Below are 144,179 nucleotides of genomic sequence, written 5' to 3'. Positions count from 1 at the left end.
AAATTCTATTTCTCATCGTCAATGGGAATGTCCAAGGAATAGATAAAAGCTGCAGTAGTGCATCGGAATATAATACTGATCTCCCAGAAACCGCTCAAAGCAAACCAGAAACATTGAGAAGATTTATTCTTCTTGTACTTTAGTCGGCATTGTGCCTTTTGAATTAAATCCCGATGCAAAATCTGTGTTTCATGGGCAATGCGAAGGTCCAAGGGACAGAGTAAAGCTGCAGTAGTGCATCGGAATCAAATACTGATTTCCCAGGAAACGCTCAAAGTAAACCACAAACAATGAGAAGATTTACTCTTCTTGTACTTAGGTTGTCATTTTGCCCTTTGTATTAATTCCCGACGCAATTTCTGTGTTTCATCGTCAATGTGAAGGTCCAAGGAATAGAGTAAAAGCTGCAGTAGTGCATCAGAATCTAGTACTGATCTCCCAGGAAACGCTCAAAGCAAACCACAAACAATGAGAAGATTTACTCATCTTGTACTTAAGTCGGCATTGTGATCTTTGTATTAAATCCCGACGCAAAATCTGTGTTTCATCGGCAATGTGACGGTCCAAGGGATAGAGTTAAAGCTGCAGTAGTGCATCGGAATCTAATACTGATCTCCCAGGAAACGTTACAAGCAAACCAGAAATCAGGAGTAGATGTACTCTTCTTGTATATAAGTCGGCATTGTGCTTTTTGTATTAATTCACGACGCTATATCTGTGTTTCATCGTCATTTGGAAGGTCAAAGGGATTGAGTAAAGCTGCAGTAGTGCATCGGAATCTAATACTGATCTCCCAGGAGACGCTCCAAGCAAACCACAAACAATGTGAAGAATTACTCTTCTTGTACGTAAGTCGGCATTGTGCCGTTAGTATTACATCCCGACGCAATTTCTGTGTTTCATCGTCAATTTGAAGGTCCAAGTGATAGAGTAAAGCTGCAGTAGTGCATCGGAATCTAACACTGATTTCCCAGGAAACGCTCAAAGCAAACCACAAACAATTAGAAGATTTACTCTTCTTGTACTTAGGTTGTCATTATGCCTTTTGTATTAATTCCCGACCCAATTTCGGTGTTTCCTCGTCAATGTGAAGGTCCAAGGAATAGAGTAAAAGCTGCAGTAGCGCATCGGAATCTAATACTGATCTCCCAGGAGACGCTCCAAGCAAAACACAAACAAAGTGAAGATTTACTCTTCTTGTACCTAAGTCGGCATTGTGCCGTTTGTATTAAATCCCGACGCAATTTCTGTGTTTCATCGTCAACGAGAAGGTCCAAGGAATAGAGTAATGCTGCAGTAATGCATCGGAATATAATACTTATCTCACAGGAACAGCTCAAAGCAAACCAGAAACATTGAGAAGATTTACTCTTCTTGTACATAAGTTGGCATTGTGCCTTTTGGATTAAATCCCGACACAAAATCTGTGTTTCATCGGCAATGTGAAGGTCCAAGGGATAGTGTAAAGCTGCAGTAGTGCATCGGAATCTAATTCTGATTTCCCAGGAAGCGCTCAAAGCAAACCACAAAGAATGAGAAGAACTACTCTTCTTGTACTTAGGTCGCCATTGTGCCATTTGTTTTAATTCCCGACGCAATTTCTGTGTATCATCGTCGATGTGAAGGGCCAAGGGATAGAGTGGAGCTTCAGTAGTGCATCAGATTCAAATACTGATCTCCCAGGAGACGCTCAGAGCAAACCACAAGCAATGAGGAGATATACTCTTCTTGTACTTAAGTCGGCATTGTGCATTTTGTATTAAATCCCGACGCAATTTCTATTTCTCATCGTCAATGGGATATGTCCAAGGGATAGATAAAAGCTGCAGTTGTGCATCGGAATATAATACTGATCTCCCAGGAAACGCTCAATGCTAACCACAATCAATGAAAAGATGTACTCTTCCTGTACTTAGGTCGGCATTGTGCCATTTGTATTAAATTCCGACGTAATTTCTGTGTTTCATCGTCAATGAGAAAGTCCAAGGGATACAGTAGAGCTGCAGTAGTGCATCGGAATCTAGTACTGATCTCCCAGGAAACGCTCAAAGCAAACCACAAACAATGCGAAGATTTACTCTTCTTGTACTTAAGCCGGCATTGTGCCGTTCGTATCAAATCCCGACGCAATTTCTGTGTTTCATCGTCAATGAGTAGGTCCAAGGGATAGAGAAAAGCTGCAGTAATGCATCGGAATATAATACTTATCTCCCAGGAACCGCTCAAAGCAATCCAGAAACATTGAGAAGATTTACTCTTCTTGTACTTTAGTCGGCATTGTGCCTTTTGGATTAAATCCCGACGCAAAATCTGTGTTTCATCGTCAACGTGAAGGTCCTACGGATAGAGTAAAGCTGCAGAAGTGCATCGGAATCTAATACTGATCTCCCAGGAAACGCTCAAAAGAAACCACAAACAATGAGAAGATTTACTCATCTTGTACTTAAGTCGGCATTGTGCCTCTTGTATTAAATCCCGACGCCATTTCTGTCTTTCATCGTCATTGTGAAGGTCCGAGGGTTAGAGTAAGGTTACAGTAGTGCATCGGAATCTAATACTGATCTCCAAGGAAACGCTCAAAGCAAACCAAAAACAATGACAAGATTTACTCTTCTTGTACTTAGATCGGCATTGTGCCTTTTGTATTAAATCCCGACGCAATTTCTGTGTTTCATCGTCAATGTGAATGTCGAAGGGTCAGAGTGAAGCTGCAGTAGTGCATCGGAATCTAATACTGATCTCCCAGGAAACGCTCAAAGCAAACCACAAACAATGAGAAGATTTACTCTTCTTGTACTTCAGTGTTCATTGTGCCTTTTGTATTAAACCCCGAAGGAACTTCTGTGTTTCATCGTCAATGTGAAGGTCGAAGGGATAGAGTACAGCTGCAGTAGTGCATCAGATTCAAATACTGTTCTCCCACGAGACGCCCAAAGCAAACCAGAAACAATGAGAAGATCTACTCATCTTGTACTTAAGTCGGCATTGTGCATTTTGTATTAAATCCCGACGCTATTTCTGTGTTTCATCGTCAATGGGAAGGTCCAAGGGATAGAGTAAAGCTGCAGTAGTGCATCGGAAAATAATACTGATCTCCCAGGAAACGCTAAAGCGAACCACAAACTATGAGAAGATTTACTCTTCTTGTACTTAAGTCGGCATTGTGCCTCTTGTATTAAATCCGGACGCAATTTCTGTCTTTCATCGTCATTGTGAAGGTCCGAGGGTTAGAGTAAGGTTACAGTAGTGCATCGGAATCTTATACTGATCTCCAAGGAAACCCTCAAAGCAAACCAAAAACAATGACAAGATTTACTCTTCTTGTACTTAGATCGGCGTTGTGCCTATTGTATTAAATCCCGACGCAATTTCTGTGTTTCATCGTCAATGTGAATGTCGAAGGGACAGAGTGAAGCTGCAGTAGTGCATCGAAATCTAATACTGATCTCCCAGGAAACGCTCAAAGCAAACCACAAACAATGAGAAGATTTACTCTTCTTGTACTTAAGTCAGCATTTTGCCTTTTGCATTAAACCCGACACAATATCTGTGTTTCATCGTCAATGTGAAGGTCCAAGGGATAGAGTAAAGCTGCAGTAGTGCATCAGATTCAAATACTGATCTCCCAGGAGAAGCTCAAAGCAATCCAGAAACAATGAGAAGATATACTCATCTTGTACTTAAGTCGGCATTGTGCATTTTGTATCAAATCCCGACGCAATTTCTGTGCTTCATCGTCAATGGGATGTCCAAGGGATAGAGTAAAGCTGCAGTAGTGCATCGGAATATAATACTGATCTCCTATAAAACGCTCAAAGCGAACCACAAACTATGAGAATATTTACTCTTCTTCTACTTATGTCGGCATTGTGCCTTTTGTATTAAATCCCGACGTAATATCTGTGTTTCATCGTCAATGAGAAGGTCCAAGGGATACAGTAAAGCTGCAGTAGTGCATCGGAATCTAGTACTGATCTCCCAGGAAACGCTCAAAGCAAACCACAAAAAATGAGAAGATTTACTCTTCTTTTACTTAAGTCAGCATTTAGCCTTTTGTATTAAATCCCGACGCAACCTCAGTGTTTCATCGTCAATGGGAAGGTCCAAGGGATAGAGTAAAGCTGCAGTAGTGCATCGTAATCTAATACTGATTTCCCAGGAGACTCTCAAAGCAAACCACAAACAATGTAAAGATTTACTCTTCCTGTACTTAGGTCGGCATTGTGCCTTATGTATTAAATCCCGACGCAATTTCTGTATTTCATCGTCAAAGTGAATCTCCGAGGGATAGAGTAAAGCTGCAGTAGTGCATCGGAATCTAATACAGATCTCCCAGGAAACGCTCAAAGCAAACCACAAACAATGAGAAGATCTACTCTTCTAGTACTTAAGTCGGCATTGTGCCTTTTTATTAAATAACGATGCAATATCTGTGTTTTATCGTCAATGTGAATGTCCAAGGGATAGAGTAAGGCTACAGTAGTGAACCGGAATCTAATACTGATCTCCCAGTAAAAAGCTCCAAGCAAACCACAAGCAATGAGAAGATTTAACCTTCTTGTACTTAAGTCGGCATTGTGCCTTTTGTATTAAATCCGGACGCAATTTCTGTGTTGCATCGTCAATATGAAGGTCCAAGGGATACAGTGAAGCCGCAGTAATGCATGAGAATATAATTCTGATCTTCCAGGAAACGCTCAAAGCAACCCAGAAATAATGAGAAGATTTACTCTTCTTGTACTTAAGTCGGCATTATGCCTTATGTATTAAATCCTGTCGCAAATTCTGAGTTTCATCGTCAATGTGAAGGTTCAAGGGATAGTGTAAAGCTGCAGTAGTGCATCGGAATCTAATTCTGATTTCCCAGGAAGCGCTCAAAGCAAACCACAAACAATGAGAAGAATTACTCTTCTTGTACTTAGGTCGCCATTGTGCCTTTTGTTTTAATTCCCGACGCAATTTCTGTGTTTCATCGTCGATGTGAAGGTCCAAGGAATAGAGTGAAGCTGCAGTAGTGCATCAGATCAAATACTGATCTCTCAGGAGACGCTCGGAGCAAACCACAAGCAATGAGGAGCTATACTCTTCTTGTACTTAAGTCGGCATTGTGCATTTTGCATTAAATGCCGACGCAAATTCTATTTCTCATCGTCAATGGGAAAGTCCAAGGAATAGATAAAAGCTGCAGTTGCGCATCGGAATATAATACTGGTCTCCCAGAAACCGCTCAAAGCAAACCAGAAACATTGAGAAGATTTATTCTTCTTGTACTTTAGTCGGCATTGTGCCTTTTGAATTAAATCCCGACGCAAAATCTGTGTTTCATGGGCAATGCGAAGGTCCAAGGGACAGAGTAAAGCTGCAGTAGTGCATCGGAATCAAATACTGATTTCCCAGGAAACGCTCAAAGTAAACCACAAACAATGAGAAGATTTACTCTTCTTGTACTTAGGTTGTCATTTTGCCCTTTGTATTAATTCCCGACGCAATTTCTGTGTTTCATCGTCAATGTGAAGGTCCAAGGAATAGAGTAAAAGCTGCAGTAGTGCATCGGAATCTAGTACTGATCTCCCAGGAAACGCTCAAAGCAAACCACAAACAATGAGAAGATTTACTCATCTTGTACTTAAGTCGGCATTGTGATCTTTGTATTAAATCCCGACGCAAAATCTGTGTTTCATCGGCAATGTGACGGTCCAAGGGATAGAGTTAAAGCTGCAGTAGTGCATCGGAATCTAATACTGATCTCCCAGGAAACGTTACAAGCAAACCAGAAATCAGGAGTAGATGTACTCTTCTTGTATTTAAGTCGGCATTGTGCTTTTTGTATTAATTCACGACGCTATATCTGTGTTTCATCGTCATTTGGAAGGTCAAAGGGATTGAGTAAAGCTGCAGTAGTGCATCGGAATCTAATACTGATCTCCCAGGAGACGCTCCAAGCAAACCACAAACAATGTGAAGAATTACTCTTCTTGTACGTAAGTCGGCATTGTGCCGTTAGTATTACATCCCGACGCAATTTCTGTGTTTCATCGTCAATTTGAAGGTCCAAGTGATAGAGTAAAGCTGCAGTAGTGCATCGGAATCTAACACTGATTTCCCAGGAAACGCTCAAAGCAAACCACAAACAATTAGAAGATGTACTCTTCTTGTACGTAGGTTGTCATTATGCCTTTTGTATTAATTCCCGACGCAATTTCTGTGTTTCCTCGTCAATGTGAAGGTCCAAGGGATAGTGTAAAGCTGCAGTAGTGCATCGGAATCTAATTCTGATTTCCCAGGAAGCGCTCAAAGCAAACCACAAAGAATGAGAAGAATTACTCTTCTTGTACTTAGGTCGCCATTGTGCCTTTTGTTTTAATTCCCGACGCAATTTCTGTGTATCATCGTCGATGTGAAGGTCCAAGGGATAGAGTGGAGCTGCAGTAGTGCATCACATTCAAATACTGATCTCCCAGGAGACGCTCAGAGCAAACCACAAGCAATGAGGAGATATACTCTTCCTGTACTTAAGTCGGCATTGTGCATTTTGTATTAAATCCCGACGCAATTTCTATTTCTCATCGTCAATGGGATATGTCCAAGGGATAGATAAAAGCTGCAGTTGTGCATCGGAATATAATACTGATCTCCCAGGAAACGCTCAATGCTAACCACAATCAATGAAAAGATGTACTCTTCCTGTACTTAGGTCGGCATTGTGCCATTTGTATTAAATTCCGACGTAATTTCTGTGTTTCATCGTCAATGAGAAAGTCCAAGGGATACAGTAAAGCTGCAGTAGTGCATCGGAATCTAGTACTGATCTCCCAGGAAACGCTCAAAGCAAACCACAAACAATGCGAAGATTTACTTTTCTTGTACTTAAGCCGGCATTGTGCCGTTCGTATTAAATCCCGACGACATTTCTGTGTTTCATCGTCAATGAGTAGGTCCAAGGGATAGAGAAAAGCTGCAGTAATGCATCGGAATATAATACTTATCTCCCAGGAACCGCTCAAAGCAATCTAGAAACATTGAGAAGATTTACTCTTCTTGTACTTTGGTCGGCATTGTGCCTTTTGGATTAAATCCCGACGCAAAATCTGTGTTTCATCGTCAACGTGAAGGTCCTACGGATAGAGTAAAGCTGCAGTAGTGCATCGGAATCTAATACTGATCTCCCAGGAAACGCTCAAAGGAAACCACAAACAATGAGAAGACTTACTCATCTTGTACTTAAGTCGGCATTGTGCCTCTTGTATTAAATCCCGACGCCATTTCTGTCTTTCATCGTCATTGTGAAGGTCCGAGGGTTAGAGTAAGGTTACAGTAGTGCATCGGAATCTAATACTGATCTCCAAGGAAACGCTCAAAGCAAACCAAAAACAATGACAAGATTTACTCTTCTTGTACTTAGATCGGCATTGTGCCTTTTGTATTAAATCCCGACGCAATTTCTGTGTTTCATCGTCAATGTGAATGTCGAAGGGACAGAGTGAAGCTGCAGTAGTGCATCGGAATCTAATACTGAGCTCCCAGGAAACGCTCAAAGCAAACCACAAACAATGAGAAGATTTACTCTTCTTGTACTTATGTCTTCATTGTGCCTTTTGTATTAAACCCCGAAGCAACTTCTGTGTTTCATCGTCAATGTGAAGGTCCAAGGGATAGAGTAAAGCTGCAGTAGTGCATGAGATTCAAATACTGATCTCCCAGGAGAAGCTCAAAGCAATCCAGAAACAATGAGAAGATATACTCTTCTTGTACTTAAGTCGGCATTGTGCATTTTGTATCAAATCCCGACGCAATTTCGGTGGTTCATCGTCAATGGGATGTCCAAGGGATAGAGTAAAGCTGCAGTAGTGCATCGGAATATAATACTGATCTCCCAGGAAACGCTCAAAGCGAACCACAAACTATGAGAATATTTACTCTTCTTCTACTTAAGTCGGCATTGTCCCTTTTGTATTAAATCCCGACGCAATATCTGTGTTTCATCGTCAATGTGAAGGTCCAAGGGATAGAGTACAGCTGCAGTAGTGCATCAGATTCAAATACTGTTCTCCCACGAGACGCTCAAAGCAAACCAGAAACAATGAGCAGATCTACTCTTCTTGTACTTAAGTCGGCATTGTGCATTTTGTATTAAATCCCGACGCTATTTCTGTGTTTCAACGTCAATGGGAAGGTCCAAGGGATAGAGTAAAACTGCAGTAGTGCATCGGAAAATAATACTGATCTCCCAGGAAACGCTCAAAGCGAACCACAAACAATGAGAAGATTTACTCTTCTTGGACTTAAGTCGGCATTGTGCCTTTTGTATTAAATCCCGACGTAATATCTGTGTTCATCGTCCATGAGAAGGTCCAAGGGATAGAGTAAAGCTGCAGTAGTGCATCGGAATCTAATACTGATTTCCCAGGAAACGCTCAAAGCAAACCACAAACAATGAGAAGATTAACTCTTCTTGTACTTAGGTCGCCATTATGCCTTTTGTATTAATTCCCGACGCAATTTCTGTGTTTCATCGTCAATGTGAAGGTCCAAAGAATAGAGTAAAAGCTGCAGTAGTGCATCGGAATCTTGTACTGATCTCCCAGAAAACGCTCAAAGGAAACCGCAAACAATGAGACGATTTACTCTTCTAGTACTTAAGTCGGCATTGTGCCTTTTTATTAAATAACGATGCAATATCTGTGTTTTATCGTCAATGTGAATGTCCAAGGGATAGAGTAAGGCTTCAGTAGTGCACCAGAATCTAATACTGATCTCCCAGGAAAAGCTCCAAGCAAACCACAAACAATGAGAGGATTTACCCATCTTGTACTTAAGTCGGCATTGTGCCTTTTGTATTAAATCCGGACGCAATTTCTGTGTTGCATCGTCAATGTGAAGGTCCAAGGGATACAGTGAAGCCGCAGTAATGCATGAGAATATAATTCTGATCTTCGAGGAAACGCTCAAAGCAACCCAGAAATAATGAGAAGATTTACTCTTCTTGTACTCAAGTCGGCATTATGCCTTATGTATTAAATCCTGTCGCAAATTCTGAGTTTCATCGTCAATGTGAAGGTCCAAGGGATAGTGTAAAGCTGCAGTAGTGCATCGGAATCTAATTCTAATTTCCCAGGAAGCGCTCAAAGCAAACCACAAACAATGAGAAGAATTACTCTTCTTGTACTTAGGTCGCCATTGTGCCTTTTGTTTTAATTCCCGACGCAATTTCTGTGTTTCATCGTCGATGTGAAGGTCCAAGGAATAGAGTGAAGCTGCAGTTGTGCATCAGATTCAAATACTGATCTCCCAGGAGACGCTCGGAGCAAACCACAAGCAATGAGGAGATATACTCTTCTTGTACTTAAGTCGGCATTGTGCATTTTGTATTAAATGCCGACGCAAATTCTATTTCTCATCGTCAATGGGAATGTCCAAGGAATAGATAAAAGCTGCAGTAGTGCATCGGAATATAATACTGATCTCCCAGAAACCGCTCAAAGCAAACCAGAAACATTGAGAAGATTTATTCTTCTTGTACTTTAGTCGGCATTGTGCCTTTTGAATTAAATCCCGACGCAAAATCTGTGTTTCATGGGCAATGCGAAGGTCCAAGGGACAGAGTAAAGCTGCAGTAGTGCATCGGAATCAAATACTGATTTCCCAGGAAACGCTCAAAGTAAACCACAAACAATGAGAAGATTTACTCTTCTTGTACTTAGGTTGTCATTTTGCCCTTTGTATTAATTCCCGACGCAATTTCTGTGTTTCATCGTCAATGTGAAGGTCCAAGGAATAGAGTAAAAGCTGCAGTAGTGCATCGGAATCTAGTACTGATCTCCCAGGAAACGCTCAAAGCAAACCACAAACAATGAGAAGATTTACTCATCTTGTACTTAAGTCGGCATTGTGATCTTTGTATTAAATCCCGACGCAAAATCTGTGTTTCATCGGCAATGTGACGGTCCAAGGGATAGAGTTAAAGCTGCAGTAGTGCATCGGAATCTAATACTGATCTCCCAGGAAACGTTACAAGCAAACCAGAAATCAGGAGTAGATGTACTCTTCTTGTATATAAGTCGGCATTGTGCTTTTTGTATTAATTCACGACGCTATATCTGTGTTTCATCGTCATTTGGAAGGTCAAAGGGATTGAGTAAAGCTGCAGTAGTGCATCGGAATCTAATACTGATCTCCCAGGAGACGCTCCAAGCAAACCACAAACAATGTGAAGAATTACTCTTCTTGTACGTAAGTCGGCATTGTGCCGTTAGTATTACATCCCGACGCAATTTCTGTGTTTCATCGTCAATTTGAAGGTCCAAGTGATAGAGTAAAGCTGCAGTAGTGCATCGGAATCTAACACTGATTTCCCAGGAAACGCTCAAAGCAAACCACAAACAATTAGAAGATTTACTCTTCTTGTACTTAGGTTGTCATTATGCCTTTTGTATTAATTCCCGACCCAATTTCTGTGTTTCCTCGTCAATGTGAAGGTCCAAGGAAAAGAGTAAAAGCTGCAGTAGCGCATCGGAATCTAATACTGATCTCCCAGGAGACGCTCCAAGCAAAACACAAACAAAGTGAAGATTTACTCTTCTTGTACCTAAGTCGGCATTGTGCCGTTTGTATTAAATCCCGACGCAATTTCTGTGTTTCATCGTCAACGAGAAGGTCCAAGGAATAGAGTAATGCTGCAGTAATGCATCGGAATATAATACTTATCTCACAGGAACAGCTCAAAGCAAACCATAAACATTGAGAAGATTTACTCTTCTTGTACATAAGTTGGCATTGTGCCTTTTGGATTAAATCCCGACACAAAATCTGTGTTTCATCGGCAATGTGAAGGTCCAAGGGATAGTGTAAAACTGCAGTAGTGCATCGGAATCTAATTCTGATTTCCCAGGAAGCGCTCAAAGCAAACCACAAAGAATGAGAAGAACTACTCTTCTTGTACTTAGGTCGCCATTGTGCCATTTGTTTTAATTCCCGACGCAATTTCTGTGTATCATCGTCGATGTGAAGGTCCAAGGGATAGAGTGGAGCTTCAGTAGTGCATCAGATTCAAATACTGATCTCCCAGGAGACGCTCAGAGCAAACCACAAGCAATGAGGAGATATACTCTTCTTGTACTTAAGTCGGCATTGTGCATTTTGTATTAAATCCCGACGCAATTTCTATTTCTCATCGTCAATGGGATATGTCCAAGGGATAGATAAAAGCTGCAGTTGTGCATCGGAATATAATACTGATCTCCCAGGAAACGCTCAATGCTAACCACAATCAATGAAAAGATGTACTCTTCCTGTACTTAGGTCGGCATTGTGCCATTTGTATTAAATTCCGACGTAATTTCTGTGTTTCATCGTCAATGAGAAAGTCCAAGGGATACAGTAGAGCTGCAGTAGTGCATCGGAATCTAGTACTGATCTCCCAGGAAACGCTCAAAGCAAACCACAAACAATGCGAAGATTTACTCTTCTTGTACTTTAGTCGGCATTGTGCCTTTTGGATTAAATCCCGACGCAAAATCTGTGTTTCATCGTCAACGTGAAGGTCCTACGGATAGAGTAAAGCTGCAGAAGTGCATCGGAATCTAATACTGATCTCCCAGGAAACGCTCAAAAGAAACCACAAACAATGAGAAGATTTACTCATCTTGTACTTAAGTCGGCATTGTGCCTCTTGTATTAAATCCCGACGCCATTTCTGTCTTTCATCGTCATTGTGAAGGTCCGAGGGTTAGAGTAAGGTTACAGTAGTGCATCGGAATCTAATACTGATCTCCAAGGAAACGCTCAAAGCAAACCAAAAACAATGACAAGATTTACTCTTCTTGTACTTAGATCGGCATTGTGCCTTTTGTATTAAATCCCGACGCAATTTCTGTGTTTCATCGTCAATGTGAATGTCGAAGGGACAGAGTGAAGCTGCAGTAGTGCATCGGAATCTAATACTGATCTCCCAGGAAACGCTCAAAGCAGACCACAAACAATGAGAAGATTTACTCTTCTTGTACTTCAGTCTTCATTGTGCCTTTTGTATTAAACCCCGAAGCAACTTCTGTGTTTCATCGTCAATGTGAAGGTCCAAGGGATAGAGTAAAGCTGCAGTAGTGCATCAGATTCAAATACTGATCTCCCAGGAGAAGCTCAAAGCAATCCAGAAACAATGAGAAGATATACTCTTCTTGTACTTAAGTCGGCATTGTGCATTTCGTATCAAATCCCGACGCAATTTCGGTGGTTCATCGTCAATGGGATGTCCAAGGGATAGAGTAAAGCTGCAGTAGTGCATCGGAATATAATACTGATCTCCCAGGAAACGCTCAAAGCGAACCACAAACTATGAGAATATTTACTCTTCTTCTACTTAAGTCGGCAATGTCCCTTTTGTATTAAATCCCGACGCAATATCTGTGTTTCATCGTCAATGTGAAGGTCCAAGGGATAGAGTACAGCTGCAGTAGCGCATCAGATTCAAATACTGTTCTCCCACGAGACGCTCAAAGCAAACCAGAAACAATGAGCAGATCTACTCTTCTTGTACTTAAGTCGGCATTGTGCATTTTGTATTAAATCCCGACGCTATTTCTGTGTTTCATCGTCAATGGGAAGGTCCAAGGGATAGAATAAAGCTGCAGTAGTGCATCGGAAAATAATACTGATCTCCCAGGAAACGCTCAAAGCGAGCCACAAACTATGAGAAGATTTACTCATCTTGGACTTAAGTCGGCATTGTGCCTTTTGTATTAAATCCCGACGTAAAATCTGTGTTCATCGTCAATGAGAAGGTCCAAGGGATAGAGTAAAGCTGCAGTAGTGCATCGGAATCTAATACTGATTTCCCAGGAAACGCTCAAAGCAAACCACAAACAAGGAGAAGATTAACTCTTCTTGTACTTAGGTCGCCATTATGCCTTTTGTATTAATTCCCGACGCAATTTCTGTGTTTCATCGTCAATGTGAAGGTCCAAAGAATAGAGTAAAAGCTGCAGTAGTGCATCGGAATCTTGTACTGATCTCCCAGAAAACGCTCAAAGGAAACCGCAAACAATGAGAAGATTTACTCATCTTGTACTTAAGTCGGCATTGTGCCTCTTGTATTAAATCCGGACGCAATTTCTGTCTTTCATCGTCATTGTGAAGGTCCGAGGGTTAGAGTAAGGTTACAGTAGTGCATCGGAATCTTATACTGATCTCCAAGGAAACCCTCAAAGCAAACCAAAAACAATGACAAGATTTACTCTTCTTGTACTTAGATCGGCATTGTGCCTTTTGTATTAAATCCCGACGCAATTTCTGTGTTTCATCGTCAATGTGAATGTCGAAGGGACAGAGTGAAGCTGCAGTAGTGCATCGAAATCTAATACTGATCTCCCAGGAAACGCTCAAAGCAAACCACAAACAATGAGAATATTTACTCTTCTTGTACTTAAGTCAGCATTTTGCCTTTTGCATTAAACCCGACACAATATCTGTGTTTCATCGTCAATGTGAAGGTCCAAGGGATAGAGTAAAGCTGCAGTAGTGCATCAGATTCAAATACTGATCTCCCAGGAGAAGCTCAAAGCAATCCAGAAACAATGAGAAGATATACTCTTCTTGTACTTAAGTCGGCATTGTGCATCTTGTATCAAATCCCGACGCAATTTCGGTGGTTCATCGTCAATGGGATGTCCAAGGGATAGAGTAAAGCTGCAGTAGTGCATCGGAATATAATACTGATCTCCCAGGAAACGCTCAAAGCGAACCACAAACTATGAGAATATTTACTCTTCTTCTACTTAAGTCGGCATTGTGCCTTTTGTATTAAATCCCGACGTAATATCTGTGTTTCATCGTCAATGAGAAGGTCCAAGGGATACAGTAAAGCTGCAGTAGTGCATCGGAATCTAGTACTGATCTCCCAGGAAACGCTCAAAGCAAACCACAAAAAATGAGAAGATTTACTCTTCTTTTACTTAAGTCGGCATTTAGCCTTTTGTATTACATCCCGACGCAACCTCAGTGTTTCATCGTCAATGGGAAGGTCCAAGGGATAGAGTAAAGCTGCAGTAGTGCATCGTAATCTAATACTGATTTCCCAGGAGACTCTCAAAGCAAAACACAAACAATGTAAAGATTTACTCTTCCTGTACTTAGGTCGGCATTGTGCCTTATGTATTAAATCCCGACGCAATTTCTGTATTTCATCGTCAAAGTGAATCTCCGAGGGATTGAGTAAAGCTGCGGTAGTGCATCGGAATCTAATACTGATTTCCCAGGAAACGCTCAAAGCAAACCACAAACAATGTAAAGATTTACTCTTCTAGTACTTAAGTCGGCATTGTGCCTTTTTATTAAATAACGATGCAATATCTGTGTTTTATCGTCAATGTGAAGGTCCAAGGGATAGAGTAAGGCTACAGTAATGCACCAGAATCTAATACTGATCTCCCAGGAAAAGCTCCAAGCAAACCACAAACAATGAGAAGATTTACCCATCTTGTACATAAGTCGGCATTGTGCCTTTTGTATTAAATCCGGACGCAATTTCTGTGTTGCATCGTCAATGTGAAGGTCCAAGGGATACAGTGAAGCCGCTGTAATGCATGAGAATATAATTCTGATCTTCCAGGAAACGCTCAAAGCAACCCAGAAATAATGAGAAGATTTACTCTTCTTGTACTTAAGTCGGCATTATGCCTTATGTATTAAATCCTGTCGCAAATTCTGAGTTACATCGCCAATGTGAAGGTCCAAGGGATAGAGTAATTCTGCAGTAGTGAATCGGAATCTAATACTGATCTCCCAGGAAACGCTCCAAGCAAAACACAAACAATGTGAAGATTTACTCTTCTTGTACCTAAGTCGGCATTGTGCCGTTTGTATTAAATCCCGACGCAATTTCTGTGTTTCATCGTCAACGAGAAGGTCCAAGGAATAGAGTAATGCTGCAGTAGTGCATCGGAATATAATACTTATCTCACAGGAACTGCTCAAAGCAAACCAGAAATATTTAGAAGACTTACTCTTCTTGTACATAAGTCGGCATTGTGAATTTTGGATTAAATCCCGACACAAAATCTGTGTTTCATCGGCAATGTGAAGGTCCAAGGGATTGTGTAAAGCTGCAGTAGTGCATCGGAATCTAATTCTGATTTCCCAGGAAGCGCTCAAAGCAAACCACAAACAATGAGAAGAATTACTCTTCTTGTACTTAGGTCGCCATTGTGCCTTTTGTTTTAATTCCCGACGCAATTTCTGAGTTTCATCGTCGATGTGAAGGTCCAAGGAATAGAGTGAAGCTGCAGTAGTGCATCAGATTCAAATACTGATCTCCCAGGAGACGCTCGGAGCAAACCACAAGCAATGAGGAGATATACTCTTCTTGTACTTAAGTCGGCATTGTGCATTTTGTATTAAATGCCGACGCAAATTCTAGTTCTCATCGTCAATGGGAATGTCGAAGGAATAGATAAAAGCTGCAGTAGTGCATCGGAATATAATACTGATCTCCCAGAAACCGCTCAAAGCAAACCAGAAACATTGAGAAGATTTATTCTTCTTGTACTTTAGTCGGCATTGTGCCTTTTGAATTAAATCCCGACGCAAAATCTGTGTTTCATGGGCAATGCGAAGGTCCAAGGGACAGAGTAAAGCTGCAGTAGTGCATCGGAATCAAATACTGATTTCCCAGGAAACGCTCAAAGTAAACCACAAACAATGAGAAGATTTACTCTTCTTGTACTTAGGTTGTCATTTTGCCCTTTGTATTAATTCCCGACGCAATTTCTGTGTTTCATCGTCAATGTGAAGGTCCAAGGAATAGAGTAAAAGCTGCAGTAGTGCATCGGAATCTAGTACTGATCTCCCAGGAAACGCTCAAAGCAAACCACAAACAATGAGAAGATTTACTCATCTTGTACTTAAGTCGGCATTGTGATCTTTGTATTAAATCCCGACGCAAAATCTGTGTTTCATCGGCAATGTGACGGTCCAAGGGATAGAGTTAAAGCTGCAGTAGTGCATCGGAATCTAATACTGATCTGCCAGGAAACGTTTCAAGCAAACCAGAAATAAGGAGTAGATGTACTCTTCTTGTATTTAAGTCGGCATTGTGCTTTTTGTATTAATTCACGACGCTATATCTGCGTTTCATCGTCATTTGGAAGGTCAAAGGGATTGAGTAAAGCTGCAGTAGTGCATCGGAATCTAATACTGATCTCCCAGGAGACGCTCCAAGCAAACCACAAACAATGTGAAGAATTACTCTTCTTGTACGTAAGTCGGCATTGTGCCGTTAGTATTACATCCCGACGCAATTTCTGTGTTTCATCGTCAATTTGAAGGTCCAAGTGATAGAGTAAAGCTGCAGTAGTGCATCGGAATCTAACACTGATTTCCCAGGAAACGCTCAAAGCAAACCACAAACAATTAGAAGATTTACTCTTCTTGTACTTAGGTTGTCATTATGCCTTTTGTATTAATTCCCGACGCAATTTCTGTGTTTCCTCGTCAATGTGAAGGTCCAAGGAATAGAGTAAAAGCTGCAGTAGCGCATCGGAATCTAATACTGATCTCCCAGGAGACGCTCCAAGCAAAACACAAACAATGTGAAGATTTACTCTTCTTGTACCTAAGTCGGCATTGTGCCGTTTGTATTAAATCCCGACGCAATTTCTGTGTTTCATCGTCAACGAGAAGGTCCAAGGAATAGAGTAATGCTGCAGTAATGCATCGGAATATAATACTTATCTCACAGGAACAGCTCAAAGCAAACCTGAAACATTGAGAAGATTTACTCTTCTTGTACATAAGTTGGCATTGTGCCTTTTGGATTAAATCCCGACACAAAATCTGTGTTTCATCGGCAATGTGAAGGTCCAAGGGATAGTGTAAAGCTGCAGTAGTGCATCGGAATCTAATTCTGATTTCCCAGGAAGCGCTCAAAGCAAACCACAAAGAATGAGAAGAATTACTCTTCTTGTACTTAGGTCGCCATTGTGCCTTTTGTTTCAATTCCCGACGCAATTTCTGTGTATCATCGTCGATGTGAAGGTCCAAGGGATAGAGTGGAGCTGCAGTAGTGCATCAGATTCAAATACTGATCTCCCAGGAGACGCTCAGAGCAAACCACAAGCAATGAGGAGATATACTCTTCTTGTACTTAAGTCGGCATTGTGCATTTTGTATTAAATCCCGACGCAATTTCTATTTCTCATCGTCAATGGGATATGTCCAAGGGATAGATAAAAGCTGCAGTTGTGCATCGGAATATAATACTGATCTCCCAGGAAACGCTCAATGCTAACCACAATCAATGAAAAGATGTACTCTTCCTGTACTTAGGTCGGCATTGTGCCATTTGTATTAAATTCCGACGTAATTTCTGTGTTTCATCGTCAATGAGAAAGTCCAAGGGATACAGTAAAGCTGCAGTAGTGCATCGGAATCTAGTACTGATCTCCCAGGAAACGCTCAAAGCAAACCACAAACAATGCGAAGATTTACTCTTCTTGTACTTAAGCCGGCATTGTGCCGTTCGTATTAAATCCCGACGCAATTTCTGTGTTTCATCGTCAATGAGTAGGTCCAAGGGATAGAGCAAAGCTGCAGTAATGCATCGGAATATAATACTTATCTCCCAGGAACCGCTCAAAGCAAACCAGAAAGATTGAGAAGATTTACTCTTCTTGTACTTTAGTCGGCATTGTGCCTTTTGGATTAAATCCCGACGCAAAATCTGTGTTTCATCGTCAACGTGAAGGTCCTACGGATAGAGTAAAGCTGCAGTAGTGCATCAGAATCTAATACTGATCTCCCAGGAAAAGCTCAAAGCAAACCACAAACAATGAGAAGATTTACTCATCTTGTACTTAAGTTGGCATTGTGCCTTTTGTATTAAATCCCGACGCAACTTCTGTGTTTCATCGTCATTGTGAAGGTACAAGGGATAGAGTAAATATACAGTAGTGCATTGGAATCTAATACTGACCTCCAAGGCATCGCTCAAAGCAAACCAAAAACAATGAGAAGATTTACTCTTCTTGTACTTAAGTCGGCATTGTGCCTTTTGTTTTAAATCCTGACTCAATTTCTGTGTTTCATCGTCAATGTGTACGTCCAAGGTATAGAATAAAATCTGCAGTAGTGCATTGGAATCTAATACTGATCTCCCAGGAAACGCTACAAGCAAACCAGAAACAATGACAAGATTTACTCTTCTTGTACTTAAGACGGCATTGTGCTTTTTGTATTAATTACCGAGGCTATATCTGTATTTCATCGACAATTTGAAGATCCTAGGGATAGAGTAAAGCTGCAGTAGTGCATCGGAATCTAATAGTGATTTCCCAGGAAACTTTCAAAGCAAACCACAAACAATGAGAAGATTTTTCTACTCTTGTACTTAGGGCGCCATTGTGCCTTTTGTATTAAATCCCAACGCAATTTCTGTGTTTCATAATCAATGTGAAGGTCCAAGGGATAGAGTATAGCTGCAGTAGTGCATCGGAATCAAGTACTGGTCTCCCAGGAAACGCTCAAAGCAAACCACAACCAATGAGAAGATTTACTCTTCTTGTACTTAAGTCGGCATTGTTCCTTTTGTGTTAAATCCCGACGCTACTTCTGTGTTTCATCGTCAAGGGGAAGGTCCCAGAGATAGAGTAAAGCTGCAGTAGTGCATCGGAATGTAATACTGATTTCTCAGGAGACGCTCAAAGCAAACCACAAACAATGAAAAGATTCACTCTTCCTGTACATAGTCTGCATTTTGCCTTTTGTATTAAATACCGACGCAATGTCTGTCTTTCATCGTCATTGTGAAGGCCCAAGGGATAGAGTAAAGTTACAGTAGTGCATCGGAATCTAATACTGATCTCCAAGTAAATGCTCAAAGCAAACCACAAACAATGGGTAGATTTACTCTTCTAGTACTTAAGTCGGCATTGTGCCTTTTGTATTAAATTCCGACGCAATTTCTGTGTGTCATCGTCAATGGGAAGGTCCAAGGGATGGAGTAATGCTGCAGTAGTGCATCGGAATATAAAACTGACATCCTAGGAATCGCTCAAAGTTAACCACAAACAATGAGAAGATTTACTCTTATTGTACTTGAGTCGGCATTTTGCCTTTTGTATTAAATTTCGACGCAATTTCTGTGTTTCATCGTCAATGTCAAGGTCCAAGGGATAGAGTAAAGCTGCAGTAGTGCATCGGAATCTAATACATATCTCCCAGGAAACGCTCAAGGCAAACCACAAACAATGAGAGGATTTACTCTTCTTGTACTTAAGTCGGCATTGTGCCTTTTGTATTAAATCCCGACACAATTTCTGTGTTTCATCGTGAATGTGAAGAACCAAGTGATAGAGTAAATCTGCAGTAGTGCATCGGAATTAAATACTGATCTCCCAGGATCGCTCAAAGCAATCCACAAACAATAAGACGATTTATTCTTCTTCTACTTAAGTCGACATTGTGCCTTTTGTGTTAACTCCCGACACAATTTCTGTGTTTCATCGTGAATGTGAAGAACCAAGGGATAGAGTAAATCTGCAGTAGTGCATCGGAATTAAATACTGATCTCCCAGGATCGCTCAAAGCAAACCACAAACAATGAAAAAATTCACTCTTCCTGTACATATACTGCATTGTGCCTTTTGTATTAAACCCTGGCGCAATTCCTGTTTTTCATCGACAATGTGTAGGTCCAAGGTATAGGATTAAATCTGCAGTAGTGCATTTTAGTCTAATACTGATCTCCCAGGAAACGCTACAACCAAACCAGAAACAATGACAAGATTTGCTCTTCTTGTTCTTAAGTCGGCATTGTGCTTTTTGTATTAATTTCCGACGCTATATATGTATTTCATCGACAATTTGAAGGTCCAAGGGATAGAGTAAATCTGCAGTAGTGCATCGGAATCTAATACTGATATCCCACGAAACGCTCAAAGCAGACCACAAACAATGCAAAGATTTACTATTCTTGTACTTAGGGCGCCATTGTGCCTTTTGTATTAAATCCCGAAACATTTTCTGTGTTTCATCGTCAATGGGACGGTCCAAGGGATGGAGTAATGCTGCAGTAGTGCATCGGAATATAAAACTGATCTCCCAGGAATCGCTCAAAGCTAACAACAAACAATGAGAAGATTTTCTCTTCTTGTACTTAAGTCGGCATTGTGCCTTTTGTATTAAATCCCGACGCTATTACTGTGTTTCATTGTCAATGTGAAGGTCCATGGGATAGAGTAAATCTGCGGTAGTGCATCGAAATCTAAAACTGAACTCCAAGGAAACGCTCAAAGCAAACCACAAACAATGAGAAGATTTACTAATCATGTACCTAAGTCGGCATTGTTCTATCTGTATTAAATCCCGGCGCAATTTCTGTGTTTCATCGTCAATGTGAAAGTCCAAGGGATAGAGTAAAGCTGAAGTAGTGCATCGGAATCTAATACTTATCTCACAGGAAACGCTCAAACCAAGCTACAAACAACGAGAAGATTTACTCTTCTTGTACTTAAGTCGACATTGTGCCTTTTGCATTAAGTCCCGGCGCAATTTCTGTGTTTCATCGTCAATGTGAAGGTCCAAGGGATACAGTAAAGCTGCAGTAGTGCACCGGAATCTAATACTGATCTCCCAGGAAACGCTCAAAGCATACCAGAAACAATGAGAAGTTCTACTCTTCTTGTACTTATGTCGGGATTGTGCCTTTTGTATTAAATCCCGACGCTATCTCTGTGTTTCATCGGCAATGTGAACGTCCAAAGGATAGAGTAAAGCTTCAGTAGTGCATCGGAATCTAATACTGAACTCCTAGGAAACGCTCAAAGCAAACCACAAACAATGAGAAGATTTATTCTTCTTGTACTGAAGTCGGCATTATGCATTTTGTATTATATCCAGACGAAATTTCTGTGTTTCCTTGTCAATGTGGAGGACCAAGGGATAGAGAAAAGCTGCAGTAGTGCATCGGAATCTAATACTGATCTCCCAGGAAACGCTTAAAGCAAACCACAAACATGAGAAGATTTATTCTTCTTGTACTTAAGATGGCAATGTGCCTTTTTTATTAAATCCTGACGCTATTTCTGTGTTTCAACGTCAATGTGAAGGTCAAAGGGACAAAGTAAATCGGCAGTAGTGCATCGGAATCAAATACTGATCTCCCAGGAAACGCTCAAATCAAACCAAAAACAATGAGAAGATATATTCTTCTTGTACTCAAGTTGGCAATGTGCCTTTGTATTAAATCCCGACGCAATTTCTGTGTTTCATCGTAAATTTGAGGGTCCAAGGGATACAGTAAAGCAGCAGTAGTGCATCGGAATCTAATACTTATCTCACAGGAAACGCTCATAGCAAACCACAAACAATGAAAACATTTACTCACTCTTGTACTTAAGTCGGCATTGTGCCTTTTGTATGAAATCCCGTCGCAATTTCTGTGTTTCATCGTCAATTTCAAGGTCCAAGGGCTAGAGTAAAGCTGCAGTAGTGCATCGGAATCTAATACTGATCTCCCAGGAAACGCTCATAGCAAACCACAAACAATGAGAAGATTTACTCTTCTTGTATTTAAGTCGTCATTGTGCTTTTTGTATTAAATCCCGACGCAATTTCTGTCTTTCATCGTCATTGTGAACGTCCAAGGGATAGAGTAAATCTGCAGTTGTGCAGCTTAATCTAATACTGATCTCCCAGGAAACGCTGAAAGCAAACCACAGACAATGAGAAGATTTACTCTTCTTGCACTTAAGTCGGTATTGTGCCATTGTATTAAATACCGACGCAATTTCTGTGTTTCATCGTCAGTTTGAGGGTCCAAGGTATACAGTAAAGCAGCAGTAGTGCATCGGAATCTAATACTTATCTCACAGGAAACACTCGAACCAAACCACTAACAATGAGAAGATTTACTCATCTTGTACTTATGTCGACGTTGTGCATTTTGTATTAAATCCCGACGCAATTTCTGTGTTTCATCTTCAATAAGAAGGTCCAAGGGATAGAGTAAAGCTGCAGTAGTGCATCGGAATCTAATAGTGAATTTCCAGGAAACGCTCAATGCAACCACAAACAATGAGAAGATTTACTCACTCTTGTACTTAAGTCGACATTATGCCTTTTGTATTAAATCCTGACGCAATTTCTGTGTTTCAACGTCAATGTGAAGGTCCAAGGGATAGAGTGAAGCTACAGTAGGGCGTCGGAATCTAACACTGATCTGCCAGGAAACGCTCAAAGCATACCACAAACAATGAGAACAATTACTCTTCTTGTATTTAAGTCGTCATTGTGCTTTATGTATTAAATCCCGACGAAATTTCTGTCTTTCATCGTCATTGTGAACGTCCAAGGGATAGAGTAAATCTGCAGTAGTGCAGCTTAATCTAATACTGATCTCCCAGGAAACGCTGAAAGCAAACCACAAACTATGAGAAGATTTACTCTTCCTGCAGTTAAGTCGACATTGTGCCTTTTCTACTAAATCCTGACGCATTTTCTGTGTTTCATCGTCAATATGAAGGTCCAAGGGATAGAGTAAATCTGCAGTAGTGCATCGGAATCTAATACTGATCTCCCAGGAAACGCTCATAGCAAACCACAGACAATGAGAAGATTTACTCTTCTTGCACTTAAGTCGGTATTGTGCCTTTGTATTAAATACCGACACAATTTCTATGTTTCATCGTCAATGTGAATGTCCAAGTTATAGAGAAAAGCATCAGTAGTGCATTGGAATCTAATACTGATGTCCAAGGAAACGCTCAAAGCAAACCACAATCAATGAGAAGATTTACTCTTCTTGTACTTAAGTCGGAATTGTGCCTTTTGTATTAAATCCCGACGCAATTTCTGTGTTTCATCGTCAATTTGAGGGTCCAAGGTATACAGTAAAGCAGCAGTAGTGCATCGGAATCTAATACTTATCTCACAGGAAACACTCGAACCAAACCACTAACAATGAGAAGATTTACTCATCTTGTACTTATGTCGACGTTGTGCATTTTGTATTAAATCCCGACGCAATTTCTGTGTTTCATCGTCAATGTGAAGGTCCAAGGGATAGAGTAAAGCTACAGTAGGGCGTCGGAATCTAACACTGATCTGCCAGGAAACGCTCAAAGCATACCACAAACAATGAGAACAATTACTCTTCTTGTATTTAAGTCGTCATTGTGCCTTTTGCATTAAAACCCCACGCAATTTCTGTGTTTCATCGTCACTGTGAACGTCCAAGGGATAGAGTAAAGCTGCAGTACTGCATCGGAATCTAATACTCATCTCCCAGGAAACACTGAAAGCAAACCACAAACAATGAGAAGATTTACTTTTCTTGTATTTAAGATGGAATTGTGCCTTTCGTATTAAATCCCTACGCAATTTCTTTGTTTCATCGTCAAGGGATAGAGTAAAGCTGCAATAGTGCATCGGAATCTAATACTGACTTCCCAGGAAACGCTCAAAGCAAACCAGAAACATTGAGAAGATTTACTCTTCCTGCAGTTAAGTCGACAATGTGCATTTTCTATTAAATCCTGACGCATTTTCTGTGTTTCATCGTCAATGTGAAGGTCTAAGGTATAGAGTAAATCTGCAGTAGTGCATCGGAAACTAATACTGATCTTCCAGGAAACGCTCAATGCAACCACAAACAATGAGAAGATTTACTCACTCTTGTACTTAAGTCGACATTGTGCCTTTTGTATTAAATCCCGACGCAATTTCTGTGTTTCATCGTCAATTTGTAGGTCCAAGGGATAGAGAAAACCTGTAGTAGTGCATCGGAATCTAATACTGATCTTCCAGGATACGCACAAAGCAAACCACAAACAATGAAAAGATTAACTCTTCTTGTACTGAAGTCGGTATTGTGCCTTTGTAATAAATGCCGACGCAATTTCTCTGATTCATCGTCGATCGGAACGTCCAAGGCATAGAGTAAAGCGCCAGTAGTGAATCGGGATCTTGTACTGATCTCCCAGAAAACGCACAAAGCAAACAACAAACAATGAGAAGATTTACTCTTCTTGTACTTCTGTCGGCATTATGCCTTTTGTATTAAATTCCGACGCAATTTCTGTGTTTCTTCGTCATTGTGAAGGTCCAAGTGATAGAGTAAAGCTACAGTAGTTCATCGGAATCTAATACTGAAATCCCAGGAAACGCACCAAGCAAACCACAAACAATGAGAAGATTTACTCTTCTTGTACTTAAGTCTGCATTGTGCCTTTTGTAATAAATCCCGACACAGTTCCGGCGTTTCATCGTCAATGTGAAGGTCCAAGGGATAGAGGAAATCTGCAGTAGTGCATCGGAATTAAATACTGATCTCCCAGGAACGCTTAAAGCAATCCACAAAGAATGAGAAGATTTACTCTTCTTGTACATAAGTCGGCATTGTGCCTTTTGTGACAAATCACGACGCAATTTCTGTGATTCATCGTCAATATGAAGGTCTAAGTGATAGAGTAAAGCTGCAGTAGTGCATCGGAATCTAATACTGACCACACAGGAAACTCTCAAAGCAAACCACAAACAATGAGAAGATTTACTCTTCTTGTATTTAAGTCGGCATTGTGCATTTTGTATTATATCCCGACGAAATTTCTGTGTTTCATTGTCAATGTGGAGGACCAAGGAATAGTGTAAAGCTGCAGTAGTGCATCGGAATCTAATACTGATCTCCCACGAAACGCTTAAAGCAAACCACAAACATGAGAAGATTTACTCTTCTTGTACTTAAGTTGGCAATGTGCCTTTTTTATTAAATCCCAATGCTATTTCTGTGTTTCAACGTCAATGTGAAGGTCAAAGGGACAAAGGAAATCGGCAGTAGTGCATCGGAATCAAATACTGATCTCCCAGGAAACGCTCAAATCAAACCAAAAACAATGAGAAGATATATTCTTCTTGTACTCAAGTTGGCAATGTGCCTTTGTATTAAATCCCGACGCAATTTCTGTGTTTCATCGTCAATTTGAGGGTCCAAGGGATACAGTAAAGCAGCAGTAGTGCATCGGAATCTAATACTTATCTCACAGGAAACGCTCATAGCAAACCACAAACAATGAAAAGATTTACTCACTCTTGTACTTAAGTCGGCATTGTGGCTTTTGTATTAAATCCCGTCGCAATTTCTGTGTTTCATCGTCAATTTGAAGGTCCAAGGGCTAGAGTAAAGCTGCAGTAGTGCATCGCAATCTAATACTGATCTCCCAGGAAATGCTCAAAGCAAACCACAAACAATGAGAAGATTTACTCTTCCTGCAGTTAAGTCGACATTGTGCCTTTTCTACTAAATCCTGACGCATTTTCTGTGTTTCATCGTCAATATGAAGGTCCAAGGGATAGAGTAAATCTGCAGTAGTGCATCGGAATTAAATACTGATCTCCCAGGAAACGCTCAAAGCAAACTACGAACAGTGAGAAGATTTACTCACTCTTGTACTTAAGTCGGCATTGTGCCTTTTGTATTAAATCCCGACTCTATTTCTGTGTTTCATCGTCAATTTGAAGATCCAAGCGATAGAGTTAAGCTGCAGTAGTGCATCGGAATCTAATACTGATCTCCCAGGAAACGCTCATAGCAAACCACAAACAATGAGAAGATTTACTCTTCTTGCACTTAAGTCGGTATTGTGCCTTTGTATTAAATACCGACGCAATTTCTATGTTTCATCGTCAATGTGAGTGACCAAGGGATAGAGAAAAGCATCAGTAGTGCATTGGAATCTAATACTGATCTTCCAGGAAACGTTCAAAGCAAACCACAAACAGTGAGAAGAATTTCTCATCTTGTACTTAAGCCTGCATTGTGCATTATGTATTAAATCTCGACGCAATTTCTGTAATTCATCGTCATTGTGGAAGTCCCAGGGATAGAGTAAAGCTGCAGTAGTGCATCGGAATCTAAAACTTGTCTCGCAGGAATCGCTGAAAATAAACCACATACAATGAGAAGATTTACTCTTCTTGTACTTAAACCTGCATTGTGCCTTTTGTATTAAATCCCGACGCAATATCTGTGTTTCATAGTCAATGTGAAAGTCCAAGGGATAGAGTAAAGCTGCAGTAGTGCATCGGAATCTAATACTGATCCCCCAGGAAACGCTCAAAGCAAACCACAAACAATGAGAGGCTTTACTCTTCTAGTACATAAGTCTGCATTGTGCCTTGTGTATTAAATTCCGACGCAGTTTCTTAGTTTCATCGTCAATGTGAATGTCCAAGGGATAGAGTAAAGCTGCAGTAGGGCGTCGGAATCTAACACTGATCTTCCAGGAAACGCTCAAAGCAAACCACAAACAATGAGAACAATTACTCTTCTTGTATTTAAGTCGTCATTGTGCCTTTTGCATTAAATCCCGACGCAATTTCTATGTTTCATCGTCACTGTGAGCGTCCATGGGATAGAGTAAGGCTGCAGTAGTGCATCGGAATCTAATACTCATCTCCCAGGAAACACTCAAAGCAAACCACAAACAATGAGAAGTTTTACTTTTCTTGTATTTAAGATGGAATTGTGCCTTTCGTATTAAATCCCTACGCAATATCTTTGTTTCATCGTCCATGAGGAGGTCCAAGGGATAGAGTAAAGCTGCAGTAGTGCATCGGAATCTAATACTGACTTCCCAGGAAACGCTCAAAGCAAACCAGAAACATTGAGAAGATTTACTCTTCCTGCAGTTAAGTCGACATTGTGCATTTTCTATTAAATCCTGACGCACTTTCTGTGATTCATCGTCAGTGTGAAGGTCCGAGGGATAGAGTAAAGCTGCAATAGTTCATCGGAATCTAATACATATCTCCCAGGAAACGCTCAATTCAGAGCACTACCAATGAGAAGATTTACTCACATTTGTACTTATGTCGGCATTGAGCCTTTTGTATTAAATCCAGACGCAGTTTCTGTGTTTCATCGTCAATTTGAAGGTCCAAGGGATAGAGGAAAGCTGCAGTAGTGCATCCGAATCTGCTACTGATCTCCCAGGAAACGCTCATAGCAAACCACAAACAACGAGAAGATTTACTCTTCTTGTATTTAAGTCTTCATTGTACTTTTTGTTTTAAATCCCGACGCAATTTCTGTGTTTCATCGTCACTGTGAACGTCCAAGGGATAGTGTAAATCTGCAGTAGTGCATCGGAATCTACTACTGATCTCCCAGGAAACGCTCAAAGCAAACCAGAAACAGTGAGATGATTTACTCTTCTTGTACTTAAGATGGAATTGTGCCTTTCGTATTAAATCTCTACGCAATTTCTTTGTTTCATCGTCAATGTGGAGGATCAAGGGATAGAGTAAAGCTGCAGTAGTGCATCGGGATCTAATACTGATCTTCCAGGATACGCACAAAGCAAACCACAAACAATGAGAAGATTTACTCTTCTTGTACTTAAGTCGGAATAGAGCATTTTGTATTAAATCCCGACGCAATTTCTGTGTTTCAACGGCAATGTGAGGGTCCAAAGGATATAGTAAAGCAGCAGTAGTGCATCGGATTCTAATACTTATCTCCCAGGAAAAGATCAAACCAAACTACTAACAATGAGAAGATATACTCTACTTTTACTTATGTCGTCATTGTGCCTTGTGTATTAAATTCTGTCGCAATTTCTTTGTTTCCTTGTCAATGTGAAGGTCCAAGGGATAGAGTAAAGCGGCAGTAGTGCATCAGAATCTAATACTGAGCTCCCAGGAAACGCTCTAAGCAAACCACAAACAATGAGATGAATTACTCTTCTTGTAATTAAGTCGTCATAGTGCCTCTTGTATTAAATCACGACGCAATTTCTATGTTTCATCGTCACTGTGAACGTGCAAGGGATAGAGTAAATCTGCAGTAGTGCATCGGAATCTAATACTGATCTTCCAGTAAACGCTCATAGCAAACCACAAACAATGAGAAGATTTACTCTTCTTGTACTTAAGATGGAATTGTGCCTTTCGTATTAAATCACTACGCAACTTCTTTGTTTCATCGTCAATGTGGAGGATCAAGGGATAGAGTAAATCTGCAGTAGTGCATCGGAATCTAATACTGATCCACAGGAAAAGCTCATAGCAAACCACAAACAATGAGAAGATTTACTCATCTTGTACTTAAGTCGACATTGTGCTTTTTGTATTCATTTCCGACGCAATTTCTGTGTTCCATCGTCAATGTGAAGGTCAAAGGGATAGAGTAAAGCTGCAGTAGTGCATCGGAATCTAGTACTGATATCCCAGGAAACGCTCAAAGCAAACCACAATCAATGAGATGATTTACTCTTCTTGTACTTAAGTCTGCATTGTTCCTTCTGTATTAAATCCCGAAGGTATTTTTGTGCTTCATCGTCAATTTGAAGGTCCATGGGATAGAGTAAGGCTGCAGTAGTGGATCTGAATCTAATACTGATCGCCCAGGAGACGCTCAAAGCAAACCCCAATCAATGAGAAAATTTACTCTTTTAGTACTTAAGTCGGCATTGTGCATTTTGTATTAAATCCCGACGCAATATCTGCGTTTCATCGCCAATGCGAAAGTCCAAGGGATAGAGTAATGCTGCAGTAGTGCAACGGAATCTAATACTGATCCACAGGAAAAGCTCATAGCAAATCACAAACAATGAGAAGATATACTCCTCTAGTACTTAAGGCGGCATTGTGCCTTGTGTATTAAATCCCGACGCAATTTCTGTGTTTCATCGTCAATGTGAAGGACCAAGGGATAGAGTAAAGCTGCAGTAGTGCATCGGAATCTAATACTCATCTTCCAGGAAAAGCTCAAAACAAACCACAGACAAAGAGAATATTTACTCATCTTGTACTTAAGTCGACATTGTGCCTTTTGTATTACATCCCAACGCAATTTCTGTGTTTCATCGTCAATGTGAAGGTCCAAGGAATGTAGTAGAGCTGCAGTAGTGCATCGGAATCTAATACTGATGTCCCAGGCAACGCTCAAAGTAATCCAGAAACAATGAGAAGATTTACTCTTCTTGTACTTAAGCTGGCATTGTGCCTTTTGTTTTAAATCCCGACGCAATTTCTGTGTGTCATCGTCAACGAGAAGGTCCAAGGGATAGAGTAAAGCTGCAGTAGAGCATCGGAATCCAGTACTGACCTCCCAGGAAACGCTCAATGCAAACCACAAACAATGAGAAGATTTATTCTTCTTGTACTTAAGTCGGCATCGTGCGTTTGTGTTAAATCCCGACGCAATTTCTTTGTTTCATCGTCAATGTGAAGGTCCAAGGGATACAGTAAAGCAGCAGTAGTGCATCGGAATCTAATACTTATCTCCCAGGAAACGCTCAAACCAAACAAGTAACAATGCGAAGATTTACTCCTCTTGTACTTACGTCGACATTGTGCCATTTCTATTAAATCCCAACGCAATTTCTGTGTTTCATCGTCAATGTGAAGGTCCTAGGAATAGAGTAAAGCTGCAGTAGTGCATCGGAATCTAATACTGATCTCCCAGGAAACGCTCAAAGCAAACCAGAAACAATGAGATGATTTACTCTACTTGTACTTAAGTCGGGATTACGCCTTTTGTATTAAATCCCGAATCAATATCTATGTTTCATCATCAATGAGTAAAGCTGCAGTAGTGAAACGCAATCTAGTACTGATCTTCCAGGAAACGCTCAAATAAACCACAAACAAAGAGAAGATTTACTCTTCTTGTACGTAAGTCGGCATTGTGCCTTTTGTATTAAATCCCGACGCAATTTCTGTGTTTCATCGTCAATGTGAAGGTCCAAGGAATAGAGTAAATCTGCAGTAGTGCATCGGAATCTAATACTGATCTCCCAGGAAACGCTCAAAGCAAACCAGAAACAGTGAGATGATTTACTCTACTTGTACATAAGTCGGCATTGTGCCTTTTGTATTAAATCCTGTATCAATATCTGTATTTCATCGTCAATGAGCAGGTCCAAGGGATAAAGTAAATCTGCAGATGTGATCGGAATCTAATACTGACCTCCCAGGAAACGCTCAAAGCAAACCGCAAACACTGAGAAGATTTACTCTTCTTCTTCTTAAAACGGCATTGTGCCTTTTGTATTAAATCCCGACGCTATTACTGTGTTTCATCGTCAATTTGAAGGTCCAAGGGATAGAGTAAAGCTGCAGTAGTGCATCGGAATCTAATACTGATCCCCCAGGAAACGCTAAAAGGAAACCACAAACAATGAGAAGAGTTACTCTTCTTGTACTTAAGTCTTCTTTGTGCCTTCTGCATTAAATCCCGACGCAATTACTGTGTCTCATCGTCGATGTGAAGGTCCAACGGATAGAGTAAAGCTGCAGTAGTGCATCGGAATCTAATACTCATCTGCCAGGAAACGCTCAAAGCAAACCACAAACAAAGAGAAGATTTACTCATCTTGTACTTAAGTCGACATTGTGCCTTTTGTATTAAATCCCGACGCAATTTCTGTGAGTCATCGTCAACGAGAAGGTCCAAGGGATAGAGTAAAGCTGCAGTAGAGCATCGGAATCCAGTACTGATCTCCCAGAAAACGCTCAATGCAAACCACAAACAATGAGAAGATTTATTCTTCTTGTACATTTGTCGGTATCGTGCCCTTGTATTAAATCCTGACGCAATATCTGTGTTTCGTCGTCAATGTGAAAGTCCATGGGTTTAGAGTAAAGCTGCAGTACTGCATCATAATCTAATACTGACCTCCCAGGAAACCCTCAAAGCAAACCACAAACAATGAGAAGATTTACTCTTCTTGTACTTAAGTCGGCTTAGTGCCTTTTGTATTAAATCCGACGCAATTTATGTTTTTCAATGGCAATTCGAAAGTCCAAGGGTAGAGTAAAGCTGCGGTTGTGCATCGGAAACTAATACTGAACTCCCAGGAATCGCTAAAAGCATACCACAAACAATGAGAAGATTTACTTTTCTTGTACTTAAGTCGGCTTTGTGCCTTTTGTATTAAATCCCGACGCAATGTCTGTTTTTCATCGTCAATGTGAAGGTCCAAGGGATAGAGTAATGCTGCAGTAGTGCATCGGAATCTAATACTGATCCCCAGGAAAAGCTCATAGTAAACCACAAACAATGAGAAGATTTACTCTTCTAGTACTTAAGGCGCATTGTGCCTTGTGTATTAAAACCCGACGCAATTTCTGTGTTTCATCGTCAATGTGAAGGTCCAAGGGATAGAGTAAAGCAGCAGTAGTGCATCGGAATCTAATACTCATCTCCCAGGAAACGCTCAAAGCAAACCACAAACAAAGAGAATATATACTCATCTTGTACTTCAGTCGACATTGTGCATTTTGTATTACATCCCGACGCAATTTCTGTGTTTCATCGTCAAAATAGTGCCTTTTGTATTAATTCCCTACGCAATTTCTTTGTTTCATCGTCAATGTGAAGGTCCAAGGGATGGAGTAAGTCTACCGTAGTGCATCGGAATCTAATGCTGAGCCCCCAGGAAACGCTCAAATCAAACCACAAACAATGAGAAGATTTACTCATCTTGTACTTAAGACGAAATTGTGCCTTTTATATTACATCCCGACGCAATGTCCGTGATTCATCATCAATGTGAAGGTCCAAGGGATAGAGTAAAGCTGCAGCAGTGCATAGGAATCTAATACTGTTCTAACGCTCAAAGCAATCCAGAAACAATGAGATGATTTACTCATCATGTACTTATGTTGGCATTGTGCCTTTTGTATTAAATCCAGACGCAATTTCTATGTGTCATCGTCAATGAAAAGGTCCAAGGGATAGAGAAAAGACGCTGTAGTGCATCGTTATCTACTACTGATCTCACAGGAAACGTTCAAACCAAACCACAAACAATGAGAAGATTTACTCTTCTATTACTTAAGTCGTCCTTGTGCCGTTTGTATTACTTCCCTACGCTATTTCTGCGCTTCATCGCCAATTTGAAGGTCCAAGGGATAGAGTAAAGCTGCAATAGTGCATCGGAATCCAATACTGATCTCAAAGGAAACGTTATTCGCAAACCACAAACAGTGAGAAGATTTACTCTTCTTGTACTTAAGTTGGCATAGTGCCTATTTTACTAAATACCGACCCAATTTCTGTGTTTCATCGTCAATGTGAATGTCCGATGGATAGAGTGAAGCTGCAGTTGTGAATTGGAATCTAATATTAATTCCCCAGGAAACGCTCAAACCAAACCACAAACATTGAGAAGATTTACTCATCTTGTACTTAAGTCAACATTGTGCCTTTTGTATTGAACCCCAACGCAATTTCTGTGTTTCATCGTCAATGTGAAGGTCCAAGGGATAGAGTAAAGCTGCAGTAGTGCATCGGAATCTAATACTGTTCTCCCAGGAAACGCCAAAAGCAAGCCACCAACAATGAGAAGATAAACTCTTCTTGCACTTAAGTCGGCATTGTGCCTTTTGTATTAAATACAGACGCAATTTCTGTGTTTCGTCGTCAATGTGAAGGTCCAAGGGATAGAGTATAGATGCAGTGGTGCTTCGGAATCTAATACTCATCTCTCAGGTATCGCTCAAAGCAAACTAGAACACAATGAGAAGAATTACTCTTCTTGTACCTAACTCCGCATTGTGCCATTTCAATTAAATCCCGACGCAATTTCTGTGATTCATCGTCAGTGTGAAGGTCCAAGGGGTAGAGTAAAGCGGCAATATTGCAATCGGAATCTAGTACTGATCCCCCAGGAAATGCTCAAAGCAAACCACAAAGAATGAGAAGGTTTACTCTTCTTGTACTAATGTCGGTATTGTGCATTTTGTATTAAATCCCGACGCAATTTCTGTGTTTTATCGACAATGTGAAGGTCCAAGGGATAGAGAAAATCTGCAGTAGTGCATCGTACTCGAATACTGATCTCCCAGCAAATGCTCATAGCAAACCACAAACAATGAGAAGATTTTCACCTCTTGTACTTAAATCGGTATTGTGCCTTTTGTATTAAATACCATCCCTATTTCTGTGTTTCATCGTCAATTTGATGGTCCAAGGGATAGAGTAAAACTGCAGTAGTGCCTCGGAATCTGTTACTGATATCCCAGGAAGCGTTCAAAGCAAACCACAAACAATGAGGAGATTTACACTTCTTGTACATAAGTCGGCATTGTGCCTTTTGTATTTAATCCCGATGCGATTTCTGTGTTTCATCGTCAATGAGAAGGTGCAATGGGTACGGTAAAGCTGCAGTAGAGCATCGCAACCTAATACTGTACTCCCAGAAAACGCTCAAAGCAAACCGGAAAATATAAGAAGATTTACTCTTCTGGTGCTTAAGTCGGCACTGGGCCTGTTGTATTCAAACCCGAAGCTATTTCTGTGTTTCTTCGTCAATTTGAAGGTCCAAGGGAAAGAGTAAATCTGAAGTAGTGCATTGGAATCCAATACTGATCTTCCAGAAAAAGCTCTAAGCAAACCAGAAACAATGTGAAGATATATTCTTCTGTAACTTAAGTCGTCATTGTGCCGATTGTATTAATTCCCTACGCTGTATCTGTGCTTCATCACCTATTTAAAAGTCCAAGGTACAGAGTAAAGCTGCAATAGTGCATCGGAATGTAATACTGATCTCCCGGGTAACGCTCAAAGCAAACCAAAAACAATGAGAAGATTTACTCTTCTTGTACTTAAGACGAAATAGCGCCTTTTGTATTAATTCCCTACGCAATTTCTTTGTTTCATCGTCAATTTGAAGGTCCAAGTGATAGAGTACAGCTGCAGTAGTGCATCGGTATCTAATACTGATCTCCCAGGAAACGCTCAAAGCAAACCACAAACAATGAGAAGATTAACTCTTCTTGTACTTAAGTCGGCATTGTGCGTTTTGTATTAAATCCCGATGCAATTTATGTGTTTCATCGTCAATGTGACAGTCCAAGGGATAGAGTATAGCTGCAGTAGTGCATCGGAATCAAATACTTATCTCCCAGAAACGCACAAACCAAACCACAAACAAGGGGAAGATTTACTCTTCTTGCACTTGAGTCGGCATTGTGCCTTTTGTATTAAATCCCGACGCAATTTCTGTGTTTCATCGTCAATGTTAAGGTTCAAGGGATAGGGTAAGGCTGCACTAGTGCATCAGAATCTAATACTGATCTCCCAAAAACGCTCAATGCTAACCAGAAACAATGAGAAGATTTACTCTTCTTGTACTTAAGTCAGCATTGTGCATTTTGTATTAAATCCAGACACTATTTCTGTGTTCCATCGTCAATGTGAAGGTCCAAGGGATAGAGTAAAGTTGCAGTAGTGCATCGGAATCTAATACTGATCTCCCAGGAAACGTTCAAAGTAAAATAACAAACAATGAGAAGATTTACTCTTCTTGTACTTAAGACGGCATTGTGCCTTTTGTATTAAATCCCGACGCAATTTCTGTGTTTGGTCGTCAATGTGAAGGTCCAAGGGATAGAGTAAAGATGCAGTAGTGCATCAGAATCTAAACTGATCTCTCAGGAATCGCACAAAGCAAACTAGAACACAATGAGGAGAATTACTCTTCTTGTACCGAACTCGGCATTGTGCCATTTCAATTAAATCGCGACGCAATTTCTGTGATTCATCGGCAATGTGAAGGGCCAAGGGACAGAGTGAAGCGGCATTATTGCATCGGAATCAAGTACTGATTCCCCAGGAAATGCTCAAAGCAAACCACAAACAATGAGAAAATTTACTCTTCTTGTACTTAAGTCGGCGTTGTGCCTTTTGTATTAAATCACGACGCTATTTCTCTGTTTCATCGTCAATTTGAAGGTCCAAGGGATAGAGTAAAGCTGCAGTAGTGAATGGGAATCTAATACTGATCCCCCCGGAAACGCTCAAAGCAAACCACAAACATTGAGAAGATTTACCCTTCTTGTACTTATGTCGGTATTGTGCATTTTGTATTAAATCCCGACGCAATTTCTGTGTTTTATCGACAAAGTGAAGGTGCAAGGGATAGAGTAAATCTGCAGTAGTGCATTGTACTCGAATACTGATCTCCCAGGAAACGCTCAAAGCTAACCACAAACAATGAGATGATTTACCCTTCTTGTAATTAAATCGGAATTGTTCCTTTAGTATTAAATCCCGACACAATTTCTGTGTTTCATCGTGAATGTGAAGAACCAAGTGATAGAGTAAATCTGCAGTAGTGCATCGGAATTAAATACTGATCTCCCAGGATCGCTCAAAGCAAACCACAAACAATGAGGAGATTTACACTTCTTGTACCTAAGTCGGCATTGTGCCTTTTGTATTTAATCCCGGCGCTATTTCTGAGTTTCATTGTCAATGTGAAGTTCCAAGGGATAGAGTATATCTGCAGTTGTGATCCAAATCAATACTGATCTTCCAGGAGACGCTCAAAGCAAACCACAAACAATGAGAAGATTTACTCATCTTGTACTTAAGACGATATTGTGCCATTTATATCACATCGCGACGCAATTTCTGTGTTTCATCGTCAATGTGAAGGTCCGAGGGATGGAGTAAAGCAGCAGCAGTGCATCGGAATCTAATACTGATCTCCCAGGAAATGCTCAAAGCAATCAAGAACAATGAGATGATTTACTCTTCATGTACTTATGTTGGCATTGTGCTTTTTGTATTATATTCAGATGCAATTCATGTGTGTCATCGTCAATGCGAAGGTCCAAGGGATAGAGTACAGCTGCAGTAGGGGATCGGAATCCAATACTGATCCCCCAGGAACCGCTCAAAGCAAACCACAAACAATGAGAAGATTTACTCTTCTTGTACTTAAGTCGCCTTTGTGCTTTATGTATGAAATTCCGACGCAATTTCTGTGTGTCATCATCAAAGTGAATGTCCAAGGGATAGAGTATAGTTGCAGTAGTGCATCTGAATCCAATACTGATCTCCCAGGAAACGCTCAAAGCAAACCACAAAATATGAGAAGATTTACTCTTCTTGTACTGAAGCCGGCATTGTGCCTTTTGTATAAGATCCGACGCAGTTTCTGTGTTTCATCGTCAATGTGAAGGTACAAGAGATAGAGTAAAGCTGCAGTAGTACATCGGAATCTAGTACTGACCTCCCAGGAAACGCTCAAATTAAACCAAAAACAATGAGAAGATTTACTCTTCTTGCACTTAAGTCGGCATTGTGCCTTTCTATTAAATCCCGACGCAGTATCTGTGCTTCATCGTAAATGTGTAGGTCCAAGAGATAGAGTAAATCTGCAGTAGTGCATCGGAATCTAATACTGATCTCCCAGGAAACGCTCAAATCAAACCACAGACAATGAAAAGATTTACTCATCTTGTACTTAAGACGATATTGTGCCTTTTATATTAGATCCCTACGCAATTTCTGTGTTTCATCGTCAATGTGAAGGTCCAAGGGATAGAGTAAAGCTGCAGCAGTGCATCGGAATCTAATACTGATCTCCCAGGAAACGCTCAAAGCAATCCAGAAACAATGAGATGATGTACTTTTCATGAACTTATGTTGGCATTGTGCCTTTTGTATTAAGTCCAGACGCTATTTCTAAGTGTCATCGCCAATGAAAAGGTCCAAGGGATAGAGAAAAGACGTTGTAGTGCATCGTTATCTACTACTGATCTCACAGGAAACGCTTTAACCAAACCACAAACAATGAGAAGATTTACTTTTCTATTACTTAAGTCGTCCTTGTGCCGATTGTATTATTTCCCTACGCAATTTCTGTGCTTCATCGCCCATTTAAAGGTCCAAGGGTTAGAGTAAAGCTGCAATAGTGCATCGGAATCCAATACTGATCTTAAAGGAAACGCTAAAAGCAAACCACAAACAGTGAGATGATTTACTCTTCTTGTACTTAAGACGAAATTGGGCCTTTTGTGTTAAATCACTACGCAATTTCTGTGTTTCATCGTCAATGTGAAGGTCCGATGGATAGTGTGAAGCTGTAGCTGTGAATTGGAATCTAATACTGATCCCCCGGGAAACGCTCAAAGCAAACCGCAAACATTGAGAAGATTTACTCATCTTGTACTTAAGTCAGCATTGTGCCTTTTGTATTAAATCCCGACGCTATTTCTGAGTTTCCTTGTCAATGTGAAGGTCCAAGGGATAGAGAAAATCTGCAGTTGTGATCGGAATCTAATACTGTTCTTCCAGGAAACGCTCAAAGCAAACCACAAACAATGAGATGATTTTCTCTTCTTGTACTTAAGTCGGCATTGTGCGTTTTGTATTAAGTACCGACGCATGTTCAGTGTTTCATCATCAATGTGATGGTCCAAGGGATAGAGTACAGCTGCATTAGTTCATACGATTCTAATACTGATCTCCCAGGAAACGCTCAAAGCAAACCGGAAAATATAAGAAGATTTACTATTCTTGTACTTAAGTCGGCATTGTGCCTTTTGTATTACATCCCGGCGCTATTTCTGAGTTTCATTGTCAATGTGAAGGTCCAAGGGATAGAGAAAATCTGCAGTTGTGATCGGAATCTAATACTGTTCTTCCAGGGAACGCTCAAAGCAAACCACAAACAATGAGAAGATTTACTCTTCTTGTACTTAAGACGGCATTGTGCCTTTTGTATTAAATCCCGTCGCAATTTCTGTGTTTGGTCGTCAATGTCAAGGTCCAAGGGATAGAGTAAAGATGCAGTAGTGCATCGGAATCTAAACTGATCTCTCAGGTATCGCTCAAAATAAACTAGAACACAATGAGGAGAATTACTCTTCTTGTACCTAACTCAGCATTGTGCCATTTCAATTAAATCCCGACGCAATTTCTGTGATTCATCGTCAATGTGAAGGTCCGAGGGATAGAGTAAAGCGGCATTATTGCATCGGAATCTGGTACTGATCCCCCAGGAAATGCTCAAAGCAAACCACAAACAATGAGAAAATTTACTCTTCTTGTACTTAAGTCGGCATTGTGCCTTTTGTATTAAATCCCGACGCTATTTCTCTGTTTCATCGTCAATTTGAAGGTCCAAGGGATAGAGTAAAGCTGCAGTAGTGCATCGGAATCTAATACTAATCACCCAGGAAACGCTCAAAGCAAACCACAAACAATTAGAAGAATTACTCTTCTTGTACTTAAGTCGGCATTGTACCTTTTGTATTAAATTCCAACGCAATTTTGGTGTTTCATCGTCAATGTGAAGGTCCAAGGGATAGAGTAAATTAGCAGTAGTGCATCGGAATCTAATACAAATCTCCTAGGAAACGCTCAAAGCAACCCACAAACAATGAGACGATTTACTCTTCTTGTACTTAAGTGGGCATTGTGCCTTTTGTATTAAATCCCGACGCAATTTCTGTGTTTCATCGTCAATGAGAAGGTCCAAGGGATAGAGTAAAACTGCAGTAGTGAATCGGAATATGATACTGATCTCACCGGAAACGCTCAAAGCAAACCACAAACATTGAGAAGATTTACTCTTCTTGTACTTATGTCGGTATTGTGCATTTTGTATTAAATCCCGACGCAATTTCTTGTTTTATAGACAATGTGAAGTTGCAAGGGATAGAGTAAATCTCCAGTAGTGCATCGTACTCGAATACTGATATCCCAGCAAACGCTCAAAGCAAACCACAAACAATGAGATGATTTTCACCGCATGTACTTAAATCGGAATTGTGCCTTTAGTATTAAATACTATCAATATTTCTGTGTTTCATCGTCAATTTGATGGTCCAAGGGATACAGTAAAACTGCAGTAGTGCATCGGAATCTATTACTGATCTCCCAGGAAGCGCTCAAAGCAAACCACAAACAGTGAGGAGATTTACACTTCTTGTACCTAAGTCGGCATTGTGCCTTTTGTATTTAATCCCGGCGCTATTTCTGAGTTTCATTGTCAATGTGAAGGTCCAAGGGATAGAGTAAATCTGCAGGTGTGATCCGAATGAAATACTGATCTTCCAGGAGACGCTCAAAGCAAACCACAAACAATGAGAAGATTTACTCGTCTTGTACTTAAGACGATATTGTGCCATTTATATTACATGGCGACGCAATTTCTGTGTTTCATCGTCAATGTGAAGATCCAAGGGATAGAGTAAAGCAGCAGCAGTGCATCGGAATCTAATACTGATCTCCCAGGAAACGCTCAAAGCAATCCATAACAATGAGATGATTTACTCTTCATGTACTTATGTTGGCATTGTGCTTTTTGTATTAAATCCAGATGCAATTTCAGTGTGTCATCGTCAATGAGAAGGTCAAAGGGTTAGAGTACAGCTGCAGTAGGGCATCGGAATCCAATACTGATCCCCCAGGAACCGCTGAAAACGAATCACAAACAATGAGAAAGTTTACTCATCTTGTACTTAAGTCGATATTGTGCCATTTATATTACATCGCGACGCAATTTCTGTGTTTCATCGTCAATGTGAAGGTCCAAGGGATAGAGTAAAGCTGCAGTAGTGCATCGGAGTGTAATACCGATCAAACACGAAACGCACAAAGCAAACCAGAAATAATGAGAAGATTTACTCTTCCTGTTCTTAACTCGGCAATGTGCCTCTTGAATCAAATTACGACGCAATTTCTGTAATTCATCGTCAATGTGAAGGTCCAAGGGATAGAGTAAAGCTGCAGTAGTGCATCGGAATCCATCTCCCAGGATATACTCAAAGCAAACCACAAACGATGAGAAGATTTACTCTTCTTGTAATTAAGTCGGCATTGTGCCTTTTGAATTAAATACCGAGGCAATTTCTGTGTTTCATCGTCAATGTGAGGGGCCAAGGGATAGAGTACAGCTGCAGTAGTGCATCGGCACCTAATACTGATCTCCCAGGAAACGCTCAAACCAAAACCACAAACAATGCGAAGATTTGCTCGTCTTGTACTTAAGTCGGCATTGTGCCTTTTGTATTAAATCCCGTCGCAATTTCTGTGTATCATCGTCAATGAGAAGGTCCAAGGGGTATAGTAAAGCTGCAGTAGTGCATCGGAATCTAATACTGATCTCCGAGGAAACGCTCAAAGCAAACCACAAAGAATGAGAAGATTTACCCTTCTCGTACTAAAGTCGGCATTGTGCCTATCGTATTAAATCCCGACGCAATTTCTGTGTTTCATCGTCAATGTGAAGGTCCAAGGGATAGAGTAAAGCTGCAGTAGTGCATCATAATCTAATACTGATCCCCCAGGAAACGCTCAAAGCAAACCACAAACAATGAGTAGATTTACTCATCCTGTACTTAAGTCGGCTTTGTGCCTTTTGTATAAAATCCCGACGCTATTTCTATGTTTCATCGTCAATGTGAATGTCCAAGGGATAGAATAAATCTGCAGTAGTGCTTCTGAATCTAACACTGATCACCCAGGAAACGCTCAAAGCAAACCACAATGAATGAGAAGATTTACTCTTCTTGTACTTAAGTCGGCATTGTTCCTTTTGTATTAAATCCCGACGCAATTCCTGTGTATCACCATCAATGTGAAGGTCCAAGGGATAGAGTAAAGTTGCAGTAGTGCATCGGAATAAAATACTGATCTCCCGGAAAACGCTAAAAGCAACCCACAAACAATAAGAAGATTTACTGTTCTTGTACTTATGTCGGCATTGTGCGTTTTGTATTAAATGCCGACGCAATTTCTGTGTTTCATCATCAATTTGATGGTCCAAGGTATAGAGTAAAGCTGCAGTAGCGCATCTGAATCCGATACTGTTCTCCCAGGAAACGCTCAAAGCAGACCACAAACAATGAGAAGATTTATTCTTCTTGTACTTAACTCGGCATTGTGCCTTTTGAATTAAATTCTGACGCAATTTCTGTGATTCATGGTCAATGTGCAGTCCCAAGGGATAGAGTAAAGCTACAGTAGTGCATCGGAATCCGGTAAACATCTCCCAGGCAATGCTCAAAGCAACCCACAAACAATGTGAAGATTTGCTCGTCTTGTACTTAAGTCGGCATTGTGCCTTTGTATTAAATAGCGACACAAAATCTGTGTTTCATTGTCGATGTGAAGGTCCAAGAGATAGAGTAAAGCTGCAGTAGTGCATCGGAGTGTAATACCGATCACCCACGAAACGCACAAAGCAAACCAGAAACAATGAGAAGATTTACTCTTCCTGTACTTAACTCGGCATTGTGCCTCTTGAATTAAATCCCGACGCAATTTCTGTAATTCATCGTCAATGTGAAGGTCCAAATGATAGAGTAAGGCTGCAGTAGTGCATCGGAATCCAGTACTTATCTCCCAGGATATGCTCAAAGCAAACCACAAACAATGAGTAGATTTACTCGTCTTGTAATTAAGTCGGCATTGTGCCTTTGTATTAAATCACGACGCAATTTATGTGTTTCTTGGTCAATGTGAAGGTCCAAGGGATAGAGGAAAGCTGCAGTTGTGCATCGCAATCTATTACTGATCTCCCAGGAAACGCTCAAAGGAAAACCACAGACAATGAGAAGATTTACTGTTCTTGTACTTAAGTCGGCATTGTGCGTTTTGTATTAAATGCCGACGCAATTTCTGTGTTTCATCATCAATTTGATGGTCCAAGGTATAGAGTAAAGCTGCAGTAGCGCATCTGAATCCAATACTGTTCTCCCAGGAAAGGCTCAAAGCAAACCACAAACAATGAGAAGATTTATTCTTCTTGTACTTAAGCCGGCATTGTGCCTTTTCTATATAATCCGTCGCAATTTCTGTGATTCATCGTGTATGTGAAGGTCCAAGGGATAGAGTAAAGCTGCAGTTGTGCATCGCAATCTATTACTGTTCTCCCAGGAAACGCTCAAAGCATCCCACAGACAATGAGAAGATTTACTCTTATTTTACTTAAGTCGGCATTGTGCCTTTTGTATTAAATCCCGGCCCAATATATGTGTTTCATCGTCAATGTGAAGGTCCAAGGGATAGAGTAAAGCTGCAGTAGTGCATCATAATCTAATACTGATCCCCCAGGAAACGCTCAAAGGAAACCACAAACAATGAGTAGATTTACTCATCTTGTACTTAAGTCGGCTTTGTGCCTTTTGTATAAAATCCCGACGCAATTTCTATGTTTTATCGTCAATGTTAATGTCCAAGGGATAGAATAAATCTGCAGTAGTGCTTCTGAATCTAACACTGATCTCCCAGGAAACGCTCAAAGCAAACCACAAAGAATGAGAAGATTTACTCTTCTTGTACTTAATAAGGCATTGTTCCTTTTGTATTAAATCCCGACGCAATTCCTGTGTATCACCATCAATGTGAAGGTCCAAGGGATAGAGTAAAGCTGCAGTAGTGCCTCGGAGTGTAATACCGATCACCCACGAAACGCACAAAGGAAACCAGAAACAATGAGAAGATTTACTCTTCCTGTACTTAACTCGGCATTGTGCCTCTTGAATTAAATCCCGTCGCCATTTCTGTAATTCATCGTCAATGTGAAGGTCCATGGGATAGAGTAAAGCTGCAGTAGTGCATCGGAATCCAGTACTGGTCTCCCAGGATATGCTCAAATCAAACCACAAACAAGGAGAAGATTTACTCGTCTTGTAATTAAGTCGGCATTGTGCCTTTGTATTAAATCCCGACGCAATTTCTTTGTTTCTTTGTCAATGTGAAGGTCGAAGGGATAATGTAAAGCTGAAGCAGGTAATCGGAATCTAGTACTGATCTATCAGGAAACGCTCATACCAAAGCACAAACAATAAGAAGATTTACTCTTCTTGTACTTAAGTCATCACTGTGCATTACGTATGAAATCCCGACGCAATTTCTGTGTTTCATCGTCAATGTGAAGGTCCAAGGGATAGAGTAAATCTGTGTTTGTGCATCGGAATCTAGAAGTGATCTCCCAGGAAACGCTCTAAGCAAACCACAAACAATGAGACGATTTACTCTTCTTGTACTTAAGTCGGCATTGTGCCTTTTGGATTAAATCCCGAGGCAATTTCTGTGATTCATCGCCAATGTGAAGGTCCTAGGCATAGAGTAAAGCTGCGGAAGTGCATCGGCACCTAATACTGATCTCCCAGGAAACGCTCAAAGCAAACCACAAACAAAGAGAAGATTTACTCTTCTTGTACGTAAGTCGACATTGTGACTTTGTATTAAATCCCGACGCAATTTCTGTGTTTCATCGTCAATGTAAAGCTGAAGTAGTGCATCGGCACCTAATACTGATTTCCCAGGAAACGCTCCAAGCAAACCACAAACAATGAGAACATTTACTCGTCTTGTTATTAGGTCGGCATTGTGCCTTTGTTTTAAATCCCGACGCAATTTCTGTGTTTCTTTGTCAATGTGAAGGTCCAAGGGATAGAGTAAAGCTACAGTAGTGCATCGGAATCCGGTAAACATCTCCCAGGCAATGCTCAAAGCAACCCACAAACAATGCGAAGATTTGCTCGTCTTGTACTTAAGTCGGCATTGTGCTTTGTGTATTAAATCCCGTCGCAATTTCTTAGTTTCATCGACAATGTGAAGGTCCAAGGGATAGAGTAAAGCTGCAGTAGTGCATCGGAATCTAATACTGATATCCCAGGAAATGCCTCAAAGCAAACCACATAAAATGAGAAGATTTACTCACTCTTGTACTTAAGTCAGCATTGTACCTTTTGTATTAAATCGCGACACAAAATCTGTGTTTCATTGTCGATGTGAAGGTCCAAGGGATAGAGTAAAGCTGCAGTAGTGCATCGGAGGGTAATACCGATCACCCACGAAACGCACAAAGCAAACCAGAAACAATGAGAAGATTTACTCTTCCTGTACTTAACTCGGCATTGTGCCTCTTGAATTAAATCCCGACGCAATTTCTGTAATTCATCGTCAATGGAAGGTCCAAATGATAGAGTAAGGCTGCAGTAGTGCATCGGAATCCAGTACTTATCTCCCAGGCAATGCTCAAAGCAACCCACAAACAATGCGAAGATTTGCTCGTCTTGTACTTAAGTCGGCATTGTGCCTTTTGTATTAAATCCCGTCGCAATTTCTTAGTTTCATCGACAATGTGAAGGTCGAAGGGATAATGTAAAGCTGAAGCAGGTAATCGGAATCTAGTACTGATCTATCAGGAAACGCTCATACCAAAGCACAAACAATGAGAAGATTTACTCTTCTTGTATTTAAGTCGGCATTGTGCATTTTGTATTAGATCCTGACGCAATTTCTGTGTTTCATCGTCAATGTGAAGGTCCAAGGGATAGAGTAAATCTGCAGTTGTGCATCGGAATCTAGAATCGATCTCCCAGAAAACGCTCTAAGCAAAACACAAACAATGAAACGAATTACTCTTCTTCTAGTTAAGTCGGCATTGAGCCTTTTGGATTAAATACCGAGGCACTTTCTGTTATTCATCATCAATTTGGAGGTACAAGGTATAGAGTAAAGCTGCAGTAGTACATCGAAATCGGATTCTGATGTCCCAGGAATCGCTCAAAGCAAACCACAAACAATGAGAAGATTTACTCATCTTGTACTTAAGCCGGCATTGTGCCTTTTCTAAATAATACGACGCAATTTCTGTGATTCATCGTGAATGTGAAGGTCCAAGGGATAGAGTAAAGCTGCAGTTGTGCATCGCAATCTATTACTGATCTCCCAGGAAACGCTCAAAGCATACCACAGACAATGAGAAGATTTACTCTTATTTTACTTAAGTCGGCATTGTGCCTTTTGTATTAAGTCCCGGCCCAATATCTGTGTTTCATCGTCAATGTGAAGGTCCAAGGGATAGAGTAAAGCTGCAGTAGTGCATCATAATCTAATACTGATCCCCCAGGAAACGCTCAAAGGAAACCACAAACAATGAGTAGATTTACTCATCTTGTACTTAAGTCGGCTTTGTGCCTTTTGTATAAAATCCCGACGCAATTTCTATGTTTTATCGTCAATGTGAATGTCCAAGGGATAGAATAAATCTGCAGTAGTGCTTCTGAATCTAACACTGATCTCCCAGGAAACGCTCAAAGCAAACCACAAAGAATGAGAAGATTTACTCTTCTTGTACTTAAGTCGGCATTGTTCCTTTTGTATTAAATCCCGACGCAATTCCTGTGTATCACCATCAATGTGAAGGTCCAAGGGATAGAGTAAAGCTGCAGTAGTGCCTCGGAGTGTAATACCGATCACCCACGAAACGCACAAAGCAAACCAGAAACAATGAGAAGATTTACTCTTCCTGTACTTAACTCGGCATTGTGCCTCTTGAATTAAATCCCGTCGCCATTTCTGTAATTCATCGTCAATGTGAAGGTCCATGGGATAGAGTAAAGCTGCAGTAGTGCATCGGAATCCAGTACTGGTCTCCCAGGATATGCTCAAATCAAACCAAAAACAAGGAGAAGATTTACTCGTCTTGTAATTAAGTCGGCATTGTGCCTTTGTATTAAATCCCGACGCAATTTCTGTGTTTCTTTGTCAATGTGAAGGTCGAAGGGATAATGTAAAGCTGCAGCAGGTAATCGGAATCTAGTACTGATCTACCAGGAAACGCTCATACCAAAGCACAAACAATAAGAAGATTTACTCTTCTTGTACTTAAGTTGGCACTGTGCATTACGTATGAAATCCCGACGCAATTTCTGTGTTTCATCGTCAATGTGAAGGTCCAAGGGATAGAGTAAATCTGCATTTGTGCATCGGAATCTAGAACTGATCTCCCAGGAAACGCTCTAAGCAAACCACAAACAATGAGACGATTTACTCTTCTTGTACCTAAGTCGGCATTGTGCCTTTTGGATTAAATCCCGAGGCAATTTCTGTGATTCATCGCCAATGTGAAGGTCCTAGGCATAGAGTAAAGCTGCGGAAGTGCATCGGCACCTAATACTGATCTCCCAGGAAACGCTCAAAGCAAACCACAAACAAAGAGAAGATTTACTCTTCTTGTACGTAAGTCGACATTGTGACTTTGTATTAAATCCCGACGCAATTTCTGTGTTTCATCGTCAATGTGAATGTCCAAGGGATAGAGTAAAGCTGAAGTAGTGCATCGGCACCTAATACTGATCTCCCAGGAAACGCTCAAAGCAAACCACAAACAATGAGAACATTTACTCGTCTTGTTATTAGGTCGGCATTGTGCCTTTGTTTTAAATCCCGACGCAATTTCTGTGTTTCTTTGTCAATGTGAAGGTCCAAGGGATAGAGTAAAGCTGCAGCAGGTAATCGGAATCTAATACTGATCTACCAGGAAACGCTCATACCAAAGCACAAACAATAAGAAGATTTACTCTTCTTGTACCTAAGTCGGCACTGTGCATTACGTATGAAATCCCGACGCAATTTCTGTGTTTCATCGTCAATGCGAAGGTCAAAGGGATAGAGTAAAGCTGCTGTAGTGCATCGGAATCTAATACTGATCTCCCAAGAAACGCTCAAAGCAAACCACAAATTATGAGAAGATTTACTCTTCTTGTACATAAATCCTCATTGTGGATTTTATATTAAATCCCGACCCAATTTATGTGTTTTAGCGTCAATGTGAAGGTCCCAGGGATATAGTAAAGCTGCAGTAGTGCATCGGAATCTAATACTGATCACCCAGGAATAGCTCAAAGCAAAACCACAAACAATGAGAAGGTTTACTCTTCTTGTACTTAAGATGGCATGGTTCCTTTTGTATAAAACCCGACGCAATGTCTGTGATTCACCTTCAATGTGAAGGTCTAAGCGATAGAGTAAAGCTGTAGTTGTGCATCGCAATCTAATACTGATCTCCCAGGAAACGCTCAAAGCAAACCACAGACAATGAGAAGATTTAACCTTCTTATACTTAAGTCGGCACTGTGCCTTCTGTATTAAATCCCGGCGCAATTTCTGTGTTTCATCGTCAATGTTAAGGTCCAAGGGATAGAGTAATGCTGTAGTAGTGCATCGGAATATAATTCTGATCTCCCGGAAAACGCTGAAATCAAAGCACAAACAATGAGAAGATTTACTGTTCTTGTACTTAAGTCGGCATTGTGCGTTTTGTATTAAATCCCGACGCAATTTCGGTGTTTCATTATCAATTTGAAGGTCCAAGGTGTAGAGTAAAGCTGCAGTAGTGCATCGGAATCTAATACTTATCTCCCAGGAAACGCTCAAAGCAAACCACAAACAATGACAAGGTTTAATCTTCTTGTACTTAACTCGGCATTGTGCCTTTTGAATTAATTCCGGACGAATTTCTGTGATTCATGGTCAATGTGAAGGTCCAAGGGATAGAGTAAAGCTACAGTAGTGCACGGAATCCAGTACACATCTCCCAGGCAATGCTCAAAGCAACCCACATATAATGCGAAGATTTGCTCGTCTTGCACTTAAGTCGGCATTGTGCCTTTTGAATTAAATCCCGACGCAAATTCTGTGAATTCAGCGTCAATGTGAAGTTCCAAGGGATAGAGTTAAGCTGCAGTAGCGCATCGGAATCTAATACTGATCCCCCAGGAAAATCTCAAAGCAACCACAAACAATGAGAAGATTTACTCTACTTGTACTTATGTCGGCATTGTGCCTCTCGTACTACATCCCGACTCTATTTCTGTGTTTCGTTGTCAATGTGAAGGTCAAGGGATAGAGTAAAGCTGGAGTAGTGCATCGGAATCTAATACTTATCTCCCAGGAAACGCTCAAAGCAAACCACGAACAATGATAGGATTTACTCTTCTTGGACTTAAGTCAGTATTGTGCCTTTTCTATTAAATCCCGACGCAATTTCTGTGTTTCATCGTCAATGTGACGGTCCAAGGGATATAGTAAAGCTGCAGTATTGCAATTGAATCCAATACTGATCTCCCAGGAACCGCTCAAAGCAAACCACAAAATATGAGAAGATTTACTCTTCTTGTAGTTATGTCGGCATTGTGCCTTTTGAATTAAATCCCGACGCAAATTCTGTGAATTCAGTGTCAATGTCAAAGTCCAAGCGATAGAGTGAAGCTGCAGTAGCGCATCGGAATCTAATACTGATCCCCCAGGAAGAGCTCAAAGCAACCACAAACAATGAGAAGATTTACACTTCTTGTACTTAAGTCGGCATTGTGCGTTTTGTATTAAATACCAACGCAATTTCTGTGTTTCATCATCAATTTGATGGTCCAAGGTATAGAGTAAAGCTGCAGTAGTGCATCGGAATCTAATACTGATCTCCCAGGAAACGCTCTAAGCAAACCACAAACAATGAGACGATTTACTCTTCTTGAATTTAAGTTGGCATTGTGCCTTTTGGATTAAATCCCGAGGCAATTTCTGTGATTCATCGCCAATGTGAAGGTCCAAGGGATAGAGTAAAGCTGCGGAAGTGCATCGGCATATAATACTGATCTCCCAGGAAACGCTCAAAGCAAACCACAAACAAAGAGAAGATTTACTCTTCTTGTACGTAAGTCGACATTGTGCTTTTGTATTAAATCCGGACGCAATTTCTGTGTTTCATCGTCAATGTGAAGGGCCAAGGGATAGAGTAAAGCTGAAGTAGTGCATCGGCACCTAATACTGATCTCCCAGGAAACGCTCAAAGCAAACCACAAACAATGAGAAAATTTACTTGTCTTGTTATTAGGTCGGCATTGTGCCTTTGTATTAAATCCCGACGCAATTTCTGTGTTTCATCGTGAATGTGAAGGTAAAGGGATAGAGTAAAGCTGCAGTAGGGCATCGGCACCTAATACTGATCTCCCAGGAAACGCTCAAAGCAAACCACAAACAATGAGAACATTTACTCGTCTTGTTATTAGGTCGGCTTTGTGCCTTTGTATTAAATCCTGACGCAATTTCTGTGTTTCTTTGTCAATGTGAAGGTCCAAGGGATAGAGTAAAGCTGCAGCAGGTAATCGGAATCTAATACTGATCTACCAGGAAACGCTCATACCAAAGCACAAACAATGAGTAGATTTACCCTTCTTGTACTTAAGTCGGCATTGTTCCTTTTGTATTAAATCCCGACGCAATTTCTGTGTATCACCGTCAATGTGAAGATCCAAAAGATAGAGTAAAGCTGCAGTAGTGCCTCGAAATATAATTCTGATCTCCCGGAAAACGCTGAAAGCAAAGCACAAACAATGAGAAGATTTACTGTTCTTGTACTTAAGTCGGCATTGTGCCTCTCGTACTACATCCCGACGCCATTTCTGTGTTTCGTTGTCAATGTGAAGGGTCAAGGGATAGAGTAAAGCTGGAGTAGTGCATCGGAATGTAATACTTACCTCCCAGGAAACTCTCATAGCAAACCACGAACAATGATAGGATTTACTCTCCTTGTACTTAAGTCAGTATTGTGCCTTTTCTATTAAATCCCGACGCAATTTCTGTGTTTCATCGTCAATGTGACGGTCCAAGGGATAGTGAAATGCTGCAGTATTGCAATGGAATCTAATTCTGATCTCCCAGGACACGCTCAAAGCAAACCACGAACAATGAGAAGATTTATTCTTCTTGTACTTAACTCGGCATTGTGCCTTTTCTATTAAATCCCGACGCAATTTCTGTGTTTCATCATCAATTTTAAGGTCCAAGGTATAGAGTAAAGCTGCAGTAGTGCAATTGAATCTAATACTGATCTCCCAGGAAACGATCAAAGCAAACCACAAACACTGAGAAAATTTACTCTCCTTGTACTTAAGTCGACATTGTGCTGTTTTTATTTAATCCCGACGCATTTTCTGTGTTTCATCGTCAATGTTAAGGTCCAAGGGATAGAGTAAAGCTACAGTTGTGCATCGGAATCCAGTACTCATCTCCCACGATATACTCAAAGCAAACCACAATTAATGCGAAGATTTGCTCGTGTTGCACTTAAGTCGGCATTGTGCCTTTTGAATTGAATCCCGACACAAATTCTGTGAATTCAGCGTCAATGTGAAGGTCCAAGGGATAGAGTGAAGCTGCAGTAGCGCATCGGAATCTAATACTGATCCCCCGGGAAAAGCTCAAAGCAACCACAAACAATGAGAAGATTTACTCTTCTTGTACTTATGTCGGCATTGTGCCTCTCGTACTACATCCCGACGCTATTTCTGTGTTTCGTTGTCAATGTCAAGGGTCAAGGAATAGAGTAAAGCTGGAGTAGTGCATCGGAAACTAATACTTACCTCCCAGGAAACTCTCATAGCAAACCACGAACAATGATAGGATTTACTCTCCTTGTACTTAAGTCAGTATTGTGCCTTTTCTATTAAATCCCAACGCAATTTCTGTGTTTCATCGTCAATGTGACGGTCCAAGGGATAGTGAAATGCTGCAGTATTGCAATGGAATCTAATACTGATCTCCCAGGAAAAGCTCAAAGCAAAACACAAAATATGAGAAGATTTACTCTTCTTGTACTTAAATCCTCATTGTGGATTTTGTATTAAATCCCGACCCAATTTCTGTGTTTTAGCGTCAATGTGAAGGTCCTAGGTATAGAGTAAAGCTGCAGTAGTGCATCGGAATCTAATACTTACTTCCCAGGAATCGCTAGAAAGCAAACCACAAACAACGAGAGGATTTACTCTTCTTGTACTTAAGCCGGCATTGTGCCTTTTGAATTAAATCCCGACGCAAATTCTGTGAATCCAGCGTCAATGTGAAAATCCAAGGGATAGAGTGAAGCTGCAGTAGCGCATCGGAATCTAATACTGATCTCCCAGGAAACGCTCAAACCAAACCACAGACAATGAGAAGATTTACTCTTCTTGTACTTAGGTCGGCATTGTGCCTTTTGCATTAAATCCCAGCGCAATTTCTGTGTTTCATCGTCAATGTGAAGGTCCAAGGGATTGAGTAAAGCTGCAGTAGTGCATCATAATCTAATACTGGTCCCCCAAGAAACGCTCAAAGCAAACCACAAACAATGAGTAGATCTACTCTTCATGTACTTAAGACGGCTTTGTGCCTTTCGTATAAAATCCCGACGCAATTTCTATGGTTCATCGTCAATGTGAATGTCCAAGGGATAGAATAAATCTGCAGTAGTGCATCTGAATCTAAAACTGATCTCCCAGGAAACAGTCAAAGCAAACCACAATCAATGAGAAGATTTACTCTTCTTGTACATAAGTCGGCATTGTTCCTTTTGTATTAAATCGCGACGCAATTTCTGTGTATCACCGTCAATTTGAGGGTCCAAGGGATAGAGTAAAGCGGCAGTAGTGCATCGGAATATAATACTGATCTCCCGGAAAACGCTGAAAGCAAACCACAAACTATGAGAAGATATACTGTTCTTGTACTTAAGTCGGCATTGTGCGTTTTGTATTAAATCCCGACGCAATTTCTGTGTTTCATCATCAATTTTAAGGTCCAAGGTATAGAGTAAAGCTGTAGTAGTGCATTGGAATCTAATACTGATCTCCCAGGACACGCTCAAAGCAAACCACGAACAATGAGAAGATTTATTCTTCTTGTACTTAACTCGGCATTGTGCCTTTTCTATTAAATCCCGACGCAATTTCTGTGTTTCATCATCAACTTTAAGGTCCAAGGTATAGAGTAAAGCTGCAGTAGTGCAATGGAATCTAATACTGATCCCCCAGGAAGAGCTCAAAGCAACCACAAACAATGAGAAGATTTACACTTCTTGTACTTAAGTCGGCATTGTGCGTTTTGTATTAAATACCAACGCAATTTCTGTGTTCATCATCAATTTGATGGTCCAAGGTATAGAGTAAAGCTGCAGTAGTGCATCGGAATCTAATACTGATCTCCCAGGAAACGCTCTAAGCAAACCACAAACAATGAGACGATTTACTCTTCTTGTATTTAAGTTGGCATTGTGCCTTTTGGATTAAATCCCGAGGCAATTTCTGTGATTCATCGCCAATGTGAAGGTCCAAGGGATAGAGTAAAGCTGCGGAAGTGCATCGGCATCTAATACTGATCTCCCAGGAAACGCTCAAAGCAAACCACAAACAAAGAGAAGATTTACTCTTCTTGTACGTAAGTCGACATTGTGCTTTTGTATTAAATCCGGACGCAATTTCTGTGTTTCATCGTCAATGTGAAGGGCCAAGGGATAGAGTAAAGCTGAAGTAGTGCATCGGCACCTAATACTGATCTCCCAGGAAACGCTCAAAGCAAACCACAAACAATGAGAAAATTTACTTGTCTTGTTATTAGGTCGGCATTGTGCCTTTGTATTAAATCCCGACGCAATTTCTGTGTTTCATCGTGAATGTGAAGGTAAAGGGATAGAGTAAAGCTGCAGTAGGGCATCGGCACCTAATTCTGATCTCCCAGGAAACGCTCAAAGCAAACCACAAACAATGAGAACATTTACTCGTCTTGTTATTAGGTCGGCTTTGTGCCTTTGTATTAAATCCTGACGCAATTTCTGTGTTTCTTTGTCAATGTGAAGGTCCAAGGGATAGAGTAAAGCTGCAGCAGGTAATCGGAATCTAATACTGATCTACCAGGAAACGCTCATACCAAAGCACAAACAATGAGTAGATTTACCCTTCTTGTACTTAAGTCGGCATTGTTCCTTTTGTATTAAATCCCGACGCAATTTCTGTGTATCACCGTCAATGTGAAGATCCAAAAGATAGAGTAAAGCTGCAGTAGTGCCTCGAAATATAATTCTGATCTCCCGGAAAACGCTGAAAGCAAAGCACAAACAATGAGAAGATTTACTGTTCTTGTACTTAAGTCGGCATTGTGCCTCTCGTACTACATCCCGACGCCATTTCTGTGTTTCGTTGTCAATGTGAAGGGTCAAGGGATAGAGTAAAGCTGGAGTAGTGCATCGGAATGTAATACTTACCTCCCAGGAAACTCTCATAGCAAACCACGAACAATGATAGGATTTACTCTCCTTGTACTTAAGTCAGTATTGTGCCTTTTCTATTAAATCCCGACGCAATTTCTGTGTTTCATCGTCAATGTGACGGTCCAAGGGATAGTGAAATGCTGCAGTATTGCAATGGAATCTAATTCTGATCTCCCAGGACACGCTCAAAGCAAACCACGAACAATGAGAAGATTTATTCTTCTTGTACTTAACTCGGCATTGTGCCTTTTCTATTAAATCCCGACGCAATTTCTGTGTTTCATCATCAATTTTAAGGTCCAAGGTATAGAGTAAAGCTGCAGTAGTGCAATTGAATCTAATACTGATCTCCCAGGAAACGATCAAAGCAAACCACAAACACTGAGAAAATTTACTCTCCTTGTACTTAAGTCGACATTGTGCTGTTTTTATTTAATCCCGACGCATTTTCTGTGTTTCATCGTCAATGTTAAGGTCCAAGGGATAGAGTAAAGCTACAGTTGTGCATCGGAATCCAGTACTCATCTCCCACGATATACTCAAAGCAAACCACAATTAATGCGAAGATTTGCTCGTGTTGCACTTAAGTCGGCATTGTGCCTTTTGAATTGAATCCCGACACAAATTCTGTGAATTCAGCGTCAATGTGAAGGTCCAAGGGATAGAGTGAAGCTGCAGTAGCGCATCGGAATCTAATACTGATCCCCCGGGAAAAGCTCAAAGCAACCACAAACAATGAGAAGATTTACTCTTCTTGTACTTATGTCGGCATTGTGCCTCTCGTACTACATCCCGACGCTATTTCTGTGTTTCGTTGTCAATGTCAAGGGTCAAGGAATAGAGTAAAGCTGGAGTAGTGCATCGGAAACTAATACTTACCTCCCAGGAAACTCTCATAGCAAACCACGAACAATGATAGGATTTACTCTCCTTGTACTTAAGTCAGTATTGTGCCTTTTCTATTAAATCCCAACGCAATTTCTGTGTTTCATCGTCAATGTGACGGTCCAAGGGATAGTGAAATGCTGCAGTATTGCAATGGAATCTAATACTGATCTCCCAGGAAAAGCTCAAAGCAAAACACAAAATATGAGAAGATTTACTCTTCTTGTACTTAAATCCTCATTGTGGATTTTGTATTAAATCCCGACCCAATTTCTGTGTTTTAGCGTCAATGTGAAGGTCCTAGGTATAGAGTAAAGCTGCAGTAGTGCATCGGAATCTAATACTTACTTCCCAGGAATCGCTAGAAAGCAAACCACAAACAACGAGAGGATTTACTCTTCTTGTACTTAAGCCGGCATTGTGCCTTTTGAATTAAATCCCGACGCAAATTCTGTGAATCCAGCGTCAATGTGAAAATCCAAGGGATAGAGTGAAGCTGCAGTAGCGCATCGGAATCTAATACTGATCTCCCAGGAAACGCTCAAACCAAACCACAGACAATGAGAAGATTTACTCTTCTTGTACTTAGGTCGGCATTGTGCCTTTTGCATTAAATCCCAGCGCAATTTCTGTGTTTCATCGTCAATGTGAAGGTCCAAGGGATTGAGTAAAGCTGCAGTAGTGCATCATAATCTAATACTGGTCCCCCAAGAAACGCTCAAAGCAAACCACAAACAATGAGTAGATCTACTCTTCATGTACTTAAGACGGCTTTGTGCCTTTCGTATAAAATCCCGACGCAATTTCTATGGTTCATCGTCAATGTGAATGTCCAAGGGATAGAATAAATCTGCAGTAGTGCATCTGAATCTAAAACTGATCTCCCAGGAAACAGTCAAAGCAAACCACAATCAATGAGAAGATTTACTCTTCTTGTACATAAGTCGGCATTGTTCCTTTTGTATTAAATCGCGACGCAATTTCTGTGTATCACCGTCAATTTGAGGGTCCAAGGGATAGAGTAAAGCGGCAGTAGTGCATCGGAATATAATACTGATCTCCCGGAAAACGCTGAAAGCAAACCACAAACTATGAGAAGATATACTGTTCTTGTACTTAAGTCGGCATTGTGCGTTTTGTATTAAATCCCGACGCAATTTCTGTGTTTCATCATCAATTTTAAGGTCCAAGGTATAGAGTAAAGCTGTAGTAGTGCATTGGAATCTAATACTGATCTCCCAGGACACGCTCAAAGCAAACCACGAACAATGAGAAGATTTATTCTTCTTGTACTTAACTCGGCATTGTGCCTTTTCTATTAAATCCCGACGCAATTTCTGTGTTTCATCATCAATTTTAAGGTCCAAGGTATAGAGTAAAGCTGCAGTAGTGCAATGGAATCTAATACTGATCCCCCAGGAAGAGCTCAAAGCAACCACAAACAATGAGAAGATTTACACTTCTTGTACTTAAGTCGGCATTGTGCGTTTTGTATTAAATACCAACGCAATTTCTGTGTTCATCATCAATTTGATGGTCCAAGGTATAGAGTAAAGCTGCAGTAGTGCATCGGAATCTAATACTGATCTCCCAGGAAACGCTCTAAGCAAACCACAAACAATGAGACGATTTACTCTTCTTGTATTTAAGTTGGCATTGTGCCTTTTGGATTAAATCCCGAGGCAATTTCTGTGATTCATCGCCAATGTGAAGGTCCAAGGGATAGAGTAAAGCTGCGGAAGTGCATCGGCATCTAATACTGATCTCCCAGGAAACGCTCAAAGCAAACCACAAACAAAGAGAAGATTTACTCTTCTTGTACGTAAGTCGACATTGTGCTTTTGTATTAAATCCGGACGCAATTTCTGTGTTTCATCGTCAATGTGAAGGGCCAAGGGATAGAGTAAAGCTGAAGTAGTGCATCGGCACCTAATACTGATCTCCCAGGAAACGCTCAAAGCAAACCACAAACAATGAGAAAATTTACTTGTCTTGTTATTAGGTCGGCATTGTGCCTTTGTATTAAATCCCGACGCAATTTCTGTGTTTCATCGTGAATGTGAAGGTAAAGGGATAGAGTAAAGCTGCAGTAGGGCATCGGCACCTAATTCTGATCTCCCAGGAAACGCTCAAAGCAAACCACAAACAATGAGAACATTTACTCGTCTTGTTATTAGGTCGGCTTTGTGCCTTTGTATTAAATCCTGACGCAATTTCTGTGTTTCTTTGTCAATGTGAAGGTCCAAGGGATAGAGTAAAGCTGCAGCAGGTAATCGGAATCTAATACTGATCTACCAGGAAACGCTCATACCAAAGCACAAACAATGAGTAGATTTACCCTTCTTGTACTTAAGTCGGCATTGTTCCTTTTGTATTAAATCCCGACGCAATTTCTGTGTATCACCGTCAATGTGAAGATCCAAAAGATAGAGTAAAGCTGCAGTAGTGCCTCGAAATATAATTCTGATCTCCCGGAAAACGCTGAAAGCAAAGCACAAACAATGAGAAGATTTACTGTTCTTGTACTTAAGTCGGCATTGTGCCTCTCGTACTACATCCCGACGCTATTTCTGTGTTTCGTTGTCAATGTGAAGGGTCAAGGGATAGAGTAAAGCTGGAGTAGTGCATCGGAATCTAATACTTACCTCCCAGGAAACTCTCATAGCAAACCACGAACAATGATAGGATTTACTCTCCTTGTACTTAAGTCAGTATTGTGCCTTTTCTATTAAATCCCGACGCAATTTCTGTGTTTCATCGTCAATGTGACGGTCCAAGGGATAGTGAAATGCTGCAGTATTGCAATGGAATCTAATTCTGATCTCCCAGGACACGCTCAAAGCAAACCACGAACAATGAGAAGATTTATTCTTCTTGTACTTAACTCGGCATTGTGCCTTTTCTATTAAATCCCGACGCAATTTCTGTGTTTCATCATCAATTTTAAGGTCCAAGGTATAGAGTAAAGCTGCAGTAGTGCAATTGAATCTAATACTGATCTCCCAGGAAACGATCAAAGCAAACCACAAACACTGAGAAAATTTACTCTCCTTGTACTTAAGTCGACATTGTGCTGTTTTTATTTAATCCCGACGCATTTTCTGTGTTTCATCGTCAATGTTAAGGTCCAAGGGATAGAGTAAAGCTACAGTTGTGCATCGGAATCCAGTACTCATCTCCCACGATATACTCAAAGCAAACCACAATTAATGCGAAGATTTGCTCGTGTTGCACTTAAGTCGGCATTGTGCCTTTTGAATTGAATCCCGACACAAATTCTGTGAATTCAGCGTCAATGTGAAGGTCCAAGGGATAGAGTGAAGCTGCAGTAGCGCATCGGAATCTAATACTGATCCCCCGGGAAAAGCTCAAAGCAACCACAAACAATGAGAAGATTTACTCTTCTTGTACTTATGTCGGCATTGTGCCTCTCGTACTACATCCCGACGCTATTTCTGTGTTTCGTTGTCAATGTGAAGGGTCAAGGAATAGAGTAAAGCTGGAGTAGTGCATCGGAAACTAATACTTACCTCCCAGGAAACTCTCATAGCAAACCACGAACAATGATAGGATTTACTCTCCTTGTACTTAAGTCAGTATTGTGCCTTTTCTATTAAATCCCAACGCAATTTCTGTGTTTCATCGTCAATGTGACGGTCCAAGGGATAGTGAAATGCTGCAGTATTGCAATGGAATCTAATACTGATCTCCCAGGAAACGCTCAAAGCAAAACACAAAATATGAGAAGATTTACTCTTCTTGTACTTAAATCCTCATTGTGGATTTTGTATTAAATCCCGACCCAATTTCTGTGTTTTAGCGTCAATGTGAAGGTCCTAGGTATAGAGTAAAGCTGCAGTAGTGCATCGGAATCTAATACTTACTTCCCAGGAGTCGCTAGAAAGCAAACCACAAACAACGAGAGGATTTACTCTTCTTGTACTTAAGCCGGCATTGTGCCTTTTGAATTAAATCCCGACGCAAATTCTGTGAATCCAGCGTCAATGTGAAAATCCAAGGGATAGAGTGAAGCTGCAGTAGCGCATCGGAAACTAATACTGATCTCCCAGGAAACGCTCAAACCAAACCACAGACAATGAGAAGATTTACTCTTCTTGTACTTAGGTCGGCATTGTGCCTTTTGCATTAAATCCCAGCGCAATTTTTGTGTTTCATCGTCAATGTGAAGGTCCAAGGGATTGAGTAAAGCTGCAGTAGTGCATCATAATCTAATACTGGTCCCCCAAGAAACGCTCAAAGCAAACCACAAACAATGAGTAGATCTACTCTTCATGTACTTAAGACGGCTTTGTGCCTTTCGTATAAAATCCCGACGCAATTTCTATGGTTCATCGTCAATGTGAATGTCCAAGGGATAGAATAAATCTGCAGTAGTGCATCTGAATCTAAAACTGATCTCCCAGGAAACAGTCAAAGCAAACCACAATCAATGAGAAGATTTACTCTTCTTGTACATAAGTCGGCATTGTTCCTTTTGTATTAAATCGCGACGCAATTTCTGTGTATCACCGTCAATTTGAGGGTCCAAGGGATAGAGTAAAGCGGCAGTAGTGCATCGGAATATAATACTGATCTCCCGGAAAACGCTGAAAGCAAACCACAAACTATGAGAAGATATACTGTTCTTGTACTTAAGTCGGCATTGTGCGTTTTGTATTAAATCCCGACGCAATTTCTGTGTTTCATCGTCAATGTGACGGTCCAAGGGATAGAGTAAAGCTACAGTTGTGCATCGGAATCCAGTACTCATCTCCCACGATATACTCAAAGCAAACCACAATTAATGCGAAGATTTGCTCGTGTTGCACTTAAGTCGGCATTGTGCCTTTTGAATTGAATCCCGACACAAATTCTGTGAATTCAGCGTCAATGTGAAGGTCCAAGGGATAGAGTGAAGCTGCAGTAGCGCATCGGAATCTAATACTGATCCCCCGGGAAAAGCTCAAAGCAACCACAAACAATGAGAAGATTTACTCTTCTTGTACTTATGTCAGCATTGTGCCTCTCGTACTACATCCCGACGCTATTTCTGTGTTTCGTTGTCAATGTGAAGGGTCAAGGAATAGAGTAAAGCTGGAGTAGTGCATCGGAAACTAATACTTACCTCCCAGGAAACTCTCATAGCAAACCACGAACAATGATAGGATTTACTCTCCTTGTACTTAAGTCAGTATTGTGCCTTTTCTATTAAATCCCAACGCAATTTCTGTGTTTCATCGTCAATGTGACGGTCCAAGGGATAGTGAAATGCTGCAGTATTGCAATGGAATCTAATACTGATCTCCCAGGAAACGCTCAAAGCAAAACACAAAATATGAGAAGATTTACTCTTCTTGTACTTAAATCCTCATTGTGGATTTTGTATTAAATCCCGACCCAATTTCTGTGTTTTAGCGTCAATGTGAAGGTCCTAGGTATAGAGTAAAGCTGCAGTAGTGCATCGGAATCTAATACTTACTTCCCAGGAATCGCTAGAAAGCAAACCACAAACAACGAGAGGATTTACTCTTCTTGTACTTAAGCCGGCATTGTGCCTTTTGAATTAAATCCCGACGCAAATTCTGTGAATCCAGCGTCAATGTGAAAATCCAAGGGATAGAGTGAAGCTGCAGTAGCGCATCGGAATCTAATACTGATCTCCCAGGAAACGCTCAAACCAAACCACAGACAATGAGAAGATTTACTCTTCTTGTACTTAGGTCGGCATTGTGCCTTTTGCATTAAATCCCAGCGCAATTTTTGTGTTTCATCGTCAATGTGAAGGTCCAAGGGATTGAGTAAAGCTGCAGTAGTGCATCATAATCTAATACTGGTCCCCCAAGAAACGCTCAAAGCAAACCACAAACAATGAGTAGATCTACTCTTCATGTACTTAAGACGGCTTTGTGCCTTTCGTATAAAATCCCGACGCAATTTCTATGGTTCATCGTCAATGTGAATGTCCAAGGGATAGAATAAATCTGCAGTAGTGCATCTGAATCTAAAACTGATCTCCCAGGAAACAGTCAAAGCAAACCACAATCAATGAGAAGATTTACTCTTCTTGTACATAAGTCGGCATTGTTCCTTTTGTATTAAATCGCGACGCAATTTCTGTGTATCACCGTCAATTTGAGGGTCCAAGGGATAGAGTAAAGCGGCAGTAGTGCATCGGAATATAATACTGATCTCCCGGAAAACGCTGAAAGCAAACCACAAACTATGAGAAGATATACTGTTCTTGTACTTAAGTCGGCATTGTGCGTTTTGTATTAAATCCCGACGCAATTTCTGTGTTTCATCATCAATTTTAAGGTCCAAGGTATAGAGTAAAGCTGTAGTAGTGCATTGGAATCTAATACTGATCTCCCAGGACACGCTCAAAGCAAACCACGAACAATGAGAAGATTTATTCTTCTTGTACTTAACTCGGCATTGTGCCTTTTCTATTAAATCCCGACGCAATTTCTGTGTTTCATCATCAATTTTAAGGTCCAAGGTATAGAGTAAAGCTGCAGTAGTGCAATGGAATCTAATACTGATCTCCCAGGAAACGATCAAAGCAAACCACAAACACTGAGAAAATTTACTCTCCTTGTACTTAAGTCGACATTGTGCAGTTTTTATTTAATCCCGACGCATTTTCTGTGTTTCATCGTCAATGTTAAGGTCCAAGGGATAGAGTAAAGCTACAGTTGTGCATCGGAATCCAGTACTCATCTCCCACGATATACTCAAAGCAAACCACAATAAATGCGAAGATTTGGTCGTGTTGCACTTAAGTCGGCATTGTGCCTTTTGAATTGAATCCCGACACAAATTCTGTGAATTCAGCGTCAATGTGAAGGTCCAAGGGATAGAGTGAAGCTGCAGTAGCGCATCGGAATCTAATACTGATCCCCCGGGAAAAGCTCAAAGCAACCACAAACAATGAGAAGATTTACTCTTCTTGTACTTATGTCGGCATTGTACCTCTCGTACTACATCCCGACGCTATTTCTGTGTTTCGTTGTCAATGTGAAGGTTCAAGGGATAGAGTAAAGCTGGAGTAGTGCATCGGAATATAATACTTATCTCCCAGGAAACGCTCAAAGCAAACCACGAACAATGATAGGATTTACTCTTCTTGTACTTAAGTCAGTAATGTGCCTTTTCTATTAAATCCCGACGCAATTTCTGTGTTTCATCGTCAATGTGACGGTCCAAGGGATAGAGTAAAGCTGCAGTATTGCAATGGAATCTAATACTGATCTCCCAGGAAACGCTCAAAGCAAACCACAAACAATGAGAAGATTTACTCTTCTTGTTCATAAGTCGGCATTGTTCCTTTTGTATTAAATCCCGACGCAATTTCTGTGTATCACCGTCAACGTGAATGTCCAAGGGATAGAGTAAAGCGGCAGTAGTGCATCGGAATATAATACTGATCTCCCGGAAAACGCTGAAAGCAAACCACAAACTATGAGAAGATTTACTCTTCTTGTACTTAAGTCAACATTGTGCGTTTTGTATTAAATCCCGACGCAATTTCTGTGTCTCATCATCAATTTGAAGGTCCAAGATATAGAGTAAAGCTGCAGTAGTGCATCGGAATCTAATACTGATCTCCCAGGACACGCTTAAAGGAAACCACAAACAATGAGAAGATTTATTCTTCTTGTACTTAACTCGGCATTGTGCCTTTTGAATTAAATCCCGACGCAATTTCTGTGACTCATGATCAATGTGAAGGTCCAAGGGATAGAGTAAAGCAACAGTTGTGCATCGGAATGCAGTACACATCTCCCAATCAATGCTCAAAGCAACCCACAAACAATGCGAAAATTAGCTCGTCTTGTCCTTAAGTCGGAATTGTGACTTTTGAATTAAATCCCGACGCAAATCTTCTCGTTGTTTGTGGTTTGCTTTGAGCGATTTCTGGGAGATCAGTATTAGATTCCGATGCATTACTGCAGCTTTACTCTATCCCCAGGACCTTCACATTGACGCTAAAACACAGAAATTGCGTCGGGATTTAATATTAAATCCACAATGAGGATTTAAGTACAAGAAGAGTAAATCTTCTCATATTTTGTGGTTTGCTTTGAGTGTTTCCTGGGAGATCAGTATTAGATTCCGATGCACTACTCCAGCTTTACTCTATCCCTTGGACCGTCACATTGACGATGAAACACAGAAATTGCGTCGGGATTTAATAGAAAAGGCACAATACTGAGTTAAGTACAAGAAGAGAAAATCTTATCATTTTTCGTGGTTTGCTTTGAGCGTTTCCTGGGAGATAAGTATTAGATTCCGATGCACTACTCCAGCTTTACTCTATCCCTTGAACCTTCACATTGACAACGAAACACAGAAATAGCGTCGGGATGTAGTACGAGAGGCACAATGCCGACATAAGTACGAGAAGAGTAAATCTTCTCATTGTTTGTGGTTGCTTTTAGCTTTTCCTGGGGGGATCAGTATTAGATTCCGATGCGCTACTGCTGATTCACTCTACCCCTTGGACCTTCACATTGACGCTGAATTCACAGAATTTGCGTCGGTATTTATTTCAAAAGGCACAATGCCGACTTAAGTGCAAGACGAGAAAATCTTCGCATTGTTTGTGGGTTGCTTTGAACACTGCCTGGGAGATGTGTACTGGATTCCGATGCACTACTGTAGCTTTCCTCTATCCCTTGGACCTTCACATTGCCCATGAATCACAGAAATTCGTCGGGATTTAATTCAAAAGGCACAATGCCGAGTTATGTACAAGAAGATTAAATCTTCTCATTGTTTGTGGTTTGCTTTGAGCGTTTCCTGGGAGATCAGTATTAGATTCCGATACACTACTGCAGCTTTATTCTATCCCTTGGACCTTTACATTGACGACAAAACACAGAAATTGCGATTGGATTGAATACAAAAGGCACAATGCCGACTTTAGTACAAGAAGAGTAAATTTCCTCATTGTTTGTGGTTTGCTTTGAGCGTATTTTGGGAAATCAGTATCAGCTTCCGATGCACTAATGCTGCTTTACTCTATCTCTTGCAGCTTCGCATCGACGATGGAACACAGAAATTGGGTCGGGATTTAATACAAAAGCACAATGCAGACTTAAGTACATGAATAGTAAATCTTCTCTTTTTTGTGGTTTGCTTTGAGCGTTTCCCGGGAGATCAGTATTAGATTCCGGTGCACTACTGCAACTCTACTCTATCCCTTGGACATTCACATTGACGATGACACACAGAAATTGCGTCGGGATTTAATACAAAAAGCACAAAGCCGACTTAAGTAAAAGAAGAGTAAATCATCTCATTGTTTGTGGTTTGCTTTGAGCGGTTCCTGGGGGATCAGTATTTGATTCCGATGCACTACTGCAGCTTTACTCTATCCCTTGGTCATTCACATTGATTATGAAACACAGAAATTGCGTCGAGATTTAACACAAAAGCACACTGCCGACATAAGTACATGAAGAGTAAATCTTCTCATTGTTTGTGGTTTGCTTTGAGCGTTTCCTGAGAGATCAGTATTAGATTCCGATGCACTACTGCAGATTTACTCTATCCCTTGGACCTTCACATTGCCGATGAAACACTGAAATTGCGTCGGGATTTAATACAAAAGGCGAAATGCCTTCTTAAGTACAAGAAGAGTAAATCTTCTCATTGTTTCTGGTTTGCTTTGAGCGTTTCCTTGGAGATCAGTATTAATATTCCGATACACTACTGCAGCTTTACTCTATCCCTTGGACCTTCCGGTTGACGATGAAACACAGAAATTGCGTCCTGATTTAATAAAAGAGGCACAATGCCGACTTAAGTACAAGAAGAGTAAATCTTCTCATTGTTTGTGGTTTGCTTGGAGCGTTTCCTGGGAGATCAGTATTAGATTCCGATGCACTACTGCAGCTTTACTCTATCCCTTGGTCCTTCACACTGACGATGAAACACAGAAATTGCGTCGGGATGTAATACAAAAGCACACTGCCGACTTAAGTACAAGAAGAGTAAATCTTCTCATTGTTTGTGGTTTGCTTGGAGCGTTTCCTGGGAGATCAGTACTAGATTCCGATGCACTACTGCAGCTTTACTCCATCACTTGGACCTTCACATTGACGATGAAACACAGAAATTGCGTCGGCATTTAATACAAAAGACACGATTCCGTTTCAAGTGCAAGAAGAGTAAATCTTCTCATTGTCTGTGGTTTGCTTTGAGCGTTTCCTGGGGGATCAGTATGAAATTCCGATGCACTATTGCAGCCTCACTCTACCCCTTGGACCGTCACATTGACGCTGACACACAGACATTGCGACCGGATTTAATACAAAAGGCTCAATGCCGACTTTCGTACAAGAAATCTTCTCATTATTTGTGGTTTGCTTTGAGCGTTTCCTGGGAGATCAGTATTAGATTCCGATGCACTACAGCAGATTTACTCCAGCCCTAGGACCTTCACATTGACTATGAAACACAGAAGTTTCGTCGGGATTTAATACAAAAGGCACAATGCCGACTTAAGTACAAGAAGAGTAAATCTTCTGATTGTTTGTGGTTTGCTTTGAGCGTTTCCTGTTAGATCAGTATTAGATTCCGGACCACTGCTGCAGCTTTACTCTATCCCTAGGACCTTCACATTGACGATGAAATACAGAAATTGCGTCGGGATTTAATACAAAGGCACATTGCCGCTTTAAGTACAAGACTAGCTAATCTTCGCATTAATTGTGGTTTGCTTTGAGTATATCATGGGAGATGAGTACTGGATTCCAATGCACAACTGTAGCTTTACTCTATCCCTTGGACCTTAACATTGACGATGAAACACAGAAATTGCGTCGGGATTAAATAAAAACAGCACAATGTCGACCTAAGTACAAGGAGAGTAAATTTTCTCAGTGTTTGTGGTTTGCTTTGATCGTTTCCTGGGAGATCAGTATTAGATTCCATTGCACTACTGCAGCTTTACTCTATCCCTTGAACCTTCACATTGACAACGAAACACAGAAATAGCGTCGGGATGTAGTACGAGAGGCACAATGCCGACATAAGTACAAGAAGAGTAAATGTTCTCATTGTTTGTGGTTGCTTTGAGCTTTTCCTGGGGGATCAGTATTAGATTCCGATGCGCTACTGCAGCTTCACTCTATCCCTTGGACCTTCACATTAACGCTGAATTCACAGAATTTGTGTCGGGATTTAATTCAAAAGGCACAATGCCGACTTAAGTGCAAGTCGAGCAAATCTTCGCATTGCTTGTGGGTTGTTTTGAGCATTGCCTGGGAGATGTGTACTGGATTCCGATGCACTACTGTAGGTTTACTCTATCCCTTGGACCTTCACATTTACGATGAAACACAGAAATTGCGCCGGGATTTAATACAAAAAGGGACAATGCCGACTTAAGTACAAGAAGAGTAAATCTTCTCATATTTTGTGGTTTGCTTTGAGCGTTTCCTGGGAGATCAGTATTAGATTCCATTGCAAAGCAAACCACAAACTATGAGAAGATTTATTGTTCTTGTACTTAAGTCGGCATTGTGCGTTTTGTATTAAATCCCGACGCAATTTCTGTGTTTCATCATCAATTTGAAGGTCCAAGGTATAGATTAAAGCTGTAGTTGTGCATCGCAATCTAATACTGATCTCCCAGGAAACGCTCAAAGCAAACCACAGACAATGAGAAGATTTACTCTTCTTATACATAAGTCGGCATTGTGCATACTGTATTAAATCCCGGCGCAATTTCTGTGTTTCATCGTCAATGTGAAGGTCCAAGGGATTGAGTAGAGCTGCAGTAGTGCATCATAATCTAATACTGATCTCCCAGGAAACGCTCAAAGCAAACCACAGACAATGAGAAGATTTACTCTTCTTATACATAAGTCGGCATTGTGCATACTGTATTAAATCCCGGCGCAATTTCTGTGTTTCATCGTCAATGTGAAGGTCCAAGGGATTGAGTAAAGCTGCAGTAGTGCATCTGAATCTAATACTGATCTCCCAGGAAACACTCAAAGCAAACCACAAACAATGAGAAGATTTACTCTTCTTGTACTTAAGTCGGCATTATGCGATTTGTATTAAATCCCGACGCAATTTCGGTGTTTCATCATCAATTTGAAGGTCCAAGGTACAGAGTAAAGCTGCAGTAGTGCATCAAAATCTAATACTGATCTCCCAGAAAACACTCAAAGCAAACCACAAACAATGAGAAGATTTATTCTTCTTGTACTTAACTCGGCATTGTGCCTTTTGAATTAAATCCCGACGAATTTCTGTGATTCATGGTCAATGTGAAGGTCCAAGGGATAGAGTAAAGCTACAGTAGTGCATCGGAATCCAGTACACATCTCCCAGGCAATGCTCAAAGCAACCCACAAACAATGCGAAGATTTGCTCGTCTTGCACTTAAGTCGGCATTGTGCCATTTGAATTAAGTCCCGACGCAAATTCTGTGAATTCAGCGTCAATGTGAAGGTCCAAGGGATAGAGTGAAGCTGCAATAGCGCATCGGAATCTAATACTGATCCCGCAGGAAAAGCTCAAAGCAACCACAAACAATCAGAAGATTTACTCTTCTTGTACTTATGTCGGCATTGTGCCTCTCGTACTACATCCCGACGCTATTTCTGTGTTTCGTTGTCAATGTGAAGGTTCAAGGGATAGAGTGAAGCTGGATTAGTGCATCGGAATCTAATACTTACCTCCCAGGAAACGCTCATAGCAAACCTCGAACAATGATAGGATTTACTCTTCTTGTACTTAAATCAGTATTGTGCCTTTTCTATTAAATCCCGACGCAATTTCTGTATTTCATCGTCAATGGGACGGTCCAAGGGATAGAGAAAAGCTGCAGTATTGCAATGGAATCTAATACTGATCTCCCAGGAAACCCTCAAAGCAAACCCCAAAATATGAGAAGATTTACTCTTCCTGTACTTAAATCCTCATTGTGGATTTTGTATTAAATTCCGACCCAATTTCTGTGTTTTAGAGTCAATGTGAAGGTCCTAGGGATAGAGTAAAGCTGCAGTAGTGCATCGGAATCTAATACTTATCTCCCAGGAATCGCTCAAAGCAAACCACAAACAACGAGAAGATTTACTCTTCTTGTACTTAAGCCGGCTTTGTGCCTATTTTATAACATCCGACGCAATTTCTGTGATTCATCGTCAATGTGAATGTCCAAGGGATAGATTAAATCTGCAGTAGTGCATCTGAATCTAATACTGATCTCCCAGGAAACACTCAAAGCAAACCACAAACAATGAGAAGATTTACTCTTCTTGTACTTAAGTCGGCATTGTTCCTTTTGTATTAAATCTCGACGCAATTTCTGTGTATCACCGTCAATGTGAATGTTCAAGGGATAGAGTAAAGCGGCAGTAGTGCATCGGAATATAATACTGATCTCCCGGAAAACGCTGAAAGCAAACGACAAACTGTGAGAAGAGTTACTGTTCTTGTACTTAAGTCGGCATTGTGCGTTTTGTATTAAATCCCGACGTAATTTCAGTGTTTCATCATCAATTTTAAGGTCCAAGGTATAGAGTAAAGCTGCAGTAGTGCATCGGAATCTAATACTGATATCCCAGGACACGCTCAAACATACCACGAACAATGAGAAGATTTATTCTTCTTGTACTTAACTCGGCATTGTGCCTTTTCTATTAAATCCCGACGCAATTTCAGTGTGTCATCGTCAAAGTGACGGTCCAAGGGATAGAGTAAAGCTGCAGTAGTGCAATGGAATCTAATACTGATCTCCCAGGAAGCGATCAAAGCAAACCACAAACACTGAGAAAATTTACTTTCCTTGTACTTAAGTCGACATTGTGCTGTTTTTATTTAATCCCGACGCAATTTCTGTGTTCATCGTCAATGTTAAGTTCCAAGGGATAGAGTAAAGCTACAGTTGTGCATCGGAATCCAGTACTCATCTCCCACGATATACTCAAAGCCAACCACAATTAATGCGAAGATTAGCTCGTCTTGTACTTAAGGCGGCAATGTGCCTTTGTATTAAATCCCGACACAAATTCTGTGAATTCAGCGTTAATGTGAATGTCCAAGGGATAGATTGAAGCTGCAGTAGCGCATCGGAATCTAATACTGATCCCCCAGGAAAAGCTCAAAGTAACCACAAACAATGAGAAAATTTACTCTTCTTGTACTTATGTTAGCATTGTGCCTCTCGTACTACATCCCGACGCTATTTCTGTGTTTCGTTGTCAATGTGAAGGTTCAAGGGATAGAGTAAAGCTGGAGTAGTGCATCGGAATATAATACTGATCTCCCGGAAAACGCTGAAAGCAAACCACAAACTATGAGAAGATTTACTCTTCTTGTACTTAAGTCAACATTGTGCGTTTTGATTTAAATCCCGGCGCAATTTCTGTGTTTCATCGTAAATGTGAAGGTCCAAGGTATACAGTAAAGCTGCAGTAGTGCATCATAATCTAATACTGATCCCCCAGGAAACGCTCAAAGCCAACCACAAACAATGAGTAGATCTACTCTTCTTGTACTTAAGTCGGCGTTGTGCCTTTTGTATAAAATCCCGACCCAATTTCTATGATTCATCGTGAATGTAAGTGTCCATGGGATAGAATAAATCTGCAGTAGTGCATCTGAATCTAATACTGATCTTCCAGGAAACCTTCATAACAAACCACAAACAATGAGAAGATTTACTCTTCTTGTACTTAAGTCGGCATTGTTCCTTTTGTATTAAATCCCGACGCAAGTTCTGTGTATCACCGTCAATGTGAATGTCCAAGGGATAGAGTAGAGAGGCAGTAGTGCATCGGAATATAATACTGATCTCCCGGAAAACGCTGAAAGCAAACCACAAACTATGAGAAGATTTACTCTTCTTGTACTTAAGTCAACATTGTGCGTTTTGAATTAAATCCCGACGAAAATTCTCTGAATTCAGCGTCAATGTGAAGGTCCAAGGGATAGAGTAAAGCTGCAGTATTGCAATGGAATCTAATACTGATTTCCCAGGAAACGCTCAAAGCAAACCACAAAATATGAGAAGATTTACTCTTCTTGTACTTAAGTCGGCATTGTGGATTTTGTATTAAATCCCGACCCAATTTCTGTGTTTTAGCGTCAATCTGAAGGTCCTAGGGATAGAGGAAAGCTGCAGTAGTGCATCGGAATCTAATACTGATCTCCCAGGAATCGCTCAAAGCAAACCACAGACAATGAGAAGATTTACTCTTCTTGTACTTAAGTCGGCATTGTGCCTTTTGAATTAAATCCCGACGCAAATTCTGGGAATTCATCGTCAATGTGAAGGTCCAAGGGATAGAGTAAAGCTACAGTAGTGCATCGGAATCCAGTACACATCTCCCAGGCAATGCTCAAAGCAACCCACAAGCAATGCGAAGATTTGCTCGACTTTCACTTAAGTCGGCATTGTGCCTTTTGAATTAAATCCCGACACAAATTCTGTGAATTCAGCGTTAATGTGAAGGTCGAAGGGATAGAGTGAAGCTGCAGTAGCGCATCGGAATCTAATACTGATCCCCCAGGAAAAAGCTCAAAGCAACCACAAACAATGAGAAAATTTACTCTTCTTGTACTTATGTCGGCATTGTGCCTCTCGTACTACATCCCGACGCTATTTCTGTGTTTCGTTGTCAATGTGAAGGTTCAAGGGATAGAGTAAAGCTGGAGTAGTGCATCGGAGTCTAATACTTATCTCCCAGGAAACGCTCAAAGCAAACCACGAACAATGATAGGATTTACTCTTCTTGTACTTAAGTCAGTATTGTGCCTTTTCTATTAAATCCCGACGCAATTTCTGTGTTTCATCGTCAATGTGACAGTCCAAGGGATAGAGTAAAGCTGCAGTATTGCAATGGAATCTAATACTGATTTCCCAGTAAACGCTCAAAGCAAACCACAAAATATGAGAAGATTTACTCTTCTTGTACTTAAGTCGGCATTGTGCCTTTTGTACTAAATCCCGGCGCAATTTCTGTGTTTCATCGTAAATGTGAAGGTCCAAGGTATACAGTAAAGCTGCAGTTGTGCATCATAATCTAATACTGATCCCCCAGGAAACCTTCAAAACAAACCAAAAACAATGAGAAGATTTACTCTTCTTGTACTTAAGTCGGCATTGTTCCTTTTGTATTACATCCCGACGCAATTTCGGTGTTTCATCATCAATTTGAAGGTCCAAGGTGCAGAGTAAAGCTGCAGTAGTGCATCGAAATCTAATACTGATCTCCCACGAAACGGTCAAAGCAAACCACGAACAATGATAGGATTTACTCTTCTTGTACTTAAGTCAGTATTGTGCCTTTTCTGTTAAATCCCGACGCAATTTCTGTGTTTCATCGTCAGTGTGAAGGGCCAAGGGATAGAGTAAAGCTGCAGTAGTGCATCGGAATTTAATACTGATCTCCCAGGAAACGCTCAAAGCAAACCAGAAACAATGAGAAGATTTACTCTTCTTGTACTTAAGTCGGCATTGTGCCTCTTTTATTAAATCAGGAAGCAATTTCTGTGTTTCATCGTCAACGTGAAGATCCAAGGGATAGAGTAAAGCTGCAGTAGTGCATCGGAATTTAATACTGATCTCCCAGGAAACGCTCAAAGCAAACCAGAAACAATGAGAAGATTTACTCTTCTTGTACTTAAGTCGGCATTTCGCCTTTTGTGTTAAATCCCGACGCAATTTCAGTGTTTCATCGGCAATGTGAAGGGCCAAGGGATAGAGTAAATCTGCAGTAGTGCATCGGAATCTAATACTGATCTCTCAGGAAACGCTCAAAGCAAACCACAAACAATGAGAAGATTTACTCTTCATGTACTTATTTCGGCAGTGTGCTTTTGTGTTAAATCTCGACGCAATTTCTGTGTTTCATCGTCAATGTGAATGACCAAGGGATAGAGTAAAGCTGCAGTAGTGCATCGGAATCAAATACTGATCCCCCAGGAACCGCTCAAAGCAAACCACAAACAATGAGATGATTTACTCTTCTTTTACTTAAGTCGGCTTTGTGCTTTTTGTATTAAATCCGGACGCAATTTCTGTGTGTCATCGTCAATGTGAATGTCCAAGGGATAGAGTAGAGTTGCAGTAGTGCACCGGAATCTAATACTTATCTCCCAGGAAACGCTCAAAGCAAACCACGAACAATGATAGGATTTACTCTTCTTGTACTTAAGTCAGTATTGTGCCTTTTCTATTAAATCCCGACGCAATTTCTTCGTTTCATCGTCAATGTGACAGTCCAAGGGATAGAGTAAAGCTGCAGTATTGCAATGGAATCTAATACTGATTTCCCAGGAAACGCTCAAAGCAAACCACAAAATATGAGAAGATTTACTCTTCTTGTACTTAAGTCGGCATTGTGCCTTTTGTATTAAATCCCGGCGCAATTTCTGTGTTTCATCGTAAATGTGAAGGTCCAAGTGATAGAGTAAAGCTGCAGTAGTGCATCGGAATCCAGTACTGATCTCCCAGGAAACGTTCAAACCAAACCACAAACAATGAGAAGATTTACTCTTCATGTACTTATGTCGGCAGTGTGCTTTTGTATTACATCCCGACGCAATTTCTGTGTTTCATCGTCAGTGTGAAAGACCAAGGGATAGAGTAAAGCTGCAGTAGTGCATCGGAATCTAATACTGATCTCCCAGGAAACGCTCCAAGCAAACCACAAACAATGAGAAGATTTACTCTTGTTGTACTTAAGTCGGCATTGTGCCTCTTTTATTAAATCAGGACGCAATTTCTGTGTTTCATCGTCAACGTGAAGATCCAAGGGATAGAGTAAAGCTGCAGTAGTGCATCGGAATTTAATACTGATCTCCCAGGAGACGCTCAAAGCAAACCAGAAACAATGAGAAGTTTTACTCTTCTTGTACTTAAGTCGGCATTTCGCCTTTTGTGTTAAATCCCGACGCAATTTCAGTGTTTCATCGGCAATGTGAAGGGCCAAGGGATAGAGTAAATCTGCAGTAGTGCATCGGAATCTAATACTGATCTCTCAGGAACCGCTCAAAGCAAACCACAAACAATGAGATGATTTACTCTTCTTTTACTTAAGTCGGCTTTGTGCTTTTTGTATTAAATGCCGACGCAATTTCTGTGTGTCATCGTCAATGTGAATTTCCAAGGGATAGAGTACAGTTGCAGTAGTGCACCGGAATCTAATACTGATCTCCCAGGAAACGCTCAAAGCAAGCCACAAAAAAGAGAAGATTTACTCTTCATGTACTTAAGTCTGCATTGTGCTTTTGTATTAAATCCCGACCCAATTTCTGTGTTTCATCGTCAATGCGAAGCTGCAAGAGATAGAGTAAAGCAGCATTAGTGCATCGGAAGCTGATACTGATTTCCCAAAATACGCTCAAAGCTAACCACAAACAATGAGGAAATTTACTCTTCTTGTACTAAAGTCGGCATTGTGGATTTTGTATTAAATCCCGACCCAATTTCTGTGTTTTAGCGTCAATCTGAAGGTCCTAGAGATAGAGGAAAGCTGCAGTAGTGCATCGGAATCTAATACTGATCTCCCAGGAATCGCTCAAAGCAAACCACAGACAATGAGAAGATTTACTCTTCTTGTACTTAAGCCGGCATTGTGCCTTTTGTATAAAATCTGACGCAATTAATGTGATTCATCGTCAATGTGAAGGTACAAGGGATAGAGTAAAGCCGTAGTTGTGCATCACAATCTAATACTGATCTCCCAGGTAACGCTCAAAGCAAACCACAGACACTGAGAAGAATTACTCTTCTTGTACTTAAGTAGGCATTGTGCCTTTTGAATTAAATCCCGACGCAAATTCTGTGAATTCGGCGTCAATGTGAAAGTCCAACGGATAGAGTGAAGCTGCAGTAGCGCATCGGAATCTAATACTGATCCCCCAGGAAAAGCTCAAAGCAACCACAAACAATGAGAAGATTTACACTTCTTGTACTTATGTCGGCATTGTGCCTCTCGTACTACATCCCGACGCTATTTCTGTGTTTCGTTGTCAATGTGAAGGTTCAAGGGATACAGTAAAGCTGGAGTAGTGCATCGGAATCTAATACTGATCTCCCAGGAAACGCTCAAAGAAAACCACGAACAGTGATAGGTTTTACTCTTCTTGTACTTAAGTCAGTATTGTGACTTTTCTATTAAATCCCGACGCAATTTCTGTGTTTCATCGTCAATGTGACGGTCCAAGGGATAGAGTAAAGCTGCAGTAGTGCAATGGAATCTAATACTGATCTCCCAGGAAACGCTCAAAGCAAACCACAAAATATGAGAAGATTTACTCTTCTTCTACTTAAATCCTCATTGTGGATTTTGTATTAAGTCCCGACCCAATTTCTGTGTTTTAGCGTCAATCTGAAGGTCCTAGGGATACAGTAAAGCTGCAGTAGTGCATCGGAAACTAATACTGATCTCCCAGGAATCGCTCAAAGCAAACCACAAACAATGAGAAGATTTACTCTTCTCGTACTTAAGCCGGCATTGTGCCTTTTGTATAAAATCTGACGCAATTTCTGTGATTCATCGTCAATGTGAAGGTCCAAGGGATAGAGTAAAGCTGTAGATGTGCATCGCAATCTAATACTGATCTCCCAGGAATCGCTCAAAGCAAACCACAGACATTGAGAAGATTTACTCTTCTTGTACTAAAGTCGGCATTGTGCCTTTTGTATTAAATCCCGGCGCAATTTCTGTGTTTCATCGTCAATGTGAAGGTCCAAGGGATAGAGTAAAGCTGCAGTAGTGCATCATAATCTAATACTGATCCCCCAGGAAACGCTCAAAGCAAACCACAAACTATGAGAAGATTTATTGTTCTTGTACTTAAGTCGGCATTGTGCGTTTTGTATTAAATCCCGACGCAATTTCTGTGTTTAATCATCAATTTGAAGGCCCAAGGTATAGATTAAAGCTGTAGTTGTGCATCGCAATCTAATACTGACCTCCCAGGAAACGCTCAAATCAAACCACAGACAATGAGAAGATTTACTGTTCTTATAATTAAGCCGGCATTGTGCCTTCTGTATTAAATCCCGGCGCAATTTCTGAGTTTCATCGTCAACGTGAAGGTCCAAGGGATGGAGTAAAGCTGCAGTAGTGCATCATAATCTAATACTGATCCCCCAGGAAACGCTCAAAGCAAACCACAAACAATGAGTTGATTTACTCTTCTTGTACTTAAGTCGGCTTTGTGCCTTTTGTATAAAATCCCGACGCAATTTATATGATTCATCTTCAATGTGAATGTCCAAGGGATAGAATAAATCTGCAGTAGTGCATCTGAATCTAATACTGATCTCCCAGGAAACACTCAAAGCAAACCACAAACAATGAGAAGATTTACTCTTCTTGTACTTAAGTCGGCATTGTTCCTTTTGTATTAAATCCCGACGCAATTTCTGTGTATCACCGTCAATGTGAAGATCCAAGGGATAGAGTAAAGCTGCAGTAGTGCATCGGAATATAATTCTGATCTCCCGGAAAACGCTGAAAGCAAAGCACAAACAATGAGAAGATTTACTGTTCTTGTACTTAAGTCGGCATTGTGCGATTTGTATTAAATCCCGACGCAATTTCGGTGTTTCATCATCAATTTGAAGGTCCAAGGTACAGAGTAAAGCTGCAGTAGTGCATCGAAATCCAATACTGATCTCCCAGGAAACGATCAAAGCAAATCACAAACAATGAGAAGATTTATTCTTCTTGTACTTAACTCGGCATTGTGCCTTTTGAATTAAATCCCGACGAATTTCTGTGATTCACGGTCAATGTGAAGGTCCAAGGGATAGAGTAAAGCTACAGTAGTGCATCGGAATCCAGTACACATCTCCCAGGCAATGCTCAAAGCAACCCACAAACAATGCGAAGATTTGCTCGTCTTTCACTTAAGTCGGTATTGTGCCTTTTGAATTAAGTCCCGACGCAAATTCTGTGAATTCAGCGTCAATGTGAGGGTCCAGGGGATAGAGTGAAGCTGCAGTAGCGCATCGGAATCTAATACTGATCCCGCAGGAAAAGCTCAAAGCAACCACAAACAATCAGAAGATTTACTCTTCTTGTACTTATGTCGGCATTGTGCCTCTCGTACTACATCCCGACGCTATTTCTGTGTTTCGTTGTCAATGTGAAGGACCAAGGGATAGAGTAAAGCTGGAGTAGTGCATCGGAATCTAATACTTACCTCCCAGGAAACGCTCATAGCAAACCACGAACAATGATAGGATTTACTCTTCTTGTACTTAAATCAGTATTGTACCTTTTCTATTAAATCCCGACGCAATTTCTGTGTTTCTTCATCAATTTGAAGGTCCAAGGTATAGAGTAAAGCTGCAGTAGTGAATCGGAATATAATACTGATCTCCCAGGACACGCTCAAAGCAAACCACAAACAATGAGAAGATTTATTCTTCTTGTACTTAACTCGGTATTGTGCCTTTTCTATTAAATCCCGACGCAATTTCTGTGTTTCATCGTCAATGTTAAGGTCCAAGGGATAGAGTAAAGCTACAGTTGTGCATCGGAATCCAGTACTCATCTCCCACGATATACTCAAAGCCAACCACAATTAATGCGAAGATTAGCTCGTCTTGTACTTAAGGCGGCAATGTGCCTTTGTATTAAATCCCGACGCAATTTCGGTGTTTCATCATCAATTTGAAGGTCCAAGGTACAGAGTAAAGCTGCAGTAGTGCATCGAAATCCAATACTGATCTCCCAGGAAACGATCAAAGCAAACCACGAAAAATGATAAGATTTACTCTTCTTGTACTTAAGTCAGTATTGTGCCTTTTCTATTAAATCCCGACGCAATTTCTGTGTTTCATCGTCAATGTGACAGTCCAAGGGATAGAGTAAAGCTGCAGTATTGCAATGGAATCTAATACTGATCTCCCACAAAACACTCAAAGCAAACCACAAAATATGAGAAGATTTACTCTTCTTCTACTTAAATCCTCATTGTGGATTTTGTATTAAATCCCGACCCAATTTCTGTGTTTAGCGTCAATCTGAAGGTCCTAGGGATACAGTAAAGCTGCAGTAGTGCATCGGAAACTAATACTGATCTCCCAGGAATCGCTCAAAGCAAACCACAAACAATGAGAAGATTTACTCTTCTTGTACTTAAGCCGGCATTGTGCCTTTTGTATAAAATCTGACGCAATTTCTGTGATTCATCGTCAATGTGACGGTCCAAGGAATAGAGTAAAGCTGCAGTATTGCAATGGAATCTAATACTGATCTCCCAGGAAACGCTCATAGCAAACCACAAAAATGAGAAGATTTACTCTTTTTGTACTAAAGTCGGCATTGTGCCTTTTGTATTAAATCCCGGCGCAATTTCTGTGTTTCATCGTCAATGTGAAGGTCCAAGGGATTGAGTAAAGCTGCAGTAGTGCATCATAATCTAATACTGATCCCCCAGGAAACGCTCAAAGCAAACCACAAACTATGAGAAGATATATTGTTCTTGTACTTAAGTCGGCATTGTGCGATTTGTATTAAATCCCGACGCAATTTCGGTGTTTCATCATCAATTTGAAGGTCCAAGGTACAGAGTAAAGCTGCAGTAGTGCATCGAAATCTAACACTGATCTCCCAGGAAACGCTCAAAGCAAACCACAAACAATGAGAAGATTTATTCTTCTTGTACTTAACTCGGCATTGTGCCTTTTGAATTAAATCCCGACGAATTTCTGTGATTCATGGTCAATGTGAATGTCCAAGGGATAGAGTAAAGCTACAGTAGTGCATCGGAATCCAGTACACATCTCCCAGGCAATGCTCAAAGCAACCCACAAACAATGCGAAGATTTGCTCGTCTTGCACTTAAGTCGGCATTGTGCCTTTTGAATTAAGTCCCAACGCAAATTCTGTGAATTCAGCGTCAATGTGAAGGTCCAAGGGATAGAGTGAAGCTGCAGTAGCGCTTCGGAATCTAATACTGATCCCGCAGGAAAAGCTCAAAGCAACCACAAACAATCAGAAGATTTATTCTTCTTGTACTTATGTCGGCATTGTCCCTCTCGTACTACATCCCGACTCTATTTCTTTGTTTCGTTGTCAATGTGAAGGACCAAGGGATAGAGTAAAGCTGGAGTAGTGCATTGGAATCTAATACTTACCTCCCAGGAAACGCTCATAGCAAACCACGAACAATTATAGGATTTACTCTTCTTGTACTTCAATCAGTATTGTGCCTTTTCTATTAAATCCCGACGCAATTTCTGTGTTTCATCGTCAATGTGACGGTCCAAGGGATAGAGAAAAGCTGCAGTAGTGCATCGGAATTTAATACTGATCTCCCAGGAAACGCTCAAAGCAAACCACAAAATATGAGAAGATTTACTCTTCCTGTACTTAAATCCTCATTGTGGATTTTGTATTAAATCCCGACCCAATTTCTGTGTTTTAGAGTCAATGTGAAGGTCCTAGGGATAGAGTAAAGCTGCAGTAGTGCATCGGAATCTAATACTTATCTCCCAGGAATCGCTCAAAGCAAACCACAAACAACGAGAAGATTTACTCTTCTTGTACTTAAGCCTGCATTGTGCGTTTTGTAAAAAATCCGACGCATTTTCTGTGATTCATCGTCAATGTGAATGTCCAAGGGATAGAATAAATCTGCAGTAGTGCATCTGAATCTAATACTGATCTCCAAGGAAACACTCAAAGCAAACCACAAACAATGAGAAGATTTACTCTTCTTGTACTTAAGTCGGCATTGTTCCTTTTGTATTAAATCCCGACGCAATTTCTGTGTATCACCGTCAATGTGAATGTCCAAGGGATAGAGTAAAGCGGCAGTAGTGCATCGGAATATAATACTGATCTCCCGGAAAACGCTGAAAGCAAACCACAAACTGTGAGAAGATTTACTGTTCTTGTACTTAAGTCGGCATTGTGCGTTTTGTATTAAATCCCGACGTAATTTCTATGTTTCATCATCAATTTTAAGGTCCAAGGTACAGAGTAAAGCTGCAGTAGTGCATCGAAATCTAATACTGATCTCCCAGGAAACGATCAAAGCAAACCACAAACAATGAGAAGATTTACTCTTCTTGTACTTAACTCGGCATTGTGCCTTTTGAATTAAATCCCGACGAATTTCTGTGATTCATGGTCAATGTGAAGTTCCAAGGGATAGAGTAAAGCTACAGTAGTGCATCGGAATCCAGTACACATCTCCCAGGCAATGCTCAAAGCAACCCACAAACAATGCGAAGATTTGCTCGTCTTTCACTTAAGTCGGCATTGTGCCTTTTGAATTAAGTCCCGACGCAAATTCTGTGAATTCAGCGTCAATGTGAAGGTCCAGGGGATAGAGTGAAGCTGCAGTAGCGCATCGGAATCTAATACTGATCCCGCAGGAAAAGCTCAAAGCAACCACAAACAATCAGAAGATTTACTCTTCTTGTACTTATGTCGGCATTGTGCCTCTCGTACTACATCCCGACGCTATTTCTGTGTTTCGTTGTCAATGTGAAGGACCAAGGGATAGAGTAAAGCTGGAGTAGTGCACCGGAATCTAATACTTACCTCCCAGGAAACGCTCATAGCAAACCACGAACAATGATAGGATTTACTCTTCTTGTACTTAAATCAGTATTGTGCCTTTTCTATTAAATCCCGACGCAATTTCTGTGTTTCATCACAATTTGAAGGTCCAAGGTATAGAGTAAAGCTGCAGTAGTGAATCGGAATCTAATACTGATCTCCCAGGCCACGCTCAAAGCAAACCACAAACAATGAGAAGATTTAATCTTCTTGTACTTAACTCGGTATTGTGCCTTTTCTATTAAATCCCGACGCAATTTCTGTGCTTCATCGTCAATGTTAAGGTCCAAGGGATAGAGTAAAGCTACAGTTGTGCATCGGAATCCAGTACTCATCTCCCACGATATACTCATAGCCAACCACAATTAATGCGAAGATTAGCTCGTCTTGTACTTAAGGCGGCAATGTGCCTTTGTATTAAATCCCGACGCAATTTCTGTGTTTCATCGTCAATGTGAAGGTCCAAGGGACCGAGTAGAGCTACAGTAGTGCATCGGAATGCAGTACACATCTCCCAGGCAGTGCTCAAAGCAACACACAAACAATGCGAAGATTTTCTCGTCTTGCACTTAAGTCGGCATTGTGCCTTTTGAATTAAATCCCGACGCAAATTCTGTGAATTCAGCGTCAATGTGAAGGTCCAAGGGGTAGAGTGAAGCAGCAGTAGCGCATCGGAATCTAATACTGATCCCCCAGGAAAAGCTCAAAGCAACCACAAACAATGAGTAGATTTACTCTTCTTGTACTTATGTCGGCATTGTGCCTCTCGTACTACATCCCGACGCTATTTCTGTGTTTCGTTGTCAATGTGAAGGTTCAAGGGATAGAGTAAAGCTGGAGTAGTGCATCGGAATCTAATACTTATCTCCCAGGAAACGCTCAAAGCAAACCACGAAAAATGATAAGATTTACTCTTCTTGTACTTAAGTCATTATTGTGCCTTTTCTATTAAATCCCGACGCAATTTCTGTGTTTCATCGTCAATGTGACAGTCCAAGGGATAGAGTAAATCTGCAGTATTGCAATGGAATCTAATACTGATCTCCCACAAAACACTCAAAGCAAACCACAAAATATGAGAAGATTTACTCTTCTTGTACTTAAATCCTCATTGTGGATTTAATATTAAATCCTGACCCAATTTCTGTGTTTTAGCGTCAATGTGAAGGTCCTAGGGATAGAGTAAAGCTGCAGTAGTGCATCGGAATCTAATACTGATCTCCCGGGAATCGCTCAAAGCAAACCACAAACAATGAGAAGATTTACTCTTCTTGTACTTAAGCCGGCATTGTGCCTTTTGTATAAAATCTGACGCAATTTCTGTGATTCATCGTCAATGTGAAGGTACAAGGGATAGAGTAAAGCTGTAGTTGTGCATCACAATCTAATACTGATCTCCCAGGTAACGCTCAAAGCAAACCACAGACACTGAGAAGATTTACTCTTCTTGTACTTAAGTAGGCATTGTGCCTCTCGTACTACATCCCGACGCTATTTCTGTGTTTCGTTGTCAATGTGAGGGTTCAAGGGATACAGTAAAGCTGGAGTAGTGCATCGGAATCTAATACTGATCTCCCAGGAAACGCTCAAAGAAAACCATGAACAGTGATAGGTTTTACTCTTCTTGTACTTAAGTCAGTATTGTGACTTTTCTATTAAATCCCGACGCAATTTCTGTGTTTCATCGTCAATGTGACGGTCCAAGGGATAGAGTAAAGCTGCAGTAGTGCAATGGAATCTAATACTGATCTCCCAGGAAACGCTCAAAGCAAACCACAAAATATGAGAAGATTTACTCTTCTTCTACTTAAATCCTCATTGTGGATTTTTTATTAAATCCCGACCCAATTTCTATGTTTAGCGTCAATCTGAAGGTCCTAGGGATACAGTAAAGCTGCAGTAGTGCATCGGAAACTAATACTGATCTCCCAGGAATCGCTCAAAGCAAACCACAAACAATGAGAAGATTTACTCTTCTTGTACTTAAGCCGGCATTGTGCCTTTTGTATAAAATCTGACGCAATTTCTGTGATTCATCGTCAATGTGACGGTCCAAGGGATAGAGTAAAGCTGCAGTATTGCAATGGAACCTAATACTGATCTCCCAGGAAACGCTCATAGCAAACCACAAAAATGAGAAGATTTACTCTTCTTGTACTAAAGTCGGCATTGTGCCTTTTGTATTAAATCCCGGCGCAATATCTGTGTTTCATCGTCAATGTGAAGGTCCAAGGGATAGAGTAAAGCTGCAGTAGTGCATCATAATCTAATACTGATCCCCCAGGAAACGCTCTAGGCAAACCACAAACTATGAGAAGATTTATTGTTCTTGTACTTAAGTCGGCATTGTGCGATTTGTATTAAATCCCGACGCAATTTCGGTGTTTCATCATCAATTTGAAGGTCCAAGGTACAGAGTAAAGCTGCAGTAGTGCATCGAAATCTAACACTGATCTCCCAGGAAACGCTCAAAGCAAACCACAAACAATGAGAAGATTTATTCTTCTTGTACTTAACTCGGCATTGTGCCTTTTGAATTAAATCCCGACGAATTTCTGTGATTCATGGTCAATGTGAAGGTCCAAGGGATAGAGTAAAGCTACAGTAGTGCATCGGAATCCAGTACACATCTCCCAGGCAATGCTCAAAGCAACCCACAAACAATGCGAAGATTTGCTCGTCTTGCACTTAAGTCGGCATTGTGCCTTTTGAATTAAGTCCCGACGCAAATTCTGTGAATTCAGCGTCAATGTGAAGGTCCAAGGGATAGAGTGAAGCTGCAGTAGCGCTTCGGAATCTAATACTGATCCCGCAGGAAAAGCTCAAAGCAACCACAAACAATCAGAAGATTTATTCTTCTTGTACTTATGTCGGCATTGTCCCTCTCGTACTACATCCCGACTCTATTTCTTTGTTTCGTTATCAATGCGAAGGACCAAGGGATAGAGTAAAGCTGGAGTAGTGCATCGGAATCTAATACTTACCTCCCAGGAAACGCTCATAGCAAACCATGAACAATGATAGGATTTACTCTTCTTGTACTTCAATCAGTATTGTGCCTTTTCTATTAAATCCCGACGCAATTTCTGTGTTTCATCGTCAATGTGACGGTCCAAGGGATAGAGAAAAGCTGCAGTAGTGCATCGGAATTTAATACTGATCTCCCAGGAAACGCTCAAAGCAAACCACAAAATATGAGAAGATTTACTCTTCCTGTACTTAATTCCTCATTGTGGATTTTGTATTAAATCCCGACCCAATTTCTGTGTTTTAGAGTCAATGTGAAGGTCCTAGTGATAGAGTAAAGCTGCAGTAGTGCATCGGAATCTAATACTTATCTCCCAGGAATCGCTCAAAGCAAACCACAAACTGTGAGAAGATTTACTGTTCTTGTACTTAAGTCGGCATTGTGCGTTTTGTATTAAATCCCGACGTAATTTCTATGTTTCATCATCAATTTTAAGGTCCAAGGAATAGAGTAAAGCTGCAGTAGTAAATCGGAATCTAATACTGATCTCCCAGGACACGCTCAAAGCAAACCACAAACAATGAGAAGATTTATTCTTCTTGTTCCTAACTCGGTATTGTGCCTTTTCTTTTAAATCCCGACGCAATTTCAGTGTGTCATCGTCAAAGTGACGCTCCAAGGGATAGAGTAAAGCTGCAGTAGTGCAATGGAATCTAATACTGATCTCCCAGGAAAAGATCAAAGCAAACCACAAACACTGAGAAAATTTACTCTCCTTTTACTTAAGTCGACATTGTGCTGTTTTTATTTAATCCCGACGCAATTTCTGTGTTTCATCGTCAATGTTAAGGTCCAAGGGATAGAGTAAAGCTACAGTTGTGCATCGGAATCCAGTACTCATCTCCAATGATATACTCAAAGCCAACCACAATTAATGCGAAGATTAGCTCGTCTTGTACTTAAGGCGGCAATGTGCCTTTGTATTAAATCCCGACGCAATTTCTATGTTTCATCGTCAATGTGAAGGTCCAAGGGATAGAGTAGAGCAACAGTAGTGCATCGGAATCCAGTACACATTTCCCAGGCAATGCTCAAAGCAACCCACAAGCAATGCGAATATTTGCTCGACTTGCACTTAAGTCGGCATTGTGCTTTTGAATTAAATCCTGACACAAATTCTGTGAATTCAGCGTCAATGTGAAGTTCCAAGGGATAGAGTGAAGCTGCAGTAGCGCATCGGAATCTAATACTGATCCCCCAGGAAAAGCTCAAAGCAACTACAAACAATGAGAAGATTTACTCTTCTTGTACTTATGTCGGCATTGTGCCTCTCGTACTACATCCCGACGCTATTTCTGTGTTTCGTTGTCAATGTGAATGTTCAAGGGATAGAGTAAACCTGGAGTAGTGCATCGGAATCTAATACTTATCTCCCAGGAAACGCTCAAAGCAAACCACGGACAATGATAGGATTTACTCTTCTTGTACTTAAGTCAGTATTGTGCCTTTTCTATTAAATCCCGACGCAATTTCTGTGTTTCATCGTCAATGTGACGGTCCAAGGGATAGAGAAAAGCTGCAGTAGTGCATCGGAATCTAATACTGATCTCCCAGGAAACGCTCAAAGCAAACCACAAAATATGAGAAGATTTACTCTTCCTGTACTTAAATCCTCATTGTGGATTTTGTATTAAATCCCGACCCAATTTCTGTGTTTTAGAGTCAATGTGAAGGTCCTAGGGATAGAGTAAAGCTGCAGTAGTGCATCGGAATCTAATACTTATCTCCCAGGAATCGCTCAAAGCAAACCACAAACAACGAGAAGATTTACTCTTCTTGTACTTAAGCCGGCATTGTGCCTTTTGTATAAAATCCGACGCAATTTCTGTGATTCATCGTCAATGGGAATGTCCAAGGGATTGAATAAATCTGCAGTAGTGCTTCTGAATCTAATACTGATCTCCCAGGAAACACTCAAAGCAAACCACAAACAATGAGAAGATTTACTCTTCTTGTACTTAAGTCGGCATTGTTCCTTTTGTATTAAATCCCGACGCAATTTCTGTGTATCACCGTCAATGTGAATGTCCAAGGGATAGAGTAAAGCGGCAGTAGTGCATCGGAATATAATACTGACCTCCCGGAAAACGCTGAAAGCAAACCACAAACTGTGAGAAGATTTACTGTTCTTGTACTTAAGTCGGCATTGTGCGTTTTGTATTAAATCCCGACGTAATTTCTGTGTTTCATCATCAATTTTAAGGTCCAAGGTATAGAGTAAAGCTGCAGTAGTGAATCGGAATCTAATACTGATCTCCCAGGACACGCTCAAAGCAAACCACAAACAATGAGAATATTTATTCTTCTTGTACTTAACTCGGTATTGTGCCTTTTCTATTAAATCCCGACATAATTTCAGTGTGTCATCGTCAAAGTGACGGTCCAAGGGATAGAGTAAAGCTGCAGTAGTGCAATGGAATCTAATACTGATCTCCCAGGAAACGACCAAAGCAAACCACAAACACTGAGAAAATTTACTCTCCTTGTACTTAAGTCGACATTGTGCTGTTTTTATTTAATCCCGACGCAATTTCTGTGTTTCATCGTCAATGTTAAGGTCCAAGGGATAGAGTAAAGCTACAGTTGTGCATCGGAATCCAGTACTCATCTCCCACGATATACTCAAAGCCAACCACAATTAATGCGAAGATTAGCTCGTCTTGTACTTAAGGCGGCAATGTGCCTTTGTATTAAATCCCGACGCAATTTCTGTGTTTCATCATCAATGTGAAGATCCAAGGGATAGAGTAGAGCTACAGTAGTGCATCGGAATCCAGTACACATCTCCCAGGCAATGCTCAAAGCAACCCAGAAGCAATGCGAAGATTTGCTCGACTTGCACTTAAGTCGGCATTGTGGTTTTGAATTAAATCCTGACACAAATTCTGTGAATTCAGCGTCAATGTGAAGTTCCAAGGGATAGAGTGAAGCTGCAGTAGCGCATCGGAATCTAATACTGATCCCCCAGGAATAGCTCAAAGCAACTACAAACAGTGAGAAGATTTACCCTTCTTGTACTTATGTCGGCATTGTGCCTCTCGTACTACATCCCGACGCTATTTCTGTGTTTCGTTGTCAATGTGAAGGTTCAAGGGATAGAGTAAAGCTGGAGTAGTGCATCGGAATCTAATACTTATCTCCCAGGAAACGCTCAAAGCAAACCACGGACAATGATAGGATTTACTCTTCTTGTACTTAAGTCAGTATTGTGCCTTTTCTATTAAATCCCGACGCAATTTCTGTGTTTCATCGTCAATGTGACGGTCCAAGGGATAGAGTAAAGCTGCAGTATTGCAATGGAATCTAATACTGATCTCCCAGGAAACGCTCATAGCAAACCACAAAATATGAGAAGATTTACTCTTCTTGTACTTAAGTCGGCATTGTGGATTTTGTATTAAATCCCGACCCAATTTCTGTGTTTTAGCGTCAATCTGAAGGTCCTAGAGATAGAGGAAAGCTGCAGTAGTGCATCGGAATCTAATACTGATCTCCCAGGAATCGCTCAAAGCAAACCACAGACAATGAGAAGATTTACTCTTCTTGTACTTAAGTCGGCATTGTGCCTTTTGAATTAAATCCCGACGCAAATTCTGTGAATTCAGCGTCAATGTGAAGGTCCAAGGGATAGCGTGAAGCTGCAGTAGAGCATCGGAATCTAATACTGATCTCCCAGGAAACGGTTAAAGCAAACCACGAACAATGATAAGATTTACTCTTCTTGTACTTAAGTCAGTATTGTGCCTCTTCTATTAAATCCCGACAAAATTTCTGTGTTTCATCGTCAATGTGACGCTCCAAGGGATAGTGTAAAGCTGCAGTATTGCAATGGAATCTAATACTGATCTCCCAGGAAACGCTCAAAGCAAACCACAAAATATGAGAAGATTTACTCTTCTTGTACTCATATCCTCATTGTGGATTTTGTATTAAATCCCGACCCAATTTCTGTGTTTTAGCGTCAATGTGAAGGTCCTAGGGATAGAGTAAAGCTGCAGTAGTGCATCGCTATCTAATACTGATCTCCCAGGAATCGCTCAAAGCAAACCACAGACAACGAGAAGATTTACTCTTCTTGTACTTAAGCCGGCATTGTGCCTTTTGTATAAAATCCAACGCAATTTCTGTGATTCATCGTCAATACGAAGGTACAAGGGATAGAGTAAAGCTGTAGTTGTGCATCGCAATCTGATACTGATCTCCCAGGAAACGCTCAAAGCAAACCACAGACAATGAGATGATTTACTCTTCTTGTACTTAAGTCGGCATTGTGGCTTTTGAATTAAATCCCAACGCAAATTCTGTGAATTCAGCGTCAATGTGAAAGTACAAGGGATAGAGTGAAGCTGCAGTAGCGCATCGGAATCTAATACTGATCCCCCAGGAAAAGCTCAAAGCAACCACAAACAATGAGAAGATTTATTCTTCTTGTACTTAACTCGGCATTGTGCCTTTTGAATTAAATCCTGACGAATTTCTGTGATTCATGGTCAATGTGAAGGTCCAAGGGATAGAGTAAAGCTACAGTAGTGCATCGGAATCCAGTACACATCTCCCAGGCAATGCTCAAAGCAACCCACAAACAATGCGAAGATTTGCTCGTCTTGCACTTAAGTCGGCATTGTGCCTTTTGAATTAAATCCCGACGCAAATTCTGTGAATTCAGCGTCAATGTGAAGGTCCAAGGGATAGAGTAAAGCTGCAGTATAGCAATGGAATCTAATACTGATCTCCCAGGAAACGCTCAAAGCAAACCACAAAGTATGAGAAGATTTCTCTTCTTGTACTTAAATCCTCATTGTGGATTTTGTATTAAATCCAGACCCAATTTCTGTGTTTTAGCGTCAATGTGAAGGTGCTAGGGATAGAGTAAAGCTGCAGTAGTGCATCGGAATCTAATACTGATCTCCCAGGAAACGCTCAAAGCAAACCATGAACAATGATAGATGTTACTCTGCTCGTACTTAAGTCAGTATTGTGACTTTTCTATTACATCCCGACGCAATTTCTGTGTTTCATCGTCAATGTGACGGTCCAAGGGATAGAGTAAAGCTGCAGTTGTGCAATGGAATCTAATACTGATCTCCCAGGAAACGCTCAAGCAAACCACAAAATATGAGAAGATTTACTGTTCTTGTACTTAAATCCTTATTGTGGATTTTGTATTAAATCCCGACCCAAATTCTGTGTTTTAGCGTCAATGTGAAGGTCCTACGGATAGAGTAAAGCTGCAGTAGTGCAATGGAATCTAATACTGATCTCCCAGGAATCGCTCAAAGCAAACCACAAACAATGAGAAGACTTACTCTTCTTGTACTTAAGCCGGCATTGTGCCTTTTGTATAAAATCCAACGCAATTTCTGTGATTCATCGTCAATGTGAAGGTCCAAGGGATAGAGTAAAGCTGTAGTTGTGCATCGCAATCTAATACTGATCCCCAGGAAACGCTCAAAGGAAACCACAGACAATGAGAAGATTTACTCTTCTTGTACTTAAGTCGGCATTGATCCTTTTGTATTAAATCCCGGCGCAATTTCTGTGTTTCATCGTCGATGTGAAGGTCCAAGGGATAGAGTAAAGCTGCAGTAGTGGATCATAATGTAATACTGATCCCCCAGGAAACGCTCAAAGCAAACCACAAGCAATGACTAGATCTTCTCTTCTTGTACTTAAGTCGGCTTTGTGACTTTTGTATAAAGTCCCGACGCAATTTCTATGATTCATCGTCAATGTGATTATCAGGGGGATAGAATAAATCTGCAGTAGTGCATCTGAATCTAATACTGATCTCCCAGGAAACACTCAAAGCAAACCACAAACAATGAGAAAATTTACTCTTCTTGTACTTACGTCGGCATTGTTCCTTTTGTATTAAATCCCGACGCAATTTCTGTGTATCACCGTCAATGTGAAGGTCCAAGGGATAGAGTAAAGCGGCAGTAGTACATCGGAATATAATACTGATCTCCCGGAAAACGCTGAAAGCAAACCACAAACTATGAGAAGATTTACTGTTCTTGTACTTAAGTCGGCATTGTGCGTTTTGTATTAAATCCCGACGCAATTTCTGTGTTTCATCGTCAATGTGAATGACCAAGGGATAGAGTAAGGCTGCAGTAGTGCATCGGAATCAAATACTGATCCCCCAGGAACCGCTCAAAGCAAACCACAAACAATGAGATGATTTACTCTTCTTATACTTAAGTCGGCTTTGTGCTTTTTGTATTAAATCCCGACGAAATTTCTGTTTGTCATCGTCAATGTGAATGTCCAAGGGATAGAGTAAAGTTGCAGTAGTGCACCGGAATCTAATACTGATCTCCCAGGAGACGCTCAAAGCAAAACACAAAAAAGAGAAGATTTACTCTTCATGTACTTAAGTCTGCATTGTGCTTTTGTATTAAATCCCGACCCAATTTCTGTGTTTCATCGTCAATGTGAAGCTGCAAGAGATAGAGTAAAGCAGCAGTAGTGCATCGGAATTTAATACTGATCTCCCAAAATACGCTCAAAGCAAACCACAAACAATGAGAAGATTTACTCTTCTTGTACTTAACTCGGCATTGTGCCTTTTGAATTAAATCCCGACGAATTTCTGTGATTCATGGTCAATGTGAAGGTCCAAGGGCTAGAGTGAAGCTACAGTAGTGCATCGGAATCCAGCACACATCTCCCAGGCAATGCTCAAAGCAACCCACAAACAATGCGAAGATTTGCTCGTCTTGCACTTAAGCCGGCATTGTGCCTTTTGAATTAATTCCCGACGCAAATTCTGTAAATTCAGCGTCAATGTGAAGGTCCAAGGGATAGAGTGAAGCTGCAGTAGCGCATCGGAATCTAATACTGATCCCCCAGGAAAAGCTCAAAGCCACCACAAACAATGAGGAGATTTACTCTTCTTGTACTTATGTGGGCATTGTGCCTCTCGTACTACATCCCGACGCTATTTCTGTGTTTCGTTGTCAATGTGAAGGTTCAAGGGATAGAGTAAAGATGGAGTAGTGCATCGGAATCTAATACTTATCTCCCAGGAAACGCTCAAAGCAAACCACGAACTATGATAGGATTTACTCTTCGTGTACTTAAGTCAGTATTGTGCATTCTCTATTAAATCCCGACGCAATTTCTGTGTTTCATCGTCAATGTGACGGTCCGAGGGATAGAGTAAAGTTGCAGTATTGCAATGAAATCTAATACTGATTTTCCAGTAAACGCTCAAAGCAAACCACAAAATATGAGAAGACTTACTCTTCTTGTACTTAAATCCTCATTGTGGATTTTGTATTAAATCCCGACCCAATTTCTGTATTTAGCGTCAATGTGAAGGTCCTAGGGATAGAGTAAAGCTGCAGTAGTGCATCGGAATCTAATATTGATCTCCCAGGAATCGCTCAAAGCAAACCACAAACTACGAGAATATTTACTCTTCATGTACTTAAGCCGGCATTGTGACTTTTGTATTAAATCCGACGCAATTTCTGTGATTCATCGTCAATGTGAAGGTCCAAGGGATAGAGTAAAGCTGTAGTGGTGCATCGGAATTTAATACTGATCTCCCAGGAAACGCTCAAAGTAAACCACGAACAATGTTAGATTTACTCTTCTTGTACTTAAGTCAAAATTGTGACTTTTCTATTAAATCCCGACGCAATTTCTGTGTTTCATCGTCAATGTGAAGGTCCAAGGGATAGAGTAAAGCTGCAGTAGTGCATCATAATCTAATACTGACCCCCCAGGAAACGCTCAAGGCAAACCACAAAAAAAGAGTAGATCTACTCTTCTTGTACTTAAGTCGGCTTTGTGCCTTTTGTATAAAATCTCGACGCAATTTCTATGATTCATCGTCAATGTGAATGTCGAAGGGATAGAATAAATCTGCAGTAGTGCATATGAATCTAATACTGATCTCCCAGGAAACACTCAAAGCAAACCACAAACAATGAGTAGATTTACTCTTCTTGTACTTAAGTCGGCATTGATCCTTTTGTATAAAATCCCGATGCAATTTCCGTGTATCACCGTCAATGTGAAGGTCCAAGGGATAGAGTAAAGCGGCAGTAGTGCATCGGAATATAATACTGATCTCCCGGAAAACGCTGAAAGCAAACCACAAACTATGAGAAGATTTACTGTTCTTGAACTTAAGTCGGCATTGTGCGTTTTGTATTAAATCCCGACGCAATTTCTGTGTTTCATCATCAATTTGAAGGTCCAAGGTATAGAGTAAAGCTGCAGTAGAGCATCGGAATCTAATACTGATCTCCCAGGACATCCTCAAAGCAAACCACAAACAACGAGAAGATTTACTCTTCTTGTACATAACTCGGCATTGTGCCTTTTTAATTAAATCCCGACGCAAATTCTGTGAATTCAGCCACAATGGGAAGGTCCAAGGGATAGTGTGAAGCTGCAATAGCGCATCAGAATCTAATACTGATCTCCCACGAAACGCTCAAAGCAAACCACGAACAATGATAGGATTTACTCTTCTTGTACTTTAGTCAGTATTGTGCCTTTTCTATTACATGCCGACGCAATTTCTGTGTTTCATAGTCAATGTGACGGTCCAAGGGATAGAGTAAAGCTGCAGTAGTGTAATGGAATCTAATACTGATCTCCCAGGAAACGATCAAAGCAAACCACAAACACTGAGAAAATTTACTCTTCTTGTACTTAAGTCGACATTGTGCTGTTTTTATTTAATCCCGACGCAATTTCTGTGTTTCATCGTCAATGTTAAGGTCCAAGGTATAGAGTAAAGCTGCAGTATAGCATCGGAATCTAATACTGATCTCCCAGGACATCCTCAAAGCAAACCACAAACAACGAGAAGATTTACTCTTCTTGTACTTAAGTCGGCATTGTGCCTTTTGTATTAAATCCCGACAAACTTCTTTGTTTCATAGTCAATGTGAAGGTCCTAGGGCTGGAGTAAATCTGCTGTAGTGCATCGGAATCTAATACTGATCTAACAGGAAACGCTCAAAGCAAACCACAAAAAATGAGAAAATTTCTTGTACGAAAGTCGGCATTGAGCCTTTTGTATTAAATCCTGTCGCAATTTCTGTGTGTCAGCGTCAATGTGACGGTCCAAGGGATCGAGTGAAGCTGCAGTAGTGCATCGGAATTTCATACTGATCCCCCAGGAATCGCTCAAAGCAAACCACAAACAATGAGAAGATTTACTCTTCATGTACTTATGTCGGCAGTGTGCTTTTGAATTACATCCCGACGCAATTTCTGGATTTCATCGTCAATGTGAATGACCAATGGATAGAGTAAAGCTGCAGTAGTGCATCGGAATCAAATACTGATCCCCCAGGAACCGATCAAAGCAAACCACAAACAATGAGATGATTTACTCTTCTTTTACTTAAGTCGGCTTTGTGCTTTTTGTATTAAATCCCGACGCAATTTCTGTGTGTCATCGTCAATGTGAATGTCCAAGGGATAGAGTAAAGTTGCAGTAGTGCACCGGAATCTAATACTGATCTCCCAGGAAACGCCCATAGCAAACCACAAAAACGAGAAGATTTACTCTTCATGTACTTAAGTCTGCATTGTGCTTTTGTATTAAATCCCGACCCAATTTCTGAGTTTCATCGTCAATGTGAAGCTGCAAGAGATAGACTAAAGCAGCAGTAGTGCATCGGAATCTTATACTGATCTCCCAAATTACGCTCAAAGCAAACCACAAACAAGGAGGAGATTTACTCTTCTTATACTAAAGTCGGCAGTGTGCCTTTTGTATTCAATCCAGACGCAATTTCTGTGTTTTGTCGTCAATGTAAATGTCCAAGGGATAGAGTAAAGCTGCAGTAGTGCATCGGAATCTAATACTGAACTCTCGGGAAACGCTGAAAGCAAACGACAAACAATGAGAAGAATTACTCTTCTTGTACCTAAGTCGGTATTGTGCCTTTTGTATTAACTCCCGACGCAATTTCTGTGTTTCGTCGTCCATTTGAAGGTCCAAGGTATAGAGAAAAGCTGCAGTAGTGCATCGGAATCTATTAGTGATCTATCAGGAATCGCTCAAAGCAATCCAGAACACACTGAGAAGAATTACTCTTCTTGTACCTAACTCGGCATTGTGGCATTTGAATTAAATCCCGATGCAATTTCTGTGATTCATCGTCAATGTGAAGGTCCAAGGGATAGAGTAAAACTGCAGTAGTGCATCGGAATCTAGTCCTGATCTCCCAGGAAACTCTTAAAGCAAACCACATACAATGAGAAGATTTACCCGTCTTGTATTTAATTCGGCATTGTGCCTTTTGAGTTAAATCCCAACGCATTTTCTGTGTTTCTTCGTCAATGTGAAGAACCACGGGGTAGAGTAAATCTGCAGTAGTGCATCGGAATCTAATACTGATCTCCCAGGAAACGCTCAAAGCAAACCACAAACCACGAGTTGATTTACTCTTCTTGTACTTAAGCCGGCATTATGCCTTTTGTATTAAATCCGACGTAATTTCTGTTATTCATTGTCAATGTGAAGGTCCAAGGGATAGAGTAAAGCTGTAGTTGTGCATCGGAATTTAATACTGATCTCCCAGGAAACGCTCAAAGCAAACCACGAACAATGATAGGTTTTTTCTCTTCTTGTACTTAAGTCAGTATTGTGATTTTTCTGTTAAATCCCGACGCAATTTCTGTGTTTCATCGTCAATGTGAAGGTGCAAGGGATAGAGTAAAGCTGCAGTAGTGCATCATAATCTAATACTGATCCCCCAGGAAACGCTCAAAGCAAGCCACAAACAAAGAGTAGATCTACTCTTCTTGTACTTAAGTCGGCTTTGTGGCTTTTGTATAAAATCCCGACGCAATTTCTATGATTCATCGCCAATGTGAATGTCCAAGGGATAGAATAAATCTGCAGTAGTGCATTTGAATGTAATACTGATCTCCCAGGAAACACTCAAAGCAAACCACAGAGAATGAGAAGATTTACTCTTCTTGTACTTAAGTCGGCATTGTTCCTTTTGTATTAAATCCCGATGCAATATCTGTGTATCACCGTCAATGTGAAGGTCCAAGGGATAGAGTAAAGCGGCAGTAGTGCATCGGAATATAATACTTATCTCCCGGAAAACGCTGAAAGCAAACCACAAACAAGAGAAGATTTACTGTTCTTGTACTTAAGTCGGCATTGTGCGTTTTGTATTAAATCCCGACGCAATTTCTGTGTTTCATCATCAATTTGAAGGTCCAAGGTATAGAGTAAAGCTGCAGTATAGCATCGGAATCTAATACTGATCTCCCAGGACATCCTCAAAGCAAACCACAAACAACGAGAAGATTTACTCTTCTTGTACTTAAGTCGGCATTGTGCCTTTTGTATTAAATCCCGACAAACTTCTTTGTTTCATAGTCAATGTGAAGGTCCTAGGGCTGGAGTAAATCTGCTGTAGTGCATCGGAATCTAATACTGATCTAACAGGAAACGCTCAAAGCAAACCACAAACAATGAGAAAATTTCTTGTACGAAAGTCGGCATTGAGCCTTTTGTATTAAATCCGGTCGCAATTTCTGTGTGTCAGCGTCAATGTGACGGTCCAAGGGATCGAGTGAAGCTGCAGTAGTGCATCGGAATTTCATACTGATCCCCCAGGAAACGCTCAAAGCAAACCACAAACAATGAGAAGATTTATTCTTCATGTTCTTATGTCGGCAGTGTGCCTTTGTGTTAAATCCCGACGCAATTTCTGTGTTTCGTCGTCAATGTGAATGACCAAGGGATAGAGTAAAGCTGCAGTAGTGCATCGGAATGAAATACTGATCCCCCAGGAACCGATCAAAGCAAACCACAAACAATGAGATGATTTACTCTTCTTTTACTTAAATCGGCTTTGTGCTTTTTGTATTAAATCCCGACGCAATTTCTGTGTCTCATCGTTAATGTGAATGTCCAAGGGATAGAGTAAAGTTGCAGTAGTGCACCGGAATCTTATACTGATCTCCCAGGAAACGCTCAAAGCAAACCACAAAAAAGAGAAGATTTACTCTTCATGTACTTAAGTCTGCATAGTGCTTTTGTATTAAATCCCGACCCCATTTCTGTGTTTCATCGTCAATGTGAAGCTGCAAGAGATAGAGTAAAGCAGCAGTAGTGCATCGGAATCTTATACTGATCTCCCAAAATACGCTCAAAGCAAACCACAAACAATGAGGAGATTTACTCTTCTTGTACTAAAGTCGGCATTGTGCCTTTTGTATTCAATCCAGACGCAATATCAGTGTTTTGTCGTCAATGTAAAGGTCCAAGGGATAGAGTAAAGCTGCTGTAGTGCATCGGAAGCAAATACTGAACTCTCGGGAAACGCTGAAAGCAAATCACAAACAATGAGAAGAATTACTCTTCTTTTACCTAAGTCGGTATTGTGCCTTTTGTATTAAATCCCGACGCAATTTCTGTGTTTCATCGTCCATTTGAAGGTCCAAGGTATAGAGAAAAGCTGCAGTAGTGCATCGGAATCTATTAGTGATCTATCAGGAATCGCTCAAAGCAATCCAGAACACACGGAGAAGAATTACTCTTGTTGTACCTAACTCGGCATTGTGGCATTTCAATTAAATCCCGATGCAATTTCTGTGATTCATCGTCAATGTGAAGGTCCAAGAGATTAAGTAAAACTGCAGTAGTGCGTCGAAATCTAGTCCTGATCTCCCAGGAAACGCTCAAAGCAAACCACACACAATGAGAAGATTTACCCGTCTTGTATTTAATTCGGCATTGTGCCCTTTGAGTTAAATCCCGACGCATTTTCTGTGTTTCTTCGTCAATGTGAAGAACCTAGGGGTAGAGTAAATCTGCAATAGTGAATCGGAATCTAATACTGATCCCCCAGGAAAGGCTCAAAGCAAACCACAAACAATGAGAAGATTTACTCTCCTTGAACTTAAGTCGGCATTGTCCTTTTGTATTAAATCTCGACGCTATATCGCTGTTTCATCGTCAATTTGTAGGCCCAAGGGACAGAATAAAGCTGCAGTAGTGCATCGGAATCTAATACTGATCCCCCAGGAAACACTCAAAGCAAACCACAAAATATGAGAAGATTTACTCTTCTTGTACTTAAGTCGGCATTGTGCCTTTTATATTAAATCCCGACGCAATTTCAGTGTTTCATTGTCAATGTGAAGGTCCAAGTGACAGAGTAAAGATGCAGTAGTGCATTGAAATCTAATATTCAGATCTCCCAGGAAACGCTCACAGCAAATCACAAACAAAGAGAAGATTTACTCTTCTTATACTTAAGTCGTCACTTTGCCTTTTGTATTAAATCTTGAGGCCAATTCTTTGTCTCATCGTCAATGAGAAGGTCCAAGGGATAGAGCAAAGCTGCAGTAGAGAGTCGGAATCTGTTACTGATCTCCCAGGAAACGCTGAAAGCAAACCACAAACAATGAGAAGATTCACTCTTCTTCTACTTAAGTCGGAATTGTGCTCTTTGTAGTAAATCCCGACGCAATTTCATTGTTTCATCGTCAATGTGAAGGTCCATATGATAGAGTGAAGCTGCAGTAGTGCATCGGAATCTAATGCTGTTCTCCCAGGAAACGCCCAAAGCAAGCCTCAAACTATGAGAGGAATTTCTCTTCTTGTACTCAAGTCAGCATTGTGCTTTTGTATTAAATCCCGACGCAATTTCTGTGTTTCATCGTCAATGTGAAAGTCCAAGGGATAGAGTAAAGCTGCAGTAGTGCATCGGAATCTAATACTGATCTTCTAGGAAACGCTCAAAGCAAACCACAAACAATGAGAACATTTACTCTTCTTGTACTTAAGTCGGTATTGTGCCATTTGTATTGAATCCCGACGCAATTTCTGTGTTTCGTCGTCAATGTAAGGTGGAATGTATAGAGTAAAGCTGCAGTAGTGCATCGGAGTCTTATACTGATGTCCCAGGAAAGGCTCAAAGCAAACCAGAAACAATGAGAAGATTAACTCTTTTTGTACATAACTCGGCGTAGAGCCTTTTGAATTAATTCCCGACGCAAATTCTGTGATTCAGCGTCAATGAGAAGGTCCAAGGGATAGAGTAAAGCTGCAGTAGTGCATCGGAATCTACTACTGATCTCCCAGGAAACGCTCAAAGCAAACCACAAAATATGAGAAGATTTACTGTTCTTGTACTTAAATCGGCATTGTGGCTTTTGTATTAAATCCGGACCAATTTCTGTGTTTCAGCGTCAATTTGAAGGTACAAGGAATAGAGTGAAACTGCCGTAGTGCATCGGAATCTAATATTGATCTCCCAGGAAACGCTCAAAGCAAACCACAAACTATGAGAAGATTTACTCTTCTTGTACTTAAGGCGGCATTGTGCCTTTTGTATAAAATCCGACGCAATTTCTGTGATTCATTGTCAATGTGAATGTCCAAGGGATAGAGTAAAGCTGCAGTAGTGCATCATAATCTAATGCTGATCCCCCAGAAAACGCTCAAAGTAAACCACAAACAATGAGTAGATTTACTCTTCTTGTACTTAAGTCGGTTTTGTGCCTTTTTTATAAAATCCCGACGCAATTTCTATGTTTCATCGTCAATGTGAAAGTCCAAGGGATAGAATAAATCTGCAGTAGTGCAAGTGAATCTAATACTGATCTCCCAGGAAACGCTCAAAGCAAACCACAAACAATGAGAAGATTTACTCCTCTTGTACTTAAGTCAGTATTGTTCCTTTTGTATTAAATCTCGACGCAATTTCTGTGTATCACAGTCAATGTGTAGGGATAGAGTAAATCTGCAGTAGTGCATCGGAATGTGATACTGAACTCCCGGAAAACGCTGAAAGCAAACCACAAACAATGAGAAGATTTACTGTTCTGGTACTTAAGTCGGCATTGTGCGTTTTGTATTAAATCTAGACGCAATTTCAGTGTCTCATCATCTATTTGAATGTCCAAGGTATAGAGTAAAGCTGCAGTAGTGCATCGGAATCTAATACTGATCTCTCACAGAACGCTCAAAGCGAACCACAAACAATGACAAGATTTATTCTTCTTGTACTTAACTCGGCATTGTGCCTTTTGAATTAAATCCCCACGCAAATTCTGTGATTCATCGTCAATGTGAAGGTCCAAGGGATACAGTAAAGCTGCAGTAGTGAATCGGAATCCAGTACTGATCTCGCAGGAAAGGCTCAAAGCAAACCAGAAACAATGAGAAGATTTACTCTTCTTGTACTTAGCTCGTTATTGTGCCTTTTGAATTAAATCACGAGGCAATTTCTGTGATTCATCGTCAATGTGAAGGTCCAAGGGATAGAGTAAACCTGCGGTAGTCCATCGCAATCTAGTACTTATCTCCCAGGAAAAGCTCAAAGCAAACCACCAACAATGAGAAGATTTACTGTTCTTGTACGTAAGTCAGCATTGAGAATTTGTATTAAATCCAAACGCAATTTCTGGGTTTTATTGTCAATGTGAAGGTCCAAGGGATAGAGTAAAGCTGCAGTAGTGCATCGGAATCTAATACTGTTCTCCCAGAAAACGTTTAAAGCAAACCAGATACAATGGGAAGATTAACTGTTCTTGTACATAACACGGCATTGTGCTTTTCGAATTACGTCCGGACGCAAATTCTGTGATTCATCGTCAATGTGATGGTCCATGAGATATAGTAAAGCTGCAGTAGTGCATCGGAATCTAGTACTGATCTCCCAGGAAACGCTCAAAGCAAACCACAAACAATGAGGAGATTTACTCTTCTTGTACTTAAGTCGGCATTGTGCCTTTTGTATTAAATACCGACACAATTTCTGTGTTTCATCGTCAATGTGAAGGTCCAAGGGATAGAGTAAAGCTGCAGTAGTGCATCATAATCTAATACTGATCCCGCAGGAAACGCTCAAAACAAACCACAAATAATGAGTAGATTTACTCTTCTTGTACTTAAGTCGGCTTTGTGTCTTTTGTATAAAATCCCGACGCAATTTCTATGTTTCATCGTCAATGTGAATGTCCAAGGGATAGAATAAATCTGCAGTAGTGCATCTGAAACTAATACTGATCTCTCAGGAAACGCTCAAAGCAAACCAAAAACAAAGAGAACATTTACTCACTCTTGTCCTTAAGTCACCATTGTGCCTTTTGTATTAAATCGCGACACAAATTCTGTGTTTCATCGTCAATTTGAAGGTCCAAGCGATAGAGTAAAGCTGCAGTAGTGCATCGGAATCAAGTACTGATCTCCCAGGAAAATTTCAAAGTAAACCACAAACAATGAGAGGATTTACTCTTCTTGCACCTAAGTCGGCATTGCGAATTTGTATTAAATCCCGACGCAATTTCTGTGTTTCATTGTCAATGTGAAGGTCCAAGGGATAGAGTAAAGCTGCAGTAGTGCATCGGAATCTAATACTGATTTCCCAGGAAACGCTCAAAGCAAACCACAAACAATGAGAAGATTTACTCTTCTTGCACCTAAGTCGGCATTGCGAATTTGTATTAAATCCCGACGCAATTTCTGTGTTTCATTGTCAATGTGAAGGTCCAAGGGATACAGTAAAGCTGCAGTAGTGCATCGGAATCTAATACTGATCGCCCAGGAAACGCTCAAAGCAAACCACAAACAATGAGAAGATTTACTGTTCTTGCACTTGAGTCGGCATTGTGCCTTTTGAATTAAATCCCCACGCAAATTCTGTGATTCATCGTCAATGTGAAGGTCCAAGGGATAGAGTAAAGCTGCAGTAGTGCATCGGAATCAAGTACTGATCTCCCAGGAAAATTTCAAAGTAAACCACAAACAATGAGAGGATTTACTCTTCTTGTACTTAAGTCGACATTGAGCATTTTGTATTAAATGCCGACGCAATTTCTGTGTTGCATCGTCAATGTGGAGGTCCAAGGTATAGAGTAAAACTGCAGTGGTGCATCGGAATCTAATACTGATCTCCCTGGAAACGCTCAAAGCAAACCACAAAATATGAGAAAATTTACTCTTCTTGTACTTAAATCGGCATTGTGGCTTTTGTATTAAATCCCGACCCAATTTCCGTGTTTCAGCGTCAATGTGAATGTCCAAGGGATAGAGTGAAGCTGCAGTTGTGCATCGTAATCTAATACTGATCTCCCGGGAAACGCTCAAAGCAAACCACAAACAATGAGCAGATTTACTCTTCATGTACTTAAGCCGGCATTGTGCCCTTTGTATAAAATCCGACGCAATTTCTCTGTTTCATCGTCAATGTGAAGGTCCTAGGGATAGAGTAATGCTGCAGTTGTGCATCGCAACCTAATACTGATCTCCCAAGAAACGCTCAAAGCAAACCACAGACAATGATAACATTTCCACTTCTTGTACTTAAGTCGGCATTGTGCCTTTTGTATTAAACCCCGACGCAATTTCTGTGTTTCATCGTCAATGTGAAGGTCCAAGGGATAGAATAAATCTGCAGTAGTGCATGTGAATCTAATACTGATCTCCCTAGAAACGCTCAAAGCAAACCAGAAACAAAGAGAACATTTACTCACTCTTGTACTTAAGTCACCATTTTGCCTTTTGTATTAAATCGCGACACAAATTCTGTGTTTCATCGTCAATGTGAAGGTCCAAGCGATAGAGTAAAGCTACAGTAGTGCAACGGAATCTAATACTGATCTCCCAGGAAACGCTCAAAGCAAACTACAAACAATAAAAAGATTTAATCTTCTTGTACATAAGCCGGAATTGTGCCTTTTGTATTAAATCCCGACACAATTTCTGTGTTTCAGCGTCATTGTGAAGGTCCAAGGGCTAGAGTAAAGCTGCAGTAGTGCATCGGAATTTAATACTGATCTCCCGTGAAACGCTGATAGCAAACCACAAACAATGAGAAGAATTACTCTTCTTGTACTTAAGTCGGCATTGTGCCTCTTGTATTCAATCCCGACGTTATTTCTGTGTTTTACCGTCAATTTGAAGGTCCAAGGTATAGAGTAAAGTTGCAGTAGTGCATCGGAGTGTAATACCGATCACCCACGAAACGCACAAAGCAAACCATAAACATTGAGAAGATTTACTCTTCCTGTACTTAACTCGGCATTGTGCCTCTTGAATTAAATCCCGACGCAATTTTTTAATTCATCATCAATGTGAAGGTCCAAGGGATAGAGTAAAGCTACAGTAGTGCATCGGAATACAGTACTGATCTCCCAGGATATGCTCAAAGCAAACCACAAACAATGAGAAGATTTACTCGTCTTGTAATTAAGCTGGCATTGTGCCTTTGTATTAAATCCCGACGCAATTTCTGTGTTTCTTCGTCAATGTGAAGATCCTAGGGATATAGTAAAGCTGCAGCATATAATCGGAAACTAATACTGATCTTCCAGGAAACGCTCATACAAAACACAAAGAATGAGAAGATTTACTGTTCTTGTACTTAAGTCGGCATTGTGCTTTTTGTATTAAATCCCGACGCAATTTCCGTGTTTCATCGTCAATGTGAAAGTCCAAGGGATAGAGTAAATCTGCAGTTGTGCAACGGAATCTAGTACTGATCTCGCAGGAAACGCTCAAAGCAAACCACAAAAATTGTGAAGATTTACTCTTCTTGTACCTAAGTCTGCTTTGTGCGTTTTGAATTAAGTCCGACGCAATTTCTGTGTTTCATCATCAATGTGGGGAAGGTCCAAGAGATAGAGTACAGCTGCAGTAGTGCATCGTAACCTAATACCGATCTCCCAGGAAACACACAAAGCAAATCAGAAACAGTGAGGAGATTTACTCTTCTTGAACTTAAGTCGGCATTGTGCCTTTTGTATTAAATCTCGACGCTATATCGCTGTTTCATCGTCAATTTGTAGGCCCAAGGGACAGAATAAAGCTGCAGTAGTGCATCGGAATCTAATACTGATCCCCCAGGAAAGGCTCAAAGCAAACCACAAAATATGAGAAGATTTACTCTTCTTGTACTTAAGTCGGCATTGTGCCTTTTATATTAAATCCCGACGCAATTTCAGTGTTTCATTGTCAATGTGAAGGACCAAGTGACAGAGTAAAGAACGCTCAAAAAGAACCTCAAACAATGACAAGATTTATTCTTCTTGTACTTAACTCGGCATTGTGCCTTTTGAATTAAATCCCCACGCAAATTCTGTGATTCATCGTCAATGTGAAGGTCCAAGGGATAGAGTAAAGCTGCAGTAGTGCATCGGAATCCGGTACTGATCTCGCAGGAAAGGCTCAAAGCAAACCAGAAACAATGAGAAGATTTACTCTTCTTGTACTTAACTCGTCATTGTGCCTTTTTAATTAAATCACGAGGCAATTTCTGTGATTCATCGTCAATGTGAAGGTCCAAGGGATAGAGTAAAGCTGCGGTAGTCCATAGCAATCTAGTACTTACCTCCCAGGAAAAGCTCAAAGCAAACCACAAACAATGAGAAGATTTACTGTTCTTGTACGTAAGTCAGCATTGAGAATTTGTATTAAATCCAAACGCAATTTCTGGGTTTTATTGTCAATGTGAAGGTCCAAGGGATAGAGTAAAGCTGCAGTAGTGCATCGGAATCTAATACTGATCTCCCAGGAAACGCTTAAAGCAAACCAGATACAATGGGAAGATTAACTGTTCTTGTACATAACTCGGCATTGTGCTTTTCGAATTACGTCCGGACGCAAATTCTGTGATTCATCGTCAATGTGAAGGTCCATGAGATATAGTAAAGCTGCAGTAGTGCATCGGAATCTAGTACTGATCTCCCAGGAAACGCTCAAAGCAAACCACAAACAATGAGGAGATTTACTCTTCTTGTACTTAAGTCGGCATTGTGCCTTTTGTATTAAATACCGACACAATTTCTGTGTTTCATCGTCAATGTGAAGGTCCAAGGGATAGAGTAAAGCTGCAGTAGTGCATCATAATCTAATACTGATCCCGCAGGAAACGCTCAAAACAAACCACAAATAATGAGTAGATTTACTCTTCTTGTACTTAAGTCGGCTTTGTGTCTTTTGTATAAAATCCCGACGCAATTTCTATGTTTCATCGTCAATGTGAATGTCCAAGGGATAGAATAAATCTGCAGTAGTGCATCTGAAACTAATACTGATCTCTCAGGAAACGCTCAAAGCAAACCAAAAACAAAGAGAACATTTACTCACTCTTGTACTTAAGTCACCATTGTGCCTTTTGTATTAAATCGCGACACAAATTCTGTGTTTCATCGTCAATTCAAAGGTCCAAGCGATAGAGTAAAGCTGCAGTAGTGCAACGGAATCTAATACTGATCTCTCAGGAAACGCTCAAAGCAAACTACAAACAATGAAAAGATTTAATCTTCTTGTACTTAAGCCGGAATTGTGCCTTTTGTATTAAATCCCGACGCAATTTCTGTGTTTCAGCGTCAATGTGAAGGTCCAAGGGATAGAGTAAAGCTGCAGTAGTGCATCGGAATCTAATACTGATTTCCCGTGAAACACTGAAAATCAAACCACAAACAATGAGAAGAATTACTCTTCTTGTACTTAAGTCGGCATTGTGCCTTTTGTATTAAATCCCGACGCTATTTCTGTGTTTTTGACAGTCAATTTGAAGGACCAAGGTATAGAGTAAAGTTGCAGTAGTGCATCGGAGTGTAGTACCGATCACCCACGAAACGCACAAAGCAAACCAGAAACAATGAGAAGATTTACTCTTCCTGTACTTAGCTCGGCATTGTGCCGCCTGAATTAAATCCCGTCGCAATTTCTTTAATTCATCGTCAATGTGAAGGTCCAAGAGATAGAGTAAAGCTGCAGTAGTGCATCGGAATCCAGTACTGATCTCCCAGGATATGCTCAAAGCAAGCCACAAACAATGAGAAGATTTACTCGTTTTGTAATTAAGCCGGCATTGTGCCTTTGTATTAAATCCCGACGCAATTTCTGTGTTTCTTCGTCAATGTGAAAGTCCAAGGGATAGAGTAAATCTGCAGTTGTGCAACGGAATCTAGTACTGATCTCCCAGGAAACGCTCAAAGCAAACCACAAACAATGATAAGATTTACTCTTCTTGCACCTAAGTCGGCATTGCGAATTTGTATTAAATCCCGACGCAATTTCTGTGTTTCATTGTCAATGTGAAGGTCCAAGGGATAGAGTAAAGCTGCAGTAGTGCATCGGAATCTAATACTGATCGCCCAGGAAACGCTCAAAGCAAACCAAAAACAAAGAGAAGATTTTCTCACTCTTGTACTTAAGTCACCATTGTGCCTTTTGTATTAAATCGCGACACAAATTCTGTGTTTCATGTTCAATGTGAAGGTCCAAGCGATAGAGTAAAGCTACAGTGGTGCAACGGAATCTAATACTGATCTCCCAGGAAACGCTCAAAGCAAACTACAAACAATAAAAAGATTTAATCTTCTAGTACTTAAGCCGGAATTGTGCCTTTTGTATTAAATCCCGACACAATTTCTGTGTTTCAGCGTCAATGTGAAGGTCCAAGGGATAGAGTAAAGCTGCAGTAGTGCATCGGAATTTAATACTGATCTCCCGTGAATCGCTGATAGCAAACCACAAACAATGAGAAGAATTACTCTTCTTGTACTTAAGTCGGCATTGTGCCTCTTGTATTAAATCCCGACGTTATTTCTGTGTTTTACCGTCAATTTGAAGGTCCAAGGTATAGAGTAAAGTTGCAGTAGTGCATCGGAGTGTAATACCGATCACCCACGAAACGCACAAAGCAAACCAGAAACAATGACAAGATTTACTCTTCCTGTACTTAACTCGGCATTGTGCCTCTTGAATTAAATCCCGACGCAATTTTTTAATTCATCATCAATGTGAAGGTCCAAGGGATAGAGTAAAGCTGCAGTAGTGCATCGGAATACAGTACTGATCTCCCAGGATATGCTCAAAGCAAACCACAAACAATGAGAAGATTTACTCGTCTTGTAATTAAGCCGGCATTGTGCCTTTGTATTAAATCCCGACGCAATTTCTGTGTTTCTTCGTCAATGTGAAGATCCTAGGGATATAGTAAAGCTGCAGCATATAAACGGAAACTAATACTGATCTTCCAGGAAACGCTCATACAAAACACAAAGAATGAGAAGATATACTGTTCTTGTACTTAAGTCTCCATTGTGCATTTTGTATTAAATCCCGACGCAATATCCGTGTTTCATCGTCAATGTGAAAGTCCAAGGGATAGAGTAAATCTGCAGTTGTGCAACGGAATCTAGTACTGATCTCCCAGGAAACGCTCAAAGCAAACCACAAAAATTATGAAGATTTACTCTTCTTGTACCTAAGTCGGCATTGTGCGTTTTGAATTAAGTCCGACGCAATTTCTGTGTTTCATCATCAATGTGGTTAAGGTCCAAGAGATAGAGTACAGCTGCAGTAGTGCATCGTAACCTAATACCGATCTCCCAGGAAACACACAAAGCAAATCAGAAACAGTGAGAAGATTTACTCTTCTTGTACTTAAATCGGCATTGAGCCTTTTGTATTAAATCCCGACGCAATTTCTGTGATTCATCGTCAATTTGAAGGTACAAGGTATAGAGTAAAGCTGCAGTAGCGCATCGGAATCTAATACTGATCTTCCAGGAAACGCACAAAGCAAATCAGAAACAGTGAGAAGACTTACTCTTCTTGTACTTAAGTCGGCATTGTGCCTTTTGTATTAAATCCCGACGCTATTTCTATGTTTTACCATCAATTTCAAGGTCCAAGGTATAGAGTAAAGCTGCAGTAGTGCATCGGAGTGTAATACCGATCACCCACGAAACGCACAAAGCAAACCAGAAACAATGAGAAGATTTACTCTTGCTGTACTTAACTCGGCATTGTGCCTCTTGAATTAAGCCCCGACGAAATTTCTGTAATTCATCGTCAATGTGAAGGTCCAAGGGATAGAGTAAAGCTGCAGTAGTGCATCGGAATCCAGTACTGATCTCCCAGGATATGCTCAAAGCAAACCACAAACAATGAGAAGATTTACTCGTCTTGTAATTATGCCGGCATTGTGCCTTTGTATTATATCCTTACGCAATTTCTGTGTTTCTTCGTCAATGTGAAGGTCCTAGGGATAGAGTAAAGCTGCAGCAAATAATCGGCATCGAATACTGATCTTCCAGGAAACGCTCAAACAAAACACAAACAATGAGAAGATTTGCTCATCTTGTTCTTAAGTCGGCATTGTGCCTTTTGGATTAAAACCCTATGCAATTTCTGTGATTCATCGTCAATGTGAAGGTCCAATGGATAGAGTATAGCTGCGGTAGTGCATCGCAATCTAGTTCTGATCTCCCAGGAAACGCTCAAAGCAAAACACAAAAATTGTGAAGATTTACTCTTCTTGTACCTAAGTCGGCATTGTGCATTTTGTATAATATCCCGACGCAATTTATGTGTTTCATCGTCAATGTGAAGGTCCAATTAAAAGAGTAAAGCTGCAGTAGTGAATCGGGATCTAATGCTGATCTCCAGGAAACGCTCAAAGCAAACAACTAACAATGAGAAGATTTACTCACTCTTGTATTTAAGTCGGCATTGTGAGTTTTGTATTAAATCCCGGCGCAATTTCTAGGTTTCATGGTCATTGTGAAGGTCCAAGGAATAGAGTATAGCTGCAGTAGTGAATCGGAATCTAAAATTGATCTACCAGGAAACGCTCAAAGCAAACCTCAAACAATGAGAAGATTTACTCTTCTTGTACTTAAGTCGGCATTGTGCCTTTTGAATTCAATCCCGACGAAATTTCTGTGTTTCATCGTCAATGTAAGGTTCCAAGGGATAGAGTAAAGCTGCAGTAGTGCATCGTATTGGAATACCGATCTCCCAGGTAACCCTCAAAGCAAATCAGAATCAATGAGAAGATTTACTCTTCTTGTACTTAAGTCGGCATTGTGCTTTTGTATTAAATATCGACGCAATTTCTCTGTTTCATCGTCAATGTCAAGGTCCAGGGTTAGAGTAAAGCTGCAGTAGTGCATCGGCACCTAATAGTGATCTTCCAGGAAACGCTCAAAGGAAACCACAAAGAACGAGAAGATTTACTCTTCTTGTCCTTATGTCGGCATTGTGCTTTTGTATTAAATCCCGACGCAATATCTGTGTTTCAGCGTCAATGTGCAGGTCAAAGGGATAGAGTAAGGCTGCAGTAGTGCATCGGAATCTAATACTGATCTCCCAGGAAACGCTCAAAGCAAATCAGAATCAATGAGAATATTTACTCTTCTTGTACTTATGTCGGCATTGTGCTTTTGTATTAAATCCCGACGCAATATCTGTGTTTCAGCGTCAATGTGCAGGTCCAAGGGATAGAGTAAAGCTGCAGTAGTGCATCGGAATCTAATACTGATCTCCCGTGAAACGCTGAAAGCAATCCACAAACAATGAGAAGAATTACTCTTCTTGTACTTAAGTCGGCATTGTGCCTTTTTTATTAAATCCCGACGCTATTTCTGTGTTTTTGACAGTCAATTTGAAGGTCCAAGGTATAGAGTAAAGTTGCAGTAGTGCATCGGAGTGTAGTACCGATCACCCACGAAATGCACAAAGCAAACCAGAAAGAATGAGAAGATTTACTCTTCCTGTACTTAGCTCGGCATTGTGCCGCCTGAATTAAATCCCGACGCAATTTCTTTAATTCATCGTCAATGTGAAGGTCCAAGAGATAGAGTAAAGCTGCAGTAGTGCATCGGAATCCAGTACTGATCTCCCAGGATATGCTCAAAGCAAGCCACAAACAATGAGAAGATTTACTCGTTTTGTAATTAAGCCGGCATTGTGCCTTTGTATTAAATCCCGACGCAATTTCTGTGTTTCTTCGTCAATGTGAAGGTCCTAGGGATAGAGTAAAGCTGCAGCATATAATCGGAATCTAATACTGATCTTCCAGGAAACGCTCATACAAAACAAAAACAATGAGTAGATTTACTCTTCTTGTACTTAAGTCGGCATTGAGCATTTTGTATTAAATGCCGACGCAATTTCTGTGTTTCATCGTCAATGTGGAGGTCCAAGGTATAGAGTAATACTGCAGTGGTGCATCGGAATCTAATTCTGATCTCCCTGGAAACGCTCAAAGCAAACCATAAAATATGAGAAGATTTACTCTTCTTGTACTTAAATCGGCATTGTGGCTTTTGTATTAAATCCCGACCCAATTTCCGTGTTTCAGCGTCAATGTGAATGTCCAAGGGATAGAGTGAAGCTGCAGTTGTGCATCGTAATCTAATACCGATCTCCCAGGAAACACACAAAGCAAATCAGAAACGAGTGAGAAGATTTACTCTTCTTGTACTTAAATCGGCATTGAGCCTTTTGTATTAAATCCCGACGCAATTTCTGTGATTCATCGTCAATTTGAAGGTACAAGGTATAGAGTAAAGCTGCAGTAGCGGATCGGAATCTAATACTGATCTTCCAGGAAACGCACAAAGCAAATCAGAAACAGTGAGAAGACTTACTCTTCTTGTACTTAAGTCGGCATTGTGCCTTTTGTATTAAGTCCCGACGCTATTTCTATGTTTTACCATCAATTTCAAGGTCCAAGGTATAGAGTAAAGCTGCAGTAGTGCATCGGAGTGTAATACCGATCACCCACGAAACGCACAAAGCAAACCAGAAACAATGAGAAGATTTACTCTTGCTGTACTTAACTCGGCATTGTGCCTCTTGAATTAAACCCCGACGAAATTTCTGTAATTCATCGTCAATGTGAAGGTCCAAGGGATAGAGTAAAGCTGCAGTAGTGCATCGGAATCCAGTACTGATCTCCCAGGATATGCTCAAAGCAAACCACAAACAATGAGAAGATTTACTCGTCTTGTAATTATGCCGGCATTGTGCCTTTGTATTATATCCTTCCGCAATTTCTGTGTTTCTTCGTCAATGTGAAGGTCCTAGGGATAGAGTAAAGCTGCAGCAAATAATCGGCATCGAATACTGATCTTCCAGGAAACGCTCAAACAAAACACAAACAATGAGAAGATTTGCTCTTCTTGTTCTTAAGTCGGCATTGTGCCTTTTGGATTAAAACCCTAGGCAATTTCTGTGATTCATCGTCAATGTGAAGGTCCAAGGGATAGAGTATAGCTGCGGTAGTGCATCGCAATCTAGTTCTGATCTCCCAGGAAACGCTCAAAGCAAAACACAAAAATTGTGAAGATTTACTCTTCTTGTACCTAAGTCGGCATTGTGCATTTTGTATAATATCCCGACGCAATTTATGTGTTTCATCGTCAATGTGAAGGTCCAATTAAAAGAGTAAAGCTGCAGTAGTGAATCGGGATCTAATGCTGATCTCCCAGGAAACGCTCAAAGCAAACAACCAACAATGAGAAGATTTACTCACTCTTGTATTTAAGTCGGCATTGTGAGTTTTGTATTAAATCCCGGCGCAATTTCTAGGTTTCATGGTCATTGTGAAGGTCCAAGGAATAGAGTATAGCTGCAGTAGTGAATCGGAATCTAAAATTGATCTACCAGGAAACGCTCAAAGCAAACCTCAAACAATGAGAAGATTTACTCTTCTTGTACTTAAGTCGGCATTGTGCCTTTTGAATTCAATCCCGACGAAATTTCTGTGTTTCATCGTCAATGTAAGGTTCCAAGGGATAGAGTAAAGCTGCAGTAGTGCATCGTATTGGAATACCGATCTCCCAGGTAACCCTCAAAGCAAATCAGAATCAATGAGAAGATTTACTCTTCTTGTACTTAAGTCGGCATTGTGCTTTTGTATTAAATATCGACGCAATTTCTCTGTTTCATCGTCAATGTCAAGGTCCAGGGTTAGAGTAAAGCTGCAGTAGTGCATCGGCACCTAATAGTGATCTTCCAGGAAACGCTCAAAGGAAACCACAAAGAACGAGAAGATTTACTCTTCTTGTCCTTATGTCGGCATTGTGCTTTTGTATTAAATCCCGACGCAATATCTGTGTTTCAGCGTCAATGTGCAGGTCAAAGGGATAGAGTAAGGCTGCAGTAGTGCATCGGAATCTAATACTGATCTCCCAGGAAACGCTCAAAGCAAATCAGAATCAATGAGAATATTTACTCTTCTTGTACTTATGTCGGCATTGTGCTTTTGTATTAAATCCCGACGCAATATCTGTGTTTCAGCGTCAATGTGCAGGTCCAAGGGATAGAGTAAAGCTGCAGTAGTGCATCGGAATCTAATACTGATCTCCCGTGAAACGCTGAAAGCAAACCACAAACAATGAGAAGAATTACTCTTCTTGTACTTAAGTCGGCATTGTGCCTTTTTTATTAAATCCCGACGCTATTTCTGTGTTTTTGACAGTCAATTTGAAGGTCCAAGGTATAGAGTAAAGTTGCAGTAGTGCATCGGAGTGTAGTACCGATCACCCACGAAATGCACAAAGCAAACCAGAAAGAATGAGAAGATTTACTCTTCCTGTACTTAGCTCGGCATTGTGCCGCCTGAATTAAATCCCGACGCAATTTCTTTAATTCATCGTCAATGTGAAGGTCCAAGAGATAGAGTAAAGCTGCAGTAGTGCATCGGAATCCAGTACTGATCTCCCAGGATATGCTCAAAGCAAGCCACAAACAATGAGAAGATTTACTCGTTTTGTAATTAAGCCGGCATTGTGCCTTTGTATTAAATCCCGACGCAATTTCTGTGTTTCTTCGTCAATGTGAAGGTCCTAGGGATAGAGTAAAGCTGCAGCATATAATCGGAATCTAATACTGATCTTCCAGGAAACGCTCATACAAAACAAAAACAATGAGTAGATTTACTCTTCTTGTACTTAAGTCGGCATTGCGAATTTGTATTAAATCCCGACGCAATTTCAGTGTTTCATTGTCAATGTGAAGGTCCAAGGGATAGAGTAAAGCTGCAGTAGTGCATCGGAATCTAATACTGATCGCCCAGGAAACGCTCAAAGCAAACCACAAACAATGAGAAGATTTACTGTTCTTGCACTTGAGTCGGCATTGTGCCTTTTGAAGTAAATCCCCACGCAAATTCTGTGATTCATCGTCAATGTGAAGGTCCAAGGGATAGAGTAAAGCTGCAGTAGTGCATCGGAATCAAGTACTGATCTCCCAGGAAAATTTCAAAGTAAACCACAAACAATGAGAGGATTTACTCTTCTTGTACTTAAGTCGGCATTGAGCATTTTGTATTAAATGCCGACGCAATTTCTGTGTTTCATCGTCAATGTGGAGGTCCAAGGTATAGAGTAATACTGCAGTGGTGCATCGGAATCTAATTCTGATCTCCCTGGAAACGCTCAAAGCAAACCATAAAATATGAGAAGATTTACTCTTCTTGTACTTAAATCGGCATTGTGGCTTTTGTATTAAATCCCGACCCAATTTCCGTGTTTCAGCGTCAATGTGAATGTCAAAGGGATAGAGTAAAGCTGCAGCATATAATCGGAATCTAATACTGATCTTCCAGGAAACGCTCATACAAAACCCAACAATGAGTAGATTTACTCTTCTTGTACTTAAGTCGGCATTGTGCATTTTGTATTAAATCCCGACGCAATTTCTGTGTTTCATCGTCAATGTGAAAGTCCAAGGGATAGAGTAAATCTGCAGTTGTGCAACGGAATCTAGTACTTGTTCTCCCAGGAAACGCTCAAAGCAAACCACAAACAATGAGAAGATTTACTCTTCTTGCACCTAAGTCGGCATTGCGAATTTGTATTAAATCCCGACGCAATTTCTGTGTTTCATTGTCAAAGTGAAGGTAAAAGGGATAGAGTAAAGCTGCAGTAGTGCATCGGAATCTAATACTGATCGCCCAGGAAACGCTCAAAGCAAACCAAAAACAAAGAGAAGATTTTCTCACTCTTGTACTTAAGTCACCATTGTGCCTTTTGTATTAAATCGCGACACAAATTCTGTGTTTCATCTTCAATGTGAAGGTCCAAGCGATAGAGTAAAGCTACAGTAGTGCAACGGAATCTAATACTGATCTCCCAGGAAACGCTCAAAGCAAACTACAAACAATAAAAAGATTTAATCTTCTAGTACTTAAGCCGGAATTGTGCCTTTTGTATTAAATCCCGACACAATTTCTGTGTTTCAGCGTCAATGTGAAGGTCCAAGGGATAGAGTAAAGCTGCAGTAGTGCATCGGAATTTAATACTGATCTCCCGTGAAACGCTGATAGCAAACCACAAACAATGAGAAGAATTACTCTTCTTGTACTAAATGTCGGCATTGTGCCTCTTGTATTAAATCCCGACGTTATTTCTGTGTTTTACCGTCAATTTGAAGGTCCAAGGTATAGAGTAAAGTTGCAGTAGTGCATCGGAGTGTAATACCGATCACCCACGAAACGCACAAAGCAAACCAGAAACAATGACAAGATTTACTCTTCCTGTACTTAACTCGGCATTGTGCCTCTTGAATTAAATCCCGACGCAATTTTTTAATACATCATCAATGTGAAGGTCCAAGGGATAGAGTAAAGCTGCAGTAGTGCATCGGAATACAGTACTGATCTCCCAGGATATGCTCAAAGCAAACCACAAACAATGAGAAGATTTCCTCGTCTTGTAATTAAGCCGGCATTGTGCCTTTGTATTAAATCCCGACGCAATTTCTGTGTTTCTTTGTCAATGTGAAGATCCTAGGGATATAGTTAAGCTGCAGCATATAAACGGAAACTAATACTGATCTTCCAGGAAACGCTCATACAAAACACAAAGAATGAGAAGATTTACTGTTCTTGTACTTAAGTCTCCATTGTGCATTTTGTATTAAATCCCGACGCAATATCCGTGTTTCATCGTCAATGTGAAAGTCCAAGGGATAGAGTAAATCTGCAGTTGTGCAACGGAATCTAGTACTGTTCTCCCAGGAAACGCTCAAAGCAAACCACAAAAATTGTGAAGATTTACTCTTCTTGTACCTAAGTCGGCATTGTGCGTTTTGAATTAAGTCCGACGCAATTTCTGTGTTTCATCATCAATGTGGGGAAGGTCCAAGAGATAGAGTACAGCTGCAGTAGTGCATCGTAACCTAATACCGATCTCCCAGGAAACACACAAAGCAAATCAGAAACAGTGAGAAGATTTACTCTTCTTGTACTTAAATCGGCATTGAGCTTTTTGTATTAAATCCCGACGCAATTTCTGTGATTCATCGTCAATTTGAAGGTACAAGGTATAGAGTAAAGCTGCAGTAGCGCATCGGAATCTAATACTGATCTCCCAGGAGACGCTCAAAGCAAACGAGAAACAATGAGAAGATTTACTCTTCTTGTACTTAACTCGTCATTGTGCCTTTTGAATTAAATCCCGAGGCAATTTCTGTGTTTCATCGTCAATGTGAAGGTCCAAGAGGAAGAGTAATGCTGCAGTAGTGCATCGGAATCTAATACTGATCTTCCAGGAAACGCACAAAGCAAATCAGAAAAAGTGAGAAGACTTACTCTTCTTGTACTTAAGTCGGCATTGTGCCTATTGTATTAAATCCCTACGCTATTTCTATGTTTTACCATCAATTTCAAGGTCCAAGGTATAGAGTAAAGCTGCAGTAGTGCATCGGAGTGTAATACCGATCACCCACGAAACGCACAAAGCAAACCAGAAACAATGAGAAGATTTACTCTTGCTGTACTTAACTCGGCATTGTGCCTCTTGAATTAAACCCCGACGAAATTTCTGTAATTCATCGTCAATGTGAAGGTCCAAGGGATAGAGTAAAGCTGCAGTAGTGCATCGGAATCCAGTACTGATCTCCCAGGATATGCTCAAAGCAAACCACAAACAATGAGAAGATTTACTCGTCTTGTAATTATGCCGGCATTGTGCCTTTGTATTATATCCCTACGCAATTTCTGTGTTTCTTCGTCAATGTGAAGGTCCTAGGGATAGAGTAAAGCTGCAGCAAATAATCGGCATCTAATACTGATCTTCCAGGAAACGCTCAAACAAAACACAAACAATGAGAAGATTTACTCTTCTTGTTCTTAAGTCGGCATTGTGCCTTTTGGATTAAAACCCTAGGCAATTTCTGTGATTCATCGTCAATGTGAAGGTCCAAGGGATAGAGTAAAGCTGCGGTAGTGCATCGCAATCTAGTTCTGATCTCCCAGGAAACGCTCAAAGCAAAACACAAAAATTGTGAAGATTTACTCTTCTTGTTCCTAAGTCGGCATTGTGCATTTTGTATAATATCCCGACGCAATTTATGTGTTTCATCGTCAATGTGAAGGTCCAATTAAAAGAGTAAAGCTGCAGTAGTGAATCGGGATCTAATGCTGATCTCCCAGGAAACGCTCAAAGTAAACAACCAACAATGAGAAGATTTACTCACTCTTGTATTTAAGTCGGCATTGTGAGTTTTGTATTAAATCCCTGCGCAATTTGTAGGTTTCATGGTCATTGTGAAGGTCCAAGGAATAGAGTATAGCTGCAGTAGTGAATCGGAATCTAAAACTGATCAACCAGGAAACGCTCAATGCAAACCTCAAACAATGAGAAGATTTACTCTTCTTGTACTTAAGTCGGCATTGTGCCTTTTGAATTCAATCCCGACGAAATTTCTGTGTTTCATCGTCAATGTGATGTTCCAAGGGATAGAGTAAAGCTGCAGTAGTGCATCGTATTGGAATACCGATCTCCCAGGAAACCCTCAAAGCAAATCAGAATCAATGAGAAGATTTACTCTTCTTGTACTTAAGTCGGCATTGTGCTTTTGTATTAAATATCGATGCAATTTCTCTGTTTCATCGTCAATGTCAAGGTCCAGGGTTAGAGTAAAGCTGCAGTATTGCATCGGCACCTAATAGTGATCTTCCAGGAAACGCTCAAGGGAAACCACAAAGAACGAGAAGATTTACTCTTCTTGTCCTTATGTCGGCATTGTGCTTTTGTATTAAATCCCGACGCAATATCTGTGTTTCAGCGTCAATGTGCAGGTCAAAGGGTTAGAGTAAGGCTGCAGTAGTGCATCGGAATCTAATACTGATCTCCCAGGAAACGCTCAAAGCAAATCAGAATCAATGAGAACATTTACTCTTCTTGTACTTATCTCGGCATTGTGCTTTTGTATTAAATCCCGACGCAATATCTGTGTTTCAGCGTCAATGTGCAGGTCCAAGGGATAGAGTAAAGCTGCAGTAGTTCATCGGAATCTAATACTGATCTCCCGTGAAACGCTGAAAGCAAACCACAAACAATGAGAAGAATTACTCTTCTTGTACTTAAGTCTGCATTGTGCCTTTTGTATTAAATCCCGACGCTATTTCTGTGTTTTACCGTCAATTTGAAGGTCCAAGGTATAGAGTAAAGCTGCAGTAGTGCATCGGAGTGTAATATCGATGACCCACGAAACGCACAAAGCAAACCAGAAACAATGAGAAGATTTACTCTTGCTGTAGTTAACTCGGCATTGTGCCTCTTGAATTAAATCCCGACTTTAATTTCTGTAATTCATCGTCAATGTGAAGGTCCAAGCGATAGAGTAAGGCTGCAGTAGTGCATCGGAATGCAGTACTGATCTCCCAGGATATGCTCAAAGCAAACCACAAACAATGAGAAGATTTACTCGTCTTGTAATAATGCCGGCATTGTGCCTTTGTATTAAATCCCGACGCTATTTCTGTGTTTCTTCGTCACTGTGAAGGTCCTAGGTATAGACTAAATCTCCAGTTGTGCAACGGAATCTAGTACTGATCTATCAGGAAACGCTCTAAGCAAACCACAAACAATGAGACGATATACTCTTATTGCTCTTAAGTCGGCATTATGCCTTTTGGATTAAAACCCGAGGCAATTTCTGTGATTCATCGTCAATGTGAAGGTCCAAGGGATAGAGTAGAGCTGCAGTAGTGCATCGGAATCTAATACCGATCTCCCAGGAAACGCACAAAGAAAATCAAAAACAGTGAGAAGATTTACTCTTCTTGTACGTAATTCGGCATTGGGCCTTTATATTAAATCCCGACGCAATTTCTGTGATACATCGTCAATTTGAAGGTACAAGGTATAGAGAAAAGCTGCAGTAGTGCATCGGAATCTAGTACTGATCTCCTAGGAAACGCTCAAGCAAATCAGAAACAGCGAGAAGATTTACTCTTCTTGTACTTAACTCGTCATTGTGCATTTTGAATTAAATCCCGAGGCAATTTCCGTGATTCATAGTCCATGTAAAGGTCCAAGGGATAGAGTAAAGCTGCGGTAGTGCATCGCAATCTACTACTTGTTTCCCAGGAAACGCTCAAAGCAAACCACATACAATGCGAAGATTTACTGTTCTTGCACTTAAGTCAGCATTGAGCCTTTTGTATTAAATCCCGACGCAATTACTGTGTTTCATCGTCAATGTGAAGGTCCAAGAGGATGAGTAATGCTGCACTAGTGCATCGGAATCTAATGCTGATCTTCCAGGAAACGAACAAACCAAATCAGAAACAATGAGAAGATTTACTCTCCTTGTACTTAAGTCGGCATTGTGTCTTTTCTATAATATCCCGACGTAATTTATGTGTTTCATCGTCAATGTGAACGTCCAAGGATAAGAGAAAAGCTGCAGTAGTGTATCGGGATCTAATGCTGATCTCCCAGGAAACGCTCAAAGCTAACAACCAACAATGAGCAGATTTACTCACACTTGTATTTAAGTCGGCATTGTGACTCTTGTATTAAATCCCGGCGCAATTTCTAGGTTTCATGGTCAATGTGAAGGTCCAAGGAATAGAGTATAGATGCAGTAGTGAATCGGAATCTAATACTGATCTACCAGGAAACGCTCAAAACAAACCACAAACAATGAGAAGATTTACTCTTCTTTTACTTAAGTCGGCATTGTGCCTTTTGAATTCATTCCCGACGAAATTTCTGTGTTTCATCGTCAATGTAAGGTTCCAAGGGATAGAGTAAAGCTGCAGTAGTGCATCGTATTCTAATACCGATCTCCCAGGAAACGCTCAAAGCAAATCAGAATCATTGAGAAGATTTACTGTTCTTGTACTTTGGTCGGCATTGTGACTTTTGTATTAAATATCGGCGCAATTTCTAGGTTTCATGGTCAATGTGAAAGTGAAAGGGATAGAGTAAATCTGCAGTAGTGCATCGGAATCTAATACTGATGTCCTAGGAAACGCTCAAAGCAAACCACAAACAATGAGGATATTTACTCTTCTTGTACTTAAGTCGGCATTGTGGCTTTTGTATTAAATCCCGACCCAATTTCTGTGTTTCAGCGTCAATGTGAAGGTCCAAGGGATAGAGTGAAGCTCCCGTAGTGCATCGGAATCAAATACTGTTCTCCCAGGAAAAGCTCAAAGCAAACCACAAACAATGAGAAGATTTACTCTTCTTGAACTTAAGCCGGCATTGTGTCTTTTGTATAAAATCCGACGCGATTTCTGCGTTTCATCGTCAATGTGAAGATCCAAGGGATAGAGTAAAGCTGCAGTTGTGCATCGCAATCTAATACTGATCTCCCAGGAAACGCTCAAAACAAACCACAGACAATGAGTAGATTTTCTCTTCTTGTACTTAAGTCGGGTTTCGCCTTTTGTATAAAATCCCGACGCTATTTCTATTTTTCATCGTCATTGTAAATGTCCAAGAGACAGAATAAATCTGCAGTAGTGCATCTGAATCTAATACTGATCTCCCAGGAAACGCTCAAAGCAAACCACCAACAATGAGAAGATTTACTCTTCTTGTACTTAAGTCGGCGTTGTTTCTTTTGTTTTAAATCCCGACGCAATTTCTGTGTATCACCGTCAATGTGAATTTCCAAGGGATAGAGTAAAGCTGCAGTAGTGCATCGGAATCTAATACTGATGTCCTAGGAAACGCTCAAAGCAAACCACAAACAATGAGAATATTTACTCTTCTTGTACTTAAGTCGGCATTGTGGCGTTGTATTAAATCCCGACGCAATTTCTGTGTTTCCGCGTCAATGTGAAGGTCCAAGGGATAGAGTGAATCTCCCGTAGTGCATCGGAATCTAATACTGATCTCCCAGGAAACGCTCAAAGCAAACCACAAACAATGAGAAGATTTACCCTTCTAGTACTTATGTCGGCATTGTGCCTTTGTATTAAATCCCGACGCAATATCTGTGTTTCAGCGTCAATGTGAAGGTCAAAGGGATAGTGTAAGGCTCCAGTAGTGGATCGGAATCTAATACTGATCTCCCACGAAACGTTCAAAGCAAACCACAAGCAATGAGAAGATGTACTCTTCTTGCACTTAAGTCGGCATTGAGCCTTTTGTATTAAATCCCGACCCAATTTCTGTGTTTCATCGTCAATGTGAAGGTCCAAGAGAAAGAGTAAAGCTGCAGTAGGGCATCGGAATCTAATACTTATCTCCCAGGAAACGCTCAAACCAAATCAGAAACAATGAGATGATTTACTCTTCTTGTACTTAAGTCGGCATTGTGCGTTTTGTATAAAATCCCGACGCAATTCCCGTGTGTCATCGTCAATGTGAAGGTCCAAGGTATACAGTAAAGCTGCAGTAGTGCATCGGAATCTAATGCTAATCTCCCAGGAAACGCTCAAAGCAAACCACCAACAAAGAAAAGATTTACTTACTCTTGTATTTAAGTCGGCATTGTGACTTTTGTATTAAATCCCGGCACAATTTCTAGGTTTCATGGTCAATGTTAAGGTCCAAGGGATAGAGTAAAGATGCAGTAGTGCATCGGCACCTATTACTGATCTCCCAGGAAACGCTCAAAGCAAACCACAAACAATGAGAAGATTTACTCTTCATGTACTTATGTCGGCATTGTGCCTTTGTATTAAATCCCGACGCAATATCTGTGTTTCAGCGCCAATGTGAAGGTCAAAGGGATAGAGTAAGGCTCCAGTAGTGCATCGGAATCTAATACTGATCTCACAGGAAACGCTCAAAGGAAATCACAAACAATGAGAAGATTTACTCTTCTTGCACTAAAGTCGGAATTGTGCCTTTGTATTGAATCCCGACGCCATATCTGTGTTTCATCGTCAATGTGAAGGTCCAAGAGAAAGATTAAAGCTGCAGTAGTGCATCGGAATCTAATACTGATCTCCCAGGAAACGCTCAAAGCAAATCAGAAACAATGAGATGATTTACTCTTCTTTAACTTAAGTCAGCATTGTGCTTTTGTATTAAATCCCGAAGCAATTTCTGAGTTTCATCGTTAATGGGAAGGATGAAGGGATAATGTAAAGCTGCAGTAGTGCATCGGAATCTAATAGTGATATCCCACGAAACGCTCAAATCAAATCACAAACAATGAGAAGATTTCTCGTACGTAAGTCAGCACTGTGCCTTTTGTATTAAATCCCGACGAAAATTCTGTGTATTCAGCGTCAATGTGAAGGGCCAAGTGATAGAGTGAAGCTGCAGTAGCGCATCTGAATCTAATACTGATCCCCGAGGAAAAGCTAAAAGCAACCACAAACAATGACAAGATTTACTCTTCTTGTACTTATTTCGGCATTGTGCCTTTCGTATTACATCCCGACGCTCTTTCTGTGTTTCATTGTCAATGTGAATGTTCAAGGGATAGAGTAAAGCTGCAGTTGTGCATCGGAATCTAATACTGATCTCCCAGGAAACGCTCAAAGCAAACCACAAACAATGATAGGATTTACTCTTCTTGTACTTAAGTCAGCATTGTGCCTTTTGTATTAAATACCGACGCAATTTCTGTGTTTCATCGTCAATGTGAGGGTCCAAGGGATAGAGGAAAGCTGCAGTAGTGCAATGGAATGTAATACTGAACTCCCAGGAAACGGTCAAAGCAAACCACAAACAATTAGAAGATTTACTCTTCTTGTACTTAAGTCGGCATTGTGCTTTTGTATTAAATCCCGACGCAATTTCTGTGTTTCATCGTTAATGTTAAGGTCCAAGGGAGAGAGTAAAGATGCAGTAGTGCATCGGCACCTAATACTGATCTCCCAGGAAACGCTCAAAGCAAACCACAAACAAGGAGAAGATTTACTTTTCTTGCACTTATGTCGGCATTGTGCCTTTGTATTAAATCCCGACGCAATATGTGTGTTTCAGCGTCAATGTGAAGGTTAAAGGGATAGAGTAAGGCTCCAGTAGTGCATCGGAATCTAATACTGATCTCACAGGAAACGCTCAAAGCAAATCAAAGACAATGAGATGATTTACTCTTCTTGTACTTAGATCGGCATTGTGACTTCTGTTTTACATCCCGGCGCAATTTCGAGGTTCCATGGTCAATGTGAGGGTCCAAGGGATTGAGTAAATCTGCAGTAGTGCATCGGAATCTAATAGTGATATCCCACGAAACGCTCAAATCAAATCACAAACAATGAGAAGATTTCTCGTACGTAAGTCGGCATTGTGCCTTTTGTATTAAATCCCGACGAAAATTCTGTGTATTCAGCGTCAATGTGAAGGGCCAAGTGATAGAGTGAAGCTGCAGTAGCGCATCTGAATCTAATACTGATCCCCGAGGAAAAGCTAAAAGCAACCACAAACAATGACAAGATTTACTCTTCTTGTACTTATGTCGGCATTGTGCCTTTCGTATTACATCCCGACGCTCTTTCTGTGTTTCATTGTCAATGTGAATGTTCAAGGGATAGAGTAAAGCTGCAGTTGTGCATCGGAATCTAATACTGATCTCCCAGGAAACGCTCAAAGCAAACCACAAACAATGATAGGATTTACTCTCCTTGTACTTAAGTCGACATTGTGCCGTTTGCATTTAATCCCGACGCAATTTCTGTGTTTCATCGTCAATGTTAAGGTCCAAGGGATAGAGTAAAGCTACAGTTGTGCATGGGAATCCAGTACTCATCTCCCACGATATGCTCAAAGCAAACCACAATTAATGAGAAGATCAGCTCGTCTTGTACTTAAGGCGGCATTGTGCCGTTGTATTAAATCCCAACGCAATTTCTGTGTTTCATCGTCATTGTGAAGGTCCTAGAAATAGAGTAAAGCTGCAGCAGTGAATCGGAATCTAATACTGATCTACCAGGAAACGCTCAAAGCAAACCACAAAAAATGAGAAGATTTACTCTCCTTGTACTTAGGTCGGCAATGTGCCTCTTTCATTAAATCCCGACGCGATTCCTGTGTTTCATCGTCAATGTGAAGGTCCAAGGGATACAGTAAAGCTGCAGTAGTTTATCGGAATGTAATACTGATCTCCCAGGAAACGCTCATAGCAAACCAGAAACAATGAGTATATTTACTCTTCTTGTACTTAAGTCGGCATTTCGCCTTTTGTATTAAATCCAGTAGCAATTTCTGTGTTTCATCGTCAATGTGAATGTCCAAGGGATAGAGTAAATCTGCAGTAGTGCATCGGAATCTAATACTGATCTCTCAGGAAACGATCAAATCAAACCACAAAAAATGAGAAGATTTCTTGTACCTAAGTCGGCATTGTGCCTTTTGTATTAAATCACGACGCAATTTCTGTGTTTCCTCGTTAATGTGAAGGTCCAAGGGAAAGTGTAACCCTGCAGTAGTCAATCGGAATCTAACACTGATCTCCCAGGAAACACTCAAAGTTAACCCAAAACAATGAGAAGATTCACTTACTTAAGTCGGCATTGTGCATTTTGTTTGAAATAACCCACGCAATTTCTGTGTTTCATCGTCAATGTGAAGGTGCAGGGGATATAGTAAAGCTGCAGTAATGCATCTGAATCTAGTACTGAACACGCAGGAAACGCCCAAAGCAAACCAGAAACAATGAGAAGATTTACTCTTCTTGTACTTAAGTCGTCATTGTGCTTTAGAATTAAATCCCGACGCAATTTCTGGGTTTCAACGTCGATGTGAAGGACCAAGTTATAGAGTAAAGCTGCGGTAGTGCATCGAAATGTAATACTGATCTCTCAGGAAACGCTCAAAGCAAGCCACAAACTATGAGAAGATTTACTCTTCTTGTACGTAAGTCGGAATTGTGCCTTTTTTATTAAATCCCGACGCAATTTCGGTGTTTCATCGTCAATGTGAAGGTCCAAGGAATAGACTAAAGCTGCAGTAGTGCATCGGAATCTAATACTGATCTCCGAGGAATCGCTCAAAGCAAACCACAAACAATGAGAAGATTTACTTAAGTCGGCATTGTGCGTTTTTATTAAATCCCGACGCAATATCTGTGTGTCGTCGTCTATGTGAAGGTCCAAGGTATAGTGTAAAGTTGCAGTAGTGCATCCCCAATCTAGTACTGATCTCCCAGGAAACGCTCAAAGCAGACCACAAACAATGTGAAGATTTACTCTTCTTGTACTTATTTTGGCATTGTGCCGTTTGTATTAAATCCCTACGCAATATCAGTGTTTCATCGACAATATGAAAGTCCAAGGGATAGAGTAAAGCTTCAGTTGTGCATCGGAATCTAACACTGATCTCCCAGGAAACGCTCAAAGCAAACCAGAAACAAAGTGAAGAATTACTCTTCTTGTACTTCAGTCGGCATTGTGCATGTAGTATTAAATCCCGACGCAATTTATGTGTTTCATCGTCAATGTGAAGTTCCAAGGCATAGAGTAAAGCTGCAGTAGTGTATCGGAATCTAATACTGATCTCCCAGGAAACGCTCAAAGGAAACCACAAACAATGAGGAGATTTACTCACTCTTGCACTTAAGTCCGCATTGTGCATTTTGTATTATATTCCGACGGAATTTCTGTATTTCTTCGTCAACGTTTAGGTCTAAGGGATAGAGTAGAGCTGCAGTAGTGCATCGGAATCTAATACTGATCTCGCAGGAAACGCTCAATACAAACCACAAACAATGAGAAGTTTTACTCTTCTTGTACTTAATTCTGCATTGTGCTTTTTGAATTAAATCCCGACGCAATTTCTGTGATTCTTTGTCAATGTGAAGGTCCAACGGATAGTGTAAAGTTGCAGTAGTGCATCGGAATCTAGTACTCCTATCCCAGGAAAGGCTCCAAGCAGACCACAGACAATGTGAAGATTTACTCTCCTTGTACTTAAGTCGGCATTGTGCCGTTTGTATTAAATTCCAACGCAATATCAGTGTTTCATCGACTATGTGAAAGTCCAAGGGATAGAGTAAAGCTGCAGTTGTGCATCGGAATCTAACACTGATCTCCCAGGAAACGCTCAAAGCAAACCACAAACACTGGGAAGATTACTCTTCTTGTGCTTAAGTCGGCATTGTGCCATTTGTATTAAATCCCAGCGCAATCTCAGTGTTCCATCGTCAATGTGAAGGTCCAATTGATGGTGTAAAGCTGCAGTAGTGCATCGTATCTAATACTGATCTCAAAAAAACGCTCAATGCAAACCACAAACTATGAGAAGATTCACTCATCTTGTACTTAAGTAGGCATTGTGCCCTTTGTATTATATCCAGACGCAATTTCTGTGTTTCATCGTAAATGTGAAGGTCCAGGGGATAGAGTAAAACTGCAGTAGTGCATCGGAATATAATACTGATCTCCCGGTAAACGATGAAAGCAAACCACAAACAATGAGATGATTTACTGTTCTTGTACATACGTCAGCATTGAGCCTTTGTATTACATCCAGACGCAATTCCTGTGTTTCATCGTCTATTTGAAGGTCCAAGGTATTACGTAAAGCTGCAGTAGTGCATCGGAATCTGATACTGTTCTCCCAGGAAACGCTCAAAGCAAACCACAAACACTGGGAAGATTTACTCTTCTTGTACTTAAGTCGGCATTGTGCCATTTGTATTAAATCCCAGCGCAATCTCAGTGTTCCATCGTCAATGTGAAGGTCCAATTGATGGTGTAAACCTGCAGTAGTGCATCGTATCTAATACTGATCTCAAAAAAACGCTCAAAGCAAACCACAAACTATGAGTAGATTTACTCTTCTTTTACTAAAGTCGGTATTGTGCCTTTTGTATTCAATCCCTAAGCAATATCTGTGTTTCATCTTCAATGTGAAGGTTCATGGTTTAGAGTAAAGCTGCAGTACTGCATCTCAATCTAATACTGATCTCCCAGGAAACGCTCAAAGTAAACCACTAACAATGAGAAGATTTACTCTTCTTGTACTTAAGTCGGCATTGTGCCTTTTGTATTAAATCCCTGCGCAATCTCTGTGTTCCTTCGTCAATGTGAAGGTCCAATGGCTAGAGTAAAGATGCAGTAGCGCATCGGATTCTAATACAGATCTCCCAGGAAACGCTCAAATCAAACCACAAACAATGAGAAGATTAACTCGTCTTGTACTTAAGGCGGTATTGTGCCTTTTGTATAAAATCCCGAGGCAATTTCTGCGTTTCATCGTCAAAGTGAAGGTCCAAGAGGTAGTGTAAAGCTGCAGTAGTGCATAGGATCTAATACTGATCTCCCAAAAAGCGCTCAAAGCAAACCACAAACAATGAGAAGATTTACTCTTGTTGTACTAAAGTCGCCATTGTGCCTTTTGTATTCAATACCGACGCAATTTCTGTGTTTCATCGTCAATGTGAATGTCCAAGGTATAGAGTAAAGCAGCAGTAGTGCATCTCAATCTCATTCTGATCTCGCAGGAAACGCTCAAAGCAACCCACTAACAATGTGAAGCTTTACTCTTCCTGCACTCAACTCGGCAAAGTGCCTCTTGTATGAAATCCCGAAGCAATATCTGTGTTTCAGCGTCAGTGTGAATGTCCAAGAAATAGAGTAAAGCTGCAGTAGTGCATTGGAATCTAATACTGAAGACTCAGGATACGCTCAACACAAACCACAAACAATGAGAAGATTTACTCTTTTTGTACTTAAGTCGGCATTGTGCGTTTTCTATTTAATCCCGACGGAATTTCTATGGTTTATCGTCAATGTGGAGGTCCAAGGGATAGAGAAAAGCTGCAGTAGTGCATCGGATTCTAATACTGATCTACCAGGAAACGCTCAAAGCAAACCTCAAACAATGAGAAGATTTACTCTTCTTGTACATAAGTCGGCATTGTGCCTTTTGTGTTCAATTCCGACGCAATTTCTGTGTTTCATCGTCAACGTTAAGGTCTAAGGGATAGAGTAAAGTTGCAGTAGTTCATCAGAATCTGATAGTGATCTCCCAGGAAATGCTCAAAGCAAACCACTAACAATGGGAAGATTTACTCACTCTTGTAATTAAGTCAGCATTGTGCCTTTTCTATTAAATCCCGACGCAATTTCTGTGTTTCATCGTCAATGTGAAGGTCCAAGGAATAGACTAAAGCTGCAGTAGTGCATCGGAATCTAATACTGATCTCCGAGGAATCGCTCAAAGCAAACCACAAACAATGAGAAGATTTACTTAAGTCGGCATTGTGCGTTTTTATTAAATCCCGACGCAATATCTGTGTGTCGTCGTCTATGTGAAGGTCCAAGGTATAGTGTAAAGTTGCAGTAGTGCATCCCCAATCTAGTACTGATCTCCCAGGAAACGCTCAAAGCAGACCACAAACAATGTGAAGATTTACTCTTCTTGTACTTATTTTGGCATTGTGCCGTTTGTATTAAATCCCTACGCTATATCAGTGTTTCATCGACAATATGAAAGTCCAAGGGATAGAGTAAAGCTTCAGTTGTGCATCGGAATCTAACACTGATCTCCCAGGAAACGCTCAAAGCAAACCAGAAACAATGTGAAGAATTACTCTTCTTGTACTTCAGTCGGCATTGTGCATGTAGTATTAAATCCCGACGCAATTTCTGTGTTTCATCGTCAATGTGAAGTTCCAAGGCATAGAGTAAAGCTGCAGTAGTGTATCGGAATCTAATACTGATCTCCCAGGAAACGCTCAAAGGAAACCACAAACAATGAGGAGATTTACTCACTCTTGCACTTAAGTCCGTATTGTGCATTTTTTATTATATTCCGACGGAATTTCTGTATTTCTTCGTCAACGTTTAGGTCTAAGGGATAGAGTAGAGCTGCAGTAGTGCATCGGAATCTAATACTGATCTCGCAGGAAACGCTCAATACAAACCACAAACAATGAGAAGTTTTACTCTTCTTGTACTTAATTCTGCATTGTGCTTTTTGAATTAAATCCCGACGCAATTTCTGTGATTCTTTGTCAATGTGAAGGTCCAACGGATAGTGTAAAGTTGCAGTAGTGCATCGGAATCTAGTACTCCTATCCCAGGAAAGGCTCCAAGCAGACCACAGACAATGTGAAGATTTACTCTCCTTGTACTTAAGTCGGCATTGTGCCGTTTGTATTAAATTCCAACGCAATATCAGTGTTTCATCGACTATGTGAAAGTCCAAGGGATAGAGTAAAGCTGCAGTTGTGCATCGGAATCTAACACTGATCTCCCAGGAAACGCTCAAAGCAAACCACAAACAATGAGAAGATTTACTCGGCTTGCACTTAAGTCGGCATTGTGCCTTTTTTATTAAATCCCGACGAAATTTCTGTGTTTCACTGTCAATGTGAAAGTCCAAGGGATAGAGTAAAGCTGCAGTAGTGCATCGGAATCTAATACTGATCTCCCAGGAAACGCTCAAAGCAAACCAGAAACAATGAAGAGAATTGCTCTTCTTGTACTTAAGTCGGCATTGTGCATTTTGTATTAAATCCCGACGCAATACCTGTGTTTCATCGTCAATGTGGAGGTCCAATGGATAGAGTAAAGCTGCAGTAGTGCATCGGAATCTAATAATGATCTCCCAGGAAACGCTCAAATCAAACCACAAACAATGAGAAGACTTACTCTTCTTGTACTTAAGTCAGCATTGTGCCTTTTGTACTAAATCCCGAGGCAAGGTCTGTGTTTCATCGTCTATGTGAAGGTGCAAGGGATAGAGTAAAGCTGCAGTAGTGCATCCAAATCTAATACTGATCTCCCAGGAAACGCTCAAAGCAAACCACAAACAATGTGAAGATTTACTGTTCTTGACTTAAGTCGGAATTGTGCCTTTTGTATTAACTCCCGACGCAATTTCTGTGTTTCATCGTCAATGTGAAAGACCAAGAGATAGAGTACTGCTGCAGTAGTGCATCGGAATCTAATACAGATCTCCAAGGAAACACTCAAAGCAAACCTCAATCAATGAGAAGATTTACTCACTCTTTTACTTAAGTCAGCATTGTGCCTTTTGTATTAAATCCCGACGCAATATCTGTGTTTCATCATCAATGTGAAGGTCCACGGTATGGAGTAAAGCTGCAGTAGTGCATCGGAATCAAATACTGATCTCCCAGGAAACGCTCAAAGCAAACCACAATCAATGAGAAGATTTACTCTTCTTGTACTTAAGTCGGCATTGTGCCTATTGAATTAAATCCCGACGCAATTTATGTGTGTCATCGGCAATGTCAAGGTCCAAGGGATGGAGTAAATCTGCAGTAGTGCAACGGAACCTGATACTGATCACCCTGTAAACGTTCAAATCAAACGACAAACAATAAGAAGATTTACTCTTCTTGTACTTAATTCGGCATTGTGCCTTTTGTATTAATTCCCGACGCAATTTCTGTGATTCATCGTCAATGTGAAGGTCCAAGGGAGAGTGTAAAGTTGCAGTAGTGCATCGGAATCTAACACTGATCCCCCGGGAAATGCTCAAAGCAAACCACAAATAATCAGATGATTTACTTCTCTTGTACTTAAGTCGGCATTGCGCTTTTTGTACTAAACCCCGACGCAATTTCTGGCTTTCATTGTCAATGTGAAGGTCCAAGGTGTAGAGTAAAGCTCCAGTATTGGATCGGAATCTAATACTGATCTCCCGGAAATGCTCAAAGCAAACCACAAATAATGAGAAGATTAACTCCTCTTGTACTTAAGTCGGCATTGTGCTTTTTGTACTATACCCCAACGCAATTTCTGTCTTTCATCGTCAATTTGAAGGTCCAAGGTGTAGATTAAAGCTCCAGTATTGCATGGGAATCTAATACTAATGTCCCAGGAAACGCTCAAAGAAAACCAGAAATAATGAGAAGATGTACTCTTCTTGTACTTAAGTCGGCATTGTGCCTATTGAATTAAATTCCGACGCAATTTATGTGTGTCATCGGCAATGTGAAGGTCCAAGGGATGGAGTAAATCTGCAGTAGTGCAACGGAACCTGATACTAATCACCCTGGAAACGTTCAAATCAAACGACAAACAATAAGAAGATTTACTCTTCTTGTACATAAGTCGCCATTGCGCCGTTGGTATTAAATCCCGACGCAATTTCTGTGTTTCATCGTCAATGTGAAGGTCCAAGGGATAGAGTAAATCTGCAGTATTGCATCGGAATGTAATACTGATCTCCCAGGAAACGCTCAAAGCAAACCACTAACAAAGAGAAGATTTACTCTTCTTGTACTTAATTCGGCATTGTGCCTTTTCTATTAATTCCCGACTCAATTTCTGTGATTAATCGTCAATGTGAAGATCCAAGGGATGGAGTAAAGCTGCGGTAGGGCATCGCAATCTAGTAGCGATCTCCCAGGGAACGCTCAAAGCAGACAACAAACAATGAGAAGATTTACTCTTCTTGTACTCGAGTCGGCAATGTGCCTTTTGTATTAAATCACGACGCAATTTCTGTGTTTCAACGGCAATGTGAAGGTCCAAGGGATAGAGTAAAGCTGCAGTACTGCAACGGAACCTGATACTGATCACCTTGGAAACGTTCAAATCAAACGACAGACAATAAGAAGATTTATTCTTCTTGTACATAAGTCGGCATTGCGGCGTTTGTATTAAATCCCGACGCAATTTCTGTGTTTCATCGTCAATGTGAAGGTCGAAGGAATAGAGGAAAGATGCAGTAGTGCATCGGAATCTAATACTGATCTCCCAGCAAACGCTTAAAGCAAACCACAAACAGTGAGAAGATTTACTCTTTTTGTACTTAAGTCGGCATTGTGCTTTTGTATTAAATCCCGAGGCAATGTCTGAGTTTCATCGTCAATGTGACGGTCCGAGGGATAGAGTAAAGCTGCAGTACTCCATCAGATTCTAAGACTGATACCCCAGGAAACGCTCAAAGCAAACCACAAGCAATGAGAAAAATTACTCTTCTTGTACTTAAATCGGCATTGTGCCTTCTGTATTAAATCCCGTCGCAATTCCTGTGTTTCATCGTCAATGTGAAGGTCCAAGGGATAGACTAAATCTGCAGTATTGCATCGGAATGTAATACTGATCTCCCAGGAAACGCTCAAAGAAAACCACAAACAATGAGAAGATTTACTCTTCTTGTACTTAAGTCGCCACTGTGCCTTTTGTATTAAATCCTGACTTTGTTTCTCTGTTTCATCGTCAACGTTAAGGTCTAAGGGATAGAGTAAATCTGCAGTTGTGCATCGGAATCTAACACTGATCTCCCAGGAAACGCTCAAAGCAAACGACAAACAATGAGAACATTTACTCTGCTTGCACTTAAGTCGGCATCGTGCCTTTTTTATTAAATCCCGACGAAATTTCTGGGTTACATCGTCAATGTGAAAGGTCTAGGGATGGAGTAAAGCTGCAGTAGTACATCGCAATCCAAAACTGATCTCCCAGGAAACGCTCAAAGCAAACCAGAAAGAATGTGAAGAATTACTCTTCTTGTACTTAAGTCGGCATTGTGACTTTTGTATTAACTCCCGGCACAATTTTTGTCTTTCATCGTCAATATGAAGGCCCAAGTGATAGAGTAAAAATGCAGTAGTGCATCGGAATCTAATAATGATCTCCCAGGAATCGCTCAAATCAAACCACAAACAATGAGAAGATTTACTCTTCTTGTACTTAAGTCAGCATTGTGCCTTTTGTATTAAATCCCGATGCGATTTCTGTGTTTCATCGTCAATGTGAAAGACCAAGAGATAGAGTACTGCTGCAGTAGTGCATCGGAATCTAATACAGATCTCCAAGGAAACACTCAAAGCAAACCTCAATCAATGAGAAGATTTACTCACTCTTTTACTTAAGTCAGCATTGTGCCTTTTGTATTAAATCCCGACGCAATATCTGTGTTTCATCGTCAATGTGAAGGTCCACGGTATGGAGTAAAGCTGCAGTAGTGCATCGGAATCTAATACTGATCTCCCAGGAAACGCTCAAAGCAAACCACAATCAATGATAAGATTTACTCATCTTCTAGTTACGTCGGCATTGTGCTTCTGGTATTAATTCCCGACGCAATTTCTATATTTCATCGTGAATGTGAAGGTCCAAAGGATTGACTAAAGATGCAGTAGTGCATCGGAATCTAGTACAGATTTCCCAGGAAACGCTCAATGCAAACCACAAACAATGAGAAGATTTACTCTTCTTGTACTTAAGTCGGCATTGTGCATTTAGTATTAAATCCCGAGGCGATTTCTGTGTTTCATCGTCAATGTGAAGGTCCAAGGGATAGAGTAAATCTGCAGTATTGCATCGGAATGTAATACTGATCTCCCCGGAAACGCTCAAAGCAAACCACTAGCAATGAGAAGATTTACTCTTCTTGTACTTAAGTCGCCACTGTGCCTTTTGTATTAAATCCTGACTCTGTTTCTCTGTTTCATCGTCAATTTGACGTCCAAGGGATTGAGTAAGGCAGCATTAGCGCATCGGAATCTAATACTGATCACCCAGGAAACGCTCAAAGCAAACCACAAACAATGAGAAGATTTGCTCTACTTATACTTAATTCGTCATTGTGCCTTTTGTATTAATTCCCGACGCAATTTCTGTGTTTCATCATCAATGTGAAAGTCCAAGGGATAGAGTAAATCTGCAGTAGTGCATCGGAATCTATTACTGATCTCCCAGGAGACGCTCAAAGCAAACCACAAGCAATGCGAAGATTTACTCGTCTTGTACTTTCGTCACCATTGTGCCTTTGCATTAAATGCCGACGCAATTTCTGTGTTTCATTGTCAACATGATGGTCCAAGGGAGAGAGTAAAGCTGCATCAGTGTATTGGAATCTAATATTGATCTCCCACGAAACGCTCAAAGCTAACCACAAACAATGAGTAGATATACTCCTCTTGTACTACAGTCGACATTGTGACTCTGTTTTAAATCCCGGCGCTATTTCTCTGTTTCATCGACAATTTGAAGGCCTAAGGGATAGAGTAAAGCTGCAGTAGTGCATCGGAATCTAATATTGATCACCGAGGAAACGCTCATAGCAAATCACAAACAATGAGATGATTTACTCTTCTTGTACTTAAGTCAGCATTGTGTCTTTTATATTGAATCCCGACGCAATATCTGTGTTTCATCGTCAATGTGAAGACCCAAGGGATATTGCAAAGCTGCAGTAAGGGATCGGAATCTAAAACTTATCTCCAAGGAAACGCTAAAACCAAACCATAAACAATGAGAAGATTTACTCTTCTTGTACCTAAGTCGGCATTGTGCCTTCTGTATTAAATCCAGTCGAATTTCTGTGTTTCATCGTCAATGTGAAGGTCCAAGGGATAGAGTAAATCTGCAGTAGTGCATCGCAATCTAATACTTATCTCCCAGGAAACGCTCAAAGCATGCCACAACCAATGAGAAGATTTACACTTCTTAAACTTAAGTCGGCATTGTGCCTTTTGAATTAAATCCCGACGCAATTTCTGTGTTTCATCGTCAATGTGATGGTCGATGGTATAGAGTAAAGCTACAGTAGTGCATCTCATACTAATACCGATCTCCCAGGAAACGGTTAAAGCAAACCACAAACAATGAGAAGATTTACTCTTCTTGTACTTAAGTCGGCATTGTGCCTTTCGAATTAGATCCCGACGCAATATCTGTGTTTCTTTGTCAATGTGAAGGTCCAAGGGATAGAGTAAAGATGCAGTAGTGCATCGGAATCCAATACTGATCTCCCAGGAAACGCTCAAGGCATACTACAATCAATGAGAAGATATAGTGACGCAATTTCTGTCTTTCACCGTCAATTTGAAGGTCCAAGGTGTAGAGTAAAGCTGCAGTATTGCATCGGAATCTAATACTCATCTCCCAGGAAACGCTCAAAGCAAACCACAAACAAAGAGAAGATTTTCTCTTCTACATCTACATCTACATCTATACTCCGCGAGCCACCTTACGGTGTGTGGCGGAGTGTACTTATTGTACCACTATCTGATCCCCCCTTCCCTGTTCCATTCACGAATTGTGCGTGGGAAGAACGACTGCTTGTAAGTCTCCGTATTTGCTCTAATTTCTCGGATCTTTTCGTTGTGATCATTACGCGAGATATATGTGGGCGGTAGTAATATGTTGCCCATCTCTTCCCGGAATGTGCTCTCTCGTAATTTCGATAATAAACCTCTCCGTATTGCGTAACGCCTTTCTTGAAGTGTCCTCCACTGGAGCTTGTTCATCATCTCCGTAACGCTCTCGCGCTGACTAAATGTCCCTATGACGAATCGCGCTGCTTTTCGCTGGATCATGTCTATCTCTTCTATTAATCCAACCTGGTAAGGGTCCCATACTGATGAGCAATACTCAAGAATCGGACGAACAAGCGTTTTGTAAGCTACTTCTTTCGTCGATGAGTCACATTTTCTTAGAATTCTTCCTATGAATCTCAACCTGGCGCCTGCTTTTCCCACTATTTGTTTTATGTGATCATTCCACTTCAGATCGCTCCGGATAGTAACTCCTAAGTATTTTACGGTCGTTACCGCTTCCAATGATTTACCACCTATGGCATAATCGTACTGGAATGGATTTCTGCCCCTATGTATGCGCATTATATTACATTTATCTACGTTTAGGGAAAGCTGCCAGCTGTCGCACCATGCATTAATCCTCTGCAGGTCCTCCTGGAGTACGTACGAGTCTTCTGATGTTGCTACTTTCTTGTAGACAACCGTGTCATCTGCAAATAGCCTCACGGAGCTACCGATGTTGTCAACTAAGTCATTTATGTATATTGTAAACAATAAAGGTCCTATCACGCTTCCCTGCGGTACTCCCGAAATTACCTCTACATCTGCAGATTTTGAACCGTTAAGAATGACATGTTGTGTTCTTTCTTCTAGGAAATCCTGAATCCAATCACAAACCTGGTCCGATATTCCGTAAGCTCGTATTTTTCTCACTAAACGTAAGTGCGGAACCGTATCAAATGCCTTCCTGAAGTCCAGGAATACGGCATCAATCTGCTCGCCAGTGTCTACGGCACTGTGAATTTCTTGGGCAAATAGGGCGAGCTGAGTTTCACATGATCTCTCTTTGCGGAATCCATGTTGGTTATGATGAAGGAGATTTGTATTATCTAAGAACGTCATAATACGAGAACACAAAACATGTTCCATTATTCTACAACAGATTGACGTAAGCGAAATAGGCCTATAATTATTCGCATCTGATTTATGACCCTTCTTGAAAATGGGAAAGACCTGCGCTTTCTTCGAGTCGCTAGGTACTTTCCGTTCTTCCAGCGATCTACGATAAATTGCTGAAAGAAAGGGGGCAAGTTCTTTAGCATAATCACTGTAGAATCTTAAGGGTATCTCGCCTGGTCCGGATGCTTTTCCGCTACTAAGTGATAGCAGTTGTTTTTCAATTCCGATATCGTTTATTTCAATATTTTCCATTTTGGCGTCCGTGCGACGGCTGAAGTCAGGGACCGTGTTACGATTTTCCGCAGTGAAACAGTTTCGGAACACTGAATTCAGTATTTCTGCCTTTCTTCGGTCGTCCTCTGTTTCGGTGCCATCGTGGTCAACGAGTGACTGAATAGGGGATTTAGATCCGCTTACCGATTTTACATATGACCAAAACTTTTTAGGGTTCTTGTTTAGATTGTTTGCCAATGTTTTATGTTCGAATTCGTTGAATGCTTCTCTCATTGCTCTCTTTACGCTCTTTTTCGCTTCGTTCAGCTTTTCCTTATCAGCTATGATTCGACTACTCTTAAACCTATGATGAAGCTTTCTTTGTTTCCGTAGTACCTTTCGTACATGATTGTTATACCACGGTGGATCTTTCCCCTCGCTTTGGACCTAAGTCGGCATTGTGCCTTCTGTATTAAATCCAGACGCAATTTTTGTGTTTCATCGTCAATGTGAAGGTCCAAGGGATAGAGTAAATCTGCAGTAGTGCATCGGAATCTAATACTTATCCCCCAGGAAACGGTCAAACCAAACCACAAACAATGAGAAGATTTCCTCTTTTTGTACATAAGTCGGCATTGTGCCTTTGTATTAGATCCCGACGCAATTTCTGTGTTTCATCGTCAATGTGAAGGTCCAAGGGATAGAGTAAAGCTGCAGTAGTGCATCGAAACCTAAAACCGATCCCCCAGGAAACGCTCAAAGCAAACCACAAACAATGAGAAAATTTACTCATCTTGTACTGATATCGGCATTGTGCCTTTTTAATTAAATCCCGACGCAATTTCTGTGTTTCATCATCAATATGAAGGTCCAAGGGATAGAGTAAAGCTGCAGTAGTGCAACGGAATCTCATACTGATCACCCAGGAAACGTTCAAATCAAACGACAAACAATGAGAAGATCAACTCTTCTTGTACTTAAGCCGGCATTCCGCCGTTTGTTTTAAATCCCATGCAATTTCTGTGTTTCATCGTCAATGTGAAGGTCCGAGGGATACAGTAAAGATGCAGTAGTGCCTCGGAATCTAATACTAAACTCCCAGGTAACGCTCAAAGCAAACCACAATCATTGACGAGATATACTCTTCTTGTACTTAAGTCGGCATTGTGCCTTTTGTATTAAATCCCGAGGCAATTTCTGTGTTACAATGTCAATGTGAAGGTCCAAGGTATAGAGTAAAGCTGCAGTAGTCCATCGGAATCTAATACTGATCTCCCAGGAAACGCTCAAATCAAACCACAAGCAATGAGAAGATTTAATCTCCTTGTACTTAAATCTGCAATGTGTCTTTTGTATTTATTCCCGAAGCTATTTCTGTGTTTCATCGTCAATGTGAAGGTCCAAGAGGTAGAGTAAAGCTGAAGTAGTGCATCGGACTCTAATACTGAACTCCCAAGAAACGGTCAAAGCAAACCACAAACAATGTACTTAAGTAGGCAATGTGCCTTTTTGTTAAATGCCGACGCAATTTCTGTGTTTCATCGTCAATGTGAAGGACAAAGGGATAGAGTAAATCTGCAGTAGTGCATCGGAATCTAAAACTTATCTCCCAGGAATCGCTGAAAGCAAACCACAAACAATGCGAGGATTTACTCTTCTTGTACTTAAGTCGGAATTGAGCCTTATGTATCTAATCACGACGCAATTCCTGTGTTTCATCGTCAATGTGAAGGTCCTAGCGATAGAGTAAAGCAGCAGTAGTGCATCGGAATGTAATACATATCTCGAAGGAAACGCTATTTCTGTGTTTCATCGTCAATGTGAAGGTCCTAGCGATAGAGTAAAGCAGCAGTAGTGCATCGGAATGTAATACATATTTCGAAGGAAACGCTATTTCTGTGTTTCATCGTCAATTTGAAGGTCCTAGGGATAAAGTAAAGCAGCAGCAGTGCATCGGAATCTAATACATATCTCCCAGGACACGCTCAAACAAAACCACAAACAATGAGAAGATTTACTCTTCTTGTACTTAAGTCGGCTTTGTGCCTTTTCTATTAAACCCCGACGCAATTTCTGTGTTTCTACGTCAATGTGAACATCCAAGGAATAGAGTAAAGCTGCCGTAGTGCATCGGAATCTAATACTGACCTCTCAGGAGACCCTCAAAGCAAATCTGAAACAATGAGATGATTTACTCTTCTTGTACTTAAGTCGGAATTGTGCCTTTTGTATAAAATCCAGACGGAATTTCCGTGTTTCATCGTCAATGTGGAGGTCCAAGGGATAGAGTAAAGCTGCAGTAGTGCATGAGAATCTAATACTGATCTCCCAGGAAACACTCAAAGCAAATCACAAACAGTGAGAAGATTTTCTCTTCTTGTACTTAAGTCAGCGTTGTGCCTTTTGTATTAATTCCCGACGCAATTTCTGTGTTTCATCGTCAATTTGAAGGTCCAAGAGGTAGAGTAAAGCTGAAGTAGTGCATCGGACTCTAATACTGAACTCCCACGAAACGCTCAAAGCAAACCACAAACAATGTACTTAAGTAGGCAATGTGCCTTTTTTATTAAATGCCAACGCAATTTCCGTGTTTCATCGTCAATGTGGAGGTCCAAGTGATAGAGTAAGGCTGCATTAGTGCATCGGAATCTAATACTGATCTCCCAGGAAACACTCAAAGCAAACCACAAACAATAAGAAGATTTTCTCTTCTTGCACTTAAGTCGGAATTGTGCCTTTTGTATTGAATCCCGACGCAATTTCTGTGTTCCATCGTCAATGTGAAGGTCCAAGGGATAGAGTAAAGCTGCAGTAGTGCATCGGAATCTAATACTGATCTCCCAGGAAACACTCAAAGCAAACCACAAACAATGAGAGGAATTACTCTTCTTGTACTTAAGTCGGCATTGTGCCTTTTGTATTAACTCCCGACGCTATTTCTGTGCCTCATCGTCAATGTGAAGGTCGATGGTATAGAGTAAAGCTCCTGTAGCACATATCAAACTAATACTGATCTCCCAGGAAACGGTCAAAGCAAACCACAAACAATGAGAGGATTTACTCTTCTTGTACTTAAGTAGGCATTGTGCCTTTTGTATTAAATCCCGACGCAATATCTGTGTTTCATTGTCAATGTGAAAGTCCACGGGATAGAGTAAATATGCAGTAGTACATCGGAATCCAATACCGATCTCCCGGGAAACGCTCAAAGCAAACTACAAACAGTGAGAAGATTTACTCTTCTTGTACTTAAGTCGGCATTGTGCCTTTTGTACTAAATTCTGACGCAATTTCTGTCTTTCAACGTCAATTTCAAGGTCCAAGGTGTAGAGTAAAGCTGCAGTATTGCATCGGAATCTAATACTCATCTCCCAGAAAACGCTCAAAGCAAACCACATACAAAGAGAAGATTTTCTCTACTTGTACTTAAGTCGGCATTGTGCCTCTTGTATTATATCCAGTCGCAATTTCTGTGTCTGATTGTCAATGTGAAGGTCCAAGGGATAGAGTATATCTGCAGTAGTGCATCGGAAACTAATACTTATCTCCCATGAAACGCTCAAACCAAGCCACAAACAATGAGAAGATTTACACTTCTTGCACTTAAGTTGGCATTGTGCCCTTTGTAAGAAATTCCCGACGCTATATCTGTGCCTCATCGTCTATGTGAAGATACAAGGGATAGAGTAAAGCTGCCGTAGTGCATCGGAATCTAATACTGATCTCTCAGGAAACGCTCAAAGCAAATCTGAAACAATGAGATGATTTACTCTTCTAAAACTTAATTCGGCATTGTGCCTTTTGTATAAAATCCAGACGGAATGTCCGTGTTTCATCGTCAATGTGAAGGCCCAAGCGATAGAGTAAAGCTGCAGTAGTGAAAAGGAATCTAATACTGATCCCCCAGGAAACGCTCAAACCAAACCACAATCAATGAGATGATTTACTCTTCTTGTTCTTAAGTCGGCATTGTGCCTTTGTATTAGATCCCGACGCAATTTCTGTGTTTCATCGTCAATGTGAAGGTCCAAGGTATAGAGTAAAGCTGGAGTAGTCCATCGGATTCTAACACTGATCTCCCAGAAAACGCTCATAGCAAACCACAAGCAATGAGAAGATTTACTCTCCTTGTACTTAAGTCTGCAATGTGCCTTTTGTATTAATTCCCGAAGCTATTTCTGTGTTTCATCGTCAATGTGAAGGTCCAAGAGATAGAGTAAAGCAGAAGTAGTGCATCGGACTCTAATACTGAACTCCCAGGAAACGCTCAAAGCAAACCACAAACAATGTACTTAAGTAGGCATTGTGCCTTTTTTATTAAATGCCGACGCAATTTCTGTGTTTCATCGTCAATATGAAGGACAAAGGGTTAGAGTAAATCTGCAGTAGTGCATCGGAATCTAAAACTTATCTCCCAGGAATCGCTGAAAGCAAACCACAAACAATGAGAGAATTTACTCTTCTTGTACTTAAGTCGGAATTGTGCCTTTTGTATCTAATCACGACGCAATTTCTGTGTTTCATCGTCAATGTGAAGGTCCAAGGGATAGAGTGGATCTGCAATAGTGCATCGGATCTAATACTGTTCTCCCAGGAAACGCTAAAAGCAAGCCACAAACAATGAAAAGATTTACACTTCTAGTAGGTAAGTCGGCATTGTGCCTTTTTTATTACATCCCGACGCAATTTCTGTGTTTCATCGTCAATGTGAAGGTCCAAGGGATAGAGTAAAGCTGCAGTTGTGCATCGGAATCTAGTACTGATCCCCCAATAACGCTCAACACAAACCACAAACAATGAGAAGATTTACTCTTCTTGTACTTAAATCAGCATTGTGCTTTTTATGTTGAATCCCGACGCAATATCTGTGTTTCATCGTCAATGTGAATATCAAAGGGATAGAGCAAAGCTGCAGTAAGGGATCGGAATCTAATACTTATCTCCAAGGAAACGCTTAAACCAAACCACAAACAATGAGAAGATATACTCTTCTTGTACTTAAGTCGGCATTGTGCCTTTCGTATTAAATCCCGACGCAATATCTGTATTTCATTGTCAATGTGAAGGTCCAAGGGATAAAGATGCAGTAGTGCATCACATACTAATACTGATCTCCCAGGAAACGGTTAAAGCAAACCACAAACAATGAGTAGATTTACTCCTCTTGTACTACAGTCGACATTGTGGCTCTTGTTTTAAATCCCGGCGCTATTTCTCTGTTTCATCGACAATTTGAAGACCTTAGGGATAGAGTAAAGCTGCAGTAGTGCGTCGTAATCTAAAACTGATCTCCCAGGAGACGCTCAAATAAAACCACAAACAATGAGAGGATATACTCTTCTTGTACTTGAGTCGGCATTGTGCCTTTTGTATAAAATCCAGACGGAATTTCCGTGTTGCATCGTCAATGTGGAGGTCCAAGCGATAGAGTAAAGCAGCAGTAGTGCATCGGAATCTAATACTGATCCCCCAGGAAACGCTCAAAGCAAACCACAAACAATGAGAAGATTTACTCTTCTTCTACTTAAGTCGATATTGTGCCTTTGTATTAAATCCCAACGCAATATCCGTGTTTCATCGTCAATGTGAAGGTCGAAGGTATAGAGTAATGCTACAGTAGCACATATCAAACTAATACTGATTTCCCAGGAAACGGTCAAAGCAAACCACAAACAATGAGAGGATTTACTCTTCTTGTACTTCAGTCGGCATTGCGCCTTTTGTATTAAATCCCGACGCAATATCTGTGTTTCATTGTCAATGTGAAGGTCCAAGGGATAGAGTAAAGATGCAGTAGGGCATCGGAATCCAATACCGATCTCCCAGGAAACGCTCAAAGCAAACTACAAACAATGAGAAGATTTACTCTTCTTGTACTTAAGTCGGCATTGTGCCTTTCGTATTAAATCCCGACGCAATATCTGTATTTCATTGTCAATGTGAAGGTCCAAGGGATAAAGATGCAGTAGTGCATCTCATAATAATACTGATCTCCCAGGAAACGGTTAAAGCAAACCACAAACAATGAGTACATCAACTCCTCTTGTACTACAGTCGACATTGTGGCTCTTGTTTTAAATCCCGGCGCTATTTCTCTGTTTCATCGACAATTTGAAGGCTTTAGGGATAGAGTAAAGCTGCAGTAGTGCGTCGTAATCTAAAACAGATCTCGCAGGAGACGCTCATATAAAACCTCAAACAATGAGAGGATACACTCTTCTTGTACTTGAGTCGGCATTGTGCCTTTTGTATAAAATCCAGACGGAATTTCCGTGTTGCATCGTCAATGTGGAGGTCCAAGCGATAGAGTAAAGCTGCAGTAGTGCATCGGAATCTAATACTGATCCCCCAGGAAACGCTCAAAGCAAACCACAAACAATGAGAAGATTTACTCTTCTTGTACTTAAGTCGATATTGTGCCTTTGTATTAAATCCCAACGCAATTTCTGTGTTTCATCGTCAATGTGAAGGTCGATGGTATAGAGCTACAGTAGCACATATCAAACTAATACTGATTTCCCAGGAAACGGTCAAAGCAAACCACAAACAATGAGAGGATTTACTCTTCTTGTACTTAAGTCGGCATTGTGCCTTTTGTACTAAATCCTGACGCAATTTCTGTCTTTCAACGTCAATTTGAAGGTCCAAGGTGTAGAGTAAAGCTGCAGTATTGCATCGGAATCTAATACTGATATCCCAGGAAACGCTCAAAGCAAGCCACAAACAATGAGAAGATTTACTCTTCTTGTACTTCAGTCGGCATTGTGCCTTTTGTACTAAATCCTGACGCAATTTCTGTCTCTCAACGTCAATTTGATGGTCCAAGGTGTAGAGTAAAGCTGCAGTATTGCATCGGAATCTAATACTCATCTCCCAGGAAACGCTCAAAGCAAACCACAAACAAAGAGAAGATTTTCTCTTCTTGTACTTAAGTCGGCATTGTGCCTTTCGTATTAAATCCCGACGCAATACCTGTGTTTCATCGTCAATGCGAAGGTCCAAGGGATAGAGTAAATCTGCAGTAGTGCATCGGAATCTAATAATGATCTCCCAGGAAACGCTCAAATCAAACCACAAACATTGAGAAGACTTACTCTTCTTGTACTTAAGTCAGCATTGTGCCTTTTGTACTAAATCCCGAGGCAAGATCTGTGTTTCATCGTCTATGTGAAGGTGCAAGGGATAGAGTAAAGCTCAGTAGTGCATCGAAATCTAATACTGATCTCGCAGTAAACGCTCGAAGCAAACCACAAACAATGTGAAGATTTACTGTTCTTGACTAAAGTCGGAATTGTGCCTTTTGTATTAAATCCCGACGCAATTTCTGTGTTTCATCGTCAATGTGAAAGACCAAGAGATAGAGTACTGCAGCAGTAGTGCATCGGAATCTAATACAGATCTCCAAGGAAACACTCAAAGCAATCCTCAATCAATGAGAAGATTTACGCACTCTTTTACTTAAGTCAGCATTGTGCCTTTTGTATTAAATCCCGACGCAATATCTGTGTTTCATCATCAATGTGAAGGTACACGGTATGGAGTAAAGCTGCAGTAGTTCATCGGAATCTGATACTGATCTCCCAGGAAACGCTCAAAGCAAACCACAATCAATGAGAAGATTTACTCTTCTTGTAGTTACGTCGGCATTGTGCCTTTTGTACTAAACCGCAACGCAATTTCTGTCTTTTATCGTCTATTTGAAGGTCCAAGGTGTAGATTAAAGCTCCAGTATTGCATGGGAATCTAATACTAATCTCCCAGGAAACGCTCAAAGAAAACCAGAAACAATGAGAAGATGTACTCTTCTTGTACTTAAGTCGGCATTGTGCCTATTGAATAGTATCCCGACGCAATTTATGTGTGTCATCGGCAATGTGAAGGTCCAAGGGATGGAGTAAATCTGCAGTAGTGCAACGGAACCTGATACTGATCACCCTGGAAACGTTCAAATCAAACGACAAACAATAAGAAGATTTACTCTTCTTGTACTTAATTCGGCATTGTGCCTTTTGTATTAATTCCCGACGCAATTTCTGTGATTCATCGTCAATGTGAAGGTCCAAGGGATAGTGTAAAGCTGCAGTTGTGCATCGGAATCTAACACTGATCTCCCAGGAAACGCTCAAAGCAAACGACAAACAATGAGAAGATTTACTCTGCTAGCACTTAAATCGGCATCGTGCCTTTTTTATTAAATCCCGACGAAATTTCTGTGTTACATCGTCAATGTGAAAGGTCAAGGGATAGAGTAAAGCTGCAGTAGTGCATCGGAATCCAATACTGATCTCCCAGGAAAAGCTCAAAGCAAACCAGAAACAATGTGAAGATTACTCTTCTTGTACTTAAGTCAGCATTGTGCATGTAGTATTAAATCCCGACGCAATTTCTGTGTTTCATCGTCAATGTGAAGTTCCAAGGCATAGAGTAAAGCTGCAGTAGTGCATCGGAATCTAATACTGATCTCCCAGGAAACGCTCAAAGCAAACCACAAACAATGAGGAGATTTACTCCCTCTTGTACTTAAGTCCGCATTGTTCTTTCGTATTAACTCCCGACACAATTTCTGTTTTTCATCGTAAATATGAAGGCCCAAGTGATAGAGTAAAAATGCAGTAGTGCATCGAAATCTAATAATGATCTCCCAGGAATCGCTCAAATCAAACCACAAGCAATGAGAGGATATACTCTTCTTTTACTTCAGTCGGCATTGAGCCTTTTGTATAAAATCCAGACGGAATTTCCGTGTTGCATCGTCAATGTGGAGGTCCAAGCGATAGAGTAAAGCTGCAGTAGTGCATCGGAAATTAATACTGATCCCCCAGTAAACGCTCAAAGCAAACCAGAAACAATGAGAAGATTTACTCTTCTTGTGCTTAAGTCGATATTGTGCCTTTGTATTAAATCCCAACGCAATTTCTGTGTTTCATCATCAATGTGAAGGTCCAAGGGATAGAGTAAAGCTGCAGTACTGCAACGGAATCTCATACTGATCACCCAGGAAACGTTCAAATCAAACCACAAACAATGAGAAGATCTACTCTTCTTGTACTTAAGTCGGCATTCCGCCGTTTGTTTTAAATCCCGAGGCAATTTGTGTGTTACATTGTCAATGAGAAGGTCCAAGGTATAGAGTAAAGCTGGAGTAGTCCATCGGATTCTAACACTGATCTCCCAGAATACGCTCAATGCAAACCACAAACAATGAGAAGATTTACTCTCCTTGTACTTCAGTCTGCAATGTGCCTTTTTTATTAATTCCCGAAGCTATTTCTGTGTTTCATCGTCAATGTGAAGGTCCAAGAGATAGAGTAAAGCAGAAGTAGTGCATCGGACTCTAATACTGAACTCCCAGGAAACGCTCAAAGCAAACCACAAACAATGTACTTAAGTAGGCATTGTGCCTTTTTTATTAAATGCCGACGCAATTTCTGTGTTTCATCGTCAATGTGAAGGACAAAGGGATAGAGTAAATCTGCTGTAGTGCATCGGAATCTAAAACTTATTTCTCATGAATCGCTGAAAGCAAACTACAAACAATGAGAGGATTTACTCTTCTTGTACTTAAGTCGAATTGTGCCTTTTGTATCTAATCACAACGCAATTTCTGTGTTTCATCGTCAATGTGAAGGTCCAAGGGATAGTGTAGATCTGCAGTAGTGCATCGGAATCTAATACTGATCTGCCAGGAAACGCTCAAAGCAAGCCACAAACAATGAAAAGATTTACACTTCTAGTAGTTAAGTCGGCATTGTGCCTTTTTTATTACATCCCGACGCAATTTCTGTGTTTCATCGTCAATATGAAGGTCCAAGGGATAGGGTAAAGCTGCAGTTGTGCATCGGAATCTAGTACTGATCCCCCAATAACGCTCAACACAAACCACAAACAATGTGAAGATTTACTCTTCTTGTACTTAAGTCAGCATTGTGCCTTTTATGTTGAATCCCGACGCAATTTCTGTGTTTCATCGTCAATGTGAAGATCCAAGGGATAGAGCAAAGCTGCAGTAAGGGATCGGAATCTAATACTTATCTCCAAGGAAACGCGAAAACCAAACCACAAACAATGAGAAGATTTACACTTCTTGTACTTAAGTCGGCATTGTGCCTTTCTTATTAAATCCCGACGCAATATCTGTATTTCATTGTCAATGTGAAGGTCCAAGGGATAAAGATGCAGTAGTGCATCTCATACTAATACTGATCTCCCAGGAAACGGTTAAAGCAAACCACAAACAATGAGTAGATTTCTCCTCTTGTACTACAGTCGACATTGTGGCTCTTGTTTTAAATCCCGGCGCTATTTCTCTGTTTCATCGACAATTTGAAGGCCTTAGGGATAGAGTAAAGCTGCAGTAGTGCATCGTAATCTAAAACTGATCTCCCAGGAGACGCTCAAATAAAACCACAAACAATGAGAGGACATACTCTTCTTGTACTTGAGTCGGCATTGTGCCTTTTGTATAAAAGCCAGACGGAATTTCCGTGTTGCATCGTCAATGTGGAGGTCCAAGCGATAGAGTAAAGCTGCAGTAGTGCATCGGAATCTAATACTGATCCCCCAGGAAACGCTCAAAGCAAACCACAAACAATGAGAAGATTTACTCTTCTTGTACTTAAGTCGATATTGTGCCTTTGTATTAAATCCCAACGCAATTTCTGTGTTTCATCGTCAATGTGAAGGTCGATGGTATAGAGTAAAGCTACCGTAGCACATATCAAACTAATACTGATCTCCCAGGAAACGGTCAAAGCAAACCACAAACAATGAGAGGATTTACTCTTCTTGTACTTAAGTCGGCATTGTGCCTTTTGTATTAAATCCCGAGGCAATATCTGTGTTTCATTGTCAATGTGAAGGTCCAAGGGATAGAGTAAAGCTGCAGTATTGCATCGGAATCTAATACTCATCTCCCAGGAGACGCTCAAAGCAAACCACAAACAAAGAGAAGATTTTCTCTTCTTGTACTTAAGTCGGCATTGTGCCTTTTGTATTATATCCAGTCGCAATTTCTGTGTTTCATGATCAATGTGAAGGTCCAAGGGATAGAGTAAATCTGCAGTAGTGCATCGGAATCTAATACTTATCTCGCATGAAACGCTCAAAACCAGCCACAAACAATGAGAAGATTTACACTTCTTGTACTTAAGTTGGCATTGTGCCCTTTGTAAGAAATTCCCGACGCTATATCTGTGCCTCATCGTCAATGTGAAGATCCTAGGGATAGAGTAAAGCTGGAGTAGTCCATCGGATTCTAATACAGATCCCCCAGGAAACGCTCAAACCAAACCACAAACAATGAGATGATTTACTCTTCTTGTACTTAAGTCGGCAGTGTGCCTTTGTATTAGATCCCGACGCAATTTCTGTGTTTCATCGTCAATGTGAAGGTCCAAGGGATAGAGTGAAGCTGCAGTAGTGCATCGATACCTAACACCGATCCCACAGGAAACGCTCAAAGCAAACCACAAACAATGAGAAAATTTACTCATCTTGTACTTATATCGGCATTGTGCCTTTTTAATTAAATCCCGACGCAATTTCTGTGTTTCATCATCAATGTGAAGGTCCAAGGTGTAGAGTAAAGCTGCAGTATTGAATCGGAATCTAATACTCATCTCCCAGGAAACGCTCAAAGCAAACCACAAACAAAGAGAAGATTTTCTCTTCTTGTACTTAAGTCGGCATTGTGCCATTTGTATTATATCCAGTCGCAATTTCTGTGTTACATTGTCAATGTGAAGGTCCAAGGGATAGAGTAAATCTGCAGTAGTGCATCGGAATCTAATACTTATCTCCCATGAAATGCTCAAAGCAAGCCACAAACAATTAGAAGATTTACACTTCTTGTACTTAAGTTGGCATTGTGCCTTTTGTAAGAAATTCCCGACGCTATATCTCTGCCTCATCGTCAATGTGAAGATCCAAGGGATAGAGTAAAGCAGAAGTAGTGCATCGGACTCTAATACTGAACTCCCAGGAAACGCTCAAAGCAAACCACAAACAATGTACTTAAGTAGGCATTGTGCCTTTTTTATTAAATGCCGACGCAATTTCTGTGTTTCATCGTCAACGTGAAGGACAAAGGGATAGAGTAAATCTGCAGTAGTGCATCGGAATCTAAAACTTATCTCCCAGGAATCGCTGAAAGCTAACCACAAACAATGAGAGGATTTACTCTTCTTGTACTTAAGTCGGAATTGTACCTTTTGTATCTAATCACAACGCAATTTCTGTGTTTCATCGTCAATGTGAAGGTCCAAGGGATAGTGTAGATCTGCAGTAGTGCATCGGAATCTAATACTGATCTCCCAGGAAACGCTCAAAGCAAGCCACAAACAATGAAAAGATTTACACTTCTAGTAGTTAAGTCGGCATTGTGCCTTTTTTATTACATCCCGACGCAATTTCTGTGTTTCATCGTCAATATGAAGGTCCAAGGGATAGAGTAAAGCTGCAGTTGTGCATCGGAATCTAGTACTGATCCCCCAATAACGCTCAACACAAACCACAAACAATGTGAAGATTTACTCTTCTTGTACTTAAGTCGGCATTGTGCCTTTTATGTTGAATCCCGACGCAATTTCTGTGTTTCATCGTCAATGTGAAGATCCAAGGGATAGAGCAAAGCTGCAGTAAGGGATCGGAATCTAATACTTATCTCCAAGGAAACGCGAAAACCAAACCACAAACAATGAGAAGATTTACACTTCTTGTACTTAAGTCGGCATTGTGCCTGTCTTATTAAATCCCGACGCAATATCTGTATTTCATTGCCA

The sequence above is a fragment of the Schistocerca serialis genome, chromosome 3 (genome assembly GCF_023864345.2).
Source record: "Schistocerca serialis cubense isolate TAMUIC-IGC-003099 chromosome 3, iqSchSeri2.2, whole genome shotgun sequence".
Taxonomy (NCBI): Eukaryota; Metazoa; Arthropoda; class Insecta; order Orthoptera; family Acrididae; genus Schistocerca; species Schistocerca serialis.
Note: the sequence above shows the minus strand (reverse complement) of the source record.